The 144,179-nt window shown below is 40.3% G+C and overlaps 3 protein-coding genes across 8 annotated transcripts; 1 reads left to right on the forward strand and 2 right to left on the reverse strand.

Annotated features, from left to right (window-relative positions):
* Nucleotides 1–2,611: 2,611 nt before the first annotated feature.
* Nucleotides 2,612–16,567, reverse strand: BPNT1 (3'(2'), 5'-bisphosphate nucleotidase 1). Of its 2 annotated transcripts, XM_086629542.1 has the most exons (9): nt 16,523–16,567; nt 12,126–12,250; nt 8,756–8,860; nt 8,398–8,505; nt 7,831–7,879; nt 6,707–6,798; nt 5,508–5,705; nt 4,532–4,637; nt 2,612–2,772 (listed from the first exon to the last, which is right to left on the reverse strand). In XM_086629542.1, exons 2-9 carry the CDS (start codon nt 12,240–12,242, stop codon nt 2,624–2,626), a joined length of 924 nt encoding a protein of 307 aa, XP_086485668.1. In that variant the 5' UTR covers nt 12,243–12,250; nt 16,523–16,567; the 3' UTR covers nt 2,612–2,623. The 2 variants fall into 2 exon arrangements, with proteins under 2 accessions (XP_086485668.1, XP_009984821.2); XM_009986519.2 differs by lacking the exons at nt 8,398–8,505; nt 16,523–16,567 and having other exon boundaries at nt 12,126–12,223.
* Nucleotides 16,568–17,101: 534 nt separating this feature from the next.
* On the forward strand, nt 17,102–50,164 carry IARS2 (isoleucyl-tRNA synthetase 2, mitochondrial). Of its 2 annotated transcripts, none has more exons than XM_086629559.1 (23): nt 17,102–17,344; nt 17,891–18,013; nt 19,083–19,239; nt 20,380–20,528; nt 20,617–20,666; nt 20,765–20,874; nt 20,960–21,050; nt 21,420–21,535; nt 24,776–24,945; nt 25,760–25,850; nt 26,055–26,206; nt 27,623–27,783; nt 36,390–36,492; nt 37,115–37,208; nt 42,582–42,690; nt 43,492–43,594; nt 44,585–44,710; nt 45,718–45,849; nt 46,486–46,592; nt 47,494–47,639; nt 47,800–47,990; nt 49,522–49,666; nt 49,817–50,164. In XM_086629559.1, exons 1-23 carry the CDS (start codon nt 17,102–17,104, stop codon nt 49,966–49,968), a joined length of 3,021 nt encoding a protein of 1,006 aa, XP_086485685.1. In that variant the 3' UTR covers nt 49,969–50,164. The 2 variants fall into 2 exon arrangements, with proteins under 2 accessions (XP_086485685.1, XP_086485693.1); XM_086629567.1 differs by having other exon boundaries at nt 47,806–47,990.
* A 244-nt stretch (nt 50,165–50,408) lies between these two features.
* Nucleotides 50,409–103,918, reverse strand: RAB3GAP2 (RAB3 GTPase activating non-catalytic protein subunit 2). Of its 4 annotated transcripts, none has more exons than XM_086631730.1 (35): nt 103,810–103,918; nt 90,201–90,265; nt 86,421–86,544; nt 84,859–84,940; nt 82,815–82,862; nt 82,625–82,700; nt 82,376–82,477; nt 81,163–81,262; nt 78,488–78,586; nt 77,493–77,641; nt 76,443–76,522; nt 76,238–76,327; nt 75,280–75,419; nt 72,046–72,262; nt 71,579–71,722; nt 71,240–71,322; nt 70,704–70,768; nt 70,223–70,313; nt 67,983–68,110; nt 67,043–67,256; nt 65,454–65,551; nt 64,493–64,598; nt 63,314–63,474; nt 61,598–61,814; nt 61,090–61,263; nt 60,852–60,958; nt 59,788–59,854; nt 58,939–59,009; nt 56,794–56,829; nt 56,151–56,225; nt 55,690–55,908; nt 53,364–53,453; nt 53,061–53,279; nt 52,653–52,811; nt 50,409–52,363 (listed from the first exon to the last, which is right to left on the reverse strand). In XM_086631730.1, exons 1-35 carry the CDS (start codon nt 103,916–103,918, stop codon nt 52,217–52,219), a joined length of 4,152 nt encoding a protein of 1,383 aa, XP_086487856.1. In that variant the 3' UTR covers nt 50,409–52,216. The 4 variants fall into 4 exon arrangements, with proteins under 4 accessions (XP_086487856.1, XP_086487855.1, XP_086487857.1 ...); XM_086631729.1 differs by having other exon boundaries at nt 90,201–90,268; XM_086631731.1 differs by lacking the exons at nt 90,201–90,265; nt 103,810–103,918 and having other exon boundaries at nt 78,488–78,580; nt 86,421–86,499.
* Nucleotides 103,919–144,179: the final 40,261 nt, after the last annotated feature.

The raw sequence follows: 144,179 nt of genomic DNA on the forward strand, positions 1-144,179 counted from the left end.
GGTTGTTGGGTTTTTTTTCCACCGGAGGCACACTCAAGTTCACATTGTTGCAAGGACGATGCAGTGTCACTGCGCTCCCCCCGCCTCCCCCGCCTGTTCTACAGATGGTGCTGTGGCACCTGGCGTGCTAGCACTGAAATTGTCACCTGCTTGACTGCTGGACCGGTGCTGGTTTGTGCAGTGGGCACAGTGGCACAGCCAGTGCATGACTGTGCATTACGTGCTGACTTTTATCCTTGATTCCTGCAACTGGATTTTATCTCAACTTTCCTTAATGTTTTCCTGTGTTAGCAGTATTACAGTTTCTGTAAGCATGGAAAGTGTTTCCATGCATAAGCATCTTTACACATCAGGTAGAAGCTGGTGTATGCCATGTGTGTTCTACCACCATTGAGGTAACTGCAAGTGAGCCAGAGAGATAAATTACACCAGAATTAGAAAGGGGCTTATGCTGAGGAAATTTTCAAACATATAGCAAGTTTCAGATGAAAATACTGACATAGAGATGTGCGTGAAGACTACTAACAGTGGGTTCTGTACTTGATTTTGTATTTTAATGAATACATGGAAAGACTTACTAAGCTAGGCTTCGTGCTAAGTCATTCTATGTTTTATCTTAATATCTTCTGCAAATTCACATGCAGATTTTGATGTGAATACTAAAGCATGCATATCCAAGAATCCTGCAGAAGATAAAGGTGAGAATTATGGATAATTGAGGCAGTGAAATTAGATTAATATTGTGCTTGCTAAATGGTTCAAACTTCAGTCACAATCAATATGTGGACTGATTAAACTTATAATGGGTCAAAATATGAAGAAGGCTCTAATTAAAGCAGGTTGAATCTGTCTTGCGTGTTCTTACTAGTCACGGGCTTGAGGAAAGAGAAGGTAGGCTATAGATGAAAGGATTAGAAGCATGTGTTGTTCCTATATATGCAGCTTTAATCCAGTGTCATGATAGCATTATGGACTGGCTGATGATGATAGAATGATGTAAGTGATAATCTTGTTAATTTATCTATAAATGTTATGATAAGCTGACCTCACTAAAGAAGGAGCTTCCTTAGATCCTTTTCCACGTGTGCACATGGAGAGACTGAGAGCACTTTAGCAAGAGTTGCCTTGTTCATATCTTTTGGTGTCAAGATGTTCCTGCTTGCTGGAAATAGAGCCAGCTTTAAGACAATGAAGTTGTATCGGTGTTACTCTACTGTGTGGAAAGGATCTAATGTAAGGACTCTTAAGTAAATAAGGGTTGTTAAATACCTTGTATGGTCAAAGGAGAAAGAAGCAACTTGAACACACTGAATTTTGACATTTTCTTCTGTATGGAAAACATAGCTTTTTGTATCTTGAAGTTCAGTGCTAGCTTAAAGATGGTTTGAGTGGACCAAGAGTGTAGTTATTCAGAGGACTTAATCTTGTGGGCAGGGAGGGGTGCAGTACAACCTAAATTCAGCTTGAAGAGACTTCATCTCTTTTGGCTGGTTTTGCCAATTTTACCTAGTCATACGTCATTTACTATTTGTTCTCTTTTGCATTCAAGTGGACTGAACAGTTGAATCCTGCTTTCCTAACCCCCACACCTATGGGAAAGCTGACTGAAACAGGCTCTCCAATTTTTAAGTTCATTTTAGGTGATCTTGTCCACTGCTCTCTCCCCTCCTCTAAACATGCCTTTATTCCACAGGAGGTGGAAGTGGTAGTGTCAGGTTTCTCAACTCTTGGGGCTGTTGGAAAGACATCTGGACTTTGTTTCTTTCAAAATTTGGACATGAAAAATTACAAGTTCTGTTGTCCCCGTGTGTGACAAAGCGACCTAGGATGCCCAAAGCTCTCCAAGACTGAGGTGGTGTAGACCCTGACAGAGGCATTTCAGATCATCGGAGAGGTGCTGAGAACTCCTCCCCTGTTGCAGTTTCTTTGAGTTCTCAACTGAGGTGTCCTGAACCCTGCTATATTAATGCTTCACTGATCCTCAAATGGATCCAATGATCCAGGAACCTCTCTTTGAGACGTCAGAGGCCCAGCTGGACTGTGTCCTGGCTCCTGCAAAACTCAGACAACCCAACTTACCACAAATAGCAATCTCGCCCATCCCAAAACTTCAGATCAAAAAATTCAAAGATTTACTTCCAAGAATCAAAACTGTCAACTTTATAATAAATGGGCTAATCCATCCAGGCAAATTCTTAGTCCATTTGTATTTCACACAATAAACCCTCGTTGAGTACATACAGCAAAAACACATTGAGCAAGATCAAGTAAATGACTTAACATGATTTTGTGCCCTGAATAAGATGATTTTTGGACTTCAGTGTTATGATTAGAGGTATTTTAAGCACACTTATGAGGAATGAATACTCCCAAAGAATATGGAAAACCACTGCTGAAGAAATATGACTGTTTTGATGTTGTCTGCTAAACACAGCAAAACAATCTGATCCAGCATATACCTAGAGATTCTGTATGTAATTTTGAAATTATTGAACACCTTAATGTAAGAATTCAGTTCAGATTTTATAAAACAAAATTTCACACTCAGTTATCCTCTGTCTTTTTTTTTTTCTCCAAGCTCACTTTCTCAGCCTTCCAGGCCAAGTGAAGGTGCTTCACTGCTTTAAGGCACAAGCGATTGTTTGACGGTGTGAGGAATACGACTGGCATAATAGTCATAATTTCTCAAAGTGGCAAGGACCCCAGCTGAATTCATGTGTTTTACTTCCTTGTTATACTGAAATGAATTTCCATGGATATCAGTTATCTTGCCTGCAAAAAAAAAAAAAGAAAAAAATATTCCAGCAAACAGGAGTTGGAGAGAGATTATCTATTTTATTAGTACAAGTGATATAACTAAAAAAACAGTCAGTCTTTGGCATACACATGCCTGTCTTCAGATTTGAAATATCTTTACTTCCAGTTTAAGTGCAACATTTTTTTTATTGACTGAAATCAAATAACTAATGGTTTTATTTTCTTTCAGCAATACTTAAATTCCTCGTGTTTCAGGAAAAGGAAAACCTCTCTCTTAGGAATTAATTAAAATGCTTCCTGAGTAGTTTTGACATTGGCCGTTGACAAGAAGGAAAGAAAAATCCCCAGTTCAAGTAAAAGCCAGGATAAGTCTATACAGCAAACTCTAACACAATATAGAAACACCCCAGCTGGTTTTAAATGAGTTTCTGGAAATCACTTAGCAAGAGCAACACAGATCTTTATGCGAGCTAATTTAACCACGAGATTCCTGTGTAACAAGGAGGCTAAATACAGCACTGTGCTGCCCCAGATTGGTTGTTTTTTTGTGCCTGAGCTAACCTGCTTAAAGCTATCCCAGTTACCAACACTAGAGACTACAGGGGAGTTAAATAATGTCATTATGAAGCCTGTTATCCTTGCTTGACAGAATTTAGGAGATCAAAACCTACAGTTTTAGCATATTGTGATAAAAGGAGGGCCACCAAGATGATCCAAGGGATGCAGCACCTCTCCTATAAAGACAGGCTGAGAGAGGTGGGGCTGTTCAGCCTGGAGAAGGCTCTGGGGTGATCTTATAGCAGCCTTCCAGTACTTAAAGGGGGCCTACAGGAAAGCTGGAGAGGGACTTTTTACAAGGGTGTGTAGTGATAGGACAAGGGGCAATGGCTTTAAACTGAAAGACGGGAGATTTAGATTAGAGGTAAGGAAGAAATTTTTCACTCTGAGGGCGGTTAGGCACCTGAACAGGTTGCCCAGAGAAGTCGTGGATGCCCCATCCCTGGAAGTGCTCAAGGCCAGGTTGGATGAGGCTTTGAGCAACCTGATCTAGTGGAAAGTGTCCCTGCCCATGGCAGTGGGGTTGGAACTAGATGATCTTTGAGGTCCCTTCCAACCCAAACCATTCTATGATTCTAAGGTCTATCAATGTGAAGAGTAGAAAAAGTATAATAATAATACTTATATTCAATTTCTTGTTAGTGAGACTTTCGTAACTTCTCTAACCCCTTACGCCCTAGAAAGGTGAAGTGGCTTATTTTGGCTGGAAACCACTCATTTTACTGAATTACATGAGTGACTCCATTTTGGAGTTTGTACATCCAAGGAACAACTGCATGGTTAGGCCTATTTTTGTTGTTTTAAAGAATTCAATGTCCACATATTATGTAATATGTTACTACTAATAAAATACTATATCCAGTTAGTAGGAAAAGAAAAAAAGCCATTTGTTTTGAAAATACTATAATTACATACCCCAAATTTTGGAATTTGGCTTTTCTAATTATTTGACAGTTATTTACTATGTTAGTCCAGGGCAAAACAGATCATATCACGCTTCCAGAGCATAATTTCCTGTCCCTTTGGAGTTACTGTTGATTTCAAAGGGTTCAAAGCTTGTAGTGAATCGTGACCATTTAAAAATACATACATACTGTCATTTTTCTTTCCAAAAACATGTTTGGAAATTATTTTTTTTTTTATTTTTTTTTTTTTACGAAAAGTATAAATAACTTTAAATTGATGCAGTATCACTTATCTCGGAATATTAACTTACCTCCCACAGCATGCAGAATAGCTTCAGGTGCACATGTATCCCATTTCTTGCATCCAGGACTGGCAAATACATAAGCAGATGCCTTGCCTTCTATAAGTTGAATGATCTGTTATGAATAGAGAGTCATAGAATCATTGCAAAGGATCTAGGCGTTTAGAAATGGGTAAAAATAACACCAGGATACAGGGATTAGGTCAGTTTATTCTATGTACTTAACAGTCAGAAAAATAACACCAGCCATTCTCTTTCCAATATTACGAGAAATTATATTAAGATTTAGAAAGCTATACTGTATTACCATTCTGAATGATCTATTTTTGATTGTTATAAATACAGTCTATAGGATGAAAATCTGCTTTTAATTTCAGAAACAAGAATTCCCATCTTGTGCAAGTACTGAAAAAATAAAGTGGAATCTATCTCCATGTTGTCTTGGTGCCATTTTGGATCTTGCACACGTTGGAGAAAAGAGATTGGAGGGTCTGTTTTTGACAGCCATGACAAAACTAAGCTTTAAAAATTGTAGCAAATTAGTATTTACTGTATGCAGAGAAATTTTGCAAAGGAAATATCACTGTGTGTTCCTATATTTATCCTTTCGTATGCGCTGCTACATAGTTGGAACAAAAACTGTATTGACATGAACAGGAGGAAATGTCTAATAATTGTAATGAAATTGAATACCCATTTAGTCATTATAGTCTTATAATTTTTTATTTTCTCCCCTAGAAACAGAATACTGGGGAAGATGGACCTCAGCCATGACCAGCACGGCCACTGCTGTGCAAATATACCTGTACCAAATTCTCTCTACTCCACAGCAGACTGAATGCTAGGAAAAGAAGTTGTGCTGGGGAAGGAGAAGGAAGTCTCCTGTACATTCATGCAAGTAAGCAAAAGATTTATTCAAAAATTATTTTTCTTTTTCCAAAGGTACCATCTCGCAGTAAAAACAAAAGATTTGGAGTTTTCATACCTTGTTTCCTGCTCCTCCAACTCTGATGACACTGTCTGGGTTCAAGGCACTGATGCAGTCATTTACCAGGGTACTGCTGTGAGAACGGGTGGTAATGACAATGTGTTTCCCAGCAGGTGCTTCTGTGAGGTGAAATCCAAAGGCACCTATGCCCAGGACTCCCCAGATTGTCCTGCCCAACACAGCATCAGCTCCTGCCTATGAAAAAGGTACAGAGGTCCGGGTGATGGTTAATCGTAGTGATCAGCACTTAAAGCACAAACAGAAAGGAGTACCTAGAGACAACTTTGCCTCTCAGGGAGTATAATGTTAATACTGGGTTATACATTTGAACAATGGCACTTAAAAAGAACTACTCTAGAGCCCAGAGTGAGAAATTGGCTCTCTTTCCCTCTAAGGCAATGACATCATTTACCCTTTTCTTATCTGTGACATTGTGGTGGTGCATTACATCTGGCCTCTAAGGACTGACAGATTAATATTCGGGTATTTCTGTACTTCAGGCACAATCTATAACTGAAAATATCTTGTCATTTTAAATGCTTCATCATACATATCACATAGAACATATAGAATCAGCTGATGATATGCATTACATCAGCTCAGGAACTTTTTCTTTAAACTCCTAAGTTTAATTAATCAGGCTGCTTTTCTTACTCCTTGCAGATAATAATGAAATAACCCCCAAACATGTGTAAATGCCTGTAGGTTAACCATCCTGTATTTACACCTGAAACATGGCCTGATACACTCTAACCCAGCTGTCAGCAGCAGGTTACGCTTGGTTTATTTAGGGCTGCAGATTTATGGCAGTTACCACACATCACAAATGCACCTACTGCATGGATCTACTAAAGACTTTCTAGCAAAGACTGCAAAAATACCAATCTGTACCTGGTTTACAATATGTGCTTTTTAGGTGCTGTAGTAATATGTACAGTACGTATGTAATACATACTGTAATAGTGTATTATACAAGCCTCAGGATTCAGTGTGGCTGTTAGTAGGTCCCCGAGATTCAGTTCCTGGAAACCAACACTCAAAATTGTATATATTTAACAAAAACACCACCACCTTATATTACAACATTAACTCCACTACACACTGCTTTTCACTTGAAAGTCTGCTACCTAGAAACGGCTTAGAAGTGTCAGTCAGAAATCACCTAATGCTTTTAAACAAATCAATGTGTTTAATACCTGATAGTTGTAATATGGCTGGTTAATAACTCCTGCTATTGCTTTGCCTCCATAAGCAATTCCAATAAGAACCGTTACATGGTCAAGGAGACCTGTAGAGAAATAACACGAATATAGTTATGCTTCAAAAAGAGAAAGTGTGTGTGTTTATATATGTATATATATATAAAAAAATAAACCTTCAGTAAAAGTCCACAAATTGATATGCAGGGTGGTATCTTAAAAATGTAAATTCTAATCTGGATTTTCAGGTGTAATAGGTTGGTTGATATAATTTTTTTAGTCGTTTAGCCTTGAGGTCTGCAAAAAAAAACGCCCCAGATAGAATTCTCTTAATAGAACTACGTTATAATTAACACACAATGAGAAAGAACTTTAAAGATAGAACTAAATAGCAGCATATGATGACATTCTTCTATAACTGTGGTGTGAATTTTTTAACGGTATTCAAAACCAGCAATTTGTTGACAGTTGTACATCTCTTTCCCTGAAAAGGGGAAAAAAATCTGCCTAAAAGATTTTACATTAATCAACTAAAAGATGCAGTAGGAGGCTAAAGGTGAGGTTCTGGCATATTGGTTTTGGAGGTTTTTCTTTTTTTTTTTTTCTTTCCCCTTCATCTTAGGGTCTATTTCTGTGGACACAAATTAGGCTTTGCTGAAAACAATTTCTGCCCATAACTGAAGAATTATGATTTAGGGGAAGATGATGTTTTATTTTGAAAGGGCTACAAATACAGCTGTGGTATTTGGAGTGTTTGACAAGGAGGACGTAAATATAATTGAGCACATTCCTGTGTGAATGAGAGATTTAGTCCCTCAATTCAAAGTATATGTGAAATTTTAAGTTTCACTGAAAACTTAAGACAATCTGCCGGCAATCAAAGGCAGCCCTTGCTCCTAAAATAATAAAAACTGGTGAGCACTCAGTAGCCCATCAGGAATATTCAATCTGGTTAGAACTGAATGGAATGATTAAAAAATTCCATAGAACTAAAAAAGTATGGAAGCAACATCAGCCTTATGAAACCATATTGTATTTAACTTCTATCATAAAACTATCTACATGTACATGCTAATTTATTACATTGCTAGAATATTTTTTTTAAAAAAAGAGAAGCCAACCTTCAGTATACTCCTTGGTTCCATCCAAAGGATCAACCCATATCACAAGCTTTAAAAATTAAAAAATAAGGAAAATTAACAAATATAAATCATGTAAATTACCATGCAAAGTATGTAATTCACTTTAGTGCTTTTATTTCCTTACAGCAGACCCTAATCCTAACCCTTACAGCAGTAAGGAAATTTAAGAGGTTCAAATTTTTAACATTGTGATATGACTGAAGCATACAATAGTATTTTACACAAAAAAAGTGTAAGGCTTAAACTGAACATGGAAATGACATTACTTTCTTATCTCCAAAGTAGATTCCTTCCAAATAAATCTGAATCATAAGTTGTAAGAAGCAAATTTCCATTTCCCATTACTGCACACAGGGATATGCAGTGTTTCCAGGTCTGGACAATCCAGGTCATGATTCTCATGAATACATTTCAGTTTTCAAACCAAAAAGAAAAAATGGCAACATTGAAATAACCTTTTTTCTTAATACATTCTTAGCTAAAATGAATAAATAATATAGATAGAGTGTAAAATATGAAGACATATGTATAGCATTACCACATTACCTCTTCCTCTTTAATTCCTATGTACTGAGAAGGACAAGTACTCTTCAATATTTCTTCACAGTGACCATCTTCAATTAATTCCTCAGTTACCTCATCAGTGGACAGTTCCTAACAAAAGGATTTTCAAAATTAGTAGAAAAAGGTGCCGGGCTCACCTCGATTTCCCTTCAAACTGTGGATTTGCTTGCAGCTTACTTGCCAAAGCTAACACAATGGAAGGATGAAAAGGGATGGAAATACTTTTTAAAAAACAAACAAACAAACAAACAACAGATGATTTCCTAAAACCTGCCAAAGCAAACTCCACTGCAAGTTACAGCAAGTTAAATTGTTAGCATGAAATAGATTAGGTGCTTACTTCTTCTCCTATGATTGTCACCTTGGGAAACTTCCGTGCCAGGGAAGCACAAATGCTCATTTGTGCCAGTCGGTCAGCTTTGGTCTGCAAGTCATTGGCTCCAGTCTGTCAAAGGATGGGTAAGAATTTGTGTATTTCAAAACAAACAAACAAAAACACAGCACGATGGCCCATATGCCACCCTGAATATCTACCTTGTAACAAAAAAGAAGTCTAATTTGTCAAATTATCAACCTAAGAAGTGATGTTGGGACAGGGAGGCTAAAGACTGAAAGAAGCAGAGTGTCCTTGTACACCTCAGAGCTAAGGCAGACTGGTATGATATTAGAACAGTGCTTACATGCTCTGTGTGCTGTGTTCTTCTTATGCACTGATGCAATTGTACTGGATATATATTTGTGCAAATACTACGCTACAAACAGAGTAAATTAATTTGAGCTTGAACTCAGATATAGTACAAGAAGAGACAAAAACAAAAGATAAGATGTTAACAGGAAAAAAATTAAAATTTAAAGCTCGCTGGAGAGACATGGCATATTAGGAAAGAGGAGAAATATAGGGAAGGTGTTAGTAAAAGGTGATTTAAAGATCTAATTAATCTAGCTTGTTTTTAAAACAAACAAACAAAAAAGAAACTATGATGTGTAAACTTCTAAATAATGAAGGTTTCCTTATTCTAGCGGAGAAAGACCAAGGAGGCCCAGAAGCTAACCAGTGAAATTCAGTTGGACAGGAATGCCCATACATATTTTTCCAGCAGAAGTACCAGAGAGGAAACAGTGAATTTGGTGTCCCAAGAGGACATGAAACAATGCCTGAAAGCCTGCCTGAAAGCCTGCCTGAAAGATGCAGTGTAGCCAGGCATACGTTGCCAGATGGGTTACAGTAATTCTTCTTAAACATTAATAAGGTGCTATATACTGGAAATGGGTAATTTGTTAATACTTTCTAGCCTAAATCTTCATGAATCTATGAATGGAGGAGCCCTTTAGGTCTGGAGATAGAATCCCAGTAAGAAGCACTGCTGTTAGCGCAGCAATTAAGAAAGCCACTTCATCTAAGCATTTGCATCTTAGCTGAATCAAACAAAAATTTTACTTTATCTGCTTGTATTTTATTTGGTGACAGTATGAAAATTGTTTTATCTAGCTACAGAAATTAGCCATAGGAATGGAGGATTCCAGTTAAAATGATGTTACGGGTTAGTTTTTGCATGCTCAAAACCTAGTCTGTCTCTTATCCAATTGCCTATTTTTATGAAACTTGGTATTTTCTTTGAAATTTCTCTTTCATTCTCTAATAAATTTGGTTGATTTCAGCACCAAGTTTAGAGCTAGAAAGACCAAGTTATTGCAGAGAATGTATTTGTTTCCAGGACACCAACCTAATAAAACAGTATATAAAACAGTTACCAATAATGTAAGAATGGCTGGACAAAATGTCTACCTACCAATTGCGGGGGGTAAGTAAAAGTGCTACAAGGAGAAGCAATATAAATGGAGAGCTTAGAGTTAACTGAGGGAAAGATAACTCTGGACATCAGGAGAAGAAGGAGAGGAGCCAGCCAAAAATTCAACTGTCCTTGAACTACTTTTCCTCATCTAGATAAATGGATGAGAGGTCAATGTGTTGAGGGAAAAGATGGAACATTGTCTTCCCAGCTTTTCCAAAGCTTTCAGTAAGGCCAGTTGGAATTGGTCTTGATTGTCTGACTGCAGAAAGAGGATGAATGATGTGAAGCAGCACATCCTGTTCTTATGCATCTTTTCCCTCCAGACTGTAAATCAGAGGCACGTATAGGTTGTCTTGCATTCTTCCTCTTTCTTCACCAGCCACCTTTGACAAGAAGCTTGCAGCAATTCTGAGATTGCTAGTCCCTCCAACAGGAACCTCTCTGTCGGTCATTGTTTTCAATCTGATTTTGTGTGTTTGTAGTACTCATTTTTTTTAAAAAAATACGTATAACCAGTCTTATTGAGAACCAATATCGCCTGTTACATTGATCATTTTTGTTATACTGTATTTACAATTATTTACTTAATTGGTTGCAGAGCTTAAAATGTGTTCATTTGCTGGTTTATTATATTAGAAAATGATTGAGCAATGCATTTCTGATTTACTGGGACATAATATTAACACATGCATTTTTTTAAAGTGAAACCAAATTAAACGGATAAAAGCCAGCATTTAGTTTTAGTTAAAATTACCTTAACTTTGCTGGACTCTTAACTTCTTTATGCATTTAAAATTAACTGGTTAATCAAACAAAGTACAGACAGTGCCTCCTTTGTACCTCTGGATGCAAGTATTTTAAGGCTTTCTTGTCGTGAAGCTGCATGAGTTCTTCCAAGAACCTAAAAGCAGGTTATATTATATATTCTCCTTACATGTGTTTGAGAATCCTGCTATGCTTCTAAGTACTTTTGAAAACACAGATCATTACTTTCCATTTTTTTTAAGATTCTCTCCCCCATACATCTCTCCCTGATTTTAATTGCTTAGGAAAAAATGGAATAAAAAAAACTTGCAAATGTTTTCATAGTGGTGAATGTAACTGACCAAATGGGGAAAAAAGAAAACTTTCTTTTTGCATCTACTGTCGGAACTGACAATAAATGTCATAAAGGATCAGGCTTTTCTTCAAAACTGGCTGAAAGTGCTTACTCAGAAAAATGTAAATACTAGCAATTACTTCAATGTAAAGACCAAAAATAATATACATACTTAATGCAGTCCATAATATTGTGATATACCTGTAAAACTAGAATTAACTTCAAAAGTTAATTCCACCTATTCTAGTACTGTAGTCAAATGAAAGATCGTGGCTCGTCAGTGCAGCTTACTAACTTGTAGTAAATTGAAAACGTCATGCAGATGATTGCAATTTCATTTCTGTTTTCTATTTACAATTAACTTTGCAGCTCCGAATTTATTTTGAAAACTGTAATTTACAAAAAAAAACTAAGTTTCTTCTTTGTAAACAGAAACTAAGCTTTGATTTATCCTAATCCAAAATTCATCAAGGGCACGGTACTTAAAGCTGTACTACAGATATTGGAACATAGACATGGAAAATAATGAGAAAGATACATTATTATGAATTCTGACATGCTATCCAAAGCTGTGTTTTGAGAGGAGAATCAGGACAAAATAATGGTATGTTTCTGTCAAGTATCTGAACATTCTTTAGAAATACTGGTCAATAGACACTTCTCTAGTGCTCTTTTAATCCTTTAATAAGGAATATTTCTTGTATCAGAGAGGTGGAGACTGTATTTCCTTCTGCAGTTGCTGATCTTCAAAAATACCACTTTGACCTGTATCTATCTCAGTGTTAATCAATCAAATTGAAACAAAGTAAAAGTAATACCTTCTCCACTATCCCCAGATCTCCTGCAGCCATTACATTTCTGACAATTGTTGCAGCTTTTTCCGCAACACAATATGCAGAGGCGACCACACGCATGAGTAGAGCTGGAGAAGCCATGCTGAATGCTGAAAAGAAACAAAAAACAAGCTTGTACATTTCTCTCTTGAAGAGAAGACAAGAAGGAAAACATTTTACCAAACATTCCAAGCAGATAGAGTTTAAGCTGAGTAGGAAGGGGAAAGTGTGTTACTGCCAATGAGTAGCCATGAAGTGAGCTTTGACTTTTTAAAAAATATAATTAACAAACACAGGGATTTATAAAGCTATTTTAGACAAGATTTTTTCAAATGTCCATTCTCTCTCTGACACTGAACCTAGTTCCCCTCACTAAAATAAAATTTGGCATTAAACAAGAACAGCACAAGCAGAAACTGTCATAAAAATTAAAAAAAAAAAAAAGTGTAGTACTCATTTTTTGAACATAATCTTATTTTTTTCAGAACTGTATCTACAGATTTAGTTTGTGCCCAGACTCAAGTACAAGACTACCAGACAGGATGACACGAGCAACTTTACTTACTATTTTTATGTATTTAAATATAAAATAGGCTTTTGTAGATGGCCTAATTGTAGACACAAAATAGGCTAATGATATGCAGATACTGCAAACACTGCACTTGTATGTGAAAGTCTGTTCATCTAAATTTTATCATCCTTTCTGTATTTCTTCTCTTGATTTCTTCAAGGAAATCCGTTACATCTCCCTTCCCTTCTCAACATTGCATGTCCTGTCAATCTTCCCGTTGTATTGTCTTTGTCTGTTCCCCACTTCAGTGCAATTCACTGTGCCTCCAGTTCCCAAATAGAAGAATAACAATCACTCTTGCAAAAGGCTAGTAATCATCCATTCCTCCCAGCTTTTCTCTGCCTCAGGAAAAAGTAGTATTGATAACCACAGTGTATTCTTTAAAATGCAGAGCTAATTGTTTTTTATGTTTCCCTGACAGTTTCCTATCTGTGTAGATTACATAATTTTTGGGTTGGGCTCAGATGTAGGATGTACTTCCAATTAAACATTTGAGCACAGAGCTAGAAAAAATTAGAGGAACTCATTAATGACCACATCGACTCATAGAATGGCTTGGGTTGGAAGGGACCTTAAAGATCGTCTAGTTCCAACCCCACTGCTATGGGCAAGGACACCATCCACTGGATCAGGTTGCTCAAAGCCTCATCCAACTTGGCCTTGAACACTTCCAGGGATGGGGCAGCGACAACTTCTCTGGGCCAGTGTTTCACCAGCCTCTGAGTGAAGAATTTCTTCCTTATATCTAATCTAGATGTACCCTCTTTCAGTTTAAAGCCATTGCCCCTTGTCCTATCACTACGCGTCCTTGTAAAAAGTCCCTCTCCAGCTTTCTTGTAGGATCCCTTTAGGTACTGGAAGGCTGCTAGAAGGTCTCCCCAGAGCCTTCTCTTCTCCAGGCTGAACAACTCCAAATCTCTCAGCCTGTCTTTACAGGAGAGGTGCTCCAGCCCTCAGATCATCTTCGTGGCCCTCCTCTAGACTCATTCCAACAGCTCCATGTCCTCCTTATGTTAGGGGCTCCAGAGCTGAACGCGGTACCCCCACACAGGTGGGGTCTCACGAGAGCAGAGTAGAGGGGCAGAATCACCTCCCGTGACCTGCTGGCCACGCTTCTTTTGATGCAGCCCAGGATACAGTTGGCTTTCTGGGCTGCCAGCGCACATTGCCGGCTCATGTTGAGCTTCTCATGAACCAACACCCCCAAGTCCTTCTCCTCCAGGCTGCTCTCAATCCATTCTCTACCCAGCCTGTACTTGTGCTTGAGATCGCCCCGACCCACGTGCAGGACCTTGCACTTGGCCTCGTTGAACTTCATGAGGTTCTCACAGGCCCACCTCTTAAGCCTGTCAAGTTCCCTCTGGATGGCATCCCTTCCTTCCAGCGTGTCCACCATACCACAAAGCTTGGTGTCGTCAGCAAACAGGCTGAGGGTGCACTCAATCTCACTGACAAAGATGTTAAACAGCAGAAACGCCACTCATCACTGATCTCCACTTGGGATACCAAGCCATTGAAGACAAAGAAGACATAGACAAAGAAGACGAAGCCAAAGAAGATGATGTATTAGGCTTCCCTCACAATCAGTACTTGCAGCAATTGCAGCAAGTATTGCGTAAGTGGCAACGGGTCGTTATACAACACCTTTCCTTTCTTGCTTGAGAAATCTGCTTGGTAAAGTGTGATATAATGAGGTGATAAGGCTGGCTACTGTAGATGATATTGATGTGACCTCAAGTTCACATCTGTTTACAGCAAAGGCAAACAGCAATGTTAGAGGTATCAAAATCCCAAACTTAGCTGGTTTAAGAACTTTCGCATTTTAGAAACACTATATGGGTATCCCTAAAAGTTGGAAAATCTCTGAAGTTAAAAGAGTAGAGTGATTGTGTAAGTACATTCGAAAAGTGCAGTTGCTGCCGTTAATTATTATTTACTGCTTGTGGATGGGAGCAAAGTGCTCTGGAGTACTGTAAAACAGCCAGGGTCCATACCCAAAGCGCCCATGTGGTTTATCTTAAACTGGTAACAATGGTTACAGAGGAAGTTTTGGAAATGCTGCCTGTGGCAAACAGCAACTTTCAAAGAATTGGTAGTCATAGAGCAAATCTATGTCATAACACATGATAAGACAGATACTATTTTATATACACCCTCATGTGAAAGAAATTAGCAAGAAGGAAAACTGAATGCAGTTCATTCCATACTGAAAATATGTGGAATATGAGCACTTTTGGGAGAGAGAAGTAGCATGGGAAGCTTGAAGAATTGAGATCAGAGGAAGATAATTAAGGTTCTATCCTCAGCTCAGCTTCTTATTCTTCATTTGACCTTTTACTGCACATTTGTTCCTGCTTCATAAAATGAGGTTAAAGCTTACTTAGTTGTTTTAAAGGCTTAGTTTATTACATGTTTGCATAAAGTTTCAAAAGCCTCAGAAAACAATACAGAAATAATATCTTACATTCTTGAAGCTTGACTCAAGATGTTTCATGGGCACATTTTTCTTGGATGTTCTTAAGGCAAACAAGTAGACTTTCTTTCTGTAGCAAACCTACCAGAAATCTCTAAGCAAACCTTAAAACTAAAATATTCTTAGGAAAAAGATGGTTTATTAAGAGAAACTGAAATGGGAAGTCCAAGAGCCCCTCCCTCTGATATACAGTAACTGACTGACGGAGTGCAAAGTATGTTACTGTTGCAAAAGGTGCTTTATGTTTTTACAGGGCAGCATCTCCTGTGTGGCACATTTTCTGGTGTGTTGGACCTTTTTGGTCAGATAAGTGTGTGTGCTAGTTGGCCATAAGTTTCTCATCTCTGTAACTTTTTGATCTCAGATTAACTAGTTCGTTTATAAGTTTATGGCACCCCTCTTTCTGGTGAGGGCAATGTCTAATGTGTACTTCCACAATACATTCAGGAATATATTGCTTGCTTTGGGCTTACAAGTTTGACTCTTACAAAACTGTACAGTTTTCAAAGATTGCACAGCAACTGTCCTTCAAATTAAATTTGCATATTACTTTCAAAACATACCTTGTCCTCCAAAGACCATCCATCCTTTCTCCTAGCCTAGCAACCAAATTGTTGAATGGTCTCACTTGACAATCAGCCTGCTTTGATACCTACTAAATTAAATGAGTTATCCAGTTCTTGTTACGCATTTTAACTTGGAAATATGTAAATATTACAGGATAGCTACAATTAATTTATCAAAACAAGTATGAAGGATTTGTTCATGTTGCCATCTCAGTGTCTTTTCTGCAAACATCTCTTTTCCCAATATATAATTTCACACAATGAAAGGAGAAAACGCACATCACCCACAGCATGCCTTGAAATGCAAGTCCTAAACTATGACTTCTTCTGAACTCTTCAAAGCCCAAGTGACCAGAGCTCCCTATTTCTTTACAATAAACTTGGGCTCACATTTGGTAAAAGATGAAGTTTTCATTCTGCATACCATGTAGTGTAAGGAAACAGTATTAACCCAGCAGAAGTGGGCTGGGACTCGGAGTGGGAATACCTGGGTCCAGCTCTGCAGTTCACCTACAGATGGGATCAGTGGGAAAAGGGTTGTGCTGCCTCATTTCGCCCAAGTGCTTAGAGGCCTTTTGAGTCTGTGTTACAACAAACCAACCAAGCAAAACCCCCTGCTCCTGATTCTCTTGCAGTGAGGACGCACTGCGCGCCGTGCAGCCCAGACCAGCCAGCGGCACCGAGCAGCGCTCTCCCAGTGCGTTCAGTCGGGAACTGCACAATGTAAAACAGCCGATCGTCGATGCCAGGAACGGCGCGGCAGCGAACTCACCGGCTCCGGCCGTGCGCTTCCCTCGATCTCAGCACTCCTCGGGACACCCAGCTTCTCCCTCTCCGCCCGTCGCCCTTCACCGGCGGCGTGCGGGGCGCTCCGAGCCCGCCAGAATCCCTTCCGGTCGGTCCTCTAACCGAACCATGAAGGAACCGACACCGAAGCCCGAGCCCCGCCGCTCAGCTCGCGCAGCAGGCGCCGGGAGCTCCCTGCCCTGCCCTGCCCTGCCCTGCCCGACCCGCCCGGCGCCGCGCCGCTGCCCACCCGCCGGGCCGCCCCCGCAGGCGGTGCCGCCCGCCCTGCGGCCCCCGCACCGGCTTCTTCAGGCGGAACTCGCCCCGATGGCGTCAGGGGGGCGCCGTCGCCTTTACAAAATAAACGTGAAACGCCTCAAATCCTTCCGGCTCCGGGGAGGGCCGAAGCGCTGCGCCGGCCCTGCCCGCCGGGAGGCCTCCGCGGCGGGGAAGAAAACGCGTTGCTGTGTGATGTGTCATTCGCCGCGGCCCGTAGCCGCCGCGCCGCTCTCCGTAGCGCAGGCGGAAGTGTTTACCCAGCGCGCGTCGCACGGAGCCCGTGAGGATGTTCCGGGCCTGGCGGGCGCCGCCGCTGGCCCGGGCCGGGGCGCGGGCCGGGCTGCGGGCCCGGGCGGGGGTCGCCTGGGGCTGGGAGCGCTCAGCCGCCTCGGAGGCCAACAGCCGGCAGCCCGCGGCGGAGATCCAGCAGGATGCCCAGTACCGCGACACGGTGCTGCTGCCGCGCAGCCGCTTCCCCGCGCAGCTGCCGGGGCGGCTGCAGCCCGAGAGCGAGCTGGAGACGCAGCAGGTAGCGGCCGCGGCCGGGGCCGGGGCCGGCTCGTCCGCGGGCTGCGTGACCCGGGAGGGGCGTGGGGCTCCCGCCGCTCGCTGCGGCGCGTCCCGGGGGCGGCGAGGCTCGGCCCCGGGGAGGAGGGCGGCGGAGGCGGTGTCGGCTCGTTTACGGGCCCGCCTTTTGCTGCGGTTGGCTGTGGCGGGTGCCCGGCCCGGCCGGCTGAGGTCAGCCGTCGCGGGAGGGTGGCGAGCTCGGGATGGGTGGTGGTGTGTTTGTAGCCTGAGCGCTCCCGAGTCCGTTACGGCTTCGTGCGGAGGATGGCGGCCCTCCAGATAGCGGAGAGCCAGAGCGATAATGTTTGGCTCGGCGTCATGTCCGTCCCGCCCTGTTTAGTGGTTTTAGACTGCGAACGCCAGCTGTCGCAGAGTTAGAAAAGTTAACTCTCTGTGCGTGTGTGTTTGTTTTCAATATCTGTTTTACTATGAAGCCAAAATCCAGGCATCTTGGAAGTGCAAAGACCTGTGATGTGATGATTTAGGTGTTTTCTTGTTGTCTCTACAGAAATGTGGTTTTTCAGAACTGTATTCATGGCAGAGGCAAAGGAAGACGAAGCAGGAGTTTTGTCTTCATGATGGACCGCCTTATGCCAATGGAGACCCTCATGTTGGCCATGCACTAAATAAAGTAAATATTTACTTGTTCATACCGTACCGTTTCAAAGTGGTAAATACTTCCCGTAATGTGCTGGATGTTCTCCATTCCTGTTTCAGTCAATAACGCTTTAAAGCGTTTGGTGTTTTGGTAGACAGGGCTTTTGAAAAGCAAATGACACAGTTGCGTAGATATCATATGATGCCACGGTGACATAGATACCATACCACGACATAAATACTGTATACCAGTATATGGTACCTATATGCTGAATGATCGTTTATGAGGCTGATTCTTTCAGTAAAAAGAGAGCTTTTTCTCTGGAGAAAGTCCGGCCTTCGTTCCTAAGCAATACTAAATGCGCAGTTTGTTTGTGTATTGAATGTATCACACGTATACATGTGAGTGCATATTTCTATATGTATATATGTAATAATGTTATTGTAATGCATGGTTGAGCCGTGCCTTGCTATTCTCTTTCTCCTTCGGGTGTTTTGTAAGTTTGTTATGTTGCATTTATTTTATCTGAGTATCTTCAAGGGAACCACAATGACTAAAGGTCGATGTTTTTTAAAATTTAAGTAATACTCCTAGATATGTTTGGATGTGTTTAGATTCAGTCCTGAGAATGACAGCATTATACATGCTACAAAGTGGGAAAGACTAAAGTGTGACCCACAGTTTCTTACAGCGCTAGTGCTAAAGCTCGGGCTTCTGAAAATGACAAGTTTTGGTAGGTGATCACTTATATCAAAGAGCTATAATGTGCACTAGGCCAACACAGTAGTTCCAGACCAGTGTTTTAAAAATGAGAGCAAACAGGGTTTGTTTGCTTCAAGTCTTGAAAGTTTATAAATGGCATCTTTCAGTTATGCCGAATATGAATTCCTTTGATCAGAGGTCTTCTGAGGTTATGCCAAAAGACAAAGTGATGGGCAAGAAAAAATCATAAACGGACAGTTGTAAATAAACGGATGGTCTTAAATGTAAATGTATTATGCAGCCTTTTATATTTGTTCTCTTAATAGGAGGATCTTAATTAATAATGTAGCTCTTCCGCATGGGGGAGCTAAAGTGGTAACTGACCCTTGTGTCTTCTCAGATTTTGAAAGACATCACTAACCGGTTCTATGTGATGAGAGGTTATAAAGTGCATTATGTGCCTGGATGGGATTGCCATGGGTTGCCAATTGAGTTGAAGGCGTTGTCAGAAGTCAAAGGAGCTGAGAATCTTTCACCAATGGAAATTAGACAGAGGGGTAAACTACTGTTTGCAATATCTTTATAGAGAAGTTGGCTTATGTATTTGTACATCCTACTCAGCATGTTTCGAATTTTGTGCTTTATAAATAGCTTTTATACTTTACTGAGTTCTTTTCTATTAGCTATTGGTAACATTTTCTGGGATCACTGTGTGTATTTGCCAAGCAGACTGGGTACAGCATAGTCTTATGAAGTGGGATAGTGGAACACAGGCTCAATCTGTTGCTCTTACGAACACGCCTAGCATTGACCATGAGTTTGAAAAAACAAAAGGACAGAGGATTTGAATTTCCATTTTGCATAACTGTGTTGCAGCATGAAACTGGTATTTATCATATCAGTGTGCTTTTGGGTTTTGAAGAGTGGATTTGCTGAGGAGCTACACACAAGCTCCTCATAAACCGGGAGTCTTGGCTTGAGCAGAGGATTGGACCAGATGACCTCCAGAGGTCCCCTCTGACCTCAACTATTCTGTGATAAAAATTTGGCTTCATCAGGACAGCTTGGCTCAATATAGTAGTTAGGGATGTTTTTATCAATGCTACAAAACTATAGAGGTGACCTTTTCAGAGAAAGTTAGTCTACACTATATGGAACTGGTTTTTTAAAACAATTTCAAATACCATATGTATTCAGCTGCAAAACTATTTGTAATGAGCAATTTAAGCTGCTTTAGCTTGAAATTGCAGCAATGAAATGGACTAACTTATTTTCAGTTGCATGTTGTTGTGAAAGGTTTGGATCAGCGTCAACAGAGGTGGTTAATTTTCACGCTTACTTATTTGAGAATTCATTTTAAGAAATTATTCTTTGTAACTAAATGTACTTATTCTTTTCCCTCTTCCTTGAAAAGAAAGGGTATGTTCTGGAGGCACTTAAGCTTGATGTCCCCATATCAGTAAAAAAGTGCCACTCCTGGATCTTTTTACTCTTTGCAGTCATTTTATGTAATTACTTCTTTGAAGTATATATATTTTTGAGCCATAATAATTTATTTAATACGTGTCAGTAACTTTTGCACGATTTCAGTATGTTCAGCTCAGGCTTTTCTAAAAAATGTCAATAGCATGTTTTAAATGGTATTGTATTGATCTTAGTGGCCTGAACCATGTGCTTAAAGCAACTATTCCCTTCAGCCAGAGAATTTGCAGAGAGAGCAATTGAGAAGCAAAAATCCGCCTTCATTCGTTGGGGTGTAATGGCAGACTGGGCTAACTGCTACCGTACATTCGATCCAAAGTATGAAGCAAACCAGCTGAGAGTCTTCTACAAAATGTATGATAAGGTATGTTGAGTTCTTACTAAAGTGTGTTTTGCTTTGTCGTGAGTTTCAATTCTCCTAACTTTCTTTTTTCTCACTCTTTTCTCTTTAGGGTTTCATTCATCAGGACTATAAACCTGTGTTCTGGTCTCCTTCAGCCAAGTAAGAATCAACTTACTATTTTGTCTTCAAAACTTTAGCAAAGGTATCAGTAGCTTTTCGAGTTCAAATGTGTTAACTTATGTTTGATATCTACCCAGAACAGCCTTGGCTGAAGCAGAGCTTGAGTACAATGACCACCATGTCAGTCGTTCTGTATATATGAAATTTCCTCTGTTAAAGTCACCACCTAAGCTGACTTCTGTGATAGGTATGACTTCTGTATAGATTTTAAGACTAATAGCTTTTATTTTTGTTACAATTGTAAGTAAAGTACTTCTGATTTACATCTGTAGATGGATCATCCCCTGCTAGTGTGCTAGTCTGGACCACGCAACCTTGGACTGTGCCAGCCAATCAAGCAGTTTGCTACATGCCAGATTCAGCGTATGTGTCTTTAACTTGGTTCAGTGGTCTTCGTCAGTCCCTGTCAATATTTATCAACAAAGTTAAAACCTTCTGGGCTACCATTAAGTTTTATTTAAGGCACCTTTTTTGTGTGTTTGTTTTTTTTTTTAAGTGACACAATTGTGAGCTTTGTTCTGTCTCTCTTAATATATTAATTTCTGTTTTCTTTTTTTTTTAAAAAATTATTTCTTCTTCCTGATGAGGTGAATTCTTTTGAGATTTGAGCGAATTGGACATGTAGATCTTAAAAAGTATTTTGCTGTCTTTTAGACATGGAACATTTAAACAATTTGTAGCTTTGTGGTGTTTATAATTATTTAGTATCACAAATATGTATTTACATTGTAGATATTCGATTGTGAAATGTACGACTACTGGTGAACACTTCATTCTAGCTGCAGACAGAGTTGAATCTACAGCTGCTGTTTTGGACACGCAGTTTGAGGTTATGTCAACATATAAAGGTAGGTTTTAATATTGTTAATCTGAAGTTGCTTAGAAATCTGCTTGCAGGTATCTGAAAACTGTTTCAGTTTTGATGTATTAATTCTGTTTATGTTTTGAGAACATGCTTTACTACAATCATAGAATGATCAAATGGCTTGAGTTGGAAGAGACATTAAAGGTCATGTAGTTCCAACCCCCCTGCCATGGGCAGGAACACCTCCCACCAGACCAGATTGCTCAAAGTCCCGTCCAACATGGCCTTGAACACCTCCAGGTATGGGGCATCCACAGCTTCTCTGGGCAACCTTTTCCAGTGCTTTGTCACCCTCAGAGTGAAGAATTTCTTCCTTAAATCTATTTGAAACCTACCCTTCCAGTTTAAGTCCATTACCTCTTTTTCTATCACTACACACCCTTGTAAAAAGTCCCTCTCCAGCTTTGTTGTAGGCCCTCTTTAGGGACTGGAAGGCTGCTGTAAAAGATACAAAGAGAAGCAGTAGTCTGTCAGATTTAGTATTGGTGTATTGTAGCTCAAATTTTCATCGATAGGTTTCAAGTTACTTTTCCAGGTGTGAGTCCAGATTTTAAAAACTTCAACATGGAGTGCAAGTCTGTTCAGTATCAAAATCTTAATTACACTGAATGCAGTTTGTCTTGCTCATCCATTGCTGATGAGAACAAGGGGCTGTCATGGTTTAGGCCGATCCGGCAACTAAACTCCACACAGACGCTCTCTCACTCCTTCTCCAGTGAAATGAAGAGGAGAAAAATATAATAAAAGGACTGATGGTCAACACAAGAACAGAAAGGGAGCACCCACCAACTATGGTCCCGGGCAAAACAGACTCATCTTTCTTAAAGCAAAACAATTTATTAACAGTTACTTAAAAAGGACAAAGGGAAACAAAACCGGTTACTTGAGTGGATAAAGAGAAAACAAAGCCAGATCTTAAAAACTCCCCCGCCCCACCCCCGACCTCCTTTCCTTTTCTTCCCGGCTCTACCTCATTCCCCAGCAGTGCAGGGGGACAGGGAATGGGGGAGTGCAGGTCAGTTCATCCCATGTTGTTACTGCCTCTCCTTGCTTAAAGGAAGAGGAGTCTTTACACCCTTTTCCCTTGCTCCAGTGGATCCCCTACTCACAAGGAAAATCCACAAACTTCTCCAGTGTGAGTCCTACCCACAGGATGCAATCCTTCCCCATCGGATTGCTCCAGTGCGGGCTTTACCACAGTCATGGATTCTTAGGGAGCTGTTGCCACTCGCTCCGGCGTGGGTCGTCCCACGGACTCTAGATGCCTCTCTACCTTGTTGTGCCCATGCTTCACGACCGTCCTCAGGCTCAGGCATCTCTTCTCCAACGTGGCTTCTCCACGGGCTGTGAGTGGGTCTCTGCTCCACCGAGCCTGTCCTGGCTGCAGGGGGGGCCGCCTGCTGTCTCGCCACCGGTTGCAGGGGAAACTCAGCTCCAGCACACCTCGTCCCATTCCATCTTCACTGACCCGGTGTGAGTGTGGCCGTTTCTCTCAGATTTCAGTCCTCTCTGGGTGAACTTGGCCCAGCGGGCACCCTGGGAGGGAGGTGCTCCCCGAGTTCCCCCAGTGGCTCCGTCGCCGCCATCCTCGATGGTGCCGGCTTGGTGCGGGCAGCTGCCCGGCTGAGAGCTGGGGAGCGGAGGCAGTGCCCTCCTCCCCTCTCCTTGTTCCTGGGCAAAAGTACACCTTTCTGGTTCCTTTGTCCCAACTTAAATAGGGCAATTCGCAGAGGCGCCGATTGGCTCAAGCCCTGAGGGGGATGGGAGTCTGATCTGGTGGCCAGAACCAGGTCTGACCCGCTCCAAAACCAGGGAGGTCACAGGGAGCAAATCCCTTCTCCTGCCACCAGACTGCCTCCCCCCCCCCCCCCCCCCGCCCCATCAAACCATCACAGGGGCTAATTCAAGTATGCTTGCTGACTGCCTGATTGCTAAATTCTACAAAAACTATTGAAATTACCTAGTGTAGCAGAATCGGTTGCAGTGTCAGCCATTGTTATATTATGTTACTTTTCTAGTTTTTTTATTGTTAAGAGGTGTCTTAAGCCTTCACTGTAACTGTGAAGAGTGTTGATGTATTGTAGGTGACTGTTGTCTGTACTGACAAACTAACGTGGTGAAGTTTGCATCCTAACAAACTGCATAGTGATATTTCTCAATAGATAGACTTATGATTTGGTGTCATGAGTTGGGATTTAATGTGTTGTTTGTGAACTTTATTCATTTGCCTTTATCAGTGATTCAGTGCTGGAAATATGCACATCTAAAGGAGGTGAGAGCGGTGGTTTCTATGACTTTTTCTTTTCAGGTTGTTTTGGTGTCTTTCCATGCCTCCTTCTTCAGAGGAAAAAAAAAAATACCCATTTCTCTGCTTAATAATCTTGTTTTTGCCTAATGAAGAAATTACCTGGAGGTGGTGTTCTCGCAGAGTTCACCGTCTTGAATCACGCGATTTGCAGATAACATACAACAGTAGAGTTGGACCTTCTTGAAAATAAATTTAATATTAGAACCTGTTCTTTTTATCTTCCCATATATTCAGTAATTAGCTATATTTGTTACCTTTCCTGTATTTGTGTCCCTAACTGTCTGACAGCAGTTACTAAGCATGTTCCTTCTAAGAAGAAAGCATTCAATGAAGGCTGTTTTGTCATATGAAGCATTCCTTAAGCTCTGATGATTCTTGACTTTCAGCAAGGCTTTACTACTAAGATTTCTTCAGTGTTTTTTTAACCTTAAATTGTCACTAGCTTCATTCATGCTGTACTGTCTTTATTTGTATGTAATTTAAGAATTTAAATGAATTGTTCATGATAGTATCAGTACTTAGTGGCAGAACTAGGAATAGATCCAAAATTCAAGGTTTTAGCCTGCTAAGTCATTATTGAGATCTGTTTCCGGAACACTGAGACGGTGATCCCCCAGGAATGGGAATGTGTGGAGTGTCTGTCGGTAGAATGTCACTACTAACGGAATACCATTGTCTAAGGTAGAAAAAAAGCTTTTTTTTTCAAAGGAAAAAAACCTGCGTGCAAGATTAACAATGCAGGGAATTTGAAAGCGTTTGGACAAGGACCCACAAACAAGACGAAGAAGTAGCACATCTGAATAGCATCCTGTGCCTACGCTTGCTCATCAGTTGTTCCATTTCTGCTCTCTGGTAAGAGAAGCCGAATGCCTGCATTATTTCTCTATTTTATCTTCTGTGTTTTTTCACCCCTAGGTGTCGATTTGGCAGATGGTTCTTGTGCTCATCCCACAATTCCTGGCAGAATCTCTCCTCTGTTACCTGCAAATCATGTGACAATGGCAAAAGGAACAGGATTAGTTCATACAGCCCCAGCTCATGGTATGGAAGACTACAGTGTAGCTTCCCACCATCAGCTACCCACGGTACTTTATTTTTTCAGCTGTTGCTCTTGATTTCGTGCAACTGTTTGATCATGTGCCACTAAAGTGATTGTTATAATTTGTGCATAAAACTTGAAAATGTTTTGAAGCATTCAGATAAGTGTGAGTATCACTAATGGAATGCAGGACTAACCTTAAAAAAGTGTGTATCAAAGTAAAAGGATGAAGTTTTTCATCCATCTAATTAAAGCTTACAGGGAACTGGTAGAACAGAATCAGTTTTCTCTTCTCTCTCTGTGTTTTTGTTCTTGTGTTTTAAAGGGTAATACAAAGAATGATTCTCAGATTTTGACTCTCAGTACTCAGAGTTGGCTTTTAAAGCTGTATCTTGCAGACCAGTAAATCACCAGTTATGTAGGTTATTATTACTACTCGTTTTCAGCAAAGCTTGTTTTAAACACATACATGAATACAGTTCAGTTGTGCATGGTCAGTTTGTGTTTGGTGGAAATGAAGATGCAGGGTATTCTTTCTTGCTTTTGCCTTTTTAAAGAGATGATGCTTGAGATGTTCCAAAACCTGATTATACTCATATTTCTTGTTGGGTTTTTTTGAGGGTAGAGTTTTTCTTGGTTTTTTTTGTTTGTTTGTTTTTGGTTTTCACTGTTAATTCACTTGCCTGGTAGATTGCTAAATTGCAGTTCACTAAATCTAAAGTGTACTTATGTATAACATACTTTGCTATTCATCAGAAAAATAGTTACTCAGCAGAGTATTTAACTCACTTTTCAATACCAAAAAGGTAATTAATTGCCACATGGTATTTTATTGACCTGATTAACATATTTGTTTTAAGGATTGCCTTGTGGATGAAGGTGGGTTTTTCACCGAAGCTGCAGGTCCTGAACTTCGAAACAAGAATGTCCTTGAAGAGGGGAATGAAGCTGGTGAGTATTTGATGTTTAGCCATTGTTATTTTATCAGTACGTTCCTGCAGATACGTTTTGAGGGTTCATACAAACTGAACACGTTTTAACTATGGATGAGGTACAGGCACTTCTTATGTGTTGATCATGGAAAGGAATGAACTGAAGTTAAAAGTAGCAGTATGTTCAAATCAGATTTTAATCTTGCCTTGTTTTTTATCTCAGTCATTCAGATGCTTCAAGCAGCCGGGAGTTTGTTAAAAGAGGAGAAATACGTGCACAGTTACCCATATGACTGGAGGACTAAAAAACCAATGATTATTCGTGCCAGCAAACAGTGGTTTGTAAACACAACAAGCGTGAAGGCTGCAGCACAGGTATATAATTTTGCTTTCTTATGGGACATTTAAAGACAGCTGATGCTGTTTGGAATCAGCAATACAATCTTGTCATAGCTCACTGCAGCATATGTTCTGCTAGGGTTTACAAACAATAGTTGAAAAATGTTAGTTGCTTGTAGAAGTGATGAATGTTGTTGGGTTTTTGCCAATATTAGTATAATCCAGAATAAGTATATTGACTGACATATTTGTTCATTGTATTTACAAGAGATGCGTAAGTTCCTTAGCGCTACTGAATTTTTTTCCCCCAAACGTTTTTAAAAATGCAATGTTTCAAGGAATTAAATCACAAGAGACAATTTTATCACTATTAAAATTACCTTTGTTGTTATGGTAGCCTTACATGGCCAGGCGTCTTTGTTTGCTCCCCTATTAATTTTGCCATGTCCTATTTTAAATAACTTTAAAACATACTGCTTTTTAAATGCAGTGCTCTCTGAAATTATGTACATCCACACAGAAAACTCAGACCAGCACCTTAGGCTGTCTTGGGTAGCAATGCTTTCATTGTAATTAGGGCTGGAGGCTGTTTATTCCTTATTTATCTCTATCTAGAATGAAGGAAAATATGATGGTTGTTCAGTGGGGCTGGGAGCGAGTGGTAGCCCACACTCTAATACAGGCAGTATGTATCGAGATACAGTTTCAAAGTAGATAACAGCACAAGACACAATGAGCCATTAAAGTTCAGATAGAGGTACTGATGCCATTTCTATCTCGCTTTAGAGTGTGCCTACCAGAGAATCAGCTGACAAAAATGTGTTGGTTGCTCATGGGGACACGTACAGTATGTACAGCATTCTAAGCATGTTACTGAATCATAGAATCAGAATCATCTGGTTGGAAGAGACCTTCAAGATCATCGAGTCCAACCATTCACCCTGCACTGTCAGGGTCCCTAAACCATGTTGCTCAACACCAAATCTACACGTTTTTTAAACACCCCCAGGGATGGGGACTCCACCACCTCCCTGGACAACCTGTTCGAATACTTCACAACCCTCTCTGGAAAGAAATTCTTCCTGATATCTAACCTAAATTTCCCCTGGCGCAACTTGAGGCCATTCCCTCTTGTCCTGTCATTCATAACATGGGAGAAGAGACCGACTCCCATCTCCCTACAGCTTCCTTTCAGGTAATTGTAGAGAGCGATAAGGTCCTCCCTGAGCCTCCTCTTCTCCAGACTAAACAGTCCCAGCTCCCTCAGCCACTCCTCATAGGACAAGTAGGAAGAAGAGCAACATGCAGTGAAGCAAATGTGACAGTTGCCTGAGGAGGTGTTCTTCAGTACTGGGAGTGGGAGCACAGACCTGTACCTTTTTTTACTGGTAGCATAAGCAGTGTTTGTCTGAATGCTGGAGCATGTTCAACAATTCACTGTGTACTTTATAGGAAGTGCTGAAAAAGGTGAAAGTTATTCCTACATCTGCAGTGAACAGAATGCTTGATATGCTGGACAGAAGGACATTTTGGTGTATATCACGGCAAAGATGTTGGGGTGTTCCGATTCCTGTTTTTTATCAGAAGAACACAGGAGAATGCTTGATAAACAGGTATTTGTCTAGCTTTATATGCTGAAAAATGAAAGAACGAGCACTGTCTGTTGTGCTGCATTTACATGGTATTATAAAACTTCTAACTATTTAAGTATAAATGCATGCTTTTACTTGTAATTGTTTATACACAGAACTAATTCAGCTATAAATGAAAACAATCGAAACTTGTTGCCGAAGGTGACTTGTATGCGAGTAATAGGAATCAATTTATTTAGATATTTTAAGTTATCTGAAAGCAGCAATTACCATCAAGTTATCCCCTTGATGGTAATTGCTGCTTTCATCCCTCATCTTCGAGTTAAGTGAGCTGGCAGTAATCACTAGCCTTTACATTTAAGCGAAGAGTAATACGGAAGTTGTAGTTAGAATAGGTTGCAACTGCAATTGTGGGACTGCGAATTGAACAATACAGGTATTTTGTCAAAATAGGATTTTTGCAGTTGAATAAGTGACAATGAGATATCTGAAGTGGAATAACCAAATCAGTTGCAGAATAAATAACTGCACTTCGTTCCAAAATGAAATTAGAGCGTTAATAGTATCCAGGTATTACAAATGCTGCGTTTCAGGAATTTCAGACAATGTAACATGGAGGAAATCCAAGCTACTCTTTAAAACAAGAAACCTCAACCAAATATGATCCTTTTCTGTCTTTTAAGCAGTAATAGGTTTCTGCTTTTACCCCTTTGGGGAACAGAGGTTTTCAATTGTGAATATCCTCTGAGATGACTCATATTTTTATTTCATAAAAATAGTGTTGTGGAGTTCCACATGAACTGTTTATTTCCGTAATTGTTTTCTGTCTTGAGATATACTAGTGTAACTCCATTTTATGTATCTTGCAACCATTTGTGCAGATTCGTTATGGATAATAAGATTGCTCAGCTGGAGATGAACTAATAATGTAGCAGGATGAACTAGCAGATGAACTAAGTAATGTAGCAGGACTCTTTTTATTCTAGTGTGGAATAAATATACTGTAGAAGGTCCAGCATGTTTTCCAGAGGCTGGACCCAGCGCATAAGTATAATAGTAGGTGAGGCTTAGGGTGTGGGGAGCAGGGAATGGACTTTAAGCAGTTAGTCCTTAGCTTCACCTAGCGTGACTGGGTGTGTAGGTACACAGATACGTACTTTGACTCTCTCACAGTAGGCAATAACTGTGAGAAAAGACCACAATAACTGTAGTTGTTTATAGTACCTGAATAATGCTGACGCACATCAGGGAATAAATGGATGGAGGCCCTATGGGGTGTAAAATCATTTTACCTGCAAATATTGTTACCATATTAAAAAGTGTATGTTCATGTGAAAAAAAAAAAAAAAAATTACAGTTTCTGAGGAATACTTACTGTAGTTTACCTGCAGAGTAGGCTTGAGTGTGTTACTTGTGCTTGCTTAAGATTGTTAAATCTGTAGTTTAACAGCAAAATAAGAGTGAAATGAAAAACAGTTCAGCAGTTGGCAGTCAAACATGAAGGCCACCATGAAGCAATTGCTCCTTCAGAATGCAGAGGAGCTGACCCATTTGAAAGGAGGGATGCACAGGAATTCATTTGGGTTGTAGTAAAATTACCTCAAAAGCCAGTGACCTGTATTAAAAAGCACGTCTTTTCTAAGTGCTTGAGCCGTGTGAGATTGTTGCTGGAGTTGTATGATATGTGGCAATAGGGGCATTTTGATGTGATAAACTCTGCAATAGTTTGTCATCTGGGCTGTTTTGTGCAGTTATTGGCCTAGCAGTCACGCATGTAGGTGAATGAACAAAGGGACAGTATGGCATGTTTGGTTAGAATTGATCTGGGGAAAAAGAGACATTTAGAAAAAAAAAAAAAAAGTCATATCCAATATGCTTGAAAAGTAGATTTATTTCATTTAACTGGCAGCTTGTGCTGTTCGTTTATGGTAAATACCCTTTACATCTAACATATTTTACAGTAGAGATGACATTTTCGAAGAAAAGCATAAAACACTCATTAAATATTTAAAGTTAGCTGTAGCAGACTTCTGTAACCAGAGTAGGAAAAGTGCACAGAATATTGGCCTACAGAAATGACAGGCAAATTTAGAAAGCAGTCTGTCAATTCATAGGTCATTTTCCTGGGCACCAGTTCTTATTGAAATAAACAGCTAAGCTTAAAGGTTTTGTTGCATTTGCATAATAATTTTGAAAATAATATCACAGTAGGTTGCTGTCATATTTCTAACACTTAAATTTCATATTCAGATTGTGCGAGTAATTAATATCATTAAAACAACAGTAAATAAATTTTAAAACAACAGTAAATAACTTAAATTTCAAAACAAAAGCTGTTTTCTTATCTTGCGTGCTGGATAAACATGCTTCCAGTAGCAGCTGCTCTGGAGTTTTTTGAGTGACTATCAGAAGTAGCAGCATCTCCACTGGAAGTCAGTGTAGTCCACATGGAGTTGCTGTTACATATGAGAGCACCAATGGTTGATCTTAAGTGATCCTCTTTATGTATCACCTGTAAAAAGACTTTTAAACAAAAATTTTAAAAGTCCCTAAAATAAACTGCTGTGTTTCCCTCTGTGAGTTTCCCCTGAATTTGTCATGTGAAAAGCTGCAGAAAGCTTCTCTTTCAAGATGCAACTGCTCTTCTCTTAAGAGTATTTCCCCCCCGCAACAATCCTGTCTTTCTAACTTGAAAGCCAAGAGCTAGATTGAGCAACAAGTTTGATGCAAGATCTCCATGAGTCTTCCCGTTTGCTGCTGTGCCCCCCGTAGCCCTGGAAGACATTTGATTCTATGACACTGTTGTCTGTGGTTATAAATTTAATACGCCACTGATGATTAGACTCTTTATGTAGAGTATAACACATCATATTGCGATCAGGAATTAAAAAATTATTATAAAATATCAAAACCTTATATGAGAGAAAAAAAGAGAACATTTTTTTAATTATTTCTGTTTTCAGTAAGAATACAGAGGCAAGATTCTGTGCGATTTTTCTGCACGAGTGGAAGAAAAAGACTTTAAATAGAATACATGCACAAATAAACACTTATATTCTTTGTCAACTTTCGAAATTTAATAGATTTTGGCATAAAACATTCCGATTCTAGGAAATTCTGTAACTCGTGGAAGAGAAGAGAGAAAAAGCTCCAAAAGTAAAATGAGAGATTTTATTTCCAGTATTAGCTCAGACCAGGTAATAAATGTGAGATGCATACTTTAATCTAACCTCATGCAATAACTTTTTACAAAGTTGCTCTTCAGATATTGGTAATAATTAGTATTGTCGCAAAGATTATTCTAATACAAAGTAGTCCGTTTTTTTGTCCCCTTCTCTGTGACTTTTATTAACAAGTAACTTAAAGTTCTGACAGAGAAAACCCCAGCCTGTTTTTGAAGTAGATCTACCCTGTGCTCTAATTTGCTTTTTAAAATATGAAGACATTTCAGTGACTTGTAAGCAATAGCAACTTACCGTAACCTAAATACTTACTGCTGCAGTGTCAGCGTTCACTTAAAAAAGAAGATAACTCGCCCTCCTTACTGTTGTTCGAAAAGAGGTCGAGAGACACTGTATTCTTCTCCTCCCGACTATATCTTAATGCTGCCTAATTTCTGTTAACACATTAAATAAGTGTTCAGCATAATCAATATCAGACTTCAGAGTGATTGGCTGGTGTCGTGGTAGCGTGAATTGCCGTAGGGGTTTCAGTGTTAAAACGTAGCAAGTGACACGTAATGCAGGTTCTTCTAGATAGCGTATGAATACAGGGCAAAGTTTTACAATGGTGTTTATTGCGAACTCGGTGAATGATCATGCTCACGTTGAAGCCTGCAGATTATAAAGTGATGAGTAGTTATTTGAGAAAGGTGGTTTTCACTTGCACCTTACATAAAAGTACTTTGCAAAAATCTTCTTCCTTACAATGCAGGTACCTTAAGTACAGTCGTTTCTCTCTTGTGATAGTTAATCATGTATGTTTGTTTGTCTTGGGTTTTTCAAACTGTAGGAGGAAAAAGTATTTGGTGAAATGGTATCCTTAACTATCTCCTTTTCTTAAATACTTGACTGTTAATGTTTGCTTACATTGTGTAGAGAAACAGAATATAATGAAAAAACTTGCACTGCTAAAATAATATTTTTTTTACTTGATTTGAAACTGTGATAGGATTTTGAGAATATTGGTCAATAATATTTGTGCAATGGTCTAGACAAGTGGTCTGTGTGGTGGGTGGGGAGCTGGCTGACAGGCTGCACCTGGAGCATGGTGGTACATAGCTGCTTTTCAAACTGTCAGCCTGTCACAAGTGGGGTCCCCCAGGATAGATATTGGGCCCAATGCTGTTTAATATCTTCATAAGTGATCTGGATGATGGAGTCAAGTGTACTCTGATGGAGTTTGCTGGTGATACCAAACTGAGTGGGGAAGGGGACACTTCAGGAGGGAGAGCCACCCTGCAGGAAGAACTGGATAGGCTAGAAGAGTGGGCTAACAAGAACCTTACAAAGTTCAACAAGGACAAGTGTAAGGTCTTGCATCTGGGAAACATAATCCAGGAGTGCAGCACAGTCTTGAGATCTACCTGGCTGGGAAGCAGCTCTGCAGAAAGGGACCTGTGGGTCCTGGTGGACAACAAGCTCAGTATGAGTGAACAGTGTCCTTCTACAGCAAAGGAAGCCAACAGGATGCTGTGTTGCATCAACAAGAGCATTGCCAGCAGAGATAAAGAAATCGTTATTCCACTCTACTCAGTGCTTTTCAGGCCACACCTGGAATACTGTGTTCAGTTTTGGTCCCTGCTATACAAAAACGATGTGGACAGGCTGGAGAGAGTCCAGAGAAGGACTGCAAAGATGATCAAAGGACTGGGAGACCTGCCATATGAGGAAAGGCTAAGAGAACTGAGTTTGTTCATCCTGGAGAAAAGAAGGCGTGGAGGACACCTTATTGCCATGTTCCAGTATTGAAAGGGTGGCTTACAAAGAAGATGGAAACTCCCTTTTTACAAGGAGTCACATGGAAAAGAGGAGGGGTAATGGGTACAAGTTACTCCTGGGGAGATTCCAGATGGATACAAAAGGAAAATTTTTCACAGTGAGAACAATCAGCCATTGGAATAATCTCCCCAGGGGAGTCGTGGATTCCCCAACATTGAACATTTTTAAGATTCAGCTGGACAGACTGCTGGGTCGTCTTGTCTAGACCGTGCTTTTGCCAAAAAAGGTTGGACTGGATGATCTTTGAGGTCCCTTCCAACCTGGTATTCTATGATTCTGTGATTGTACGAATAAGTTGACTTCACAGTCATTGATTCTTTATTTCTTGTGATTCATAACACAAATCTGACCTTCTTTTACTTGTCTGAAAACTTTGATCTGTAGAATAATCATATCTGTTAGTTTATGTGTTACAAAAATATGTCTTTAAAATAATTCTGCCCTTCGTAAACTAAAAATATAAGCCTTCACATTGCATAGCAGTATACTTGGTAAGACATTAGTTAGTCCATAATATGTTTTGTAGTAATGGTGTATCTGCAATGGTAGACGACTGTTGTATGGCACTGGCAATACTGAATGTAACTGAAGGCAGTCGTTTTATGATGGTTTCCCAAGGGAGAGTGATAGCAAGGTTTTATTTCCTTCTTGTCCCTCCCCTGCCTCCGATGGAAAGGCGAACAGTTCATCCTCACTACAGGTAATACGGTTTGCACTAACACAGCGCTTCAGGTCCCCCCTCTTGTTAGTTTCTCCAGATATTTGTGTGATAGGTCTAACCTTAAGCCTTATCTCTTCCATTGAGGGGAGATGGCATTGCAATTAACAGTTGCAGTGTCAGAAAAACTGGTGGCACTTCAGGCTATATCTCTGTTACTTCAAGCTTAGAATATCTGACAAACTGAGATTTCTACTGTCATCAAATCGAATCCAGATGTTTGCTAGAAAACGTTGTTTGTTGAGAGTATATTCCTACATGTTATCCAATGTAGCCGTTAGTTTTGATCTGTAGCTGGATTTATTTCCTAAAAATCCCTACAAACAGCGATGTCATTAAATACCTGTTGGATGCTTTAAAAATGTATAGGTTGGAAATGAATTCATCACTAGAGTTTATGTCCTGCTGCTGAAGTGTATTTGAAATATGGAAAAATTATGTAGAAAACAAGCTTAGTTCCTGTTTAAATTTTCTTCGTGTTTTATAGGGCATGCTGTTAGCTTTTCCATACTTCCTCCATGAATCACTCAACATGCACTAATGTTTTATGTAGTGATAAGCATATTTTAGGGTAAATCATCCTCCTTTTAATTTAGCTACTGTATCTTGCACTGGTGACTTCCATGGGTAAGAGTTGGCCAGTAGTAGGAAGGCACTGAGACTGTTGAGAGATCTCTTGAAATAGTCACTTGCAGACAACTAAGTATCCATAATTGTCTTTAAAAATACACTGATAGTGTATTTGAGAAGAATCAAAGGTGGAGCCTTCTCTTGGCGAGGAGTGAAAAATAATGTTGTGTATTGCTTTTTCTAAAATGTTCCCAGGTGCTATGGTCCGTGTCATCATTGGAGGTCTGGGTGTAAAACCACCCTCTTCAGTGGAAAGTACTGACCCCACAAAAGAGACCCATATTCAGTGGAATAGTTTGGGCTGAGACAAACAAACTTCTCCTTGGCTTGTCTGATTTTTTTCCTGAGAGCTTTCTGAATTTGAAGATTTAGCCTGAAGGAGACAAGACATGAGGGACACTTAGCTATCTGCCAGGAATCTACCAGGACTGGAGTCATTTGCTTTTGTCTTGGAGAAGTAACACTTCACAACTGAAACTATAGGCAAATAGGCCTTTGTACAAATATTTCTGTAAGGAAAAGATATCGTTCAGAACTGGAGCTCTTAAATGTTGTTTTACCAAGATAAATGTTAGCAGATATATTACAAAGCCATAAATTTGTGTCCTATCATCATTAAACTGGAAGGTGAATGATACCCGTTCTCGTCTGAAAGGGTAAGACTGGCGGTGGTGTGCTAGCTGGCTGCCACTTTGTCAGTGTTACTGGTTAGTGGGTTTTCTCTTCAGAACACCTGCTGGGATGTTCTGCAGGAATTTACTTTGGAAAGTAAATTGATTAATTGACGGTTGATTGATTAATGCAAAAGTGTTGGTCTGTCAATGCAATTTTATTCCCACAATCAAGAGCAAAACTGCATTTTCTTCTTACTGTTGCACCTCATGTCATGTAATTAAGCAATAACTTGTTCTGTATTTTCTTGGGCAACATGGGTTTTCATGCTTAAACTCTTTGTGTAAGAGTCCACTAAATGTTGTAGTGATGTAGCTTCATTTTATCAGCAGTGCAGAAAAAATGTTGTGCTGAAGTCCAAATACAAAACCAATTCTTTGATGACACCAAAGAAGTTAGATCATCTGCCTTTTGTGTTTTCAAGATAATCATAACAGTTCATTATTTTACTTTTTCCCTTTTTGCAATACTGTGTCAAGAAGTTAGTTAATCAATTAAATCTTCATTTCTGGAGCTAAAAACAAATCCCTGGTGGCTTGGGTAACACAGTGGTTTTCATTTGAAGTTGGCAGGTCATGATGATCTGCTGTACTCCTTAAATACAACAGATGTCTTAAAAATCACCTCTTTAGTAAGTACTCTGTGAGTCAGCAAGACAAAGTGTGTGGGGTTTGTTTTGGTTTTTAGGCTATCTTAATTTATGTCTAGACTTGGCATTAAATTATATTAAAAAATCAATTCCCCATAGCCTTACCTACTGGGGGGACAGTGATTGAATGTGTCATAAATAGTGCATAGAACTGCATGCCTTGTGGTTGCGTTATCTGTTCATATCAGAAAAAATACTTGGTTAATTTTTTTATTTTTCTTATTTCCATAGTATCTGTTTATTTCAGGACCTTTGTCCTGGTCGATGCTATACCATATGAACTCATATATTGCCTTCAGAGTGTATGTTGAATGATTGTTTACATCACTCCTCTACTGGGTACAGAAGTTTCATTTTCCCACATTTTTGGGATTAACAAATTTATATAAAATGTTCCTTGCCATTTAAAAAATATATAGCTAAAAAGGGGGAATCCAGGCAACCTGAAGTCTAATGTATATGTACGTTTTTCAAAATGCTGCCATTTCCTAACTCTCCACTTCCACATGAGTTCTCAAGGTCTCTTTATCCAGTGGAGAAAATAAGCTTGTTGTCAAAAAGCGCAGATATTTTGGGGGGAAGTAGTTGTTTCGTTTCTGTGAATTCAAGGTCGAGAAATAGCAAGCAAAATGGATTTTAGAAGTTTTCAGGCTGCTGGCATCTTTTCCGAGTGCCCAGTTATTGAGTATTTGCAGAAAAAGATATTTGGAATACATGCAGGTTTCTGTGTGTCCAGGTTTCACACAACTCTACCCATCTTGACAGACAAAAGTAGGAAGTCTTTTTAATACAGGCAGAAAGCTCTATGGAGTCTTGTCTGGATTAGAAGCTGGAAAAACGCAGGTTTATATAGCTTGATCTCTTTATCAGTATATCTCACCACTTTGGATCTGGGATAGTTGTACCTTTCTACAAGTAACTCATCGACTCATAAACCCCTTTTTTCCTTCTAACCCAGTGAAACTATCACAGATGTCATCAAAATAGTGGAGCAGCAAGGAACAGATGCATGGTGGACCCTTCCTATTGAACAACTACTATCAAAAGAGGCTGTATCAAAGGTAATTTTTTGACTTCAAATACAGAAGGTGCTCGAGCCTCTTTGGTGGTGGGAAATAGTAGAAAACGTTCATGTAGTCCAGTGATCCTTTTCAGTCTTGTACCTTCATGAGAAAGTATTCTGTGAAAGGAATGTTCAGAAAGTGAGATCTGGGTATGGCAAAATACACACAATGAGATTTATGCCATTAATTCAAGGCAGAGATCTCCATCCTTCTCCTTTTAGTTCAGGAGGAAAGTTATATCCTAATTAACAAAATTATGATCCCAAATATATATTGTCTTTGTCATTAAAATAGATTAGAATTTTTATTTAATTCTTCCTAACTTTATATTTTCCTTTAACAATTGCGTTCTTAAGCTAGCACACAAACTGTAGTGTTACTCTGCCATCTCTTTTGGGTTTTTTTTAATTTTTCCTTGTTCTATTTTGGGTTTTCATCAGAAATTATCTGAAAACTATTGTGAAAAATTATCTAAATTATTTTGTGTTCGTTCATAAAGTTGGTAGCAGAGCCTGTACAAAACTGGTCCAGAAACCAAATCTACTTGCATTCTATCTTGAAAAGCATTCATGATACGGAGTATTCTATCTGCGTTATTTAGTAATTGTTTTTCCAATAGGCCGGTGGTCATGATGTTTTGGATTATGTCAAGGGACAGGATGTCCTAGACATCTGGTTTGACAGTGGAACTTCCTGGGCTCATGTTTTGGAAGGTACAGAATTAATATATTGATCTTTCTCTTAAAATACTTGGAGAACAAAATGTAACTGTTTTGCATGATGGTGTTGGTATCAGCAAAACTGAGTTAGATTATGCCAGCAGCAGACTGGTTGTGACTTCTTGTAAAGCTGCTTTTGCTTGTAAAGATAAGAGTTTAAGGCTGGCAAACTCATTTTCACCACAGTTGAAGCTGAGATTTTTCTCATACCCTGTTCTGACTGAGCCTGCTGTGTGGCATACCATATAACTCCTGATTAGGACATGCTTGTTTTGAGTACAGAATTTTCATGACGCAAACGGCCAAGGTAACTTCACTGCTAGTTGGTAACTCTTAAATTACTTGCATTTAACAAATTTCAGTTTGTCCTTGTGTGTGCTGTGTGAAACAGAACAATATTGAGATAAACTACTGAATCTAAGTAAGTTTTATCGTTTTACCAGTGTAGGTGTACTTTTTCACTTCTGATTACTTTCAGTAACTAAAGCAGTATATTTTGGCTTAAAATATTTATAGTTGCTATATACTATTTATAGTTCCTACTGCCAGTAGTTGCTACTCAGCAGGTAGCAGATATATATTTGTATAAAAATATATGAAATATGCACTGTTTGCCTGAAAGATAGTCCAAAGTCAGGAGTCCTTTCTAAAGGAGGAGTCTGGTCCCATACATGAAGTCTGGTGGACTTTAAACCCTCAGTACACAATTGCGTGATAACAATCTTGTGGAATTATAAAACACGTTAGTGCCGGAGGTTTTATTTCCTAGCAACGTGGTCAGGCAACAGTACCATCAGCAAACATTCGTTTTCTGGAAGACCTTTTTATGCTTTAAAAATTCATGCTGTCTAAAAAATGTTTCTGGTTTGGTTTTGAAAGGTGTAACAAAGTAGTGGTATTTTATGCACAGTTACATACTTGCGTTCTTTAAGGGCCAAAACACCTCAGTATGCAAAAACTAGCTCTAATCCTGTATAGAGGTAAGACATTGTGTTTATTAAGGAATAGCAGAATGGAGACCCTGGATTCACTGTCAGTTTGTGTAAGGCTGCCATATGGATTCTGTAACGTCTAATAAATGTTGAGTCTTTCACAGTACAGGCTGCTTCTTTCATGGAAACGTTAAAAGTTCCTCCTCTCTGTCTAGTCATCCGTTTTCGTGAAATGTGTTGGAACTTGGTGTCTGTAAGGCATCTTCTTTTGCTGTCTGACGTGACTGGAGTGGCCTCACTGGTTCAAAAGCTGGGGGAAGGACTAACAAGCAGTGTGATTTTGTAAGCTTCTTTGTCTTCAGAAATGACACAAAAGTTGCATTACCTTTTTTCCTATGTAGTTGAGGCTCCCAGCCACTGCCAGAAGTGGAAGTACAGTCTCAGTATTCATACGAAATTAGTTTTAATTTACCCTTTATGAAAAATGCACTTTGCAAGACAAGTTGTTGAATTAGTAGTTTTATTTCCCAATGTCCTTCAGCTTTTAAAGCTTTTTGCTTTGTCAATAAAAGTAATTGGCAAGGCTTACAAACAGGCTAACTGATGGGATTCTTTTCCAAAGCACTCCTGGGGAAAAATATTGCTTAGAGGATGTCACAACAGGAAGAATAATTTCCTGTGGCTTAAACTCAAGAAAGCACAGAGGCATATAGGAGCTGACGTGCTACCTGTAAAGTGCTACCTGTTAATTTTGCAGTGAGAGATCGGTGATAACAGCAGTTATTTTTTGCCTTCTGGTGACAGTGTCGTGCACGGCAGTGGTTCTTTCGCAGCACATGAGTTAATTTCAGGGCAGCTGGAGGATATAGTAGATAGCTAAAGCTGTGAGACTAATGTTTATAATTACTTCACTCTACCATGAGCTCAAGTTACTGCAAATTATAAATCAATGATCTGTCTGTTAGTGACCCGCAGGAACAAACTGCGTTTCAGATATCCCTGCCAGTTCCAGTCTTATAAAACGGAGTCGTTCTCTTCAGTGGCTCTGCGACTTGGGGAACTTAGGCCTGAGTTTTCTCTGGACTCGAACTAGCTGTGTCTGAGCTTATTAAATGCAGGAGTTCTAATATTCATCCCTTTGTCTGATGGCCACAGACATTGCTTTCAGAAAACATGGCAGGCTGGGAAGTGGAGAGGAGGAAGAGGAGAAATTCTGCAATACGAATCTTTTGAGCAGGTTTGCTCAGTGACAGCAATCTCGGTGGCCTAAATCATAGGTTGGATGGATACAGTCATACTTCTAATGCTTGCCCTGCCGCATTCCCTACAAGAGACAGGGCATAGTTCTGACAGAAATGACTAAAAGTTGCTCTTTTTTCATTAAATTATGGTTGGCTTCCTTTTTCCAGCCTAGGTATGTCAAAGGTACCACTTCTAGCTAAATGCCAAATGAACCAAACCATTCTGCATCAGCAGTGTGGCAGGCAGGAAGGTGCGACTTACGCACTAAGATCGAAGATTTAGCTACCATAGTCACAGAACAAAAAATGTACAGTTATAACTGGATTGTGTGTAAAATAAATACTATTCTGCTTGCACCAGATCCACAAGTGCAACGTGCTCTGAAAAACCCCACTGCTACTACGTATTTTTTGGTATACAGTTTGCTTCATTAATGGTCTGGTTGCCTAACAATTTTCACTGAATAGTTTATTGTTGTGCTAGTCCTGTTTCTTTCTTGCTACACATCCCTCAAATATTTTTTGAAAGAACTGTTTCCACATTCTTTTATTTAAGTCTGAATGTTTCATAGATGAAAAAATTCTTTTTCACAGTACTGCTGTGAGGTGGAAGAGTGTTAATACCCTGCCTCCAAAAAGAAGGTGTGGTAAAAGCAAAATCTGGTTAAAAAGCACTTGCTGATTTTGAATACTCAGTGCTGTGGTGCCTATGGCTTTCTTTTTTTCTTTGACATTCAGTTTGTGTTCAGCCTTTTGATAGTGTTTATTTCAGTAGTTGTCCTTGTAGTAGCCATTTTAGAGAATTCTTTTCTGTCTTAAAATTGTCTTAGAGGTCATGACATTTTTCACTTGGGCAGAGTGCCATCTGCACTACAAACTTAAGATTACTGGTTTTCAAAATATTTAATATAAAAATGCACACTGGACTGCGTTGCAATGTGATATGCCGTTGGTAAAAGTCACACATCTTTTTACCCATAGTTTTATATCATAATGATGGTAGTTTTTCAGCATCATAACTTCTTTTCCCTATCTTATTGGCTAATATTTAACTGAATGAATGTGATTATTTTACAACTTACCTATCTAAGTGGTTAAACTTTTTTGCTGACTGAGAGACTTGAATTTATCTTGGCTGATTTAATTCCTGGCATTAAAATACAATACATTTAATCTAAAAGTCAAGGTCTGTAAGATCAAAGATACGGAGTCTTGAAATCCAAACCACAAGGGTCATAAATTGTAATTCTCTTTAATGACCCATGTACTATACCTCAGTGTAAAATAAACACCTGAAAAGTCTCTTCTAGGTTATTAGACATACTCTTCCACTTACCAAGAAATGTGCACGCTGTTCTAATTTAATTTACATATAACCATCTCAACTTTAATGAAACTGAGGTGAGGGAGCTACCCATGCACCTAAAAGGCAGGCTTTGTATATGCAAAACCCGTGTTTGTATTTTACAGAGATAAAACGTTCAGGCCTCCATTGAATTTGTAAGCTACATTAGCCAGCCTGCCAGATGTACTGGTTCCTGTCAGAAAAGACCAATAACAGTTTGCTGTTTGTAACCAGGTGTTTGTTTAAATTCTTCTCTCTTCTAAGTTGTAACTACTGGTATTTCTATGAAAAGTTCACTTCTCTAAAACCAGTGGCTAGTAAACTAATTGTAAATAACAAAACCATCTCTGTTACAGATTTTTCCACTGTTATTTTCTTCCTTACCACAAATATTTCTTTTTTTATCTTGTCCTCACAAGTATTTTTGCCATCTGTTAGTACAAACCCTGATCCCTACTTATTCTACTTTTAAAACTCCAACTCTGTATAGTTTCTTGAAGGAGTAAACAAGTGTGTTAAAAACCATAACACCCACCCATGCATTTTTCCTATGCTAGCTGGAACTGCATGGCCTTGACCTTTGTAATGTTGAACTTCCTTTTATTGCAGGATGGATCTAAATATCGAAACTTCCATTAAGTTAAACAAATAAATCACGTGTGTCAGCAGCAGAAAGAAGCATTGTCTCAGGGGTCCTAGGAAGAGGATAAAAGGAGCTAGTAGATTAAAACTGAGCAGAGAAACTCTTGCCTGAATATCTGGAAAATGACACCACCGACTTTTAGAATCAAAACTAGATTCCTGCCAAATATGTACATAACGTTGCACATTTGTAGGCTTTGACTTGCGTGTTCTGCTGTGCTCCACGTTATTCTGTTCTCACTCTGATGATGACCTGTCTGGGGTTGTTTAGGACAAGGAGGGACTTTTTGAGTCAGCAAGTCTTGTACCTTTTTGTACAGTGACTGAATTCTGCCAGTAAAGCCATTAACACTTTGCTGCCCTCTTTCAGCCCTGTGGGAAAGCTGGGTTTGCACTTTCAGTGTGCAGTCAGCTAACACCCAGTCTGTGTGCCTTGTAGCCCGTTTTTTCTCTGATGCCAACAGTACTCATTAGCTCCAGTTGTTCTTTTCTAGCATCGTTCCTCTTTTTTTGTGTATTTATAGGGAATAATATTTCCACTCAGCCTTCACCCGGATGAACTAAACAAGCCAGGCTCCTCCACACCCCTCTCTCCCTCAATAGGCTTTCTGTTTCCCATGTTGTCTTAACCCTTTCCTAAATTTTTAATCTTCCTGGAACACCAGTGACCAGAAATGTAAATTCTGTCGCAGGTGAGCTGCGGTCACTGCCAAAGCTTCCTGGACTCCTCTGAAAATACCTGATGCCCTACACAGGCTAGTGAGGCACGTTACATCTGTGACTTGTATCCTGGGTAATTCCCAGCTGGTGAAGTTCCAGGTTGTAGCATAGATTTATATTCGTTCAGAAGTATGTGATGTTTTCTTGGGTCCTTCAGTTTGTTTAGGAGTACTTGGAAAGTATTTCGAGAACCTCTTATGGAGTGCTCTAAGCATGATAGCTTCTGTTTTCATTACTTATTATTTTGTTTGGGGGAAAACAAGCTTATTTGTTACGTTTTGGAGTTCAGTGTGTCTTGGATTTTTAAAAAAATTATGATACTAATGAATCACTAGTGTCACGTTCAAGTAACCATACACCACTTATAAAAGTAACTTATCCACTGGGTTTAAAGTGCAGAATAAGCTTTACTATTCCCCTTCAGAGATTTTCTTAGTTGTTTGAAGATATAGGCTGGTATTTTAAAGAAAATCTTCTGTTTTCAAAGGTGCAGAGCAAAGAGCAGACACATACCTTGAAGGAAAAGACCAACTAGGAGGTTGGTTTCAATCCTCTCTATTAACCAGTGTGGCAGCAAGGAAAAAAGCACCATATAAGTAAGTGTGTGGATAGCAAACACAGTGCTAGTTCACTTATTAAATATCAGACTTTTGATAATGTGGACAATAGTGTGCAAACAAGAGAAATCAAGCCATTACTAAATATCTGATTTATGTTCTTACATTTTCAGTTTAAAGTTTTTCTTGGATTGGATTGTAATGGATTTATTGTTTATTTTTTTCCCATCATAATTTTAATAGATGTTGTCTTTCTCAGTCATTTAGGTATATCCTATTATATTATCAGATACAAGTCTGTTTTTTCACATCTCTCCCACTCCAATAATCAAAGGGATTATTATGGGAGGAGGTGCAGCATGAAAACCTCCTCAGATCATTGACTTGCGAATTGAATGTTAGGCTGTAAGAAATTCAGAATCACCGTGTGCATGTCTTATATTGGAGCTGTGACATACTGTTTGTCCCTTGGAAGGTGCAGAGCATAGGGAAGGGTAATGTGGGTCTGTTGCAAGGAGGCCATGCAGTTTTGGGAAATGTATTGGCTTAAAGAGTAACTAATGCTTTAGTCTTTAATTCATCTGAAATACATGTGCCATGGATATCTGCAAACAATCTGTTGCTCATATGGCAAAATTAAATGAGGAAAATAAAGTTGTATGCACTACTTGGATGGTAGTACAGTGTATTCGTGGTTGGTTGAACTTGACAGGTGAAGCCTCAGGCTTACCAAAACAGAGGATTTCTGTATGTTTTGACTTAAGAATATCCTCATCAGAAAGCTATTCTTAACATAGATTTTTCGCTGGGCTTTTGTTTTCACTAAAATCTTTTCTTCAGGACTCTGGTAGTTCATGGATTTACTCTTGGTGAGAAAGGGGAGAAGATGTCTAAATCTATTGGCAACGTGGTTGACCCTGATGTAGTAATCAATGGAGGCGAAGTAAGTCAAACTCTTGAGTTTCTTAGAATCGCTAGTTACAGTTTTTTATTACCAGATTCTGCAACTGTCTTGTGGCATGTTGTTCTCTAAACAGCTGTCTTGTAGCAGAACTCTGTAAGGCTCTTCTAAAGATGTTGCCTACACTGAAATTCTATTTGGCTGGAGTAAAAACCTTGAGTTGTTTTGCTTCAGCTGTAGTGCTAAAAAACCCCACACCTTTGTTCTGTGCTGAGAGAAAAGAAAATGCATTGTGTACAAGATGTAGAATGGTTCCTTTTTACTTGGGAACGCTGTTGATGGAGTGATGGGGAGGATTTAAAAAATTGAAAATAATTAACCTTTGCTTTCAGACTCACTGAAACCTACTAGCTGGGCCCAGCAGTAGAGCGATCTGAGTAGTGGCTGCACCCCAGCAATCTATGTGCTCTTTATTGACTGCAGAAACTTACTTCATTCCATGGTCAGGGAGGTTGCACTGCAGGTGATGCTCTGAATTTTTTTCCCTCCCCAGTCCTGCTGTTACTCTTTCTGAGGCTGCTAAGCAGATCTTGCAACTCTCTAGACAAAAGAATCAATCCTTACAAAGACTTGCTTATCTGATTCAGTAAAACACACAATAGCTTCTGTTCTTTCAAAAAGGAGAGAAGCCATTTTCAGAGTTGATAACAGGGTAGAAAACAGTCTGAAGGAGGGAAAAAAAAGTATGTCGTTTTAGATGTTAACATGGTATTTTAATGTTAAGCATTCAAAGGATTCAGGCTGTAAGATGAGTTTATCTCAACTTACCTGAGTTGTAGCATTGCCTGTACACAGACTGCTGCGAGTAGATGTTGTAGCCCTGGCTTAACAGTAAATCTTGCTAAAAGAGGGTGAAGGCCTCCAAAAACAGTGGCCTTCTGGACACACTTATGGATATGTTCACAGCACTGATAACACCGTGCTGCAGGACGCCCTCCAGTTTTACTCGTGTGCCTTTCTGCTTCTACTTAGGATCACAGCAAGGATCCTCCATATGGCGCCGATGTTCTCCGCTGGTGGGTGGCAGAATCGAATGTTTTCACTGAGGTGCTGATTGGGCCTGTTGTACTTAATGCTGCAAGAGATGATATCAACAAGGTACGAGCCAAATATGCTAACGCTCTTCATTCTAATGACAGGTCCTCTTTATATTTAGTTTTGTGTTGGCTGGGTAGAATTCATAGAATCGTCATAGAATCACAGAATGGTTTGGGCTGAAAGGGACCTTAAAGATCATCTAGTTCCAACCCCCTGCCATGGGCAGGGACACATTCCAATAAACCAGGTTGCTCAAAACCCCATCCAGCCTGGACTTGAACACTTCCAGGGATGGGGCATCCACAACTTCTTTTGGCAGCCAGTTCCAGGGCCTCAGCACCCTCAGAATGAAGAATGTCTTCCTTGGATCTAACCTAAATCCACCCTCTTTCGGTTTAAAGCTATTGCCCCTTCTCCTATCACTACCTGCCCTTGCAAAAAGTCCCTCTCCAGCTTTCTTGTAGGCCCTCTTTAGGTACTAGAAGGGCTGCTAGAAGGTCTCCCTGGAGCCTTCTTTTCTGCAGGCTGAACAACTCCAACTCTCTCAGCCTAACTTCATAGGAGAGGTGCTCCAGCCCTTGGATCATCTTCATGGCCCTCCTCCGGACCCACTCCAACAGGTCCATGTCCTTCTTATGTTGGAGACCCCAGAGCTGAACGCAGTATTCCAAGTGGGAATACTTGGAATATTCCCACAAATACAAGAGCAGAGGAGAGGGGGAGAATCACAGTTCTGCAATTCGTTGCAAAGCTTTTCAATCTTAAGAATAAAGAAAGCTTTTCTGAACTCATTTAGGTAGGTACTACTGCTTTTTACATCTGTGGGTCAAACAGCAAAGTGTACTAAGGAAAAGAGTAGTTTTTGCAGCACGCTTAGGCAACAGCCAGTCTTGTCTTTAGTTTTCTATGGGTCTTTTTGGCATTTGTTCTTCGTTATGCTTTTGTAACTATTCAAACAATCATTTTGAAAACCAGCCAACTTTAGTTAATTCATTATAGAATATTATCATTTTCTGTTTCATCTAAATGCAGACCATTAATGTTTAATTTTTCTGGTTTGTTCCTAGCTTCGGAATACACTACGCTTCATGCTGGGAAACATGGCTGACTTCAATCCAGAAACCGATTCCATCCCCGCTTCAGAGATGTACATAGTAGATCAATACATGCTGCATTTATTGCAAGATTATGGCAGCAAGGTAGGGATAATTGTATTTAGATGAATATATGTGTAATGTCTTTCATTGGTTATATCTTCTAGGGAAAATTCTTTAAGTGTGTCAAGTAGACAAATTATGACCACAAAGGCCTCCTTCATGCAATGTGCACTTGCTTAAATATGTTTCAAATTTTCAGAGGAAGGCTTTGTTTTTAACATTCTTAAATTCGTTTTGACATTGAACAGTTTTTCCCACTCCCCCTCTGCCCAAGGCCTCAAAGTAGAAGTCTTTAGAAATAGTTAGAATAGAATATAAGAGAAAAAAGCATAACAAAAAACTTCTAGAGCTTTGGAAATCTGCTGTAGTCCAAAATTTGGTTATTTGTGTCACTCAGAACTGTTCTGCTGAATGAGAAATGGGCATAATTTCTGGGGTTCCTCTGTCTTCTCCCCTCAAATTTGATTTGAAATTATTTCTTTGTCTTAATTTTTAACTGAATTAAGGTTTTTATTTCCTCCCCCCCCCCCCCCAACAACCTTTTAAAGAAAACATTCTCGCAGACTTTGCGTCACTCATTACAGTTTCTGTGAGTTCAGGTTCTTCAGTGGTTGTCATTGTACGCCATGTGATGCAAATTGATAGACTGTTCTTATCTCTCTCTGCTCCCTCTCCCAGGTTACAGAAGCGTACAAAGAATATGATTATAGCAAAGTTGTTCGACTACTGCAAGCATTCTGTTCCAGAAACTTGTCTAACTTTTATTTCAGCATAATCAAAGACAGGTAAGTGCACTACTGCTGCCTTTAAAAGGGAAAAAACAAGTTAATCAGTTTGCGATGGAGGTGATAACATTCCAGGTGAATGTTGAGTGAATACAGACACCTCGGAGGACATTTCACAGTTGTGTATTGTGCTTTAGTGTATTTAGGCTTAGCTTAGCTGCTTTCAGCTGAGTGTTATTTTTGTCATCAGTGTGCTTCTATATTCTGTCCAGTAGGGGAACTGAATCATTTTGAAAGGTAGTCAAGCATACGCTTGACTAAATAGACTAAATAAAGTTTTAAATATAGGTTCTTGGATCTGTATCTCTGCCTCCAAGTGTGGGCATCTGGATTTGGGAAGGTATGGAGGAGAGCTTTTAGCACTTATCTGGGCAACTTTATGTCTTCTACTGATCTGACAAAACAGGTGAAGAATCTTAAGGATGTGACTGATGTCTTTGTAAATTTGAAAGGGCTGTTTCATGGGGGAAGGAGGTAGGGGATTATACTGGTGGGGGTTATACTGATCTTTACTTTCCAGAATGCAAGTTGGGGGGAGGGGGTGGGGGGGAGAAAAAAGCCCTAATGCTCAATTTTATAGATGAACCAGTACAAAGGGCTAACAGAGCTGCAGGCTCACCTCCCTAAAGACAGATTCTCTTCTGTACAAATGAAACAAATTAACATGCCATCTACAAAATCTTCTTTCCTATGACAAAATGTGGCTGCACGTGCAAATGGTGCTGTACCCTTACCACTGCACTTGCCTAGGAGGGAAGGGCTATTAGGAAAAGCTTTCCTTAGGAAGGCAAGCTGGGTCAGACTTCTGTGTGTTCAAGGCCAGTCCTGAAAGTGTGGCTCTTGAGCAAGACCAGTGACATGAACATACGAACACTTTCCAGCTTTCATCTCTGTCTTGCAGGCTCTATTGCGAAGAAGAAAAAGATCCTAAGCGTCGTTCATGTCAAACTGTGCTAGCAGAGGCGTTAGACGTAGTAGTCCGATCCTTTGCACCGATTCTTCCTCACTTGGCAGAGGAGGTTTTCCAGCACCTCCCTTATAAGAAGGGTAAAGGATGTGTAATTTCTAAGGACTTCTTTTAGTGCGCTGTTTAATTGCGTAGTTAAAAGGAATGCAAATACAGAGCTACGCCATTCTTTTTTATTAATTTAATAAACACTTGAATAGAAAGACATTGAATTAAAAATACCTTTGCTTTGCTTTCAAGACACAGAGGGTGTGTTTCGTACTGGCTGGATTAAGGCAAGCTCAGCGTGGAAAAAGCCTGGCATTGAGGAAGCGATAGAAGGCGCATGTGCGATGAGAGACTCTTTCCTTGGGTCCATCTCTGGCAAGAATGCTTTGGAATATGAAGTCGTCATTGTAATTGAGCCTGGATTGCTGTTTGAATTAATGGAGGTAAAAGATGCAACTAAGAATAGTGCTGTCTGTGCAAAAAAGTACTGATTTCCGTAAACTTTCTTCCGCTTTCTGCTCGCTAGAAAATCACAGAACAGTTGAGGTTGGAAGGGACTGCTGGAGACTGTATAGCCCAAGCCCCTTGCTCAGGCTGGCTCAGCTAGTCAGTTGCCCAGGATTGTGACCAGTTGAGTTTTGAATACTCTGAGGATAGAGACTCCACAACCTCTCTGAGCAACCTTTGCCAGTGTTTGACCACCCTCACTGTAAAAAAAATGGGTTTGGGTTTTCTTGGAATTTCCTTTCTCAATTTCTCTTGCCTCTTGTCCTGTCACTGGGCACCACTGAAAATGCTTGGCTCCATCTTCTTTCACCCTTCCATCAGGTACATTAATAAGCTCCCCCTGAGCCTTCTCTTCTCTGGGCTGAACAGTCCCAACTCCCAGCCTCTCTTCAAACAGGAGATGCTCCAGTCCCTTTGTCATCTTTATGGTGCCTTGCTGGATTCGCACTGTAAGTTCACACCTCTTTTTTACTGGGGCCTCAGACTGGACCCAGCACTGCAGCTGCATCTCCTCAGGGTTGAGGAGCGAGGAAGGATCACCACCCTCAACCTGCCGGCAGCGCTTCTCCTCCCACAGCATCCTAACGCAGGATGCTGCTGGCCTTCTCTGTTGCGAGGGCATATTGCTGGCTCGTGGTCAGCTGCTTGTCCACCACGACCCCTCCCCTGCTAAGCTGCTTTCCAGCCAGTTGGCTCTCAGTGTGTACCGGTGCCTGGGGTTATTCCTCCCTGGGGCAAAGATGGGGCATGTCCCTTTATTGAACTTTTTGAGATTACTGCTAGCTCATTGCTCCATCCCATTAAGTCCTTCTGAATGACAGTACAGCCATCTGGTGTATCAGCCACTCCTCTGCGCACTGTATCATCAGGAAACTTGCTAAGAGTACACTCTACCCCATCATCCAGGTTAATTAACATGAGCATGTTAAATAGTACTGGACCACATATTGACCCCTGAGCTACACCACTAGTGCCTGGCCTCCAGCTCTGGATTCCTTGAGAACACCTGTTCTAGTGCCACTGGCAGTGTTCTTCCTACATAATCTGCTTTCTTGATGCGAGGATCAAAGACACTTGAAACTTTCTGCAGAGGGAACCTTCAACACTGCAGTTCAAGTCTTGTAAGGGGTTGGGGGTGTTCCTGGGAGGAGTCAGTACGTCAGACTCTTGGTTCAAACCATCCACTCTGATTAGGTACCACTGTCTTAGCATTTGTTTTAAAGAACGGAGCATCTTACAGCTTGCAGTGATAGACCTCAGTTTTGATGCTGCATTTAAACACTTTTATATATGCATAGGGACACACAGGCACATGGGTGTGTAAACAAGCTTGTGCTCTCTTTGTGACAAGGCTATGGCAGCTGTTGAAATCACATACACAGTAACTCTACTTTTGCTTTAGCTTTTTCTAAGAGGAGGACACTGAGGAACAAAAAACCAAGTCTGAAAATTAACCCTCTTCCCTAGGCACTGCAGGCTGAAGAAACTTCTAGCATTTCACAGCTGAATGAAATAATGATGGCTTCTCAGACAACCCTGCTGAGTGAGCTACCCAAAGAAACACCTGCAGATGCCAACATCATCAAAGGGACCTTTCTGATTAACTTGGAAGGTAGGAGAACTATTCCAGACAGGCTCCTGTGGCAAGATCCAGTTCTTTTCTGTGCTACAACAGACGGTGTTGTTCACATCACAGGTGGAGTTGAGTATGCTAACTACACCTACACTTAGATGATCTCAGTAGTAATGCTTTCTTTAACAGGTGGTGATATCCGTGAAGAATCTTCATATAAAGTTATAGCCCTACCCATTGCCAAAGCAAAATGCCCTCGCTGCAGGAGATACACTTCCGATTCCTCAAGCACTCCCTGCCCACGGTGCCTGAAAGTAATTGCTGGAAGAGGGAGCACATGAAGATGAAGTGCCTGTGCACGAGCTGCTTCAAAGTCATGAGGACTGAGCTATACAGAAGTGGTGGATAACCAGAAGGTCTGTACCGAAGCCTGTAGAACACGATGCTTAAGCCCCAGCCTGAGCAGAATTTATGTATTTTGGGGGAAAGTTATGTATGTATATATACATAATTGTGTATATCACTTTTCAGCTTAATAAAAAGGGTGGTTGAAAGTAACTGAATGATTTACTGGTTTTTAGCAGCATGTGTTCTTTTGAAGTTCACTTACTTTCATTTAAATGAAACGCCACAGTAAACCAGCTATTGTTTAATTTTTATCCTGTCAGCAGAACCTCAGAGAACCAGGCCTCTACACTGGAGTGTCTACTCCTCTTGTAAACAGAACAGAAGAAGAAAAAGAGGGTGACCACCATTCCCTAACAAGAAGGAAAAGACACAGTGAAACCTCAGATTTTATTTAATCAATTTACACAAATCCACAGCAAATTAGACACAAAATAGCACTATATACAGAGTATTACTTACAATACATTACAGATTTGATTGGTGTAGTGTGTCAGCTCTGACATGATGCTCGGTTACAGTAAAATCCTTTACACAGCTGTACCAGGATACAGGAATGTAATGCAACTAAGAAACATTTTTGGTTTCCCTCAGGTTCCATGATGACCAAATCTCTAGCACACTCATTTCTGGAGAAGTCTGAAGTGCTGTCAGGCAAGGTGGTAAAGTCACCTGTACAATTGTGCCTCCTTCCATTTTACCCCTACAGCTGTTTTAACCTTGGTTATGGAAGTCAGTACAGAAGTACCTAAAACACAGACCTGGGCTGGCCACTTATCCTTACTAGAATTCTCACTATTCTTTACTCTCTCTGATCTCACACCAGTGTAGGAAGTCAAACATTTAGTATCAAAACTTTTCAAGAAACCTTCATCAGCTACATGAAAGTGCAGTGATTAGGAACTGGGGATGCTGAACAGGTGAAGGAGGCTGTGTAGAACAAGCCACCTCCATAACCTTATTTTTAGGAGGAGTCTAACCCTTAGACGACAGCAACACGTACTTCAGAAAGATAAGACCAAGTTCTGTCTCCAGCAAGGCAGAATACTATGAATGTTTCTTACATACAATGCAAGAGGAGCAGGTTACAAGATGGAGCTAGTCATTTCAGCTGACTTCTTCAAGACAAAAAGAGTTCACACCAATTCCATTTTTCTCTCCTGGCTTCCTTTAGGTAGAAAGTAAACAGTACTAACTGATGCAAGATAATCATGTTTAATACCACTCCTATAGTGAAGATACTCACTATACCCTGTAGCTACCGTAAATACAAGTGGTTTCTTTAAGGCTAAAGTACTCAGTACTATAGATCTTCAGTGAAGTTGGGTCAACTATTTAAGCAGTTTTTGACTACAAGTTAACAATGTGCAGAAATTTATAGCATACTACATTTTCTACAGCAATAAGATGGGGGAACGATCTTAGGGTAAGACATTCCTTGACCTACTTAAACTCAGCAGAGCTCAATGATAAAGGAGAGGGATGTAAATCCAGTTTTAGCTGAAGCCCAGCACCCTAGAAACAACACTGGGAGATCTGGACTACAAAATGAGTCCATTATTTGTGCCTGGAGAATCAGATTCTCCTTCCCAAGCCGTTTCTAACGTGGGCTGTTCTCCCTTTGCATAAGGCCCCAGCACGTTTCATCCTACGTCTACTGTTACGTATAATGCAGTTACAAGGCGTGAGCCCAACACCAGCTCGAGCTTCTGGAAAAGCAGCATTGGCTTTACATGGTAACTTCGGAGACGGAAGTTTTTCCAGGCTGTAATTCTACATCTCGTTTTGAAAAACAAATCATACATGGAGCATTGAAACCGCAGCAGTTACTGCCAGCAGGAAATACAGAATTTCACAAGATGTGGTTTTTGTAAATAGACTAAGACTGCTGTCAAATAGATCCAATTTATAGACTACCGCAAAAAGCGCTCAAGTCAGAAATAAATAACAAAGCATTTCAGATACTGACAAGTGTACTAGAAACTAAACATCTTTGTACTAGTGCAGAATTTAAAATATACTCCCAATTTAAAATTACTGTCTGAAGTTATGGGATGGGGAGCATTTGTTCTTTCCATCGTTTAACAAGAGCCCCATGAAAGTTTCTTTCGGTGAAGTTCAGCCTCATGGTGTAAAACTCATGCATCATACCACTACAGAGCAGAACTGTGCTGACCAAGAACATCATGACGAGATGGCTTCCACAGCCTCTATGAGGTTCAAGGCAAGGCTATACTGCCCGTGATTCTCCGGCAAGTGCTCTATGACTTTGTTAACTAGTTTAGCCGTTGTTGCAATTGGCACTTCTACATTTTGAAGTTCTTGGGGGTCCTATATAAAGGAATAAACACAGCATTAGAGTAATGTTACAGATGATCTTCTGCATATAAGTCCTCCTGAACTTGTATAAAACAGATCGCTAAGGTTTATTAACTCAGTTAAGCTGATGCTTTGACTCATGAAACCGCTTTACCCTTCATGAAACAGAACTAGCACCAGGAAAAATGAGAAGTAATTCTTGTTTCCACTAGTACAAAAGGGATATGCAGATGTAATTTCTGTCTTGGTGAACAGAAGCTTCTGAAAATCAACCTGTTTTCCTAAATCGAGCTTAACTTACCATAGCTTTGAGCCAAGTACATAGTGTTGGAGGAAGCCTAGCGAGGAGTTCCATACCCTCCTTTGTCTGCGTATGAAGTAAAGCAAAGGCCAGTCTCTGTCCAGCCAGTATCAGCAGCTGCGATGCAAGCACTTCTCTGTCAGTCACCTGCAGAAAGGCCTGGGAAAAAAAAAAGGGAACTAGAAACCATTTGAGCATAACACAGCTCACTCACCTGGAGGCCTGAAAAGCTGCATCATAAGAATGCATAAAAAAGCCCTTCTTGATACTAAAAGGATAAACGGCATTGAAACTGTTTCTTTTTTGAGCCTGAGAGTACTTGCCTAACCCTTCCAAGCATCTTAAGTGAAAAATTTTAGCAGAATATCTGACATGTATTGATTTAAAATTGTTAAAAGCTGCCATTACCTCTTCACCAAGATGATCCAGTCCATAACTGTACAGTTCACAGACATAATGCCTTTTGACCACATCCTCAGAGATTTGAAGATACTGAGCCACATCCACAGCCAAAGTTGGCCAATTCTTCCCCTTTTCAAAAGGAAACAATTCCTCTTCTGAGACTTCTTTGGCCTTTTCTGACGAACACAGTGTTTGAACCGCTGCACTCACAACTTTCAGCAAGAACTTGGACGCAAAAATTGCAAGTTACTTCAGTATTGTTTGAAATTTTAGAAGTTTAAGAATTTTCAGTACAGAACTTAGACCTACCTGTTGTCGTATGGATAACACATTTGGATCCATATCCCCACTAGGTAGCAGCTGAATTGAAGTAAGGTCTTTGAAAAATGCATTTTTGCCCTAAAATTGAGAACCAAAGACAGGCGTCAGAAATACAGAGGAATAAAAGTAATCCATTTTGATCCAATACGAAGAAGCCTACTTATTTCTTACATTTAATTTGTACGGCATCTTCTGTTTCTCTTTGGGGATGAAAATTGGTATTGTAAGTTAAAGCTACAGAACAAAACAAACTTTTGTTCATGCAATCCTAACATGTTAAGGATTTGCTTTCAAACTTAAAAATACCTGCCTACTAAATTAGCTATCTGATGTACTACCAGCTGGAGCTGAAAGTTTGGATATATTTCCTGATCCCAGGCTCTAGACCAACATACCAAGCATAATATGCAGGGAAAATAAGCAATGACAGAAATACGTTTTATTTATTACCTATTGATAGAGTAGACGCTGCTTAATTTTAAGGTCTCTTGAACTACAGATTAATCAAATTTCAAGTAAACCCCTGAACAATGGCACATGGTATCTCGTTTCAGCCTTCCATGCTCCAAGCGGTGACATGCTCAACGCCAAGCATCTCTGGCAGTCCTGCTCCATACTAACGCAGGGAAGTAGGGAAATTTCCCCCTATACTCAGCACTGGCGAGGCCACACCTTGAGTACTGTGTCCAGTTTTGGGCCCCTCACTTCAAGAAGGACGTTGAGGTGCTGAAGCGGGTTCAGAGAAGGGCAACAAAACTTGTCCTATGAGGAGCGGCTGAGGGAGCTGGGACTGTTTAGTCTGGAGGAGGCTCAGGGGGGACCTTATCGCTTTCTACAACTACCTGAAAGGAAGTTGTAGGGAGATGGGGGTCAGTCTCTTCTCCCACGTTATGAGTGACAGGATGAGAGGGAATGGCCTCACATTACGCCAGGGGAAATTTAGGTTAGATATCAGGAAGAATTTCTTTACAGAGAGGGTTGTGAAGTATTGGAACAGGCTGCCCAGGGAGGCGGTGGAGTCCCCATCCCTGGAGGTGTTTAAAAACCGTGTGGATTTGGTGCTGAGCAACATGGTTTAGGGACCCTGACAGTGCAGGGTGAATGGCTGGACTCGATGATCTTGAAGGTCTTTTCCAACCAGACGATTCTATGATTAGTACAAAAAAAATGCCTACAGACAGTGATGAACGTGTAGGTTTAGATAGTGACTCGTCTTGTCAGAAATAAGGTAATAAATGGTCTTTGAAACTTTTAACCACTTTTTCAGTCATCAGCCAAGATTCTCTAAAGACCTGTTAGAAATTCTCTCATAAAGCTCATAGAACAAATGGGAAACTTAAGTGAAGGCAAGAGGCAGCAGCTGAGAATAACAGTTGTACGTAAAAGAAAGGAGGCACAAGAACAGGATTTAATTTTACTCTTAAGACATAATATGCATTCTTAAATGACAAAAGGTAGCATAATGCTTTCTGCTAACAGATAAGCAAAAATGAAAAGGTATAAAAAAAATGTTATTTGATCTATGGTAAAATGCTAAAACCAGACTCAACTGCTTCATCAGAGCTTGCACACAGACAAGAATCTATGGCAAAAGGAGAGTAATATTCTGCATTTATTATAAGATTCCAGTAATTTACTAAGAAGAAGTCTTCTGCACAGTATTACAGGACTAAATAATTTTTTCCGCAGCAGGAATTAAATGACAGTCTATGCCAGCACTTTGTCTTAAAATTTTTTTAGAATTGTAGGGTGGAAGAGCTAGGAAGAGGAAAGCTCCATTTGTGGTACCTGCTTTGTATCAGGGTCAAGCTCTGATTGGTGATATAGTGCATTTTAAATGCAGTGACTTTTTTTTTTTTAAGTGGTTTATATGCATTAAATGACAAACTGTTTATTCTCTTCGAGATACTCGTAATTCTGGAATCCTCATCAGCAATAATGAATACAACAGTGACTCTAACATAACATTTCTGACCTTAAATATTTATGTTTTCTCTAATCTGGCACTTCTCAAAACAACTAGAAAAACCTGTCATTCAGTGTTCTTACCATGCAGTATTTTCAGGCAAGCTAATCATTAAAAAACTGATTTTCATGCATCTGAGGTCACTACAAATCTTTTATACATAAGAAAAAGCACCAAGTTTAGGTGACATTCTGGTGACAGCTTCGTTAACGCCCCACAGTGAACTAAATGTCTGTCTTAAAACTAGGCATGAACTGTTTCAAGAGTGAAAGCTAGTGTCGGTTGTAGATACCAAAAGGAAGGATAGCAATATTAAGGTTTAGGCACATAAGGTTTTAGAAGACATACCTTGCTATCAAACAGTGAAAGAGGCTTCACGCCCTTCAGAGAAAACCTCATGATGGCGTACAAGATAGTGCACAGCACAAACTGGTGTTCCACAAGCGGGTAGTGAATGCGTTTCTGCTCAAGGGCTAGTTCCACTATCGATACTGGTCCCTCTACCGACACCCAGGCGTCTTCCGTGTCTAAGACAGGAGCCTGCATTTCGTCGCTACTCACATCAGCCTGCCGGAGCAACGCAGAGAAGGAGTCACTCACAAAATGTCATCTATATTGGCCTTTTATGCAAAAGAGACAGCTTTAATCACAAGTGCTCTGCAGTGAAATTAAGAAGAAAATTTCATGTTTTCTAGGAGTTCATTAGTATTTGTCTGAACTGACGGTACAGAAATTAGTATAACCGTATTCTTTAAAATTAAATTTGAATCAATTAGTTCCTTACTTTCTATGGGAAAATAAAAATTTACCTCTAGCAATGTTTGCAGAAGATCTGAACAGCAGCCAAGAAAAGCTGTCATCGCTGTGTCACCCATACCTACGTCCTGTTAACAAACAGTATGATTTAAACTGTTTCAGTTGGAGCTGAAACAGACTTTTATTAGCTCTGTATATTTAAGAAGACAGTTGTTGACATAAAACACATTGTTAAGCTCAGTTTATTAACCTATTAAAGGTAAACAAATATTCACTTAAGTACAACAAAGAATTAGAAATAACAGGGGAAAAAAACACTAATAAAGCTAAATGTAGCCATTTACAATACTGTATTTCTAAAGAAGACTGAATTCCTCAAGTAATCGCATCTAGTAAATTTCATTTTCTGAGCGTATCAATTGTCTTTCAAAAAAGTTATAACTTACAAAATTATGCATGAAAAACAATAGTAATTTGTCATGTTATAGCCTCAAGTCTAGCTTCTATATTTGAAGTCATACTACTGTTTTAATTTGCTTTATCAGATAAAGATTAAATTACATATCTTAAAATTAGTAACATTCTCTAGGGCTGCATTTTGAATTTTTCTGAAACTTTCAAAAATAAATCAAAAACTAGTATTAAAATCAAGGCATTTTTATGTCTTCCCATTTAGACAAAATTAGTATTACTTGCCCTTCTGCATAATCTGTCCTTTGGAGCTTTTCCAACCTATTTAAAAAAAAAAAATCATCACAATTAAACAATTTTCATCATAAGGTATCTGTTACCCCACATTTTAACCTTATATTACTATTTTCCTAATACAAAATGAGAAAATAGTTCATTACAGCTACAGAATGCAAAACATCGCATAGCTTGCTTTCAACAAAAGATTTGATACAGATCATACAACTTCAGAAATGAACATCACTGATGTCAATAATTAGTTCATCCTTCTTAAAATCCGGGATTAGAAACAAGGCCCCGAGGTCCTCATTCAAATCTCAAAGGCAGCTAAAAACTTCTCAGTGATTTCTACAATACAGAACTAGAGCTATAATACCAATCGTGATATTAGAAAGAAAATGTGAGAGAACAAGGGAAGAGGAAAGGAAGAGTGACTCCACCAGCATAGCACATTCACTGAGATGGAGAAGGTCTAACAAGAAAGTTATTACATGGTTTCCATGCTTTGCGTATCTGAATGGAGAGAACAGACACCTCAATCGTATTCTGATTAGGAATGTTACTATGAGGTCCCATTTCCACAAGTAGAATCACATGCTGCACATGATGAAGCACATACACATCAGTGAAGTTTTCTCTTCCATAGCACAAAGAAATAAAAGAGTAATGATTACATCATCATGGCAGAGTCTAAACAACAGCTGAAGTGAGATTCCAGGGTCCTGAATTACAGGATTATTTAAATTCGAATTCAAGCGATCCATCGTGCTGTTTCAAAGTCTGAAATCAAGACAACTTTCGGCTGTCACTTTTGGGACTGATTGTCAACAGATTTGGAAACTGTATTTTTCTGGAAGTTGGTGAGAGATTGGTTGTGCTACTGTTTCTATAACACAAACCCTGAGGACTAATTCCCAGCTTTCAAACATACATAACTAACTACTAAAAGTCAGCAACATTTGTTATTACATGGTATTTGTTTGAGGTAACAGATGTGTGCAAAAACAGTTAATAAAAACCTTTATCTCTTCTCCTGAGGGTGTTAATCTAGGCAGAAGGAATGGTGAAGGATTTACATAAAGGCATGCAGAAAAAACAGAAGACAGTTTTTGTAGAAGGAACACCTACTAAAACTGTATACAACTGAGCCTATTTGCTGAAAGGAATGAAGAAGATGATATTCTCCAATTCTTACAGAGCTAAATAAAAAGCAAAAGCAGAAAATGAGAGGAGCAAAGGAGAAGGAAAAAGAGACAAGACAGCATATTTTTGAGGGTTGTTTCGTTTTGGTTTTTAAGTCACCGTCAGCTGTTCTGTCTTCTGCATCTGGACTTTTACACTGTAATACACTCAGCTGCTGTTCTACATCCGGCAAACCAACAGGCAGATTCCCCTTACACAATTTAAACAGATCTATCACTTACTGGCAGTACTTTTCCTAAACTGTCTGCCAGTCCTAAACAGATTCGTCTTCCAGTAAACAGATCCACTGCATATTTATAATCAGGAAAAACTGAAGTTTAGCAGGGACAAAAGAGTGCTAAACTCACAGCAAACAAGCTGCATAGGAGAACAGAAGCTGATTTGCAATGGCAGCAATAGCTGAAAATGCACAACAACATCCACGAAACGTTCTGTGTTTGGCCGAGTAAGGGCTCATACACACAAAACTTGATCTCAACATTTAGAAAAGCTGCTGCTTGTGGGAACCTCAGAGTTTCATGGCAATAACTTACCAGGAAACAGGCACAGAGAAAACGCTTTATTTATTGTTTTCTGACTTAAAATTTTATATATAACACATATAATTTCAAACTATTTTATAAATACTTTTTACTTAGCAATTACAAGCTAACACTGTGCCTAAGCCTTCAGTATGCATGACCCAGTGCTGATCAGCTATAAGAGCTGCCTACAGTTGATCATTTCATGGATACGATATTTTAAAAATACGCATTTCTTCATCAATTCCAAAAGTTAGCTACATAATAAACCAAATAAGCAGAAGTTTTTTGATGCTTAGATCAAAGATATTCCAACCTTACTTAAAAAAAAAAAAACAAACTAACAATGGTTTAAAAATACTAGCTTTACTTTTCAGTTAATAATAAAAATTCAGCCTCAAAAACACTGTCACAATACTGCACTCACCTTGTCCATTAGATATGTAGCAGAAGAAAGCCTTTTTACTATGAAGGTATTCCACATCATCAGAGCGATACCTAGGAACAATCACAAACTTGTAAACTCCAGGTGAGTTAGAGAAAAAGAGATCTTACAGGTATGGAGTGAAAAGCATGGGCCAAAGTTCCTTTAATGGGGGCCAGGATTAAGGAAAGATGGTGAATGAAACAAGGAGGAACTGTCAGTTATCCTCACTGCTTTATAGTTGGACTTTAGATTTCAGATTTCTCAGGAAGAGACTGCCTTGGTGACGAAACACAGTCAGAAGTGCAATGAATCATTCGTTAAAATTATTATATTATGCAGACTGCCTTAAACATTGTAGGAACACAAATTTCAGTGGTGAGCATGAAGGTTTAAGACTAGAGCTTTAGGCATAGAGTACACCTTATTTGCATACATAGTCTACAAAAAAAGACAATTGTCACCACATTCACTAAAACAGAGTATCAAGAAATGCAAGAAAGGCATGGAAAAGTAATTGACTGCAAGAAGCATGTGCCACTATTTAAATACAAATTAAAAAATAGTTTCAAAGCAATTTTACTTCAAAATGTTTTTAGTTAAACACATTAACTTTATCCAACCAACTAATTTTCATGGTTCTGGTGGAAACTCAGTCTCAACATGAAAAACAAAAGCTTAAATTTCAGCAGAAAGTTTTGGCTTTTTGGTTTGTGTTTTTTTGTTGTTGTTTGTTTTTTAGGCAAAACAGCCATCACTACTATGAACTGCATACATTTACACTAGTTGACAGCATTTGTTCTGTTTTACAATTTCAACAAAGAGAATTTTTAATAATAGCTTCATACTCACCATGCTGGACGTGAGCATTAGCGATGTATCTCAGATGATCTATAGACCTAATGAGAAAACATGCTTCCTTATGTAGAACAAAAAAGTAAAAGAACAAGTTACTACATTATTCAAAACTTGGTTTAGATGTAAACTATTGATTCTTAAAGGGCCCAGGTAGATTATTTTAAAGCTAATATTTTTTGACAGTTATAAAACTTCTGACAAACAAACATGCACATGGCAAAGTATGTTTCAGTAATCATGAAACACATTGTGATTTCAGCACTATATTCAGGGCTTTGTTTTAACAGATGTACTGCTAACATACTCTTTGCTGAAAGGTACCTGACTACAATCATTTTTCAACTACAAAATCCATTTGTGCTAGAATGATTAATTTTTACTCTGCTTTCATTATGATGAAATAAGTTTTTAGCAATCTCAAAGGAACCTTCTATTCTATAGCAAGGTGTTATGTCTCACAGATCTAAGGAGTGCTAATTTAAATTTTAACATCATCTGAACTTAGGACATTTTCCAATATTACAGAAAAAAAGCAGCAGAAAAAAAGGAATTTTTTTCTTTTCTTTTCTTTCTCCTATGACAATTCCCAGCATTGGCCAGGGAATCTAAGAATATTCAAGAAATCTCTCTTTCCTCTTCAAGTGGAATGGATTCTAGTCTAGCAAATTTAGTATTCTGTGATCTGTCTTAGCATATCTAGAACAGAGGAAAGGTTCATCACTGTTTTGCAGTACTTAACCTGTTTTGTACTTGCACAAAACACAGTCAAAATCCTCCTTCATGCTTATTTGAAACCAGTTCCCACACTTTCAGTTTTGAGAATCTGGCAACTTAGAAACAAACAGTCCCGTCTTTGTGAGGTGCCATTCAGCCTCAGGACCTGCATTTGTTCTCTCAATTCAATTTCTGCTTGCCACTTATCACAGAAAAATTGTAGCGAGTATGCTTTCAAAGTCAGTCTTCTTAATGAAAGTTTTTAATGAACTAGTAGAAACTTGTGAAACTGCTTCTACTGAGTTGATCTTAACCATTACTCCCCGCAAATAAAATTAATTTACCTCTGGGTCTTTATTCCACTGCACTACATATTCCCAACAGCAATGTGCATGGAGTACATCCACTTCAAGACTACATGGAAACTGCTGATATGCTAGTTGCAGCAGCTCTAGAAGAAAAGAGAATTTGAAGTTACGAAACAGACCTCTTCCCACTATAATTTCTGCTACTTCACAACAGCAGCAGTGAAAACATCTCTGCGGACATTTAGAATTTGAAAAATTCATGTTATGTTCTTACCTAGGATTGTTTCCAAGCCTGCATCTGCTTCTGGTTCCTCAAGAAAGATATCACTATGCATTTCTACAGATTCTTCAGTACTATCTGTATTAGTTTTATGTTGGGCCAAATTCAGTACAAAAGGACTGAAGCCTTGCTTAAAAACCCATTTTGCTACAGTGTCAGCAATACCTCCTAGGACATTTAACAGACAAAAAAAAAAAAAGTATGAGGTATACATATCCCGTAAGATTCACAGTTCAGAATCAAAGGACAAGAGAAGAGAGATGAATTCTCTCCAGGAAAGATTAGGAAAGCTTCCTAATCTACTGGCTAGAGGTTTACAATGCAGTCTTTACAGTAAAACCTTTTTACAATTTTAAAGCGGTATTCTACGTGGTTTGCATTGGGTTTTAAACTAAAAATAACCAGCAGAATCCCATGCAGTGTCTATCATTAAGTAGGTACGAGTGGCTCAGAAGTCTATTATAAAGACAATCAACCATCTTTCCAAGAGAAAAAAATGTACCTTTTCCAGCTTCAAGCAATTTCTTTACAGAAAGCCTGCCCAAAGGCTCGGTCTGGAGGGATGAAATTTTTTTTGTCCTTTTGCTCACTTTGCTACGCAGTAGTGTTTGAAGTATCAGACAATCCTCTAACTGCTTCAGTAAAAGTTTCCAATATTCAGTATCAAGGGAAAGTGCTTCCCAGGATTCTGTGTCCGAACCTACAATTATTTGGGAAAACTAAGAGAACATATGAACTGGTTTAAGTCTATTCACTTAAAACAGCAGTTTTGTTTAAAAAAATGCATAGTATTAAAATTGAAATGCATATCCCAAGAGCTACTGCACTGTAAAGAATAATTTAGTTAAAAGTATGTACATTAACTACTATGCAAAGATCAATCAATATCCCACACTGCTCACAAGACATACAGATTCTTAAATAAAAGCCTAAGGAAATAAATAGACCTGAAAGGTCATCTTATAGCCCCATTTTTAAGTTCATATTCAGTTGAAAAGTGAGTTCAAATCCCTTCAAAAATATTTTATTTTAAATCTCCACTACATACACACATTCCCTACATAGATGATTAATCCATCTACATTTCAATTTCCCACCATATTAAAAATATATATATTATGCACTCAGAAATACTGGATCATACCACATCACAGTTCTGTGCATTATTTTGATAATTCTCGTGTTTATCAACAAATTTTCTGCCAGGAAGCCCAAGAATCTTCCCAGTAGGGTGCAGATCTGATTTTTAGCTTTGTGGCACCAAGAGAGTGAAATCCATAGAGTTTTCAGAAGCCTGGCCATTAACACTTCTAGGCTTTAAGCCAAAGGATGGTAGGAAAAAAAAGGGGAAAAGATAAACGGCCTTATGGAAGGGGAGTTCTGAGGGAAATAAAGTTGTTGCTTTATTCTTTTAAGAGCAGAAGAGAAGAAAAGGTGACAAAGGAGAGAGCATATGGGTAAAGCATAATATGTGCAACATACCAACATTCCTATTTGGGCAATGCTGACAATTTTAATATACATAATTGCAATAGTTAATATGAATGTGCAAAAATACTAAAACACTTCCCGGTAATCTAGTTATAATTTATAGGGCAGTCAATTTACAAGACTGAACATCACCTAAACCCCATCTAATCTGTTAAGACAAGTAGTAAAACACACATATGCCTCGTGCTATTTAGGAATGGAATAGCTTTTTCCATCTTGAATTGCAATGTTGTGTGCAGTTTCACAGTCTTAATCACAACTTTGTGAAAAGATACTTATTGTCAAGAAAACCAAACACCTATCATCTTAAGAAGGCATAGTAACATAAGTCCTAAGAAAATTCACTAGTACATGAAAAAAAAAAATCACAACTATGTTAAAACAGGTTTACCATCTAAAGTTCAGTGGATTTCTCGAATTTATGTGGAAACTGCATAGGCTTTAAGTTTGTCAACATCATCCGTTACCAAGATAAAAACTCACTGTACAGTTCCCATCACATATTTAAATATGTTTAGTAAACAATTATGATATATAATTTGTTCCCCTCCGCATAACATTCTTCAACTTCAAATACGAATTTTCAGGCTTGCAGGATGGCATGCTCGTGCCCATGTTAGAATGATGACAAATGAATGCTGAGGATGCTCTTCTATTACAAAAACAGCAATTTGCATGGAACTGATACAGTAAATAAAATAGAAGGGGGAGGCCCAAGATGACTTACCTTTTTCTCCATCACACTGTCGATCATCTGTGCAGTCACAGAATGTCCAACGTGAGCAGATAACAAGGCAGCTGCGTTATTTTCAGACTGAATACAAGCCGTCCGCATTTGCTGCCACCAGGGGGAAACCGACTGGGTGTCCCACGACTCATCTACAGCCACTGTGGAGAAAGGGAGAGCAAGGAATGCAACTGAAGCCACTGGGTGTTAACGATAGTAAAGAGGCAACCAACCCTGAAACCAGCACTTGCATTAACACAGCTTATATTAGGAGTAATTTCCAATTACTTTACATTATCCTTTTCTAGCTATGTAGCACACAATTTCTATTTTAAATCTGAGTTATAATCTAAAGAGCAGAATGTGAATTACTCATTCTCCAAGTTTCATTTGTAGGAAGCAGGCAATAGATCTAAATCACTAAGGAGTAAAACCTGCTGTGCACTTACTAGATCTAAGGAATATTACAAAATGACACTTCACAATGCAGGCAGCTTCTTTTGTGATTTCAAGATGTCACACATATTCAACGCGCTCGGGTGGCTCTCTCCAGGCTATCTCGTGTTCAGCAGAATTAATTTATTCAGCCAGCAGCAGTAGCTTATTCATGCTTTCAATTTCAAGCTGATAACAGTGCCCTATGGTGAACTAGACATAAGGGAACCTGGCACAGACATATCCATAGCAGCTCCGTGTGAGGCAGGAGAATCGGTGTTTATTCATTACACAGCTTACCCCAAATAATGGCAAGTTGACTTTATAGAGCACCCCTCAAGTTAGAGATGATCAGTATATAAATGCTGCTAGAATAATGGTGTTTCAATGAGTTAAAGCAACTCAAAAGACTTCCGAGAGCCAGTCAGCATGAAGGAGAGGGACAGGACTATATACCCAAAAAAGGGAGGAAGGGGAGATGGACAGCCACCTTCTGAGGTCAAATAAGAGTTGCACCAGCTTAGTGGAGAGTGAAACTATAGAGCATGAAGCAGGCCTTTAATCATGACACTCTTCAGATTTTGATTGTATTTTCATTTAGTTCATCAACATGCGGCATTTAGCTCTGTCACATAATCTGTGAGGGGAAAAAACCCTCCATGATAATACGGGCTAGTCAGAGTAGCAAATTTCTAATAATAATTAGTATCAGTTGTGTTTAAGTGTTCCAAATGCACATTTCACCTTTCATTTTGCTCAGAAGCAACAGCATCGTGTGAAGGCAACTGACAGAATCTGGTTTGTCTAGAATATCTTTTTCCTTTGAAAGCCATAAATTGAGAAGGAGTGACTGTAAAGAAAAGAGAATATGGAATTAAAGCAATATAATGAAACTCTAATATTGCAATGTACCTAATGCAAACACTTTCTCAAACAAATTTTGTGTCATGGAGCAGAAGTGTTATATCTACGAACCCTTATCATACTAACATAGAAAGTCAAAAATATATTGAATAAGGCACCCTATGACAGACTTCAAAATGAAACAATGCAATCTGTATCTTTCATTTAGAGAGACATCTTAGAAAACACTCTCTTTTGAAGGCACAGCCATCTAATACCAGTATGTTAACAATCTCAACTTGGTAAACAATAGTAGTTATTAATATTATAGATGAAAATCTTAACACAGGCAAGTAATACTGAAATACTTATTTCCATCGTTATGTAGCGGATGGAAGAAAAGTAGAAAAGACTAAAATTACATGCAGATGAAAGATAAAGATGATTCTCTGAAAACTACCAGCAACTCTGAAAAATTTACTTTTAATCCTTCTTAAATTTCCTTGCTTGCAAAAAGAAACTATAACAAATGTATCAGTGTCTGAAATAAACTACTCTCAATTTTTGCTTCTTTGTAGAAATCTTCAGCAAAATTTTGTAACACTGTAGTCCTAAATGCATGCTCTAGACATTCCCGCAGGAATACCCATTTTCTGCTAGATTATTTTCTTTTTTTTTTTTTTTTCCCTTTGACATCTCTTAAGTGGGAAATATAAATACGACCACCTAAAGAATCAAACAGAGGGGTATTTGAACACAGCATTAATGTCAACATTAAGGTCAACATTCAAAATTTTTCCTTTCAATGTTTTGTTTTCAAAATACTAAAACAAAGTTTTAAAGTACATAATAAATGTCTTACCAACAAGATTTGAGGACTAAAACCTGCTGATTCCAATGCACGACACATTTCTTCTGCGGAACTTTCCCCACACAAACACTTCCAGAAGAAAAAGCTGCCTGAAGCAAAAATTAGTTGACATTATGAACAACATCTAAAGTCATAGCATCTCCCCTTACACTTATACGAAAGATTATGTGTTCATCAGGTCCCACTGAGGGCAGTACAAAGGACTACGTGACATTCAGGAAGCCTGATGGTTTACCCTTAGTGGAGAAGAAAGTTCATTACAAAGGACGTAAGTGTTCCCACCACTACAGGAGTCATACAGAAAGTAGACTTAAAACAAAACAAAGGTTATTGTACTGCTTGGGTGACACATTTTGTTTGATTCAAAGAATGGCTTGAAGTGTCGGACAAATTTAGCTCTGGAGTAACTGTGTGGCAGCATGTTGTATCTTATATAGCAAACTAGTGGTACTTCGACCGATTAAAAAAAAACAAACAATTAGATAATTCATACCACTTTAGCAGCACTACAAAAAGCGTGAGTGTCCCTTTGAGGCAGAGGAAAATTGGAAAAACAAGATCTTCAAGAAACCATCTAAACTGCTCGGCATGACATTCATGTTTCAATTATATTTGTTTACAGCTGAACACCCGAATAAGTTACTGGGGATCCCTGTCCAAGGGTGTGGGGAAAAGAGTACTTCTACTCCAGTTCTTAAAAACAAGTACAGTGTTACGGTAGAGAAAATGCAAATTCTAAGATGACTTAGAAACAGCCTTTGATTTTCATATAGATGAAAGCCAAGCTCTTCTGCCTAACACTTCAATCTCAATTCCTCTCAAGGTCTGACAATGAAAGGCAAAAGAAGCAGGAGGCTACAAAGTGAACATCACGCAAAAACTGTGCACAGAATTCTGTGTTTGCACCAAAATCTCCCCAGAAGAAAATCCTCTGGAAAGACACTGCCTTTGAGACAGATTTAACTCAAGCTGCTTTGACTAGTTATTTCCCAAGAGCCTCTCAAGGACAGTCTGGAACAGATTTGCAAACTAAAGCTTTAGACTACAGACAGTAACCCTATCCCACAACCCAACAGACACCTCAGATACTCTCATCTGTAATATTTCAGATCAACATCGTCCAAAATCTCCTCAACTCCACAAATGAGGAGTCTTTATTCCCTTACCTAATGGTCCTGTGCTGCCTCTGGTCAGCTCCCCCATCTCTGAGGCTAAAGTCAGTCCTGTCATTAACTGAACTCTTGAGGTGCTATGATCATTAAAGAAACAGCAGGATACAGCTGCTCTACAAAGTACCTAGTTACCACTGTCCAACTTAGTGGCATTAATAAATGAATGAACAGTGGTAACATGGCTTTAGGGTAATTATACTCACAGATGTAGTTAACTTGTATTAATATCCATCTAGGTAGAAAGACGTGTCCTATGGCTAAAGGTAAGAATCTGGAACTAGCACTGTCACATACTACTTCAAGGCAAGCCAGCTTGTTAAAGCCTCTAAATTAAGGCTAAAATATTTATACTATCTTAAATTATAATCAGTCTTTAAGTAATTTGACAAACCGTTCAGTAGCTCTTACCTAAAGCCACATATTCTCCGTCTTCCATATTTTTCACATTAATCACGTCCTTTTCATATTCCAAATATTCTAAAAACGTTTTCACAGACAAAAAGTCTTCCTTCTCATCAGCAAACTGAACAGTAGTTTGGGTGTTTTCTTTCTTGTAGTTCTCCAGTAAAGTTTGAAGTCTATGAAAATCTTTTTCTTCCAGCCGAAGCAGTTTAGCCAAGTCCTTAAAAGCAAAAGCCAAAGAAATCTCACATCGCAAATTGTTTTTCAAAACACAGTCAAAACTTAAACAGAAGTCAGAAGAGTCAAAATATTTTGGTTTTAACATTAAAAAAGTCTTTAGAAAAGGCCAAAATGATTGAATAATCTCAAAGTCAGTTATTCATATAGCTCAAATGAAGACCTCGTTTAGCTTAAGGACATCAGATACATTTCCCATATTTAGATCCTGCTTATAGTATAACAACCACTCATCGAGCAAATAAGCATATGTAACACCACTCCATACGGGTTTTATAAATGCATAAGCAGTTTTACAAATGATATCAAAATCAAGCCAAATTATGACGCTGCACAAGCAAATACCAGAATTTGTAGTTTCTACTGGTCTCAAAATACCCCTCCAAAACTAAACAAAGTTAAGAATATGCTATGTACTTTGGATAAAGGACTGAAATCAGGAGGTCCTGGTTCTTCACTTCTGTCTCAACTTTACGAGCCTGCTAAAGAATATTAAGTAGATGAATTACTAGGCATTCATACAGGGGGAAATAAAAAAAAAAAAAAAAAAAAAAGAGGCATTATTAAACAATTACTTCATTAAAAGTTCCAGGTCACAAAAACGAGTAACTTGCTTACCTACTTATTTTATCTGAGGCCTTGAAAATGTATTTTTATGCTTAAATCATCACTCGATTCTGTAAGACAACTGAATTTTGAATTTACTTACGTTATCTGAGGGTGCAGTGCCTTTCTGTATGCTTTGGGAATTTCGTTTGCTAACTAGTTCATAAAGATGTAACAGCTTTAACTTGTTTGCGCAGAACTGCAGTAGTCCTTCATCCACACACTCAAGCTCTGAGGAGAAATAAAACTGCATTTGAACTGGAATACATAACCTGGAAGAGTGAAACATACTTTGCAGCTGCATTAAACTCCTCCTTTATTAGAACTGGACGACTTACGTCTCTCCAGGTATTTTTTGATGCACTGCTGCTTGCAATGAATATATTTAATTCACAGCAGTATAAATCAAGCATTATTTTTACGAGAAGTATTAGAGAATGATATTGGGCTCATTTTTAAACTACAAGAGGTTTACAACGTGGAACTGAACAAAGACAAATCTATTGTCTTTTCCTGGTTTAAGGCCAAACCAGAGATCGCCAAAAACTGAAATACACCAAGCCTCAAGCACATTTTATCAAAAATACCAAACTATAATCTTTTATTAATTCTGCCAATATTTTTAGAATATACCTTGCATCAGAAGAGCTTGACATCTACTGATTATTAATTCAATTTCATCTCTGCAAGACACTGCCTTTTGTATTTACACAATCTTAGTCTCAGAAATTTCATGTATCTATTGAAATTCAAATTTCAGTAACAATTAAAGCTATGAGAATATAGGAAACTCACTCCAACACAAGGTGGAAAAAAACTCTATTCCAATTTATTTAAGAGATCATTTTATAGAGATCCTAAAAGGACCTTTCTATGCAAAAGTTCTCTGAATATATCTTCACCTGAAACAGCTTCTAAACATGATTTTCTCCCTCTGAACCCTTAAACACTTTTGACACATTGCTATTAAAAATCCTACAAACAAAAAAGAAACACACAGAGCTTGCCACACAGTCACTTGACCTTTTCTTCACAACCCCAGCATTCAGAGCCAAGCATCTGCTTTACATTATCTTTTACCTTACTAAGCACAAATGGAAGGATATGCCACTACTCTTTTGAAATTAGGAAGCTGGAACATTAGCCAAATTTGTTCTTTATTGTGACTGTGAGAAAGTAATGTTATGTATGACAATAAAAGCTTAATGATGAAAAACACAAACGCAAACAGACTTCAGTAAGTATACAGTCCTGAATCTCTCTTCAGTGTAAAAGGGTATGTTTCCATTTTACTTTGTTTTTTTAGGAGTTCTAACAGAGAAGCTCTCAATTTCCTCTATCTACTTCAAGACAATGTTTAAAAAAAACCCACATCAAACCCTGATACAAGTGAAAGATTTCCTTCTCAAGGCTTCAAAACTATGAAAACAGGTTGTCACGTTCTCACTGAGGCAGGACAAGGGACACAGCCTTTCTAATTGACAAATGGTTTATTCAGGACTTCCACACAACAGTGGTAGGGATTTGTTGACTCCTGTTGCTAAAGCCTCATCTTCTAACAAGCTGAAATGAAGCCAGTGATTACAAAAAAAAAAACCACACACAACAGATTTCTATTGCTGAGAAGTCCCAACACATGCAAAGGAAGTGGAAGGCATGTGCTTCTCCACTATTCCTCAACACCCAGCTGGGTCTCCAAAACAGGGTCACCTGAATCACAAAGAAGGTTCTCCAATTTAGAAAGATCCAGGTGTATCATTGCAAAGAAACAATTTTGCAGACTTTCAGCAATAAGATTATGAATGGGTCACAACATTTCCTGACATGGGCTTCGAAATCACTGGCAAAACATACAACTTCAGCGAAGTTTATCAAGAAAAGATACTAGGCATCTGGCCAGAGCTCAAATCCTCAGCAATAAGGATTTTGTGCTTCCAGTACACTAAAATTCACAGATCTAACGTACCATATCCTTACTGCCTGCCTTGGAGAGAGATGACAAACTAAAACTTCTACAGTCAAAAGTCTGTGAAAGCTTCTCTCTTTTACTGGATGCAAGTGCCCAGCCTAGTTGTTGGTTTGTTGTTTTATTTTTCTTTTTTAATACAATCATAATTTACTAGGCACATAGCAAGCACAGCAAAGCATACTTACTAGCAGGCTATTTGCAGTCTGCATTAAAAAAAAAAGTAGAAACAACATCCTGTGATATCTAGCAGCAAAACTAAGCAGACCAAGACTGGTATCCTTGTAGAACAGGAAAGTTCTACAATAGCCTTATAGCACTGCAGACAAAGTGCAAATGCGGAGCTCTCCATATTTGCAAAATAAACATCCACCTACCCTGTTTTTTTAAATTATCCATTAATGTCTGAGTGATGTTTGTGAGAGATGAAAGTGGCACACGTTCACTTGTCAATATACTTTCCAGAGCCTGTTAAGCAGACGTTCAACAGAATTAAACATTTACTTAATTTTACTATAAAAACATATAAGATAAGCCAACAATAGCACAATGTTGACAATGATTTTTCATCTGTATTTTGTCTTCACATACACTTGCGGCATAATTTGATCCTACAGAAAGGTCTGCTCTCTATTATTTCAACTTTTATCATGGAAGATGCCTTGGAGAAGTTACAAGTCAAAATTAATTCCAGACACTATATCATTAAAAAAAGAGGCAAAATAGCTCAATTATTTGCTTCAAGTAACTCTAGGAAAAAATAACATATTTTGAAAGAATTAAAAAGATTCAGCATGCTAATTTGATAATATAGTATTTTTTTCTTATATTAAACAATACTGGCTTCTAAACATTCACCTGTTTCTTTGTAGCAGGGTATTTGATATCAAGTATTAATTCCTTTGCTTCAGCTTCAATCAAATCTGCAAACAAAGACAATCGAATGCATTCGGAAAAGCAAGTCAACCCACACCACAGCTAAGATGCATATGGGTTCATGCTATAGAGGTGAAGACACTATTACCAAAGTTACCAGAAAAAGCTTGGGGAAAATGAAACAAAACAACAGCTCAGTGGCATCTCTTACTCCAAACCTGTCTTTGGTAAGAAATATATACTATTTACAGGAAGAAAGATAACTAGAGTCAAATGCTGAGCTCCATTACATAGCATAATGTGTTGCAAATAGACCATGTTTTACACAAGCACTCAAAGTAGAGTTTACTTAAGATTTACATGGCAGACAAGGCTTATCCTTGATCCTTGTAAAAAATAAATTTAATTGCAGCCTGGCAGCACCGCAATCATACCCATGTTTGTACACTTCCAGGGTAGATATCCCAAGAACCATTTCATAACATACAATCTTTAAGAAATTATACAACAGACCCTACCTGCATCTGAGGTTTTAGCTTTGAGTAAACCATTTAACTTCTTCACTAGATGCATATCCTTTGCTCGCTCACTCTTTTTATCACTGAAGGGAAGTAATTTTAAGTGTGTGAATAAAGAGAACTAAAGTGAATTATTCAGAAAAAAAAGAAATTATTTATGCTACTTTAAGGTAACATCATATTAATAAAAATCAAGTTTATGCATACAAACTAATGAGACTATTATCAGAGTACTATTCAGCTTGAGAAGGAACACTGGGATTGCTCTCTCTAAATAAAACAGTTTCCAAAAACAATAATGAAATTCATCTGGTTACAAAGAGCACAGGAAGTCCTTACCTCAGTGCTAAATGGAAAGGTATATGGACAGTTTTTACACTTCCAGAGACTGGATCAACAAGGCATATCTGGTAAGTCTGGGGCTGCCATCCCTGACTGGTCACATTGTTTAAACCCATTATTTTATAACCAGGATACAACAACCTGAAACCAAGAAAAAACACGGCTGTTGCAGTGAAGGATGAAGAGAGCAACCTTCCCTTTCCACACACTGAATAAAAAGAAGAAAAAAATTTATAAAGCTAAGGTTTAACAACTGCTAAACATGTTTATCAGGAAAGACTGTAGAGTGATAAACACGACAAAATTCCCTCCTATGAAACAACAAGCAGCTGCATTCAGTAGAAACACTGTGGGCAATGCAAAAAGCACCTGCCAGCACTTTCCACTTTTACCACTGGCATTATCCACATATCACTTTATTGCAGCAGCACAGCCAATATGCCTACCTGCTAACTGTTCCTTACCTACAATATTTCCCCACGTTGAAGGCTCCAACCCGAGGGCCTTGCTGTGTGCTCCACACTTCCAGAATGCCTCTCCTTGGAGCATAGATCACAAGGAACTGAGCCACTCTGCTTGGACCTTGTGCATTTCCAAAAGGAGAAAAATCCATCTTCTCAGTTTCCCTCTCATGAAGGTCCTCTACAGTCTGTATCCAACCAACTTCTGCATCACGATATCCTTTGTAAGAGACAACAGAAGTTCATTAGTGTACAGAAATTAATACATGATTAGTACACATCACTACCCACTTAAGTACTATTGTGGCAGCAAGCTGCCTTAAGCTTTGTTCCAAATTGTTCAATTCTGGCCAGTTTCTGTCAAGAACTGTGGTCCATCACCTCAAAGCAGGGCCCACTAGAGGACTCTTTGTAGACAAATGCAGCCTCCTGAAAGCTCCCCGAAGAACCCGGGAGAAGCCACAAAAACCCCAAAACTCATCAGGTCTGTTCTCTGGACATGACATCAATGCAAAAGCTTATTGGAGAAGAATCCCCCTGGATCCCAGTAGATACTCCTGGAAACTTTGCTAAGGCACATGGAAAACAAGGACATGATTGGTGACAGCCAGCGTGGCTTCACCAAGGGCAAATCATGCCTGACAAATTTGGTGGCCTTCTATGACAGCGTTACATCATAGGTGGATAAGAGAAGAGCAACTGACATCATCTGCCTGGACTTGCACAAACCGTTTGATACTGTCCCATACGACATCCTTGTCTCTAAATTGGAGAAATATGGATTTGACGGATGGACCACTCAGCAGATAACGAACTGGCTGGATGGTCGCACTCAAAGAGTTGTGGTCAATGGCTCAATGTCCAGATAGAGACCAGTGACGAGTGGCATTCCTCAGGGGTCAGTATTGGGGCTGGTGCTGTTGAACACCTTTGTTGGCAACATGGACAGTGGGATCGAATGCACCCTCAGCAAGTTTGCTGACAACTCCAAGCTGTGTGGTGTGGTCAACATGCTGGAAGGGACACCATTCAGAGGGACCTTGATAGGCTTGAGAGGTGGGCCTGTATGAACCTCGTGAAGTTCAACAATGCTCATGAAGTTCAACAATATCAAGTGCAATCCCAAGCACAAACACAGACTGAGTGGAGAATGGATTGAGAGCAGCCCTGAAGAGAAGGACTTGGGGATGTTGGTTGACGAGAAGCTCAATGTGAGCTCGCAATGTGCGCTGGCAGCCCCGAAAGTCAACCGTATCCTGGGCTGCAAAAAAAGGAGCGGGGCCAGCAGGTCAAGGGAGGTGATTCTGCCCCTCTACTCTGCACTTATGAGACTCCACCTGCAGTACTGAGTTCAGCTCTGAGGCCCCCAACATAAGGAGGACATGGAGCTACTGGAGCGAGTCCAGAGGAGGGCCACGAAGATGATCTGAGGGCTGGAGCACCTCTCCTATGAAGACAGGCTGAGACGGTTGGGCTTGTTTAGCCTGGAGAAGAGAAGGCTCCGGGGAGACCTTCTAGCAGCCTTCCAGTACCTAAAGGGGGCCTACAGGAAAGCTGGAGAGGGACTTTTTACAAGGGCATGTAGTGATAGGACAAGGGGCAATGGATTTAAACTGAAAGACGGGAGATTTAGATTAGATATAAGGAAGAAATTTTTCACTCTGAGGGTGGTGAGGCAGTGGAACAGGTTGCCCAGAGAAGTCGTAGATGCCCCATCCCTGGAAGTGTTCCAGGCCAGGTTGGATGAGGCTTTGGGCAACGTGGTGTAGTGGAGGGTTTCCCTGCCCATGGCAGTGGGGTTGGAACTAGATGATCTTTAAGGCCGCTTCCAACCCAAGCCATTCTATGAAGAAGGATCTGTAGTAAGTGTCCACATTTCTCATGTTTCAAAATAACAAAAAAAAAAAGATTTAAGGAATGAAATTTGCATAACCTATTAAATAGGATATATAAATTTTATTCATATGTTTTCATTTATGTGTTTTCATCATTACAATGTAATTTTTAGTAACCCAGTAAAAATACTCATCTCTCTCTCTCTGGGTAATGCAAATACTTTCTGCCATAAAATCTTCCTAAACAAAAAAGGCAGAGGTACTCTAATGACATCATTAGACTATTTAATGGTTTAACAAGTACAAATGAAAGCTCTAAACAAGTTAAATATTCATGTATAAAACAAGTTTATAGCAAGATATACTATATTGAGAAGGTTGAAAAGTATTCACAACTCAGTTAATCAGAAAAGGTACAATACAAAACATTTAATTCAGTAGATAATTTTGTTTAAAAAAAAAAAAAGTTATTTCACATCCCAACAGCCTCTCTAGGGAAAGGCTGGCAAATTGTAAATATGTGTCTGATATCAAATAAAGTTTGGGACTCTAACAGTACTTCCTAGATAATATGAAGCTCTCAGTAATGAAGGAAAAAAAAGTCCAAGAACATCAGAAAGCACATATTATAGCTAATAAGTTTCAACATATGAGAAAAGGAGAATGCACAGGGGAAAAATGATTACCCTAGCTATTACATTGTTAGCATATTGCTGAAGTAGCTACTAGATTCATGACCACTAATCTTCTAGACTGGTAATGTGGGAGAGAGAAAAGCTAGAGATTTTCTACCTGTTCTTAAAACTTATCTTCCATCTCAAAAAACTGCAAAATTTTAATTCTATGGAGAAAATAAGTGTTGTAACATTAGGTATAGTTACAATTAGAGAGTTTAAAATCTGCATTATTTTACAAAAAGCCCTCATTTAGAAGAGACTGAGCACTCCCTTCTTGTGCAATCACCATGATGAAATGAGAATCTAAGTAGTATATCTTCTTACTGATTTTGCAAACTTCTGTTTATTTTCTCAGCAGAATTAAAGAAGATACTAGAGCTTATAAAGAGAAAATGTCTTTGAGAATAGAGGTAAACCTCTTCCAAAAAAATCATTAGGTCAAAAACATTCTGTTGGGATACAATCCGTTAAAAAAAATAACAAAAAACTCATACAATACCAACCAAAACAGGTCAAATCTTCACTGTATGCCATATCAGTATTTCGGGGATTAGTATAACAATACCCTTAAGGACTTTATATTACATTTGCCTTTGGTTTGTAGTAACACAAAGTACTACAGTCTTTCTTAATAATGGAAAAACACTTGGAATTCTAAGTCTGAATATAAGAAGCCATAGTGTTTTGAAGAATATTATTTGCTATACTATTATACACTATCATACCTTTCCACATGCGAACTGCAAGTCCTCTTGTAACATCCAGTAATATAACCCTTCCAAAATCATCTGTTACTGCTGCCAAAGTGTTACATGGAGAAAGACATATTCTTTCACCATGGCGACGGGAATCTGGAAGTCCAAATCTAAAAAGAAATCAAGTAAAAACACTAGATACGTACTTTTCTTCTTAAATAGTAAACAGAGTATCTTAGAAGGACTAAGATTCCTTTTTTTAAGGTAACATAAAATATTGGTAAAATTAAGGGCAAATTATGAAAAAAGTTCTTCTGCTGCCTACTGGGTTATCTCATAGACCTGTTAAAGTCCCACTGAAAACCGAAGTTCAGAAACTAGGATAAGTGATTGCCTTGTCATGCATTGTCAGGCAAGATCTCAGAGCTGTGGGATACTTTATAAATCCTCTCTTATTGCCGAATAGTCATGAGAATATTTTATTAAAAAAAAAAGGGGGGGGGGGGGGGAAACAATCAGGAATTAATTCAGTCTTTTATCAGCTTTCTTGGTTACATTAGGCTACAACCTGTTGTTCCCATTCTCCTCTCTCCACAATCAACAGGGAAACAGGATATGTCCTCTAATTTTTGTGAGGGACTTCACACTATCATAAGCAGTAAGCACCTCATGTGGCTTCTTTGAAGCGCTTTAGTGATAAACTTCAGGACTTATATTCGTGTACTTATACTGTCACCAAACTGCATGCACACTGTTCTTTTACAGTAACAACGAGCCCACACACTGGAAGCGAAAGAGATGAGCAATTATTTGTCCAGAATGATAAACTGAAATGAAACAAAGCCTAAAACAAATGACCTGCAAACTATCATCACTGCTTAAACTCAAGAAAAATAAACACGTTCATCAATTATGCACCTTCCAAAATAATTCAAATAATTAAACGCACAAGAGATCTAAAGCAATTGAGACAGTATGTAAAACTTACCTCACTGCCAATGGGGTTGCAGGTTCAACTTTTGGTTTCTGTTTTTGGGTAGGTTCTTCTTCATGTTTATTCTTCCAACCAAGCCAGCCACTTGTAATAGAAAAGAAACACATTAGGAGAATGATACTAATGGTCCTAAAAATCCTCAAACTATTATGTGGCTACTACAACAAAAATAATTTAATGTCATTTTTTATTTTATTACCTGGCAGCATTAAATAATGCTGAAGTCAGTTTACTTGCAACTGCTAAGGCAACATGAGACAACAGCGGCTGTGAGCTACCCTGAAAGAAAGGAATAAAGTGTTTAGCAAGTCAAAAAACAGTCCTCTGTGAGCCACCCTGAAATGAAGGAACAAAGTGTTTAGAAAGCCAAGAAATAGTTCTTACACTGAACTCAACTGCAGAATAGTTTTTCAGGCCTCCTACGGACTTTCAGTTCAGAAAGCATAGCTTTAAGACTCTGCAAAATTTTAATTCATTGCCCCCAGAAAAGCCATTCTGACATCTCTTTACCATTTCAAAATCCTCCAGCAAGTCACTGGTAGCTCAGTATGTTTGTCTGCAACAGAAGTTAAAAAAACCCTGTGTATGATTTATCATGGAGAGTTAGCTGGTGTATGGCTTTGGCATCCTTGCAAATATCAACGTAAGCAGTTTTTTCAATAACAAATTGGGAACGGAAGTACAAAATCAAAATTCTGATTCTAGCATTTTTAATCAGCTTTCGATCCTAATAAGGACAGCACACACGTAGGGTCTGAATGTACAAGACACACAGTTACATTATCATCCTTCTCCTTCAATACCACAGAAGACAGCGTAAGTGTGCTACAGGTATTATTAAGCATAAGTGGCAGTTTTCTTCTACAAGTAGTAGTTCCACTACATGAAATCACTATAGTATACTCAAGCTATGTGTGTACATAAGCCCAAGGCTTCCAAAAATACAGAAGATACATGTTTACACCATCTCAACATAATTTAAAAAAAAAAAACACACTTAGGTTACTCAATTGGCAATAAATTAACAACTGAAAAAAAAATTACTTGACTATCACATTCATTTTAAGATAGAAAATAAAATTTCTCATTATCAGGAATCTGTGGTAGACATTACTATCATACCCACTCCAAGTCATTCCAGAAGGGAAAATGTCAGCATAAAACGAATGTAAGAATATCTCAGAAATACCCATAGAGAAAAGAGGATTAATTATTCAAAGTTTCAGCAAGTCAGCTTTGTAGTACATACCTCCAGGGCAAAAAAGAAACCAGTGAAAGGATTGGATCCAACAGTAACATACTGAGACATAGCAGGTGGGCTGTTTTTTATAGCTGCATTATATCCACCTATATTGGAGGCAGTCTTCATTTGATCAAAAGGAGACAGTGTCATGATGCCTAACAAAAACATTAAAGTGAGTGTCTTATACTTCCAGAACAAAGGCATGCAGTTGCTCTACAAGCCTAAATATATTCCTGCCTTCTTGACTGACCAGCCAACATTCAGGGGGAATGGAGGAGGAGCAGCTTTAACCACAGAAGTTCCAAAGAACACAGCAGAAATAACCTAATGTACTTAGGTTAATTATAAAGCATAGTTGGTTTGTTTAGAAGAAAAAAAATTCAGCAGAGTTCAGCAGCAAAAACACATCTGCCAAACGCACTTCGCCTGCCTCTTTAGCCCTCTTCTGACCTCTTACCTGCTTTTGTGAAAAGAGAGGAAGAGAAATGAAGCTTACTGTCCCTCAGATCTGCCTGTCTGACCAGAACCCGGGCTTCTGCAAACTCCTAAGGAGTAGAAGTCTTTGAGAGCCTAGAAGTCAGCTTGTCTTTTTCGGAAAGGAGCAATCTCAAATTTTAGTTTCTTTATGCGCCAGGCTCACGAAAGACCCACACCAGTCTTAACGTGCCTGCCAGACAGCTCTATAACCTGGCAGAAACAGGAATAACTGCATCTGATCTAGTCTCTCTCAGCTGTTTCTTACCAAACAAGAGAGGACAAGACAGCTACAGCTGTATCATCCTTTCTCTCCTCAAGTGGAGGGAGGAGGCTCAATCAGACCAGAAGAGAAAGTAAAATACATTTTTGATGATGGTTAACGAGATCATTTGCTGCAACAGCCTTCTCCTGCTATTTATGTCTATCCAACCAGTACCACTAAGTGCTTGCACCTCAAATTTAACAGCACGAAAATATTCTGTTTCATTTAAGGCAACTATTTGAAATTAAACAGAAACGCTTACCAATACTAGCATGGTCAACAATCGTATCCACATCTTGCAAACCCCATTTCTTATAAGCTAATGGTGGAGGCTGAACATTCTCATTGCCAGATGCTGCAGCTGACAAAAGTTGATAAAACACAAAAAAAATCCTACTGAGTCCAAGACAAATATAGCATAACAGAGGGGGAAAAAAAACCCTGATGCAATCTGAAGCCACGAAATATCCTACTTTTAAACTAACATACATTTAAGCACCTGCTAAGCTAAAATGGCCTTTTGAAATACTTACCTTACTGAAATTAAAACATTTTTTTAAATTAACTGAACAAAATTACACATGATATTCCATCACAACTACATTTTATACTTGCAGAGAGCTTTGTTTTGTTAGTCATTTATGGTTTAACATTCTGTACAATTTTAAAATGCTACTATAAGTTATTTCTGTGGCCTGGGTGTGTTTAAGTAGAAACTCCCCTGCCAAAGTACTTGCAAAGTCAGCACTTTCACTAAATACATAACAGTATGAGGTAAGAACAGCAGTAAAACTAAAGTGATTGAAACTCTTCAAAATATCTGTCACAATAAACATAAATGATCAAGAATGAAAGAAGATGTAGCACTCTGGCGGCAGGTACTACAACTTGCTTTGCGTGCTTCCCTGCAAACGGTGATCTTCTCTCATTGAACGAGTAGAACATGTTCTGATTGTGAAAGCAGATGGAAATTTCTCATTGTAGCACCTGTTTCCTTTCATGTTTGTTGCATGACTCACAAAATATCAGTTTTTAAAGTTCTGATTTACAAGAGTTTTACTCTCTCTTATATGCCACGGAAATGCTACCTTTTCATTAAGAGGATAAGAATAGATATTATTACAGAGATCCAGGGAACCATTTAGCGTGGCTGATCAGGATTTGAGCATAGCTAAAACCAGATGTCTAGGGAAAAATATTAGAACAAGGACACATATCTGACGCTTCCTGTAAATCAGCTTCTGAAGAGATCTTCTCAGCCAGATGTAAGCTCTAAGCTATCAGAAAACCTCCGCAGCTTTCTTCTCCACTAATCTGTTACTTTCCCTCTGAGCCCAAGCAAGTCTTTGGCATCCACATCAACCTCAGGCAAAGAACTCCACAATTTAACCTCACACTACATAAACACACATCTACTTTTGATTTTGAATTTACTATCACCTAGCTTCATTTCATACTCCTTCATCCTGAACTGGGAGGAGGAGTGAGCCATCCATTCCTACTGGCCATCTATGACTCAGAGAAAAGCTGTCTCACCACAGTAGCATTTCTCAGTTCCTTACCACTCATCCCTTCTATGTAAGATTCAAGCCTTAGTTTAAGGGTGCTGCTGTCCCAACAGTTCCTAATGCTGTCATGCTGGCATACCCATTGTGCTTCCCACCTACACCCAGACTCATGATTGTCTGCTGATGGGGCTTGCAATAGGGGAAACAAGAATCTGACAAATCCGAAGTTCAATTAGAACAACCATCAGGAAATGTGGGAGAACAATTCAGCAACTGCACCTGTTTAACATTTTATCTTGCATAATTGTAACAGTGCCATACTCGAACAATCCACCACATGGTACTGTTACGTGATTCTCTTCTCACCCCAGGAAACTGACCCTGTTTCAAAATCAAAGTATAAACAGGCACTATAATAAAGGAACAGGATCAAAGGCTGCACAGTCAAACCAGGTATCAAAAGCTCTTAGACATTAACACAAAGAGCAGTGATCATTACAGATGTCATCACCACAGCATTATCACTTCCAATGAAGTTCTTACTCGGAAGAAAAGTGTTTCACTGACAGTGAAATCAGCATCCTGACATGCTAAGAAGCACCTTAGCAGTGGACAGCTGAGCATCATACAGCAGCTCACTCACTCTTTCCCTCCTACCGAGATAGGGAAGAGAATCGGAACAGTAAAAAGTGAGAACACTTGTGGGTTGAGATAAAGACAGTTTAACAGGTAAAGCAAAAGCCATGCACGCAAGCAAAGCAAAATAATGAATTCATTTACTACTTCCCATCGGCAGGCAGGTGTTCAGCTGCTTCCAGGAAAGCAGGGCTTCACCACACATAAAGGTTACGTGGGAAGTTAATTGCCATAGCTCTGAATGTTCTCTCCTTCCTCCTCCTCTCCTCCCAGATTTTATCACCAGGCCCGACATCATATAGTACGGGATAGTCCTTTGGTCAGTTGGGGTCAGGTGTCCTGCCTGTGTCCCTCCCAGTTTCTGGTGAACCTCCAGCCTGCTCACCGGCAGGGCAGTGTGAGAAACAGAAAAAGCCCTGATGCTGTGTGAGCACTGTTCAGCAACAGCTAAAACATCAGTGTGTTATCAACACTGTTTTCATCACAAATCCAGAACATAGCACCATACCAGCCACTCTGAAGAAAATTAACTCTATCCCAGCTAAAATCATTATACAGTATTATGGCGAGAATGTACAAGACAATCAACGCTACTCAGACAAGTTGTGCTCTGAGAACATTCTCTGTAGAGGAAGAAATCTCCTTGTATGTAGTAGATGCCTATATATTGATGGACAAGCACGGAAGATGCAAATTCCACCTTGATTTGATATTTAACAAACCTAAGTAAATTTCATGTAATGTCAAGTACTATCAACAGAATCAGAAATAAAACATTTCCTCTTCAACATACCTCTCGCTACCTGATTGCGACATGCACGAAGAGACTGAAAGAGGCTAAAACCATCAATTGTTACAATTGCTGCTGGGTACAAGATACTTAGTTCTTCATTCTGTGGAAGAAAATGAGAGAAGGGAGACAAAAAAAAAATTAAAAAAAAAAAATCACTGTTACTGTTGTAGCAGCTTCTTTTCTAGCTTTTTATACTACTAACGACATGAAGATGACAATTACGTCCAAAAAGTTAATATCTAACAAGCCCCAGGCAACAGAATAAGGCAAGACTACGGAAATTCAGTATTAAATCATCCAATATATGAATAACAAAGTTATTTAAGCACATAATTTTATAATTTTATCTTCTTTCTATGACTTCAATGTTTGCTTTATATATTTTACGGCTTAAGGAGAGAACACAAAAGTTACAGCAGCTTGTGAAGGCCACAGAAAAAAAGGTTTATCTAGAATGCAAGTATCAAGGTTTTATGAGCCAAGTTCTGAAACTGGATTAGCGCCTGAGTTACCACTTGGGCACATAAATGCTAATTTGGTGATTTAAATTCAAGTCTCAAATTTTTTAATGCTTCTGTATTTCAGAACTGATCCCAAAATGTCATGCTAAAATCACATGAGCATTTGTATAAAGCAAACTTGGAAATTTCTGTAACTTCATTAGTTTTCTGCATAAAGCATGCCAACTCATCCAAGAGCAAAGAAAGCTGTTTTTTCTACTAAATAGCTTATGCTCTGCAAGAGCCTTCTCTGAAGGAAATACTCATAATGACATGCAGGTTCCTAGCACTATCTCCTATAAAGACTGTTTTAATTTTCAGCTACCTTCTCTGTGAAATAATTAAAATAAGTTCTTATGAATGAGCACGTATAGCCTCTTGGCACCTGTCAAACTGTTTTCTCCTTTCATCCATACATGATCATATTTTGTGCACATAAATGAATAAATAGGAAATGAATGAAGCCTTCCTTTGCAAGGTTATCACTGAGAAAAATCAAATCTATAGAGCTAACTAAATATTGGAAAAAATAAAGGCTGATTCCTCAAATTACACAGGCATGAATACTTCTAAAACAAGAAATCCAGAGTCTCTTGTTCTAAGGAATTGTCCACCCATCAAAAACTGGTAAAGGACATAGGGGATTCACAGAGAAGACTCCCCTCCATACCCCATAACACTGCCACTTCGCTTTTGAAATAATCTGACAAAACCTGTTCTGTGACACCAGGATGCCTGGGAATTTCATAGGTTCTGCACTTAAGCTGTAGGACAGGATCTTCATTTAAAAGCTGTGCAAGAAGCAGTACTCCACTCTAGAAGAGAAAGAATAAGAAGCATGAACATTTCTGTCCGTTTTCTTAAGGAAGGCAAAAAGCACTATCTGCAGAAACAGAAGTTTTATAGAAATAGATGTTTATTGTAATCGCTTGCTTGTGGGCCTGCCATGCTGAGAAACATACCTCAGTGTAAAAACGAACATAGCCAGAGGTGAAGCCAACCACAATGCAGGTCCAGTCAGGACGGCCTGTGGAACTCCTGTTGCACAAAGATATACTAAAAGTTAAAAAAAGCCCTGCTCTAAGCTGTAGACATATAAAAATCTAATCTATGGAGACTGATGATGCATATAGGTAAGAATATTAATCCTACCTCTTCTGACTTGCCAAAGGGATACACAATACGCTGCTCACACATTCACTAGAAACAAAAAGATAAAACTAATAAGCATATTTCTTCTCCAGTTGTGAAATTTTGCTCTACACAAGAGATCTTGCTGAGTCAGCACTTTAAATATTTTAACAATATATTAATGCAGCACACAATTTATCAAATACATACTAAAAAGATGAAAAAAACTCATTTTAAAGACGTTTTCAATTACAAGTTCAAGAGCACCCAAATAGATTGCATGAGTGCTTATTACACCTTGTTACTGCTGTCTTTTGTCATTCACAGACTAATTATTCTGCCAGTACTCTTCAGTAAAGATTCAAGTTAAATCTCATGTACCTAAAGGTAAATAATTTTTTCCTGTTCTATAATGATATACCAAGAGTAACCACTTTTTTAAAAAAAAAAACGACTGAACCATATTTATCAAAATAAATTTTTTGAAATATATTACACAATTAGGTAGATTTTAGATCCATTGCATTTCACCACTTTATAATTTGAGAGCATCTGAAGAGCTAACACGGTCTTCCCAGTTAATGCAACAACTGAGCATCATAGTAGGCAAAGCATGCAGAAGGCAAGCATATGAGCAGGTCTCAATATCTCAAATCAAAAGTTATTTAACTGTTACCATGATATAAAGTTTTACACTGTCTGGGGAAAAAAGCAGTACAAAGGTTTTATGACATAGCATATAAATTCAAGACAGCATCCCAAACAGCACTTAAAGCATAAATGCCTGCAGCACTGTTGATTATTTGCATTTCAGGTCACCTTCATTCCCCAAGGAGTGATTAAACAATCAGGCTAGACAATTACAGAAAAAAGCTTCCTAAATGCAAGTTTGACATGAGTTGCAATTCAATTACAACTTCAAAGCAACGTTAAATACCTCAGTGAAATCTCATCTTCCAATAGCAAAGCTTAGCCACTACAGAACAGGTGATTGCCATATTCACAATTCCACAGAAATGGAACCTTCACCTACAGGAAACACTCGCAAACCTTAAATCAAGACGTAGTGAATATAACTGTGCCTGTCTGATGAAAGCTATCTGTTCCGTATGATAGTGTCTCTTGGAGCTGTAGCAAGACAGTAGCAAGAAACAAACCCTCAAACTGAATTTCTTTCCTTTTTTTAATAAAAGATGGCAGCATAATTTCAGTGGTGGTATGAGAGGAAAAAAATAAAAGATATGCATATAAAACAGTCCAAATGTGTGGCAGCAGCACCAGGTTTATAATAAAGGATTACGTTTTTTACAGATTGGAGAGAGGCTGATTATGTCAACACCTCCTGCAGCATAACAGAAGGTTGAAGCCAATAGGGAGCATGTTCAAAGGCAGATAGCAACTCAAGGCTGCAAACTTAATAATGAAATGCAAAATCCTCTTCCATATGGGAGATTCAAGAAAGCATCTGTCTGGCTATTTGAAGACAGATCAGGCAGAAATATTGTATAAATACCAAATGTATGACCAAAGCGAATTTTCCAAGTCTATTAAATGACTTAGAGCCCAAAATCATCCTTGATCAGAGAGATGACTTTATATTTGCTTGAGGTTTTGAAAATGAAAATAAGTATTTCTAAAAGAACTTCATACATTCCTAGTTGCAACATGACCTAACAAAATTTCATCTCTACTATAAAAGTAGATTTTTCAAAAAGGGTCCTTTTTTTTTTTTTTCCCTTCTATAACAGGAACTTGTGAAAAGCATGATAAGCCAGAACTATTAAAACATCTAAATTGCATGCAAGTACACTGATTTGCACAGACAGTACCTCTGTTAATTTGCATAAACTTGTCCTAAGATATCACACTATGCATGAAGAGTGACCTTTGCAGACAATGTTTCTGATCACCCAGCTTACTCCATTTCTGTTTTCAACATTAAAATGCATAAGATCATGAATGCACTTGGATGAAAACAAAAAAAAAAGTACAAGGAAAAATAATATATTACTAATCATTAAACATGAAAATGACATTTTAATCGCAGTTGCATTTCAACACGTACCCTTCTTCAACATTCAGAGAGCCAGTCCAGTCAATGGCATATTGCATTTCCTCTTTTCCCTTGTCACTGTGCTTCCATTTAGCTGCCATTAAGAATAAAGACACCTTCTAAAAAACTGTAAACTTTGAAAACCATAAAAATAACACTGCACTTTCAGTGATTTTCTGAAGAACTCTTATGTTTTCTTGGAAATTTACACGGAACATACTACTAAAATTCTGAAATGCTTAGTTTTATTTAAAAAGACTAAATAATAGTCTATTATTTAGTAATACCTACTTCATCAGTAATACCTACTTCATCAAATTTTAAAGGGTTCAATTAATGAAACAAGCATCTTTAGAAGAAAAGTACTAAGCAAGGGCAAACAACTTCTGGGAAGATTACTGAAGATAGCTTAAACAAATAGCAAATTTTAATCACCAAGACAGACATGGGAATCCTACATTAAATCTGAAAATTTTTAATGATTGCATCATAATCAAGGTGAGAAAACACTACACTGTTATTCACAGGGTGCTATTACAGCTGACATTTGATTGTTGAATCATCTCTCAGATGTCAATGGACAACTACAAAAAAAGTGCTGTGTGCCGTTTGTCTGAGAGCTAAAACCTGAGACACAGGGACACTTCTGCCACACTGTGGTACAGTTGCCACGCTGTGGTTCAGCAGAAGCAGGTCTCCAGCAGCTGAGCTAAATCACCTCCTTATTCTTGATCCAGTAAGAAGAATTTTCTGAGGAGTACTGCCATCTTTTCATTTCTGTTGAAAAAAATCAGCTACTAATCTACATCAGTTTTGGAACACACTGCTTTGCAGGGAATGACAAATGCAGCATGACAACTCAATGCAATCTGCCTAATTATGCAACTCTGAGCTTGAACAGCTTGTTTTTGTTTTAAAATGGTGCAATACTCCCCATATCAGGACATTTCCCTTCATCATGCTTACGTGTCACCAACTGCAGTTGTTAATAGCACCAGCACCCCAGTCAACAGCACATATGTAAACAGCAGCTGGCTGATCAGTGTTCACACATTGCTAAGGGTACCTTTTAAAGTTATGAGTGCCCTACTTTAGAGTAAAACATAAAGCCATCCATTCTTCAAGCTGGAAAAGAATTTTCTACCAAAGGTGGAAATCTCAGCAACAATCCACCTCAATACTCCCTCCTGCCAGTGACACTGGCTCAGTCAGCTCATTTTTTTCAAAGGAAAAAACCAATAAGGTCAAGTATTTCTTGATGGTTAAAATTAATACAAAAGTTTTGGTTTTCTTATTGAGCACAATTAATGTCAGTATCTCTGAGCATTTCAACCTAGCTAGTTATAGTATGTATTAATTATACATGATAAAATAGTTTTCTCAGATCAAAGTATAGCTGAGAAGTAAAGACAGAACAACTTACTTGGCAAGCAGTACCTAGAAAATGCATATGACGTGTACTATAAAACACTCCAAAATTCTTGAAGGTATGACTTGGGGGTGTGGGGAAACAAATCTTGTCCTGATTGCTATTAAGTGTACTAGCATATATACTTAGGAGAACATATACTTACGCACTAAAAAGACTGCTTTCTGTTCATTAGCTATTACCATCAGGTCATTTGTTGGTGACAAGGACAACACACAGTCCTGAAGCCAGTAATTTCTCTGGTTCTTGGAATTAGATTCCTCTTCTTCCTACAGGTAAAGCTTTAGTCAACACATGCAACGATTTTTAAACACAGTAGAACTTGCAAGATTCCTGACAAAAATTTGGCTTGCCCTGAATACCAGCACTGAATGGACTATCACTTATCAAATCACTAGAGCTCCAACTTGCATGAAAAGCCATGAGAAACGCATCAACCTTGTGCTAATTCTGTGTGTTCACAAAACAGGAAAAGAAGTACTCATCACTAACTCTACTCCTCAAAAATCTTCTCCTTTCATCAAAGAGACACTAGAAAAATGAGATTTAAAGTTTTATTATCATTGATTAGAGACCAGAAAGAATCTCTTCAGGTAGTCTCATCATAATTAATACTCAAATGCTGACCAAAAACTGACCAGCATTAAGTAAATATATACGCATATGAAGAAAGTATCTAAGCTGGCATTCACACTAAAGCCTCATGGTAACACGCAACAGGTATCACATGCCTCTCCACAACAAAGAACTTTACAAAGAAACAAATTCAAACTAAGTGACAAGTTTTAAGGGTTTAACAAATGGTAAGTACTTAGATACCAGCGTTATGTAGAAAAGCAAAAAGATTGCACCTTTTTTCCTCAGAGCAGCAAGCCAAATATTTGACTGGAACAAACAAGGTAGCTCCTGCTAACCATAGTTCAAAGGCAGAAGGTTGGTGCTGTTCAGCCTGGAGAAGAGAAGGCTCCGGGGTGATCTTATAGCAGCCTTCCAGTGCTTAAAGGGGACCTACAGGAAAGCTGAAGAGGGACGTTTTACAAGGGCATGTGGTGATAGGACAAGGGGCAATGGCTTTAAACTGAAAGAGGGGAGATTTAGATTAGATACAAGGAAGAAATTTTTCACTCAGAGGGTGGTGAGGCACTGGAACAGGTTGCCCAGAGAAGTTGTAGATGCCCCATCCCTGGAAGTGTCCAAGGCCAGGTTGGATGGGGCTTTGGGCAACCTGGTGTAGTGGAGGGTGTCCCTGCCCATGGCAAGGGGGGTTGGAACTAAATGATCTTTGAGGTCCCTTCCAACCCTAACCATTCTATGATTCTAAGGTAGGTAATAGGCTTTGCGCAGACTGCTACAAGGTGGCTCAGAGACGATACTCCTGCTTTCTTAGCTCCATCCTCTTACCCTGATCACAGCAATACAAACACCTTCCCTTGTCCACAGTCTCCATTTCCATAGTCACATATCCAATCCTATCTCCTCCTAGCTTTCCAAAATATTACTTCATCCTCTAGTATCTCAAAGCAGCTATGCACAAACAAAAAACCTAGCAACTTCAGTGTGATTATTTTCTGATCCATGGAATTTATTCTGTTGTAATAAAAGTTGCATCTACTTGAAAACATACAGATTTACTCCCAGCAGAAAAAAAAAACAAACAAACAAACTGTAGGGAAAATTTGTATATCATACTCTTAATCAGTTAGTCATTAATAAGGTTGTACCATAAAAAGTCACGTTGAGCACATAAGAATATCCTGTATATTCATCATAAAGTCTACATTAGCACACTACAAACATTCTGATAACTACCTTTGTCCACACTCTCTTGATTTGTTCAAAGAGATAACCTAATTTCATGACATTTTTGTCTGTTGATGGATATCAAATTCTGTAGTAACAATTTTTCCCTAATTACTGGCATTTTTCAAGACTTTACAAAAAGGTGATGAAGTTGTCTGGGATACTCATGACAACTTTAACTCTGTGACAGAAACACATAATCAAAACCCAAAGAAACGCCTTGTACTAATTTTGAATATAATGATTTTCAAACTGAGGAAAAATAAACAGAAATGAAAGGCTTGTTTAAAGATGAAAATTAAAATTGTATCTCAGATATAGAGTTTAAATCAAGTTATCTATATGCATAAACAAAGAACTTGAAATCCAAAGACATAAAACAGACATCTTATATTAGTGATAAAAACAAGCTAAGGGTTAAAACAGGAAAAGCACTGAACTTGTCAAAAGAAACTACTTTAAAAGGTGAAAGACAGAATGATTAAAATCAGCATTTAAGGCAAGACTCCAACATCATCATCATCCCTACAAAACAGCTAATCAGTTCCATAAAATGACACCTTACGGAAGAAAACTTTTTTAATTATTTTTTTTTTCCAATGCCTTCTCAAAAGTTGCCACGTTCCATGAAATAAATACTTGTCCATGTGACTTGAGTAATTCCAAAAAAAGATGTGCTTTACACCAACTACGATGCAAATCAACAGTTCAAAGTTTTAAAAAAGGAATTCTTTGTTGTATTATACTAATAATTCTGAACTCTGCACTAGACTGATGCACTCATTTTGGTGTGCGTTCAGACATACAGACTCACATATTTATATGCTCCTAAGCAGAACAACCTGTTTGCTGTGGATGACAGTTTGTTCTTTCTGAAGAGTTTGACCTGGAACCACTAGCAACTTGGGAGGAAAACATGTAAACAGAGAAGGAGGTCTCGAGCAAGAAAGATGTGGACTACCTGGCAGAAGAGTTTGACATTTTAAAGAAAAAAAGAGATAAAAATAAGACAATTTCAATTTAGCAACACCTGCTGGTTTTATCAATTTACAACATAAGTCAAAAACAAAGCACTTGTTCTCCTCATTAAGGAAGTTATAAACATAGCACATCTAACAAAGACGTGGCGTGAGAAACACACTCATTTCGTGGCAATTATAGTGGAGCTGAATAACCATCCTACTTAAAAGAATTTTTACTCTTTTCATTCCCTGACATCAGTGTCAGTGATTCATCCCTGCAAGACGTCATGCTCCTTTCAACTTGTTTGTTACCTCAGCTGAAAAATCTGTTTCCCTGCTGAAGTAAATAGTAAAAAAGATACTGCCCAACTCCTTGGACATACTTCCTGCATACTGAGATAAAGACAGCAGATGAGAGAGTTTTGTTAGCAAGGTGAGATCTGGATTCCTCAGTCTACCACATTAGCACTCTCTAACATGGAATTAATCAAGCAATTCTGCTCAGATGACTCATTCAGGTGCAGAGGATTTCTACACAGCTTCCCTAACATCTTATGCAAGTCAGCTGGTAGCTAGAAGTCTCAGCTTTACCAACAATTATAGACTAGTCACGTTATTCTTAGTTGAACTAGTTGGACAGAGGGACGTTTTTCTTCCCTTTAAAAAGCAACTGCGCCGCCCTATCCTGCATATGTCATTTGATCCCTCCTGTAACACCATCCAAACATCACAACATAAAGGAGAACTACATGATCATCTGAAAGATTCTTGTGTCAGAGATTCATGATTTAAGAGGTTTTGATTTACATTAATTCATGGTAGATTATTGTAACTCTGCTGCCCTGCCCTACTCTGGCTAGCTACAGGACAAAAAAAGATGCCCACAGCTGCACCAGCACAGAAAGATGTGAGTATACTCTAGTGAGAAAAAAACCTACAGAATACGAGTAATTATCACAATAGGTAACATCCAAGATATATTTAGAAATAATTACAGGAGCAAGGGACAAACAAGCAGTCACATTTGCAACACTGCTCAAGATCCTTCTGGCCCAGGAGGTAACTATACAGGAGAAAAAAATTAACACACAAATGAGTGGAAAAGTCTTTTAGAATAGGCAAGTTAGCAACGAAAACTCATTTATATAGAGATATGAACTTACAGGTTCTTGTAATTCTGCTTCATCCCAGGCTCCCCAGCCACTATCTTCCCAGCTTGTTGATTTGCCTGCTTTAAGAGAAAAAAGATTTGTCACATGAGTACAGCACAGGCAAGGAAAAACACAATCAAAAAGGATGGCTGGTGGTCATTTTCCTTTCCCCACCAATGCATTATAACTTTGCTTATGTCAGATACTAAATGAGTTCTACAGAAAGAACCATGAAGTGGTAGAAATAGCTGTCTTCGTTCTCTGTATTCACTTCCATTTTCGACACTATGGAGAAGTAGTAACAGAAGATGTAACCTAGGTTACAAATTGGAAACAGGTGTAACAACATCTGTGTCAAATTAATTCTGACAGACTGCATCAAGAACTCAGGGCAAGTAACATGTTACAGTGCCTGCTACAACACACCACTGGTCCTTCAACAGGGCCTCTCTGCACTTTACCAGAACAAACTGTTTAGTTAAATGTGTATTTCATCAGTTTCTCACAGAGATTTCAAGAGACCTAAGACATACTTTTAGTTTTATACAACAAGCTGAAAATGAGCACAAGGATCTTGGCTATTCAAATCTTTGCAAGACAACACAGAGGAAAATTAACGAGACACTGATTAGTTTCAATTATGTCATTCAGAAACCTCAGAGAAACCACAAGTTTACAAAATACCCTCAAACATCTGAGAAAGCAAAGACTCATAGGAACAGGCCTACTTCTCAGCTGTCTTATTAGAGTGAATATATTAGTCTTACATAAAAACCATGTGAAATTCTTTCACCTAAAAATACAGAATTTGATGTGAATTTAGAAGTCTATGCAAAGGCTAATTACACACAGGCATTTAGTAGTAGAAGAGATACAATTCTCAAACATCATCATCACTGGGACCCTCAATAAGTAAATAAGCATCACCACGTTCAGCAGAAAAGCAAAGCACTGACTTCCATCTGGAAGCACTAGCACGAAACCTGAAGCGGCAACATCAATAAGTCTTCAAGACTTTTCCAATTATTTCTATCAAGTTCTTCATTAACTGATGTCATGGCTACTTTGACCTTAAGACGAAGTTTAAACGCCATGCCTCGAATTAGTTTAAATTTAGTTTTAAGCAAGCAAGATTTTTGCCGTTTTGGATGGTCAAACAGTACAAGACAAGAAGGTTTTTATCAAGAACACTTCAATTTAATTTGGTCTAAAAACTCTGGTTCCTTTACCATCAGACAAAGAAAGACAGAATCCAATAGAACAAAACTGAACTCTGTATTCTGCCTGTTTAGGCAGATTTTTAAACTTCTGTATGGCTAATGAAGACAAAAAAATTGGGAAAAAAAATATTTTAGCTTAAGACATAAACTTTCCACCAATGCTGTTGAGAAGGTAGTTCACAAGACTGCAGAAGACAAAACACCCACTCCATTAATAACCTTTGTTAAATTTGAAAGGTCTGTACCATCTAGAAAATGGGTAAATCATCCAGTTTTACCACATCATCAACACAGATCTGACTGCAGTTATTTCAGGCATAACTATATAGGCAACAAGCTTCCAAGGGTCACGGTTTCATCTTGTATCTCAGGTTAAGAGTTTTCCAGTGTACAAATATGTAAAAGAGAATTATGGCAAATACTCTTGAATAACAACCACAGAAGAAAACAGTAATTAACTTCAATGCTTAGTTTAAGATAGCTAACAAAATTCTACTCTGTTTGCATTTTATTATCTTAAAGGCAAGAAAATTTCCTGCCTATAAAATTCATGGAGGAAAGAAATCTGTCAGTGTGCCACCGTCCAGAGAGAAACATAACCATACTCAAGAAACACAGTCAGAGCCAATTCCTTCTCTACAGCACGGAGTAGACCAACCTTTCCAAGAAACCTCAGCCACCGCAGTTCTGAGACTGAACATCCGACATAAAACTTCCACTGTGAGCATTCTTGCTGCCTCTGCAAATAGCTACGTTTTCACGGTTGTTGTTATCTTCCTCGGATGAAGCTAGATCAATCAAAAAAGGATGGAAAAATGAGGTAATGGTGAGGCACCATTCCACTGATGAAGCTGCACAGATCTTCAGAACTGTGACCCGCTCTGTAAAGTCAGCATTTCCTCCAGTTTACAAGGATTAACAAGCTTGCTCCTTCATATCCATCCTCCACATTGTACAGACTGCACCTGCATGCGCTAATCATATGTATTTCTCAAGCCTCTGGTTGCATTCTTTCTTTTCTTCCATACATTCTTTTTTTAAAAAGAAATTAAATTAAAAAATATAAAATTGTTTCCTTATCCATATTACTCAGACACTTCATCTATGCAATGGCTAGCAAAGCAAGATATTAAACAATAGACAACTAATCTCTGAAACTATGGGCAGAGAAGCAACAGAGGAATACACCTGTCATACTTCAAATCAAAGCACATCCTTATTCACCTGTGCCAATGAATTACAAAACAGCCTGTGGAAGCTGTCAGCTTGCAGAGACTTTCCTAGGCACCAGCACCTGATAAGGTAGGTCAAGTGAGAGCTGACATAGAATCCAAGGTCTGTTTACAATGAAGATTTTGAAGAAACACCTCACCGTTTCCTACGGTAACATTACAGATGAGAAGCAGCAACTGTGGAATGAAAGACATAATCTAGTAACCAATATCTAAACAGTTCTTGACTTGCAACATATTTTTTTTCCCCAGTCCCCTGCTGGGAAAAATCAAGCTTTCCTGAGCAAATCTACCTTTCTTTTCATCTCCATCACTGACTAGTAGTAGACGCCTGGTAAACAGTTTTCCTTATCTTGATAAAGCAGCAGCTGTATGCCAGATTTCGCTTTACTGTGGACATTGCAAAAATAAAAACTACCGGGTCTACAAGTACCATTTCATTCTTTAATTTGAAATAATATAGCATTAAAACTCCATCATCAGCACATCTGAAACTTTAGAGCTGCTTTAAACGCTGCACATTTGCAGCATTGGTATTAACATATAAAAGAATTCAGTTCAAGTGTATTTATCATAAACTTGATACCCAAAAGAATAATTCCTACTGATAAGCATGCTTTGTTTAAAAGACAAGAACAGAAGAGAGAGAAACCTTAGCAACAGATCTATACCAATGAGGTCTAACCGGCATTTAACAGCTCAAATTCAATACGAAAGATGTTTTTATTCAGTTCAAGACTTCCTCCCCAAACTGCAGAATATCTCTCTGAGTACAGAAAACTGTGAGCACCCTCCTTCCCACAGCACAGTGATGACCTAGGGCAGGCAGCCTTTTTCTCCTACCCTCACCTCTGTGTTCCAGCTCTGTTACCAGAGGACATGCTTGGCATGGGCCTGCCCAGAAAACTCTGCATTTGCCCAAGTGGTAAACCATGTGTTGAAAACTGGATGCTCAAAGCCACAAAAGTCAAACTACCCTTACCTGCGTTGTTACATTGCTTTAAAATAAGCAAGTTGATGTTCACAGGGTTTTTTTTTAATACGTAAGAAAAATTTCAACTCATGCATGAACCAATAATCTGTCCTCAACAGGTTTTCAATTATGGGCCATAAAGTATCAAGCTGCATCAGTCAAAAAACTAATATAGGCATTCTTTGTAGATATAAAAATGATAAATTAGTTTCATATCTTAATGGATTGGTTTTGGCTGGGATAGAGTTAATTTTCTTCATAGGAGGTGGTATGGGGCTGTGTTTTGGATTTGTGATGACACAAACACATCAATGTTTTCATTACTGCTAAGCAGTGCTCACACAGAGTCAAAGCCTTTTCTGCTTCTCACCTCATCCCACCAAGTAGGACAGGGGTGCACATGAATGAAAGATGACTAAATTAAAAATAATCCAGGTACTACATAGATTCTTTAAAGAAATGCTGCAAATTTCCATGGCTTACAGTTGTAACAACTCCAAAAATAAGTTTGAGGTACCATGGTGGGTGGGAAAGCTTTGTATGCCATATAGCACAGGAAACAAATGACACAGATGACATACGAACCACGGTATTTCAGCCTTCTTTCAGGTGCAAGTAACAGCTTAACTTACAGCAAGAAAGAAGGAAGTTTATCCAGTACAGCAGATGCTAAAGCAGAAAAAAACCTGAGCGCAAAAAAAATTTGGACAAAGTACTTTGACACATAGAATCATAGAATGGTTAGGGCTGGAAGGGACCTTCAAAGGTCATCTAGTCCAACCCCCCTGCAAGGAACAGGGATATCTCCAACTAGATCAGGTTGCTCAGGGCCTCATCCAACCGGGCCTTGAACGTCTCCAGGGATGGAGCATCCACCACCTCTCTGGGCAACCTGTTCCAGTGTTCTACAACTCTCATGGTAAAAAATTTTTTCCTAATATCCAACCTGAATCTACCTCCCTCTATTTTAAAACCATTACCCCTTGTCCTGTCACAACTGGGCCTCCTGAACAGCCTCTCCCCATCTTTCTTGTAGGCCCCCTTGAGGTACTGGAAGACCGCTATAAGGTCACCCCGGAGCCTCCTCTTCTCCAGGCTGAACAGCCCCAACTCTTTCAGCCTGTCCTCATAGGAAAGGTGCTCCAGCCCTCTTATCTTCGTGGCCCTCCTCTGGACCCTCTCCAACTGGTCCATGTCCTTCTTATGTTGGGGACTCCAGAACTGGACGCAATACTCCAGGTGAGGTCTCACGAGGGCAGAGTAGAGGGGAAGAATCACCTCCCTCGACCTGCTAGCCACGCTCCTCTTGATGCAGCCCAGGACGCGGTTGGCCTTCTGGGCCGCAAGAGCACATTGCCGGCTCATATTGAGCTTCTCGTCCACCAGTACTCCCAAGTCCTTCTCCTCAGGGCTGCTCTCAATCCATTCTCCGCCCAGTCTGTATTTGTGCCTGGGATTGCCACGACCCAGATGTAGGACCTTGCACTTGGCCTGGTTAAACTTCATGAAGTTGGTACGGGCCCACCTCTCCAGCCTGTCGAGGTCCCTCTGGATGGCATCCCTCCCTTCCAGCGTGTCGACGGCACCACACAGCTTGGTGTCATTGGCAAACTTGCTGAGGGTGCACTCCATGCCACTGTCCACGTCACCGACAAAGATGTTGAAGAGGGCCGGGCCCAACACGGACCCCTGAGGGACGCCACTCGTGACCGGTCTCCACTTGGACATCGAGCCGTTGACCACTACTCTCTGAGTGCGGCCATTGAGCCAATTCCTTATCCACCGAGTGGTCCATCCATCAAACCCATGCCTCTCTAGTTTAGAGAAAAGAATGTCGTGCAGGACAGTGTCAAAAGCTTTGCACAAGTCCAGGTAGATGACATCCGTTGGTCGACCCTTGTCCACCGATGCTGTCACCCCATCATAAAAGGCCACCAAGTTGGTCAGGCACGATCTGCCTTTGGTGAAGCCATGTTGGCTGTCATCCACCACCTCCTTGCTCTCCATGTGCCTTAGCATGGTTCCCAGGAGAATCTGCTCCATGACCTTGCCAGGCACAGAGGTGAGGCTGACCGGCCTGTAGTTGCCCGGGTCCTCCTTGTTCCCCTTTTTAAAAATGGGGGTTATGTTCCCTCTCTTCCAGTCATCGGGGACCTCGCCAGACCGCCACGACTTCTCAAATACAATGGCCAGTGGCTTGGCAACTTCATCTGCCAGTTCCTTCAGGACCCGCGGATGGATCTCATCAGGTCCCATGGACTTGTGCACCTTCAAGTTCCTCAGATGTTCCCGAACACCATTCTGTCATGTGTGTTGAGAGCACGTCATTTAGTCTTCCCCATATCTCAGAACGGATTAACAATTACAGATGTAACAAAATTGAGGCAGAGTTCATATTTTTACGATATTTTACATGAAAACTGAAACAAAGGAATCTTAAATGTATATAATGCAGTCTGGAGACGGAAGATCTGATTAAAGAGGGAATACAAAAGAGCTTGTCAGAAGACTCTTCAATATACCAAATTCAATAAGAGGGATACAGAAACAGTTGAGAACAACCTACTGCTAAGTGCCTGTGGCAGTGGAGTTGGACCTAGCTGATCTTTAAGGTCCCTTTCAACCTAATCATTCTATAATTCTATGATAAATGCAATCTAGAATTCGATTTTGTAATGTATTTTTTTTTGTAACCTTGTTTGCAACTCTGAAATAAAAAGCCTGGCCTTCTGTATTTCTGAATTAAATTAGTTGATTCAGATAAAGCAAAGTGTGTAAGCACAAGTCCAAAGATGCTGTTTAGAGGAACTGGGTGCTGAAGAGCACTTTTCAGCATGCTGTCAATGTAACAGGGCTGGATTTTGGAGAAGAGTTTCTGTGCCAGGCTAAAGCCATCATTCCTACTGTAAAAGGAAACACTAAAGCGATACCTCAGCTTGGAGCAACCCCCTAAATCATGGGGTTGATTTTTTTCTGCCCCCTAAATAAGCAGCAGCATCTCAAAGTTGTGTGCTGTGCCACTTATCATTCTGAAGCGACCAGCTCACAATCACAGATGCAGGTAGGTATCATCGCTTGGGAACTCCCAAAGCAAGTTTTGGTTTGTTTTGTTATTAATTTCATTTCAGTAATGAGAGGGAAGTACATTTGGGAACTAAAAATATCCGCACGCCAGGAAAGTAGTGATTTTTTTATTTCATATTAACGCCCCCAACGTTTACCTCGCAGCAGTCTTACCTGGCCGTGACACTGAACTGCTGTCATCAAGCCTATCAAATGTTTTAAAACACACAGTTCGAGCTCAGAGTCTACTGGAAGAACAGAGATATATCACTTCAAACAAATTGTAGCTAAATTCCTCAAATTATAAAATTTATAGAAAAATGTTATGTCTTTATTGCTCAATTTTCTGCTCTTTTCAGTTAAACATCCATTAATTTCTTAATGCTAAAATTCTGTTATGCCTGTGAAGCTTTATCACATTTTGCAAATAAGATGGATTTTTTCATTCATGTGTACGCCTTATTATAGACAGTTGTATAATGGAGTTAACTGTAACAGTTATTTTCTGATCTAGCCAACATGCTTGCCAAAACATCATCAATGCAGCAAGCTGTCAAATTAAATGTAATGCAAATACTTCTATTCCCAGAATTTGCACATTTGAAACAGTAGTTTTCAAAGCCACTTAGATACCACTAGGCTCAGGCTCCACAGAGGATCTGTGCCTCATTATTGCCATTAACTTTCCCCAAGAATCTTTAATTCTCATGCTTTATTAATCCTGTTCATTAAAATACAGAGAAGTATTCAGTCCCTTTTTTCCTAGAGAATAAAGGAGTGGGAATTCCATATGAAGCATCTTTAACCAGTTCACTCCACAATACTGTTTTTATTTTTAAGCCACGTGAGGCAAGATCCACCCCAACACCTTTTATTCTAACATGTACAATTAAAAAGTAGCTACATATTTGCATCACTACAGATCAATGGTCACCTCAGCAGCCTAGGAACTTTTCCCAAGTTGTTTCACCACTGCATTATTAGCAATCTTAAGGTACGACTGCGGAATGCAAGCAAGGAGAAAGACACGAACCCTTCCATCAGGGTTTCCTGGCCTGGGAGGAAACAGGCACCTACAGAACTGACTTCACATGAGGTTCAAATGAGGAGGACACCTGGTTTTTCCTCCTCAGTTTACCAGCCAAGTACATCCTTTGCACAAACTAGACAAACTGTTGGGCTACAGAAAGAGATTAAGTGAAGCTGTAGTTGATAGGATGCTTTCCATCCTCTTTTTATACTGCTGAATGTGTTTAAATGTTTACCTGTAGAAAGGAAGGAAAAAAAATAATGAAGTTTCCCTAGAATAAAAATGCAGATTTTTTTTTTCTCAAGTCAATTACTTACATCTATATTTTTAATACATGTAGCACTTTGATAAGCCTTTTCAAACTAAATTTGAAATTGATAACCTAGATTAACTTATTATAATTAAACGAAATATGCTGCTACGTCAAACACAACCAGTTGAGAAGGTACAGCTTTTTTATTCATACTAAGGGTATCTAACTTCTAACTTCAGTAAAAGTCACAGTATCACATAGTGATTTAGAAATGTATACAGTTTGCATTTTTGGAAGTAAGCAAATTCTTTTCCTTTAAAATGTATTTACAAAAATGCTTTTACATTAACCATCCTAGATTGTAGTGAGGCCAACAGACTCAAAGAAAATATTTTGGTTAGAATGAAAAAATGACCAAAGTTAAATCAGCAGGAAAAATTTCTCTGATCTGTAACTAAGAAATCAAAAAAGAGAAGACCTATAGTTTCTAACAAAAACCCCCAAATCCACACATTGAACATCCTAGAGGCATCTTTTTGAAAACATTTGTTACCCAAAGTCTGACAGGAGCTTTTGAATATTCTACTAAGCACCTAAAACATTAAGTTATGACAAATACTACTAACTTATGACATAACTATTCAGCTATGACTAATTTAAAGTAATCAATTTGTTAACTGAAGTACTATTTAGGAAAAATATTTAATATGAACGTTTACTTTCCAAAAGTAGCCAACATTTTTCATTTAACAATAAAATTTAAACACTAGTGAATGTTTCCATATAAATGCAGTGTAACTTTTAAAAAACCAAACACACAAGAAAAAACAGTAAATAAAAGGTGTGGTTCTCAAATTTAAAATGAAAAATACTTATAACCTTGACATGTGTTTATTAAGCTATGTTTGTTCACATATAAGCAATTACATAAATATGAAGTTTAGTACAAAAGCTGTATTTGATAGCTAATGAATATAATTTCAGTGTTGAACTTTTCACTAAAAAAAACCTACTCATTAGTTTTCTTTTCCCCTAAAGAGTAAAACTATAAAAGCAGATTAAAATTTAAGTTTTTAAATGTACAATTTTATTAAACTACTGCTTTAAAACAGTACATTCTGCCGATGGAACAGTTTTTACTAAAGCATTCCTTGATAAGAAGACATTTATTTCTATCTTGCTTAGTTAAAAATATTTGCCCTGGCTCTCTTGAGCCACAAAATGCAATACGCGGCTTAACTATTCAGTTGGCTACGCCACAAAGCGGCAGCAAAACAGATCTGGAGAAACAAGTGTAATTCCTGCTCCACACAGCCAAATCCATTTTTTTTTCTAAGGATACCTCCGCAATTTACTTATATATAACTTAAAATACCTCTCCAAGTTGTAACGGTGTTTCTCCCTATCAAAGATTCATAGATTCATAGATTTCTAGGTTGGAAAAGACCTTAGAGATCATCGAGTCCAACCATCCCTAATCCCCATTAAACCATATCCTCAAGTAGATCATCCACCCTATTCTTAAACACATCCAGGGATGGGGACTCAACCACCTCCCTGGGCAGCCTATTCCAGTGGCTGACAACCCTTTCAGAGAAGAAATACTTCCTAACATCCAACCTGAACCTCCCCTGACTAAGCTTATGCCCATTTCCTCTTGTTCTATCACCCATCACTAATGTAAAGAGCCCTTCCCCTACCTCCCCACCATCTTTTCTCAAGTATTTATAGGCCGTAATCAGGTCTCCCCTCAGCCTCCTCTTTTCCAGGCTAAACAGCCCCAACTCCCTCAGCCGCTCCTCATAAGTTTTATTTTCCAGCCCCTTGACCAGTTTAGTCGCCCTTCTTTGGACTCGCTCCAGGAGCTCAATATCTCTCTTAAAGCGAGGGGCCCAAAACTGGACACAATATTCCAGGTGCGGCCTCACCAGTGCCGAGTACAGGGGCAGGATCACTTCCCTGCTCCTGCTGGTCACACTATTCTTGATACACGCCAGTATCCCATTGGCCTTCTTGGCCACCTGGGCACACTGCTGGCTCATATCAAGCCGATAGTCAACCAACACCCCCAGGTCCTTCTCCGCCAGGCAGCTCTCCAGCCACTCCTCCCCGAGCCTATAGCAATGCTTGGGGTTTTTATACCTCAAGTGAAGGACTCTGCACTTGGCCTTATTAAAGCTCCTGCCATTGGCTTCAGCCCAACGATCCAGTCTGTTCAAATCCCTCTGAAGGGCCTCCCTACCCTCGAGCAGATCGACACAGCCTCCCAGCTTGGTGTCATCCGCAAATTTACTGAGGGTACATTCAATCCCCTCATCCAGGTCATTGATAAAGATGTTAAACAGAACTGGACCCAGCACTGAGCCCTGGGGAACCCCACTGGTGACCGGCCTCCAGCTGGATTTAGCCCCATTTACCGCCACTCTTTGGGCCCGGCCATCCAGCCAGTTTTTAACCCAAAGGAGGGTGTGCCTATCCAGGCCAGCAGTTACCAGTTTCTCAACCAGAACACTATGAGAAACTGTATCAAAGGCTTTACTGAGGTCAAGGAAAACTACATCCACAGCCCTTCCCTCGTCAACCAGGCGGGTCACCCTGTCATAGAAGGTGATCAGGTTTGATTGGCAAGACCTGCCTTTCATAAACCCATGTTGACTGGGCCTGATCACCCGGTTAACCTGTATGTGCTCATTAATAGCACTCAAGATAACCTGTTCCATGACTTTGCCCGTCACCGAGGTCAGACTGACAGGCCTGTAGTTCCCCGGATCCTCTTCTGCCCTTTTTTGTAAATGGGGGTAACATCCGCCAGCCTCCAGTCCAGCAGAACTTCCCCAGTGAGCCAAGACTGCCCAAAGATAATGGACAGGGGTTTGGCAATGACATCCGCCAGCTCTCTCAGGACTCTCGGGTGGATACCATCAGGCCCCATAGACTTGTGGGCATCCAGCCGAAGGAGCAGATCCTTGACCCGTTCCTCTTGGATCACAGGAGCTTCGATTTGCTCTCCCTCCCTGCACTCAGACACCAAAGGCCAGCTCACCTGGGAACTGCTGACCTTATTATTAAAGACTAAGGCAAAGAAGGCATTAGGACCTCAGCCTTGTCCTCATCCCTAGTGACTAACGTACCCCCTGAGTCCAGTAGGGGCTGGAGGTGATCTTTAGCCCTCCTTTTGTTATTAATATATTTATAGAAAGACTTTTTGTTGTCCCTTACGGAGCTGGCTAGTCTAAGTTCCAATTGGGCTTTTGCCTCCCTGATTATCTCCCTACATGTCCTAACTTCCTCCCTGTATTGATTCCTGGATGCCTGCCCATTCTTCCAAGACTTGTAGACATGCCTTTTTCTTTTGAGATATTCCCAATCTCCTTTGTCATCCAAGCTGGTTTTCTACCCCGGCGGCTCGATTTCCGGCACACAGGGACAGCTTGCTCCTGTGCCTCCAGAATTTCCTTTTTGAGTAGTAACCATCCCTCCTGCGCCCCCTTACCCTTGAGAGCTGTCTCCCATTGGACTTTGTTAACCAGACTTCTAAACAGCCCAAAGTCAGCTCTCCCAAAGTCCAGCTTGGCCGTTTTAGTGTTCCCCCTCCTAACTTCCCCTAGAATTGAGAATTCTATTATCTCGTGGTCACTATGCCCCAGGCGTCCTCCAACCTTCACATCTCCCACAAGACCTTCTCTGTTCACAAACAGCAGGTCTAGATTAATGCACTAAGGATTTCGGCTTCAAATGACTAATGTATAATCCTATATAAAAGTCACTTTGGGAACTCCTACTTGCTTACATTCATTTTCATTTATCCTGAACCATGAAAACAGCTGTGGTATCGAAAATTTACAGGCACAAATCCAAAGGATTTCAAAAAGTCTAAATGAGCAGGATTTTGGAAAATGCTCACTTCTGATGCTCTGCCTTGATAACTGAATGAGCAAATATAAAAATAGCCCAGAATACAGCCAACTCATTAAAATGGAAGAACAGCACATTTTAGAACATTTATCTTCTCTGCTTCTACCATTTTGGTGGGTTTTACAACACACTAAACGTTTTTACAGTTGCCATTTGAGAAATCCACTCCAACAAAAGTATCAAAGTTATTTCACACAAACTTCTCTCACATGTACCATCAAATACAAGAGAAATATTTTAATTTCTTTCAGTACATACTTCTAGAAACGCAAACACATTACAATCTTTCGCTTTTATCTTCAGTATTCAAGAGGCACTAACAGGGCTCTATCAGTTCCAGAACCTCACCTTTAGATACAGGTGACACCAAAAGAAAAGCCGTAAGGCATCTGTATGCATTTTTCAGAGCATTTTGGGAGTCAAACAACAAGCAGAAGTAGCAGCACAATATTGTTTTCTACCAAAAGTTTTGGACAATGAAAACTGCCTGTACGTTCAGCTAGTTAACTTTACCACTAAAGCTTCTGTACGTACATTGTGTATTTTACTATTGCTTTCTTTCTGTGTTCAAGATTGAACTCAATTTACTTACAGTTGAAACGCACCTTTTTCACAATCGTTATGTCATCTTTTTACCATGACCTGTAGTGACAGGACAAGGGCCAATAGTTTTAAACTGAAAGATGGTAGATTTAGGTTGAATATAAAAAAGAAATTTTTTACTATGAAGGTGGTGAGACACTGGAACAAGTTGCTTAGAGAAATTAGGGATGTCCCATCACTGCAAGTACTCAAGGTCACACTGGACAGGGCAGGAACAACCTGATCTAGCGAAAGATGTCCCTGCCCATGGCAGGGGGGTTGGACTGATGGTCCCTTCCAACACAAACTATCCTATGGTCTCCTCCTCTTTCAGTTCTACCCCAGACCTTTCAAGCTTTTTAAATAAGCACCTTGCTGCTTTCTCTCATAGTTCTGTTTACAGTTGAGGGGACTTCACAAGCATCCTCCTTAACCATTTCAAACCCTTTCTTTCCATGCTGTTGCCAGAAAGCCAAAACACCAGTCAAATACATGTTGTTAACACAATATGGTACTAACAACATACAGCTCGGTGTCTCGATTCCCTGTACTGTCTGTCCTGGGCATGGATCTGTTGGTCCTTCTTCTGTTGAGAACACAACTTCTCTTCCAGACAGCTCAGCTTGCTCTGTGCATTGCCTCACACAACAGAAATCTGGTCCACAACTTCAGACTACAGCTGCTGTAAGATTCACTGTCTTTTAATTTAAGCTGCCAAACTAAATCTTTACTATACTTTAAGCACGTTTTGCATCAGACAACCCTGTACGTGCAACGTTCATTAACTTCACTAGAACACCTTCAGACAACTGCACTCTCTTAGCAAGAAAATTACAAACTTCCATCTCGAAGTCTGGGACACTCAGGGTCTGTGGCCGAAGAGTTTCACCTACATGCTACAGGACAAGGACCGGCATTTGAGAACTGCCGAACACTTGAAACGTCCCAACAGCAGGAAAATCTGAATTTGTAGGTGAAGGGACATCCACCCTTCACAGCCCTTCACGGCAGTAACGATGCCGGGCACCCCGCTATCCGCGGTTACCCCCTACACGCCCCTGGCACACCCTTGAGCGGACAGGGATGGTTCGGAAAGCGGGGAGGAGCGAGCCCAGAGCCCGGCCAGCACCCCCGGCCTCGCCTCCAGGCAACCCCGGCTGCGGCCACCGGGCAGGGGCGCACGTCGGCGCACGTCGCCGGGCAGCTCTCCTCCGCGGGAGGCCCGAGACTCCCGTCGCACAGAGCCTCGCGGAGACCGCGGGGCACGGCACAGCCCCGCCGCCGCCGCCGCCACACCCGCCCCGCCGGGCTGGGCCGGGCCCCCAGCCCCCCCGCGCTGCGGGGCGGACTCACCGCTCTCCCTGCCAGCCGGGGCGCTGCCGTGGCGGCGGTGCGGGAACAGGAATTCACGAGCCGCCTCGAGGTCCTGGAAGTGGCCGAAGGGAACCAGAGCGCACGACATGGTGCCGGTGCCGCCGCCCAACCCGGAAGCAGTCGCCGACTTCCCTCCCGCCGAGGGCACATGCGCGGCGCGGGGCTCCCCGCTTCCGCGTGCCGCGGGCGCTGTCACGTGACCCCGGGCGGCGGCGAGACGCGGCGGCTGCGGGGCTTCGTCCGCCTCCGGCCGGGGAGGTGGCGGCGATGGGGCGGAGCCGACGGCCGCCGCGGGGCGGCAGGGCCGGGATTGCGCTCCTCCTCCTCCGCCGGGCGGCGACGTGGCTGCTTGCGGGGGGGGGTCCCGGCGGGGTCGGTGGTGGCCGGCGCTGCCTCCCCGCGGCGGGTTCCTGAGGGGAACAGTGGCGTACGTGCCCGTTTTTTCGCTAGCCCGTGAGCCTGCAGCTGGACGGGGCCGCTGGCAGGGCCTCGTCCCGGAGCGGCGCGGCCGGAGTGCGAGGTGCCGTGTGCCTGCGGCCCTCGGGGCGGGCTCCGCTCGTGGCCCCGGCACCGCGGAGCGCCTGCGAACGCCCGGCCGTGGCAAACCCTGGGGCAGGAACAGCCGCCAAGTCCCGCGTTGTCTTTTTAAGGCCAACTTGTTACGCAGTCGGTGGTAGTAATCGACGTTTGCGAGTCGCTTTGGTGACAGTGACAGTGTACTCGGCAGGGAAGACACGACGGCTTCCCGGCTGGCCTGGGTCTGGAGGAGGGTGGTCTGAGATGCCGGTACAATTTCATCATCCAGGCCTAATGATGAGCCGTCATGGCCCTGAGCACCTGTGTTACTCCGATGAATAGGGAGTGCCTTCTCTGGGTGCTGAAGACAGGGTTTCTTTCAGTCTTAATTGTTTTTGCACATAGAAAGCTTTGGTTTGGGTTTAACATTGACCGATTTCTGTTCCTTCTCTGGACGCTGAGCTGACTGAGTGGCAGCAGTGATTACGATGAGTGAGATTTGCTGTGGAGTGACATCTATATGGTACTGACAACTGATCCACAGGCTCAAAAATCTCCCTCTAGGGCAAGGAGGAAGAACACATGTGTGAGAAGAGCACCAGAGATGTTTTCTGGGCCCCAAAGAAAGAGAGTTTGCCCTGTCCATAGACCTTTACAATTTTTTTTTGTGATGGATCCTACTTTACCAGGCTTTTTTTTTAGATGTATAAAATCTTGTTGCTTATTTTCACGCAAATGTCTTTCGTTTGGTAGAATACAATGTGCGTGTGTCTTTAGTAGTTAAACGCAGAAATGATTGAGCAAGTAGCCCAACTCATTCCGACAGTTTGGTCTTGGTTATTTGGGTAGTCTTTAAACACCTTCTAAGGCTGAACACATTTTTACTGAGAAGTTTCATTCAAAACTCGATTTGGTTTGGGCTGTCCTGAAGGCACAGACTATAACAGGCTATCAAGTCTAGAAAATCTGTCGGATTTTCAAAGAAAGTGGCTTTAACTTACTCTGACAATTTTTTAACGTCTTCAGCTGTTGGATTTTGTTGCGGTAATTGGGACCCAATACCAGTTTTGCTCTTAGCAACAACAAGGACATTTTGGTTTTACATTTAAAGTCTGTGGCTACTCGGGCAATATGCAAGTTAGACTTGAATTTAAGCAGATGAATAACCCCATGTCTATTCAATACAGAATTGTTGAATCCAGTTTTTCTGAACGGGCATAAAACTACATGCTGTGTACCAATGGGAAGGAGGTTCTTCAAAAATAAGGGCACAGTGTGGGAAATGTTGAAAGCGACTGGTAGGGAGGAATGGCTAGTGACTTTGAAGATGCTCTAATTAAACATGTAAAGCCTGTGGGGAAAAAATATTTAATGACATTTTAGATGTGTAACATGCAAAGTCATTAGTAATGTCAAGTGAATATAAATAAAGAGTATGCAAGAAATTAAATTAACAGCTTGGTTTGTCATTCGTTAGTGATGCTTTCATCACATTATGAAAATGTCCTTATTTAGAGACTAGTGAACAGTGTAAGACACTGTCATATCCCTGCCTCGTTTGCTGTACACAAAGAAATCAAGTTACAAAACTGCCAAGATACTAATTAATGCATAAAATAAGGCAATGAATAATTCAGCAAATGAATATTTCAAGACAGAGTTGAGCCCGGATGAACTGACGTTATCACTTTGGCTACTGAACTACCTTTTGTGTGTTTGTTATACCTTCAATAGTTACTAATTTTTAAATATTCATTATAGTTATATGGGAGGTGATGTAAAAAACCACTTCGGAAAGCCTCTGTCATTAAGTGAAGTTCTTGAAGCCATTCAGATAAATGCTTAATATCCAAAATTAACAATACATTTACAGTAACAACAATACTTTGCCTTGACATAGGTCCTGTTGTTTGGAGACCTCAGTGCAGTTTACGGAAATGCGTAATCACGAATGTTAGTGATTTGCACTTGTGGAAGTGAAGGTGTCATGGTTTGATGTGGAGGGGGGGGTGGTTCTGGTGGCAGGAGAGGGGTTTTGCTCCCTGCGACCTCCCTGGTTTTGGAACCGGGTTAGGCTTAGTCCTGGCCACCAGATCAGACTGCCATCCCCCTCAGGGTTGAGCCAATAGGGCGCCTCTGCGAATTGCCCTATTTAAGTCAGGACAAAGGAACCGGAAAAGGTGCTTCGCCCAGGATCGAGCAGAGAAGGGAGGAGGGCACTGCCCCCGCTCCCTGGCTCCCGGCCGGGCGGCTGCCTGCGTCGGGCCGGCGCCGCCCACGGAGAATGGCGGCGGCGGAGCCAGCTGGGGAACTCGGGGGCACCCCACTCGCGGGGTGCCCACTGGGCTGAGTTCACCTGGAGAGGACTGAGATCTGAGAGAAACAGCCGCATCGACAGCAGGTCAGTGAGGATGGAGCGGGAGGAGGTGTGCCGGAGCCGAGTTTCCCCTGCGGCTGATGGTGAGATAGCAGGCGGCCCCCCTGCAACCAGGACGGCCTCGGTGGAGCAGAGACCCACTCGCAGCCCGTGGGGAGAAGATGCCTGAGCCTGAGGATGGTCGTGTTGGGGTGCACGACAAGGCAGAGAGGCATCTGGAGTCTGCGTGACGACCCACGCCGGAGCGAGTGGCTACAGCTCCCTAAGTACCCGAGACTGTGGTAAAGCCCACACGGGAGCAATCTGTGGGGAAGGATTGTTTCCAGTGGGCTGGACTCACGCTGGAGAAGTTTGTGAATTTTTCCTCGTGGGTAGGGGATCCATTGGAGCAGGGGAAAAGGGTGTAAGGACTCCTTCTCCTTTAAGAAAGAAGCAGCAGTAACAGCACGGAATGAACTGACCTGCACTCCCCCAGTCCCTGCCCCCTGTGCTGCTGGGGGGAGGAGGTAGAGCCGGGAGGAAAAGGAAAGCGGGGGGGGGGGGGGAAGGTGTCAGTTTTAAGATCTGGTTTTGTTTCTTTCTGTCCTCTCGAGTAATCGGGTTTTTTTTGTTTCCCTTTGTCCTTCTAAGTAATCATTAATAAACTGTTTTGCTTTGAGAAAGCCCTGTCTGTTTTGCCCAGGACCATGGTTGGTGGGTGCTCCCTCTGTTCTTGTCTCAACCCTCAGTCCCTTTGGTTTTGTTTTTTTTTCTCTCCTCTCTACTTTACTGGAGAAGGAGAGACTGTGTGAGTTTTAGTTGCTGGATCAGCCTAAAACCACCACAGAAGGTCATGAAAGATCAGGTGATTTCCTCAGGGCCAATCCGTACATCTGTGGAGTACTTCGAGTAAAACTCTGCTTTCTTCATCATCAGTGATCATCTCCACCTGTCATTGATTCATGCTAGTTAGCATAAATGAAGGGGATTATACCATCATATGCAGAGGCTTGAATTTGGTCTTTGGTAACAAGTGAAAATGAAACTAGCAATTTAGTAATAGTTACAGCAGACACATCTATACTGTAATTCCAACTTGATAAAAACAATCTCTTTATCAGATACATGCTTATGTGGCTTCCAAGTAATGCAGTTAGCACTCATGACAAGGGAGCAAGAACTACTTGGTGTTCAATAAATTGCGGAGAACAGCAGAGAGGACATGGAGAATCTCAAACATTCGTGCTTGTACCAAGCCTTTCACAGCTGTCTAATCACAGCTAAGCATAGAACTGCATCTTTAGGTGCCTGAGGATGTGGTGTCTGTCCCACATACACCAAATATCCACGATTCGCAAAGCTTTAATATAACTTACAGTGGTTTGTTACCTCTGAACATCAATTTGCATATTTATGTCTTTATATAATTTATAAATTCACATTCATTTAAAGATATATAAATATATAAAAATATAAGAAGAGCTGTATGTCACAAAATGATCTGTCTTGGGATATCTGTAACAGACCTCTCTGTCTACCCAGTGGACGAAGCATTGATTTCTTTGTTTCGAGCTCCCACACGGGCATGAGGCAGAACTGGGGCAGAGCTAGAAGCATGAAGATTCATTACTGCTGTTAACAGACAGCTTATTAAATTTATTAAAGGTTGTATTTGAAGAACAGAGGAGGGGAAGATGCACTTGATATTTCTCTTTTCCTACAAATCACGTTTCTTGCATGTAGAAAAATATATGCTAAGACGGAGTTTGTGGAGGGAAAACAACATGCTGAAGAAATTAACTTCCATTTGGTCCCTAGATTAGATGTTCTGACTCACAGTAGAGGCAGGATAGGAGTGAAGATAGGGAGGGCAAGACGGAACATCTCTTCTGATCTTTCTGAGTTGGGTTCAGTCTGGATTTAAGCAACCTTTTTTCCTCTCTGGATATTTAGGCAGGCCACTGCAGGCAGCTGCAGCTGAAATTTATCTACAACAGCCTGTAAGGCTTAAGAAAATTCTGACTGTGCCTTGGTCCAAATTCATCCTTTGCAACTGGAGGTAATGTGGAAGGCATGAAGATTAGTGTCTCAAATTGGCTACTTTTGAGATTTTATTCACAAATCTTTCTGGAGAGATGTGTTTACTATCCTGGCCTTCAATAAAAAGAATATTTTCACCCAAACTCTAGATAATCAGAATCCTAAATTCATATTCCAGATTTTTATTTTTGAAGTAATAAGATTTTTTAAATGATCTGGATCTTTTTTCATCATTGAATGTTTCCGAGTGATGCTGCCCACTCAGAGTCTTACCTTTTGCATTTCTTGATTTTCACCTAAAGATGTGGCTTAAACACTGTTTTGATAGAGAGCCACAGTATATTCCCACATATAAATACCTATAGAGGATGGTGAGAACCCCCAGAGTTTTCTTCCCACAGTTGTCTCTGCGTGTTTGGAAGGCAGTCTTAGGACAGAAGGCATCTGTACCATAAAAATCCTACATATCCATCTTGGAAATGCCAGGCCTCCTGGTTGGAGATTGCAACACTTAGTCCCCTGATTTCTGCACAATAGTTACCCACATTCCTTCTTGGTACGCTTCGGGCTTCTGTGAGTTTGTAAGTATTGGGATTTGATTAATTGCAATCCATACCTAATGCTTAATAATAGAGTATTTTAGATCTGTATATATGCATCCGAAACATACAAACATATTCTTGATTCTTGTCCTGTGCTGAGCCAGTATTTTTTATTCCAAAAGCCCATTCTGGGAATGAAAGTGAATGCTATCCCTCCGACATATCTGCCAGCGTGTAGAAGTACGGTGGGCAGCGTCAAAGCCTAGAGGGAGACAATCTGTCTTGCTCCCTTTTTTCTCACCTTCCTGGGCCAGACTGACACACTGGCATCCCTGCCTGCCTGTTGTCTCTGCATGCGGAGGGTAGCTGTTGCTAAGCAACTGTGGACCAGGCACCGCATCCCAGTTTTAAAATGGAGAATTAACTAAATTAGTTTTGATGAAGACAAGATACCTCTGAAGAGCAGAGGCAGGAGGGAGAAAAAAAAAAAAATAAAAAAGAGCAGCTGTGATTTGCACTGGGAACAAAAGGTGTCCAAGCAGAAAGGGGAGTTTTGAAAGCAAAGAGGGAATGATGTATGTGGCCTAAGCGGAAGAAATAAATAGAGAATTAGGTGTTCTTCAGGGCAAGCGCTGTCTCTACAGCCATACATCACCTAGCACAGTAAAGCTCCAAATTTAGAGGTCTTCAAGGACACTCGTAATATAAACAAGTGAACAAAAAGTGCTGCCACAGAACCTTCCACCTCCACCTCTCAAAGCTCCCAATTTAAACACAGCCTCACAGCCACCTCTAATAGGAGATAAAGAATATGGAAAGAAAAGTGAGGGAATTTAATAGTTCGGTTTTCTGTCCTAGGGAATTGTTACCTCCGTTGACTCCTTGAGACACCCTGGCTCACAGACATCAAGCCTGCAGCGGCCTTGGGTGACTGCGCAGTGACTACGGACTCGCTGTATTTTTTTTCATAACCCTACAAATGTCACCGCTGCATTCATGCATAGCCCAAAAGAATTTTTCTTCCAATAAGGACATTCTGTGCTAACTAAGCATGGCCAAATCTCATTATTTTGTATTGCCCGAGTTTCCCGACCTCAGAAACCAGATTGTAGTGTTCCATGAAAAAGCACATCAGCTCTTGGGCTCGTTATCTTACATTATTCTTCTAGAGATATAAAGGCCAAGCAAAAAATATGCAAGTTTTTCTGAGCATATTCATGTTTTGTCATAAATTCACTGCAATAGTACTTATTTCCATCTATGTTCATTAATATTTCAGCAAATAATTTCACAGGCTGAAATAGTCTTAGAAAAAAAGTATGCAAATATTGAAGAACTCTGCCAAAAAAAACCCTGTACTACAACTCTTATTCTACCAGTTACACTCCCCCAGCCATGGAGCATATGGGTACCCCACTGAATCTTTTTGTCTAGTCATGACAAATCAGTATGAATGAGAATTCAAATATTGGATATTTAGACCGGAAAGTTTACAGGCCAGGAATTATTTGTTACAGTGAACTCTTGAGTGAGTCTGAACAAACTTAACACCATTTTCTGGTGTTCAGAATGTTGGAAACAAAAGCAGAGATAAGTAAGGTGATTGCTTTTCAGTAATGCAGGTTAGCTTGTAGTGGGTATCAGTCAATCATTCATTCCATTTCTCTCCTGCTCTTAAACATCAGCAATAGATTTGGAGAGATCTTAGTTCACAAATATATCTTCAGATAACTTTCAGATACTACTTTGAGTTTTACATAAAGCAAGATAGTTAAATCTCATAGGCTTGTTCAGTGACCAAGTCAAATAAGATGGATTTCTTACGTAATTCATATCTCCAAGGCACATTTTTAAAATAATTGGTTGTCTCAGTAGAATATTATACATCTGGGGTTTTAACACATAAACTAGAACTCTCTAGAGAGGTGCTTAAATGTCAGGGAACTCTCTTTTGCTTTCAATATTGTTAAGAATGCAGCTGACATATCCATAGATGCTGTAACATTCCTGCTTTGCTAACATGCTGTCAATCAAGCAAAAAATTACTCGATATCTGTATTTGAAGTTCATCCTTTCAATGTCTTTATTCATTACAGTGCAACTTTGATGTCACAGATCTGAGAGAAATATCAGAGAAAGGATCAGGAGAGATGCAAACATGGAGAAGAAAGGATGCCTAGTCTTCAAGATCCTTAATGAGAGAAAACCTGAATGTCAGCAAAGCAAAATTTACCATCTCAGAGGATGAGTTCAGACTGCCATCTGGGGGACTCAGGGCTGATAAATCTGGCTGAAGGGCTGTGAAATTTAGTCTGCATAGTGGATCCAACTGGATACCTTCTGGTAGTCAAAGCATTCATTGCATATATCTTACCCAGTGAACTTTTAACTGAGTTGTTCAGTTTGCAAACCCTTTGCAAACCTGGCCTGATTTATGATTACTTGCAGAATTGTTTGGATTAATAATTTCTGATCTACAGCCTGTTCTCAAACCTCCCTTCAATATATTCCTGATCTGTGAGTGGTTACTTAACTTACATAGGATTTTTGTTCAATTTTGTTTGTTTTTTTTTTTCTTTTGTTTTAAAGAAGAAAGTAAAATACACTGAACAGCAGAGAGTTGTTAATAAACAAAAAAAATCGTGCTATCCTAGGTCACCTGTCAGTCTGTCATCATCACCAAAAGACAAAAGGACCAACAGTCTCTACTGAGGCATGCATAAGAAGCTGGGGAGATGCTTCCCTAATATTTGTGTGTGCAGCATTGGGTTTGTGTAGAAGTTTATGAATAGTGTGAACACAAATGCTGTCTGACATAACAGCCAGCTAGAATTCTAATTGCCACCCACAAACATGTGTAATGAAATCATCACTGGAGTGTGAGCAGAAGGCAGCCTGAGCTGTCAAACAGCAGTGGTGTGGTAGGGGTCCAGGGTGCAAGACAGCTTGGCATGGGTCAGCAGAGGTTCTTGTTACAGAATAGATCAAGCCACGTTCACCCACTAGTGAATTCATCATACTAGTTCCAGTTATCACCAGAACTCCCTGTAGCAAGAGAAAATTTTCTCTTCCAACTAGTGGGTTCTTTTAGTGTTGTTTGGGTATTTTAGCTGATTGCCACATATTTCTCTAAAGAAGCCCTCTAGGGCAAGGTAAGTCATTCCTGGGTCATTTCCTAGGGATGCTGGGATACGGCAAAAGCAGGGCAGTGACATCTGTATTGTCTATACATGTTTCCAATGTCCCTAATTTCACATACTTAACTTTACTCTTACTATGTGTGTCCATACAAGACTTTTGAGAGACGAGGCAGGCTTTGTTTCTAATGGCAATTGATTTATCACAGCTTAGGCAAGACACTTTGCTTCTTTGCATCTGCTTTCGTTTTTCCTGAAGGGCAATAACAGTAATAGGAAATTATCCTGGGTCTCTGCATGCAAATAATTCTTCTTTTATCACACCGGAGGCAGTTTTCTATGGTCTTGATAAAAATGGGGTTCCCTGTCTATCAACTGTCAGCTTAAAAGGTGATTCTTGTTAAAAATCTGTAAGAGCTGAATCTAGTTATTTTCTGCAGTAGCTTAGATAACATGAACAGCACAGTAAATGAAAATATAGGTGATCACAGATTCGCCTCTACATAGATGCAAGCAGGCTGAGACTGAGTAGAATGCAGACTCCAAACAAATACATTTAGTATAGTATATATACAGTGATAGTATATAGTATATAGTATATAGTATATAGTATATAGTATATAGTATATAGTATATAGTATATAGTACAGTTTATATACTGTATATGTAATATATGTATATATATGTACTATATACTATAGTATATAGTACAGTTTTGAGATCATTCTGAAATAAATGTATCTGGTCAACATTCTTTAGACATATTTTCCTATACATATAGAGAAATCCCAACCTCATCTGTGCCAGAGTAAGCTTTAAGGCCAAGCATTACATTTGGTTTTCTTCCACAGCTTAAGAACAGAAGAGCTCAGCACTGCATCTCAGCAGTGCTCTTTAGTGGTTTTTTTTTGAGAACCATGAAATTTGCTGTTTGTAAGCCACACAGCTCTTTCCAGCTGAGACCAGGATAGCGGTATTATCTGAAAAGTTTCTGCAAAACTGGAGTCTGTGAACTACCATTCTTTCCTTAGCACATTCATTTTATTATTTTACACATTCAGAAGCATCAAAGAAAAAGAGAGGAGGTTATTACTAAACTAAACTAAACTAAGGGAAGTATATCTTAGGGGTGCACACAGATACACAGTTATCTGTAATTTCTCTTTTGTGTTTCTGCATTGATCTCTAAATTATTTCTTTTTTTTCCTGTGGAAGAAGCACCCCACCAGCAGGAAACAAATAACTGAACTTCTCTTAACACCCTCAGAATAATCTCTCTTCCTAATAATTCTTCATCTAGCAAGAGGCTTATCCACACACACACAGAATGTTACAAATCTACAGCTGGCACCCAAAGAGACTCTCATTGATATTTTAGAAAGGGAAAAATTTTGCCAGTCCTCTTGACTCTTTAATCTATGGCAATGGTTATTCCTGACCAGAGCAGAAGCAGGATTTGCACTACCTATTATTTTAAATAGTTTAGATGTGGTTGGTGTGATTGGACCTGCAAACTGGATTAAGGCTGTAAACATAACATTTTTACTGAAGTGCTTTCTCTACCATCTTCTCATTTAACCAAGGTAATGAATCACATCAATATCAGAATGCCGTTTAGTAAGGTGTACTTAAAGATCTGTGAATGTGTTTTCTCAAATGCTAAGCGAATAGTAATTTGTCTTTTAAATCCCCAATGAAGACCATCAGTAGATAACCAATCTGTTTATATAATCATGGAGAATTAATGTCTGTTAAGATATGACCAATTTACATCCTGTTGTCATCCGTTCCATTCAGCAGGATTTCACTAACTTTTCTCATTTCTATATGTAACTCCAGAGAAGTAGAGAGACCAAAGTCAGTCTCTTGTTGGTAGAAGACATAAGGAAAGGGAACATCCATAAATGCCTCTCAGATGATGTACTGCATGCACAAAGCAAGCATTGTATAGTGCTGAGCTGGATGACACGATTAGGAGTCCAGGTCTCTGGTATAACTACGAAAATTGCATGATTTGTGCCTCCTGAGAGAAATAAACCATCTTTAGATAGAGAAGGGAGACAGAGCAGCTGCTAGCTTTAAGCTCTATGTAATTTATTTAACTTCATAGTGCCATGGGCTCGTTAGGTTGGCCAGTATTACGAGCACTGAGCGTGCCAGTGGGCTAACAGTTAATCCCATTAGCATTAGCTGCTTAGTTTCTAAAACTGGAACCGAAATACTGGATGACAGCCTTATTCAGCTTCATTATTTTAGCTAGAGCCCCCCTTCAGATTTGAAGACCTACACAGCATGAAAAATAAATTCTCAAAAGAAATTAGGTTGGCAGGGAAAGAGTTTCTCTTCCCCCTTTGAAACTGTCTGCACAGAACAGCGTGTGTTTATCACGCAGAAGGAGAGTGCGATACAGTACTTACATAAATGGCTTTCTAAATTGGCATTTTAAACAAACGTTTTGAGATGATCCTGTCTGTTTGAACCTATTGTACCAATTTCAAATCATAAAAAAATCCTAACCTTTTTATCCAACTGTACTTGTATAGGTTGCAGGAAGAAAATTTGATTTCCTGCATTTTTATTTATGCTGTTATCCTTTCAAGAGTCTATCAGAGTATCACATTCATGAAGTGGAAGCAAACTGAGTAGCTAACACAGCCACCTCTTCGCAAAATCATCTCAGAAATGGCAGTAATTATTTTTATACGTCACCCATGGGGTTCTAGGGGTAAGATATCCTGAGTTCTGTAGCACGGACATCAATACCTTAGCCCTTACACTTTTTCCACAGGTTCAGGAAGATAACATGCCTTTGAAATTTAGTTTGGGAGGGCTTTTCTTGGTAAATGCAGTTGCATTTTCTTGGTAAATGCAACTGCAGCTGTGATTCACTCGGTAGCGATTAGACTTTGCATGTGTGCAGAGGCAGACTCCTGAGACTTTGCATGAGGCAGAGCTCCTGAGGGAGGGAATTAAAAAAAAGCAACCCTAAAGACCCTTTCTTTTCAAGAAGGGTTGTTTCAGTTTTGTTTTAAAGTGTGATGGTGTTGGAGGGAAGGCTCCAAGCTATGCATATACTGATAGTCCCTTTACATTTCTGATGGCTGATTAAAATCAGAGGAGTGACGGCTGACAGACAAAAGCAGCATGCGGTTTGTCGTCTAAAGCTATAGCGAAACAGAAGTAGCACACGCTTCTGGAGTTACAGGAGAGTGTGCAACTCCAACCAGGATCTGATCCTATGTTTAGTTTACTGGGAAAAAGCAATATGTGATTCCTATGTATTGCTGTTAGAGGGCAGCAGATATCCTAAATAAGGTCTCCGGACACTATGACCTAGTTCTGCCAGGGCTTTGTGGTATCTGCAATGTTAGAGAACTGTTGCCTGGCACTCATTGCAACTTCTGGGTCTAGGCAGCTATTTCTAAGTTTTAATTTTTCAGGTTAATATTTTCCATGCTTTATCTTTCTTAGCTCAGGCTTTCTTGAGAATTTGAACGGTTTTACAACCATCTTTGGGATGGCAATTAGCATTCTGCTAATGCCAAAAATAGTCCTACCAATTATTTCTTCAAATCACTTAATGTTTCCAACATTCAGGACTGGAATTTTTAGAAAAGTGTAATGCTGGACTCTCAAGCTTTTTTAATTTTTATAAACATACCAAATTCTATTACAAAATTCTGAAACAACCACTCAAACCTGTTGAAGATCTGCTTTTTAAGCTTGCATATATTTCATCAATACTGTGCTTTTCTTCTGTTTATCAGGATACCTGCATGTCCTTTTCCTCCTTCAGCTCTCATCACACACCTGTGGTCTCAGGGGTGGAGGAAAAGCGAACAAACAAACAAAAACCTAGGACTCTGGAAGTTTTTTGAGTTTCAACTCTTTCAATGATGGTAATTTAACAATTGCTTATAAGTGTTAAGCAAACCTGTATATTCTGACCTCGGAGAGCATCCTGTGGTAGCTAAGTCCTGCAGATTCAACGGCCCGATATGACAACTGTATCTTTAATTTAATTTTTGTCCATTTAACTACACCACTTTCCAAAGGAAATTGTCTGTACGCCTAGCTCTGATACCTGTAAGTAAACTCTAAAAAAGGCATTTAATTGACTCCTCTGAATTTTTTGTTTAAACAGCAGAAAGTTCAGACCTGAGCCTTTGAAATATTTTCTTTCTGGAAAATTGTAGCATCTCCCTCTGAAGGTGGCATGTAAAAAAAAAGGTATCAGCTTATTATTTTACTGACTCCTTGAACTCAACAGTGCAAGAAATCTAATAAATGAGTCCGGAGTCACTGTTGTCATTCCACATCAGTGTCATAGAGTTAAATGTGTGAAAGCTCTGTTTTCTTTGAAAAACTGTGCAGGCAACAGCATCAAGATCAAGCTGCTTTTGCTTGTTGTTACTTTACATAAATAATCAAACAGCAGATATCTGTAAATGCCACAATTAAGATGATAGCCAAGACTCAGAAGCACACTTCTCCCCATACCTCATGAGTCATCCTCTCCCAACCAACTTTCATGTGTGAGGTAAGAAGGATCCTACAGAAACCAACTCATCCCAAACACATTCCTGCCATATAATCTGTCTGTCCTGTACATCCGGGAGAACAAGTGTCTCCTGGAGAAAGCAGAACATTGTTATATAGGCTGTATTGCAATGCACACACAGTAAAGGAGAAGAATTGAAGCTGCGCACACAACCTTAATTCTGACGTTTCTGACTCCACATGCTTGACTTTAAAATTGCTTGACTTACGTCTTCTATTAAAAAAAGGACATTGCTTTACCTTGTTGACCTGGGATTGACCCAAGAACTCACAGGTCCCAATTCCATTTAAATAAACATCAGAAATTCTCACTGATTTGAAAAGAAGCAGGATCAAGCCCATATTAAAATAACAGCGTGCCAGAGCTGCTTTGGAAACTGCTTCTCAAAGCTGGTGGGAGAAGTCGCAGCCCCCATGAATTCTCCTCTGGCCACAGCAGCGCTTCAATGGCAAAGGCAGCAGCATCTTCCTCATGTCTCACAAAGTAGAAGGTGTTATTAAGACCATAGCCAAAACAATGTGTATAAAAACCATAGGTGTTTTATTCCTTTCCTTTCCTTTCTGGCTTCTTGTACCCTAGAAAGTATCGCTAAACAGCTTACAGTTAGAATTTTAATAACTCTGAGTTGTATTAAAAATTCAAGGGATTTGTTGTTGCACAGTATCTTCCTAGTGGTAAACACTCAATGTAAAACAGCAGAAAAGCTAAACTATAACTTGCTATTTTAGTAAATTAATACAGTTTTTCTTCCAGACAATGAAAATAAAAGCCCTTTTAACAGTGCAGAGATTTAAAAGTTTAGGTCCCATTAAAATTTCTAAAGGCATATGCATAAATAAATCTAATCAAGTTCACTGCTGAAATAAAATCACTTGCTTCAATGCAGTTTCTTCAGAAAGTCCAGTTTCAGCTAGAGAAGAACATTTCCCATTGGAAGCACTTTATTTACCACTCATTACTTATTGCTGGATTTATTTAAACAGATAAATTAATACCTCTTGTGTAATATGGGACATCTCATTTATGAAGAAGTTATATAAAAGGAATACTGTCGGACTACTTTTCATTGTTTATCTTGAGAAGAAAGAAAATTCAGCAACAAGCTGATAGTAAACTTTGCTTCATGCAGACCACATTTTAATTTGGAGAAAGCAGATGCAAATCCTTTGAAAATCTGTGCCTGAATTTTGTTAAGCAAAATAGATGAGCATGGCAAAGGAGTGAGCCATTTTAGCACACGGTGGGTATTTGATAGATCTCAGATGGGCACATAGAGGAAGATAGTAGGAAGAGCGAGAGAAGGGTGGTGGGGAAGAACGACAGGAGTAGAAAGAAGCTGCTTTGACCATAAGAAGTTGTATGTTTGATACATCAGTGTCAGAGGTCTGATGAGAGTAAGCTGTTATCTCCAAGCCTGTAACAGAGGCACTTGACAGAAGTGCTGGGAAATAGAGGATTTGTGTATTCTGTGCACAAAATTGTCACATGTGATGCTCTGTTCTGGAAAATTCAGCATGACCTACGTCAGGATTACTGTGATTGCTATCTTTAGTCTCACAGGAACTCCCAGCTATATGAGCATAACTAGAAGGACTTTGTTTTCTAGCATTGTAACTCCTGTCCATGGGGACCCAATGCTAGCATCTCAGCCCATCTTGCTGTGCCCCACTGGTTCTTCCTACTCAGGAAGCTATTGAGACAGTGTTTCTGCTGATCTGTGAGACCAAACCAGTATAAAAGAATTAAAATAAGGAAATAAACATCTACTTTATTCCACATTTAGCCCTATGAGTTCAGAATCTCACCTCATCAGGTTTTGGGGGTATTTTTGTTTGTTTTGTTAATGCAATCTTAGGATGCAAACTCTGCCTAGAAGTTCTACATCATCATTAAATCCTAAATAGAAATGTGCATGTTCATGAGCCATTTCTTCTTTCTCCTCTTTTCTGGTGAGTCTATTTTGAATATAGGTATTGTTTCTTCCTGTGATTTTACATTTCAGGGATTGTTATTGATGTGGAAGCATTATTCAGGAGGTTTATGGTACACAAATAGCTACTGTACTGCACAAAAAAGAGACCTTCAACAGTTACTTAGTTTCAGACTGCTTCTCTTGGAAATCCTGACTAAACGTATCAGCCTGATTAAAGAAACTGAATATAAATGTTTCCTCATAAAAAAAGAAAATTAAGAAAGTCCAAGATGACCACTCACACCTCCAATATGTCAATAAATAAGAAAATAAATTCATGTCACAAGGGATGTTAGCAAAGAAAAGCATAGGCTGCAGACAGGACTGTGCCATGAGAAATTTTTCATCTGGACAATAACTGGGGGGGCTTTTTTACAGGCTCAGCCTGCATAAAACTTAGGTTTAAGGTTGAGAGAAAGAGAGAGCCTGGAGAGCTGCAGCTGCAGTGGGGCTAGAAGGGGGCACCTGAAGGGAGGTGTGGGCTGTGGAGAGACCGTGGAGAGACCTAGGTGGTAAGAACCCTTTTTCTGAGTAATGGCTGGTTGCCTGTCTTGAAGGATAATCCTCAGATTATGGTTATTTTTAGGGTTAGGATTCAGATTTGGATTGAGTGAAAGCCTAGAGCTGCAGTTGGAGCGGGACTGCAAAGGGGCTGCCAAAGAAAAGCGTGGGCTGCCAAGAGCACAGGCTGCAAGAAGTTTTTCTTGTGGTAAAGATGATACAGGGTAGACATTGGCCAGTCCAGAGAAAATTGTCTGCTCACCTGTTGAATGAATAAGCTGAGCTCAGGCTCAGCAAAATATAATCTCGTGTTGTCTTCCTTCCCTTTCTGACATTCATGTCTACAGATGGTTAATAAGAACAGCCTATCTAAACAGAACATCTTATCATTAAATATGCCAACATCCAGAAGATCCAGGCTCCTGTACCACTTCCATCCTAACCAGTTAAAGGAATTATTCATTACTTCATTAAATATCTTATTTCTCTTAAGCATTTCTGCCTGACCTGTGGTAATTTCAGAACTGATTCCTTTTTCCCGTTCTCGTATTTTTCAAGTCCTCTTCTTTCCTAATCCTGTTTTTTTGTTGTTGAGTTTTTTTTTTTGGCTAGTGCACAGGAATTACAGCAAGGCCAGTGACAGCAACAACTGAACTGTACTTTTGATGTGCATTTAGTTTTAGCAAAGAAATTAGTTCATGGCTGCAGAAACAGCTATTAGTAGCAGGAGTACTTTGTTTTAGCTGAAAGCAGAAGAGAAAATGTCAATGTACTAACTACTGGGTTTTTTTTTGTATTTTTGGGGGTTTTTCTTTGTTGTTGGGTTTTTTTTTTTGTTGACCAAAAGAACAGGAAAGGTTTCTTTGTACCAATTTCTCAGTGTAGAGTCTGAGCCTGTCCAGGAATAATTCTCTATCATCTGCTTCACTGAGACCAGCCTGCAGGTGGGGAATTACCAATGATGCATTCTCAAATAAAAGCTTCAACCTGCAATCTGGATACAAATACTCTTGGATTTTCATAGTGTATAGAGCTGCACCAAGATGGGAATGTCACTGCTGGTACTTACTCCTGTAGAGATAAAGAAAAGCCTTAAACCTGAATACGGTAGACAGCAACAACTTTAATGCTTTTGAGCCAGCAGACATCTCAACAGAGAACTTTGGAGATGTGTGCAGGTGCCTGTGGGCATTTGCAGAATGCAACAGATCTTAAGGAAACAACATCATGCAAAACAAGAACAGCATAGGCTATTCATATTCAGAATGATATGAACAGAATGAGACTATTAAATGAAGAAAAATAAATATTAAATAAATAAATTAGAAAGAAACACCCATTACCTTGTGACAGATCCAGGAGCTTTCTCTGGTGGACCCCTTTCTGCATGCAAGCTAAGCTGCCACACGCCTGCTGCTGCAAGCTTTGGGGGGCTGCAGCAGACACACGGGGGATTATTCCCCTGGTGAGGCTTTCTGTGAGGTGTTTTTGTCTTAGTTGTGCATCAGAGAAAACAGAGAATGAAAGCCTGGAACATCCAACTGCTCTTGGGTTATGTGGGAGCACATTGGTTCATGAGCAGGAGAGGGTCCTGGCCTGAGGGCAAGGCTGCTCTCTTCTGAAGTCTCCACCTACACCTCTAGCTACAAAATTTGCTCGAGTAATTTCTGAAAAATGACTGCAATGAGGATAAAAGAGCAGTCCTTCATGACTTTTAGAAGATACTGTTATTGTTTGGGTACTCTGACCTAGCTGAATGTAGAAATATAATTTGAGCGGACAGCCAAAATACCCGCTAATTAACTTTAACTTCCTCCAGTGTCACTCTAGGAGCAGGCTGTAGCTGGAAATAATTACTTACAGGAGACCTCTGAGACTTTACTGTTTCATTTTTTATCTGCTTTGTCCTAGTCGAACACGTTTCACAGCTAAGGGAATGAACCTGTTTGCACTTTGTTGCTGACACTGGCCTGTCACAGAGAGCTTCCTATGGCTGCATTTTTGCAGATGGGAGGAATGTGACTTAAATGTCGAGTCATTATATCAGATTAAAATGAGAGATGCTGAGTTTTGGAGACCACCAGCAGAATAAAAGCCTACAGCGTACAAACATAAACAAGTAGATGAAGCACATTCCCTCAACCCAGGGAGCATAGGCTGAACTTCTGCAAGCCAAGGCTGAAAAACACTTTTCATCTGGAATTAGAAAAGGAACAGAGCCAGCAATGCTTTTTGGCCTCTGTACAAGGTTGTGTCAGGTATTACCCCACAATCCCTCAGAAATCAAGGACAATTTTACTTACAGGTGGCTGGCTGGGCTTTTATTTTTCCTCGGGAAGGATAAAAAGATTCAAGACAGGTGTACTAAGATCACACAGATGGACTTACTCCCCTTCCCATGGAGACAGGAGCTTTTTCGTGGCCGCCACTCCCCCAGCTCCTACAGAGGAGACTTCCTTTCGGTACATCTTTTGATGACACTGACAAGCACCTGCTGAACAAAAAGGAGGAAAAAAAGAAACCCAGTGAAAATAAACTAACTGTGGGAAACCAGAGATACCCTGGCCAAGCAGGGAAGCAAACCTGCACTAGTACTCCAACCGAGTTCAGTGTCTTCCTTTGGGGTCCAGTATATCTGTCTTTTGAATGGACTGCAATGGTCTTATGATTCCGATGTTTTAGTTGATTGAAGCAGTGTAGCAACAACCTGCATGTTCTTCGCACACTCATGTAGCCAATATCCCAACTATCTGCAAAGACTGCAAAACTGTCAGTTTTCTGAGCCTCCAATGCCTCCCATGCCTTTTAACAGCCACCCTATGGCTCACGGGCACTCCAACCCCGAGGGAACCTGGGATACAGCTATGCAACCCCCTTAGCTTTGGAGGTCTGGTTTACTGTTTCTCTTTCTGCCACACAGAAGAAAATCCCTGCTCAAACAGCTCCCAAATGCACTAGCATGACTTTTTTTAAGAAAAGTTCATAGGTACATTTCTCATCATGATGCAGACTTCCCAGGACAGTTACATTAACTCTTTTACACTGTCGTGGTTCCACATCAGGTCACTGACCAGAGCAAGCCTGGGCAGCTGGCTCAGCATAGCTCTGGGCTGGGAAACATGTCTCTACTTTCTTCTAAAAATTAATTTTAAGTCCACCTGCACTTGTTCTGAACCACAAAACCCACCTCTCCCAAAAAGGATACAGCCCTTCTCCTCCTTCCTTCTTACCACGTCTACGACTGCACTGCCCTCCACTCCCAAATAGGAGGCAAGCCTCGAGTGTTGCTTTTTTATTACCAAACCACATCCTCATCACTCCCAAAAGCACAGCCCACCTCTTCCAAGGAAGACACCCTTCTTGACTGTAACATTCTCCACTCCCAGTTTCAAGCCCCCACCTTTCTCTTAGGTGGGTGTAATTTAGGTTTAATACCCAAACCCACCAGCCTTATTTGATTTGTTTTTGGTTTAGGGGAGATTTTCTTTGAACTTTGAGTCTCTATTATACAAAGTAAATTAGTAGGCAAGGCATTACAATAAAATACTCTCCTACATCATGAAAGGCAGGTTTTGTCTCATTTTCACTACAAAGCTGACAGTTGCCTTTCCTCTTCTTTAATTAAGTCCAGGGTCTTTCTGAACTTTGCTTAATTATATTATAATAGCACTATAAGAAGTGATCTTATTTGATAATTTACAGTGGCCTCTCTTGAAATAAACTTCTATATCTTCCAAAATTCTCTCTTGAAATGAAGTTAAACGGTGCCACTTCTGTCTAAATCTACTCGGTGCAGAGAAAAGTTTATTGCCTGTTTCATATATGTTATAGCTTAGAAACAGATGTTTCTGCAAACCTTATGCATATTTCTGGAAGTTCAGACTTACAGTGGTGCAGTAAGTTGCTGGGGAAATGCTTCAGCACCACCTGGCCTTCCTCAGCCCAGGCAGAAGGGGCTGAAGTAGCCAGCTAAGCCTCGACTCTCTTAATCTTTGGAAAAGCACCTGCGTTAGCTCTCCCCTCCAGTCCCATTGCTCTGCACAGGCAACCTCAGCTCTGCCCTCTATACTGCAACTATCACTTCCTCACAAGAGTCTTGTTCCCATGATCTTGCACCAAACCACTGTCATCCTCTCCGACACAGCACCTCAAAATAAATCCAGCAGTTCTACTGTAATGCTCCACCATCTACAAGTTCCTGCATGAAAACTCCCACAAAAACATTCCACCATCAACAAACTCCTACAAGAAAAATGCCACAACAGCATTACCCCATCAACAAATTTCCACTTGAAAATTTCCATAGGAATACACCACTATCAGCAAGGTCCTACAGGAAAATGTCAACATTAGCACTAATATTCCACTAGATGTCATAGAATCATAGAATGGTTTGGGTTGGAAAGGACCGTAAAGATCATCTAGTTCCATGTCATGGGCAGGGATCATGACATGTCATGACATGGGATCAACTAGTTCCATGTCATGTGTTCCATGCCATGGGCAGGGACACATTCCTCTACACCAGGTCACTCGCAGCCACATCCAACCTGAGCTTGAACACTTCCAGAGATGGGGCATCCACAACTCCTCTGGGCAACCTGTTCCAGTGCCTCACCACCCTCATTGTAAAAAATTTCTTCCTTATATCTAATCTTAATCTCCCCTCTTTCAGTTTAAAGCCATTGCCCCTTGTCCTATTACTAAGGGGCAATGTAAAAAGTCCCTTGTAAAAAGTCCCTCTCCAGCTTTCTTGTAGGCCCCCTTTAGGTACTGGAAGACTGGTCTAAGATCACCCTGGACCCTTGTCTTCTCCAGGCTGAACAGCCCCAACTCTCTCAGCCTGTCTTCATAGATGATGAAGCCTGTCTGGCTTCATAGATGCTCCAGCCCTTGGTTCATTTTTGTGGCCATCCTCTGGACCCGCTCCAACAGCTCCATGTCCTTCTTGTGTTGGGGACAAGATATTACCAAGAAACTATTATGCACCTTGCCCTAATAGTGGGGAGGTGGTCATACTGGAAGGAAGATAGTGGGAACCACTGGAATGCCTCCAGCTGCCCCTTTGCACAGGACTGGAATGGTCATTCCCAGCGGAAACATGTGCACCAAGCTCATGGGGAGCTGTTCACGAAGACAGAAGCCTGCAGAGTGTCTGGCGATGTGCACCCTGGCCACAGGGTTGTCACCTTCTGTCGGGGAAGTTTCCTGGCTGCTATATGGGAAGCACCTGTGCCTTGTTGAGACAGGTGCTGTGAGTCACGGTGGTCAGCTGGAGACCACGTGACCTATGGGAGGTTTAAAGGTGGGGCACTCCCAAGAGGGAGTGGGGCATTTCCCTCCTAGAGTGTGGAGTGGTAGCAGCCCCTGGAGAGTGGTGTTTTGTAGCTCTCTGTTAGAAGTCTTTGATTGTGGTATAGACCTTTGGAGTGAAACAAACCTTCTGATATACGAGGGGAATCACAATGGCCTTCTGGGTTGTGATTCCCGAAGATGAGATACCAGTGGTCCACGACATCTGGTGACCCCGACGTGATTCGTTGAAACATGAACTGCCTGGACTGCAGGGTGAAGTGCGGTAAACACAAGATACAGAGCCCAGCGAAGCTTGAGAAGTGGCAGAAGCTGCAGACTGACCTAGACACCTGGAACAAGGTGAGCCGTTGGGAGTTAAAATGGGCCAGAATTTTGTCAAGGAGAATCAGACCTTCACTTTCCTTAAATCTGCGGGAATGGCTGCGGGGGCCAATATAAGTAATGAAGACTTATATTATTTACTTAACTGGGCAGTGGGACATGAAGACCTAGTTGGCCTCACCTTCACCTTTAACCTAGAACTTTGGAAAAGGCTGGGGGATAAGCTACTTTGTGAAGTAGTCCTTGGGAAAAAGGATTTAACCGATATCGACCTGCTGCGTACGTGGGAAGCCCTGGATAATATAATTCAAAAGGGGGTGGCAGAAGAGGAGGAAGAGGAATTAACAGATTATGTATCAGCGAGCGAAGGATATGAAGGGGGCAACGAACTGTCTGAGGGAGACGGTGTGGACAGCGAATTAGACGTATCCTCGCTGTTCGTGGAAATCAACAAAGTTGCCGGGACTATGCAGGAAATCTGCCCCACCCTCCAGGAGATACTGGAGTGTCCCCCACCCTTTGCCCCAGCAGCCCCCCCTTCCTCCTCAGGAGGTATCGAGCCTATGGCTCTGCCGCTTGATTTAATGACCCCACCCCTGGCAATTTCCTATCCGGCAACATATATGGCGCAGGTACGAGCAATGCAGCCGTTATTAGTACGCCAGGCCATGACGATGCTGCAAGGTATATCCCAACAGTTAGCAGCTGTAGTAGAGATGCTACAACAGGCCATGACCCCCCCTACAGTAAAAGAAATTATAAAAGAAACCTCTGAGGCGAGTAACAGCTCAGCTGGGGAGCTATCGCCTGTTTCTCGACCAAGGAAAAAGTCACCGAAACCCGCCTGTTTAGTTGAACCAGACCCCCTGGGAGCCCCCAAAGCAGCAGTTCAGCCTCGTGACCCAGTCCGTTACTGGGACGAGGTTCGGATAAAAGCAGTAAAGGGTGGAGACTGGGACTTGGTCCAAGCCCTGGGGGTACCAGTTGATAATAAAGATTCGACTGCAACAGAAATGGGAGGAGGGCCGGGTGTATTCCCCGTAGAACTAGCCCTCCCGGGCTCCAACCAGCCCAATCAACACTTGGGCTGGTCCTGGAAGGTAATTCAAGATATGCAGAAAGCGGTAGCACGGTACGGAGCGAATTCTCCAGCAGTAACACAGTTATTACGGTTACTGAACTTAGAAATATTAGTGCCATATGACTTCCAACATCTGGCTCAGGTGATATTCCAGCCGATACAGCGCTCCGTTTTCATGAATGTCTGGAGACAGCTGGCCGGCCATCAGGCATTAGAGAACATCCAATTGCCCCAGGGTGACCCCTGCTACGCTGTAGGCACAGACGTATTAATGGGGACAGGTCACGTCTTTAGTAATCCAACAATCCAGGCGCAGTGGCATCCCCAGATTCTTGAACAAGTCAAACAAATAGGGATGCAAGCCCTTATGCGCACAACAGAAATGGCGGAGCCCAGGGCGAGGTACTCCACGATCAAACAAGGAGCCCTTTCTACAATTTGTAGAAAGATTACAAGGGGCAATAGAAAAACAAATATATGACAGTAAACTACGGGCACTATTGACAAAACAGCTGGCAAAAGATAATGCCAACCCCGATTGTCGGAGAGTTATTGAAGTATTGCCGGGGGACCCCTCTCTAGAAGAAATGGTGATTGCATGTGCTAAAGTCGGGCCCGTAGAAAGCGAGATGACCACATTGGCCACTGCTCTAACTAAACAAAGATGTTATATTTGTGGGAGAATAGGTCATCTCGCCAAAAACTGCAAGTCAAACGGCCGGCCGGGAAACAGCAGAAAGAGAAAGCGTGCACAGATGTCTTATGGTCCAGGCAAGCCCTTTGCGGGAACGCTGCAACAGCCGCAGACCAGTCCAGAAAAGACCGCAGAGGGAATGTTAAAGCAGCCAGAGCAGCCAGGGTGGATGTATCCATCGTCGTCAGAACAATGGATATATCCACCGCCAATGTGGTATGATAAAAAAATATGAGAACGACTTCCCCATGACCTGGTCCCAAGGTGTTTGACAAACGGCGATGGAAAATGGAATCGAAATGTTGGAAACCCCTAAAGGCTGCAAGGCATTTTTTTTTTTTTTTAAAAAAGGGGGAATTGTCGGGGAAGTTTCCTGGCTGCTATATGGGAAGCACCTGTGCCTTGTTGAGACAGGTGCTGTGAGTCATGGTGGTCAGCTGGAGACCACGTGACCTATGGGAGGTTTAAAGGTGGGGCACTCCCAAGAGGGAGTGGGGCATTTCCCTCTTAGAGTGTGGAGTGGTAGCAGCCCCTGGAGAGTGGTGTTTTGTAGCTCTCTGTTAGAAGTCTTTGATTGTGGTATAGACCTTTGGAGTGAAACAAACCTTCTGATATACGAGGGGAATCACAACGGCCTTCTGGGTTGTGATTCCCGAAGACGAGATACCAGCGGTCCACAACAACCTTCACTTGGCTCCCAGCCTGAGCCCCCACTCAGCCTGGGGCAGGAGTCGGTGCCAATCTGGTGGTGCAGAGACCTGCCGAGCCTGGGTGGCCATCTGGCTCACCCATGAGCCAGGGGATCGTGTGCCCGGGATGCATGGAGGCTCAGAGCACTTAATGAGCCAAGGGGCTTCAGAGGTTACCGAGAGGCCAATGCTGTAGCACCACAGGGTGCCACGCTGCTCAGACTGCTAGGTGGTGGTGAAGGGTCCCCTTCTGCTCACAGCAGGGCAGGAGGTCTGGAGGGCTCAAGCCCCCTCCTTGGGTAAAGAGAAAGCAACTCTCACCTTCACAGCAGTAGTACTTCATCCCAGGCAGCTCAAAGAGCCACCTGGCAGATCAGGGGCATGGAAATTGGAAGAAAAGCATTTTAAAAGAGATTTTTTTTCCAGGCGAGGGAAATGAAACTGGCAGCAGCCTCCTATGGCCAGCCCTCTCACCCACGCCGAGGCTGCGCAAGGAGAAGGCAGGAGGTGCTCCGTCCCTCGAGGGGACAACCTGCAGAAGCACGGGCATGCCACACATCACGGTTACTGATGCTGGAAATTATTTAAGGTACAGAGGGCAGTGACAGTGTAATGTCTCCAGTGCACTGCCGGTGCTCATACTGATGTAATACTTGCCCAGTGGATTCATAGTGGGGTTTGGATTCAATCTCAGCTGTCAATCCTTTCAATGTCACAGGAATCAAGCATATCCATTTTCTCTAGGTTGGTTGTAAGGTTATGTGGGCCTGCTCCTTGTTAAATTATACATAATTCTCTCTTTCTAAAGTATCCTGGGACAAGCATTTCCCCCGGGAAGAGCCAAGAGACATCACTGCCCCACAGAAATGGTCTATTTCTAGTCTGAAAGAAAACATCCTCTTCCCATAGTGCACAATTGTGGGCTTCAGCAGACAAAGGATATGAAGCTGCGTTAGAGAAATTTGTTGTCAAAACAAATGCCATGTCTTTATTTTCATTTAAAAAGACAAACATAGCTGCTGAATAACAACTTATACAAAAATTGTTTTCAGTAACCCTCCGTTAAAAACTATCAGTTTTCATGCATCAAGTTTTCAGATAGGCAACAGTGAGAGAAAATCTCCTTTTAACAACGTATTCAAAGCATTCAGAGGCATTTCTTATCATGATTGACTGCTGAATAATGTATCCTTTTCTAAAATTTGGCAAACAAAACAATTTTTTCTTCACTTATCTATTATTATTATATATTAATTTACAGCTCGAGCATCGTTTTCTGAATGAGTTCATTTAGTTGTCCCGTATAAGTTAGTAAGACCACACTCTGCACTCCTAGCCCAAAGCAGATAATTTGTTTTGTCTATGCTAAATTTTGATAATTCTTCTTTATTTTTTCATGCACATCAAGGTACACTGTTGCTACTTGATTTCTGACAGATTGATATTACATTTGTCAAAAAGCAAAACTAAACAACCCACCCAACAACTTACGCATTAAGTCAATTTATTGATGTGCATCAAGTTTGACATATTACCAATGATTCACTGAGCTGCAGTTAGAAGGACAAATCTGCTATTTATTCTGTAATCCCTTCAGCTAGAGATCAGATATCCATTTGTAAAGCAATTTTTTATAGAACCATGGGGAAGTCTTCCTGGCATCCATCTGGTTAATATATATTCCCAACTATATTTCAAGTTTCTGGTAAAGTAATCTTATCCACTTGCTTTGTGACTTAAAATACCTTGCAGTGGCCACTGACTACAAATCACGTGTCTGCATGTGTCTTATTTCAGAGCTCTGTTTCGCCTGATTTATTGTGAAATACAAAGAAGGAGTTACAGTAGCTACAGAGTAGCTCAAGTTTTACAACAAAGCGCAGCCTTGTCTCAGTGAGTAAACTGATAGTTAAACTAAATATCAAGTACATGTGAAATTCAACACCTATTAACTTTGCTTTGTCCAAAAAATATCTGTATACATTTACCTTTGGTCAACAATTTGGTTTATCCCAAAATAATTTTTTTAATAAAAAGACTTCAGGTGCTGACACTGCTGGGCTGCACCTGGAGAACCTGCGTTTGCTCCCTGCTTGAAAGGGCCGTCACAAAACAAAACATTGCCCTAGATCTAAACTATCAATCCTTCAGGGGTCTTTTCAGGCATCTACCCAGTATCTACCAGTGCTGTGACTGGAGCACAAGCAAGTCACCGTGAGTTTGTAAGCAGGTTCCTTGACTTCTGTGTGTCCGGGCTCAGGTACAGCATCCTCTGTGGCTCTGAATGCAGTCTCAGGAGGGAGAAAGATACTATCTGAAGTGCTGACTATAAGGCCTCATCTTAACTTCCTTGGAAATCCTGACTTCTGGGGCAGGGCACACCAGAGCATGCAACAACAGGATGCAAGACTCCAGCCAGCTACAAGGACACTCTGTGCTGTAAAGAGGCTAATATGAGCAGGTATTTGTTATAAGGAGGACATCATCTCCATCATTTTAATTCAGGGATTGATCATGACTTTCTGATTAACTAATAATACAGAATTGAAGAATGCACCACAGCCTTTTGCCTTTTTGGTTTTTTTTTTTTTTTTATTTTTTGCCACTTAAGGGCTCATGAAAGTGATTTGGATGAGCTTCAAAATTTAACGCGAAGGCTTTAAAAAATACCTGGATACTTATACACATGTGCATTACACATTAGCAACATCTGCAGCATAGCCACAAACACTACAAAGAAATGTAGCCATATCCTCAGGAGATATTATGTCTGTGGAGCTATACCAGTTTACATTAGCTGTGGGTGGAGGCCAAAGAATCCAGCGACCTCTGAAATGAATCTGGTAATGATAATACAACTTCTGCTGCAACAAACAGTATTGAAAATAAACAAACAACTCCCCTGCCAGGTGCTGTTTAAAGTTGGAATGTTTTATCAGTCTCAGCAGAGGCCAAAGACTGAGTGAACTAAAATCTTGCTCATAAGCACAGGCTTTTGAAGTCCAGGCTGAGAAGCACTGGGATAGCAGAGACACAGAAACTTCAGCTTTCAGGCAATGATAGGGTGAGCTTCCAGAATTTCCTTTGAATTGGATAAAATCTTCACATGTCTGAACCAAGCACCTCACAGTGGAATTTAATTCACACACGGATGTCGAGAAAACAAGGCAATTCATCTGGGTAGTTTTGTAGTTTCAACAAAGTAAGACAAAGAAGTATTAGTCCAGAATACTGAAAATTTCCCGTAAATTTATCTTTCTATTCTTTGGCCCAGTTTAACTCTGGACTGAATCTGTGAAGCTGTACGGGAGTATTTTATAAACTTAGCTGAGAGCATTATGTGGTTTTATATACACATTCATACAGAACATCTTGCATAGTGCTCTACAAACAATGACTTAGATACTGGTAACGCATCAGCTATGTAAGCAAATGTGGCAGCAGCTCTATTTCAGTAATAGCTGGCACAAAGTCGATCCCATCTTACAGAGGAAGGAATGTTGGCCAGGGCATCAGAAGAAGAATTATTCCCCAGCCTGTTTCTAAAGGAGGGATGGATCCTCAGCCTCCTCCTGGAAACTGGCAGGACCTGGATCACAGCCTCGTCAGGAAGCCTGCAAAATTTCACGCGGGGCATAGGCCACCTCGCCTTTGCCTCATCATGCTTTGGGTATACACAACGTCACCTCACCTAGTTCCTGCCTAACAGCGTTTTATAAACACTCCTTAATTTTAGATTTTAAGTACTTTTCAAGGAATAATGGCAAGTGTTGAAATGTTTGTGTTCCCATCTGAACTTGAGGAGCACATCTTATCTTTAACGATACTGCTAGTCCTAAGCTTGCTCTTTTTGTCAGCAGATTTGTAGCCATACTCTTGCTTTATAACAAGAAATCTCTGGTCAGCTCTTTTAGGGGAGAAAAACACAAGAGTTATGAAGTTGCCACAGGAGAAAGACCAACTGGTTGAATTAATGAGAATGCCACAAGATGGTGCTGGACATTTCATTGACACAAGTCCTTGGAAGTTTTCAGTTTTCAGCTTAGAAATTGTTAGCTTTGTATTTTCTCTGACTAAACCTCTCCCCAGCTGAAGTTTACAATGAATCTGTGCTGGCTCACTGCAAACCAGCTGGCATTTCACTCAGACTGGATAACAGGTTTTCTCACTTATAATGTTCTTAAAACATCCTTGGTGCTGCTTTACAGTTTGCATCCCAAGATGATTTCAAGGCAGGTCAGCAAAGCTTTGATCCTACTATGGAAAAGCCACCCAGATTAATACTGCTTTCCAAGACCCCCTGTTGATCACAGCAATCTGGGATGGTGACCTGACAGCGCAATCCAATTTTCATGGCAGTTATGATGCATTTTTGTTCTGAAAGATAAAAATTCATACAAGCTGGGGCTATATAATTTAATTTAATTCAATTCAATAAAAACTCTAGAAAAAAGACATCTCAGAAAAGAGATTACTTGCTTGTTATGGGTTATAATACACTCTTGAACACAGAGATCTGATAATTACGTTTTTTTGACTCATGTCTCTCTAAAAATGAAATTTTCAATATTGTGAGGTTTAATGAACCATTTCTGACATTTCCAGCCCATGACTGATAATGCTGCTAACATTTCCTAAACGAATGTTTAGGAAAAAAATAGAGACCGCGTTAAAAGTTCTAGGTCAGCTTCTCAGTGAGCTCAATGGACCTACAAAGATTTATAGGCACTGCAGATTAGGCTTTTAAGTAGAAAAAGTATTTGATTCATGTCTTTATGAACTTGATGGAGTTTGGATTTGGATCCTGAAAAAAATGCCCTGTATGTTATAATGGGAAGCATCCAAATCTGGAATCCGAATATCCCGAAGTCTAGAAGTGTTTATGTTCCCATCTGAGCTTGAGGAGCACATCCTATCTTTAATTTTTGGTGCCTCTGTGCTCCACAGGATTTGCGGTCTCCTCTCCCACAGACAATACCTCCTACAGTCTCTTTTTCCAGCTGCTCCGCTGATTTTATCACGAGTCAACCCAGAACAACAGACTTCTAATACACGGCATCAGCTGCATCTCTCCACTTGTTTATTTTCCTTGTGGATTGAGATGACTGGTTTCAGTGGCAACAAGAGTCATGTGTCCAGCTCCTCTTTGACTTCCAGTTTGGAATATGGTAGTCACCTCTTGTCCTACTTCGTTTTTACACCCCTTCACTGTAATAGAGTCTTTTCCCCAAAGTGCATGCCACCCGCTCAGGCGCATGATGGAAGCAGACAGGGTGTGGCTTTTGTTTACAGCCGGCAGGGTTCCCAGGCCTGTGCTAGCCATAGTGTTAAAGAGGAAAGGTTAAAATCCACTTGTCAGTATTCACTGAAAATGTTGACCATGTTTTCTACACGTAAAATTAGAATGGTTTGTATTTATGAATGAAATTGCATATGGTGATTTCACAATGTCTCATTAAGATGAGTACATTGCTTTTGCAGAATGAAAGAGAAATTAGGACACAGAAAGTTTAAGGGAATTATAGAAAAATTAACTAGGTCCAATGCTGTATCTAAATTCCTGGATTTCTAATCATCTGACCATTCCTTTCACAATTTGCACACACTACATTAGATCAAACGAAAATTACTAGCGTTTAACACTCCATCTTAAACAACACAATCAACTGAAAAATCATCAGGTCATAAAGTAGTAATTCCGGGTCTATTTTTAACTGCAACCATCCAAATATTTTGCCATAGGTTCTCATTATTGATTTAGTACTACTCGGTCATTTTGCAGTAATTAATGTGACATTTTTGTTTTTAAAAAATCTATTAGCTAAATGCATTATCAGTTAGACTTATTGCAACAACAGGTACAGGTAAGAATACAATTGTTCTTAAAATGGCATTATGGAAAAGAGCATATTTTCCTAGGCATTCTTCTATGCATATGTGCCAGGGTGTGAGGTTGGCTTTCTTCCCTTTACTCTTCAGTGTGGCTGGCAGAACGCGTTATTTGGTTTCCTATTGTTATTCTAAATGATGATGGAAACGTGGTAGATTGCTACTTAAGCAAAACTAAAATTTTTAATCTGAAGAATTCTGTGCTTTCCTAAGCACATTCAAGTTTGGAACATTACTTGGATTGCAGCAGATTCTTAATGGGAGCAAGAAGCTTGGTGTTTACATAATGTCTTCTGTACCAACTGTCTGGTTTCTGGAAAATGTGGTGGAATATCCATACTCCACACCCTACATGAGTGATATAGTTATTGTAGCCTTCTGACAAGTGTAAATTACAGAATGACATCTGCATTCAAAGTAATTCATAGCCCTCTCACACTGTCTGTCTCTGCCAGTATACCTGCTTGGTTTAGGATTCCCTTGCTCTACAGGAATCTAACAAGACCTTAATGAAACTCATGGCCTAACTCTTTGATCATCTTACTAGTCTCTCCATTATGTCACCCTTTCAACTACCTAGCCAAAGTCAATGGGAGGGAAAAAAAATACAGGATTTTGCATTGCAAATTGCTACCCAGTTTATCTTGACGCTTGTTACAATGTTATTATTACGATACTTCCTAAATAGACCTGGCTATAAGTAAGGAAATAACGAAGAAACTTCCTGCCTGGTCTTCAGGATGTTTAGAAACACAGAGAAGCCATGTTGCCTTGTGATTTCCATGGGGATGACCAAGGCAGCCACCATTCCACCTGCCCTGGCCCATGGCATCAGGCAAGGGAGGGCGAATAGATGCAGAAGAGACTCTGCGTTTAGGACTTGATTTTCTGTTGCCCTCAAACACGTGGGTTGCTTACACCTAAGCACAAAAGGTAAAAACTCTGCATATTTTGTGCTTCCCAGACATGTATAGGTGGGATATAGTCACTTTCTGCCACTGTACTTGGTGCCTAGCTTGATCCTGACTTGGCTGGTTGTCCTAGTGCAAATGTTTATGTACCTCTCTTGGGCAAAACAATCTAAGTGTTTGCTTATTACGTACCATTATGTACCATTCTGAGGAAGCATACTCTACGAAAAAGCATATTGAGCACAAGGTTTGGGCCTATAAGGCAACTTTCACAGAACTTGGGGGAATTTTGGTTAGAAACTGTCACTAATTATCTGGAACCACCATTGAAGTTGTATAAATTCTGACGTGTGCATTAAAGGAATAAGGGTAATACTTTGTCCTTGATAATATTATCATTATTCCACATAATGTGCTCCATCACAATACTGACTTAAAACTTGGCTTAGCACAGTGCAATACATGACTTGGAGCAGTCATTGAAAACTCCTTGTGAATACTGTGGCAAAGGCTAATGTAAATAAAGGAAGATCAAAGTAAACTTTGAAGTAGAAATGGAGCCTGACGTAGCCTAGCAAGACATACTGTACTTAGGCATAACTCAACAAACTGGAAATATTTCATTTTCAATTTCCTGTCCAAGATACCAGCCTTAAGACTTACTTTTTTATTATTATTGTTATACATTTTGGTTCTCACTGCCATTAAGTACAAGCTGTCCTAGCAACTTATTTTACAATCTTTCCATAAAGATATGGACTACATGACTTCTTTGCCTCAGTCTTCACTGGCAAGAGCTCCAGCAGCACAGCCCAAGTCGCAGAAGGCAAAGGCAGGGACTGGGAGAATGAAGAACCGCCCACTGTAGGAGAAGATCAGGTCCGAGACCATCTTAAGAACCTGAAGGTGAACAAGTCCATGGGACCAGACGAGGTACATTCGCGGGTCCTGAGGGAACTGGCAGATGAAGTTGCTAAGCCACTATCCATCATATTTCAGAGGTCGTGGCAATCTGGTGAAGTTCCCAATGACTGGAAAAGGGGAAACATAGCCCCCATCTTTAAAAAGGGGAAAAAAGAAGACCCAGGGAATTACAGGCCAGTCAGTCTCACCTCTGTTCCCGGCAAGATCATGGAGCAGATCCTCCTGGCGACTATGCTAAGGCACATAGAAAATAAGGAGGTGATTGGTGACAGCCAACATGGCTTCACTAAGGGCAAATCCTGCCTGACTAATTTGGTGGCCTTCTATGATGAGGTTACAGCATTGATGGATAGGGGAAGAGCAACTGACATCGTCTACCTGGACTTATCCAAAGCATTTGAAACTGTCCCACACGACATCCTTGTCTCTAAACTGGAAAGACATGGTTTTGATGGATGGACCACTCGGTGGATAAGGAATTGGCTGGATGGTCGCACTCAAAGAGTTGTGGTCAACGGTTCAATGTCCACGTGGAGGTCTGTGACGAGTGGTGTTCCTCAGGGGTCAGTACTGGGACCAGTGCTATTTAACATCTTTGTTGGTGACATGAACAGTGGGATCGAGTGCACCCTCAGCAAGTTTGCAGATGACACCAAGTTGTGTGGTGTTGTGGACACGCTGGAGGGAAGGGATGCCATCCAGAGGGACCTTGACAGGCTGGAGAGGTGGGCCTGTGAGAACCTCATGAAGTTCAACAAGGCCAAGTGCAAGGTCCTGCACGTGGGTCAGGGCAATCCCAAGAACAAATACAGGCTGGGTGGAGAATGGATCGAGAGCAGCCCTGAGGAAAAGGACTTTGGAGTGCTCGTGGATGAGAAGCTCAGCATGAGCCGGCAATGTGCACTGGCAGCCCAGAAAGCAAATCGTATCCTGGGCTGTATCAAAAGAAGTGTGGCCAGCAGGTCAAGGGAAGTGATTCTGCCCCTCTACTCAGCTCTCGTGAGATCCCACCTAGAATACTGTGTTCAGCTCTGGAGTCCCCAACATAAGAAGGACATGGAGCTACTGGAATGAGTCCAGAGGAGGGCCACGAAGATGATCCGAGGGCTGGAGCACCTCTGCTATGAAGACAGGCTGAGAGAGTTGGGGCTGTTCAGCCTGGAGAAGAAGGCTCCAGGGTGATCTTATAGCAGCTTTCCAGTACCTAAAGGGGGCCTACAGGAAAGCTGGAGAGGGACTTTTTACAAGTGCATGTGATAGGACAAGGGGCAATGGATTTAAACTGAAGGACGGGAGATTTAGATTAGATATAAGGAAGAAATTTTTTACATTGAGGGTGGTGAGGTACTGGAACAGGTTGCCCAGAGAAGTCGTAGATGCCCCATCCCTGGAAGTGTTCAAGGCCAGATTGGATGAGGCTTTGGGCAACGTGGTGTAGTGGAGGATTTCCCTGCCCATGGCAGGGTGGTTGGAACTAGATGATCTTTAAGGTTCCTTCCAACCCTAACCATTCTATGATTCTATGATTCTATGATTTTCTTTTTGTAAACGCTGTTGATAACATTTTAGCATACAGCAGACCAGTGCAGGTTACCAACTCCACTAGCGCAAAACGAACACTGCCAGTGCCCCCACAAAACCACCAGGCAGCAACCAGAGAGCTCAATAAAGGCCCAAGAGACAGCATTGGAGGTAAGTCTATCAGTACACTTAGCAGTCTCCTTTCATCGACCTCCATTTTCATCTTTGCATAGAACCTCTCATGAAAGCTACAGCACTGGAAGCAGCTGTGCCGACTCTCATTTCCAGACCTGTCAAATATACTTAGAAAAGGTTTATCTCCTGGTTCCAGCCGTATATGTCTATGCAGGCTCTTGAGGGAACACCCTTCACTCATAACCACACAGGTCTTCACAATTCTCAGTCTCCAATCTTGGAGGCTGCATGGGGCAATCCTTCTGCTGCTATGGCTCCCCATTGCCTATGGATGAGGCCTTTTTCCTGCCTTTTATTCCACAGAAGATGGTGAATAAGCATCAGCTGCAGAAAAATCTGCGTCTACTCTAAGTGCATACCACTCCTTACACAGTCTCTCACCTGAAGGCGTACTCTAGGCAAAGTGTCTTCTCACTAACATGTGCAATGCAGCTAGTCGACCACTGGGCTATAGCAATGAGCTAGAGAGAAGGTAGAATCATTCTTAGTGAGTTATGTCTACTGGAAACAAACCTGAACAAGAAACTCCAAATCCTAATCTAGATGTCTCCAGACCCCTCTTGTAGTTGCACCCTACAGGGCAATGGGCACGTTTCATTGCTGCATGATAGGCAAAATTTAAGTGACTTTGATTTATTATTTGGTAAGCCATTAATAACGACTTCTGGTAATTTTCTCCTCTCCACAAAGAGCACTGGCTCCACTCTCCTCCTCCTTTGGTGGTGTGAAAGTGGCAGAGATGTCCTGTTCTCTTTGTTCCTAGAATCCCTGAAGGACATAGCACTGGTGGAGTGGTGCAGCTGCTTTGGACCGTGCAAGATGACAACTAGCAATCTGGCAGCTGCTTGCCTCCAGCCCTCCTGGCTGCCCTCCCAGCTGAGAGCAGAAACCACAAGGTAGCAGAAAACTCCTCTACATTCCCACCACATCACTCAGCTGCAGCCAACAAAACACCTGGAAATCAGACCCCATTTTGAATAGTTCCTGAGTGTAACATGAGGACAATCACCATGGGAAAACCTCTGGGTCTAAGTGATCCCCCATAGATCAGCTATAGCATAAACACTGACATTTCCAAACAGACCTAGCCCCTCATGGAGATTAAAGTAAATCCCACAGTATTTTATTCTAGCTATAATCCTAAATAACAACAAATCTGGATCTGCTGTATGATATTAAATAACTCCTCCCTTACTTTTCGTCCTCCCTGTGTCAAAGAATATCATAAGCTTTGACAGTCAAGTACTCAGAAATAAGAAAATACTCAAATATCAGCTGTTTTGTTCATACAGAGGAGTGGCCGGCCCCTAACACGCCGTGTACCACTAGCTGGATTAATTGCATTACGTGCGCTCTTCTAGAGAGAGAAACTATACCCAACTGAGCAATCTCAGGGCCTGCACTCAAAACGCTGATTGCTAGGTCAGTGCTTTCATTATTACGGGTTCTTGGTGGAAACATAAACCACTAGAGCAGAGAGCTCTCGTGGTTTGTACAGCTCAGCAGAATGTACAGACTATTCAGTTTGGATGTATTTTATTAACATCGAGCATTCACTTCATGCACAGATAGCTTTTGACATTGTTGGCACTTAAGTAACAATTAGAGCCCTTGTTATCCACTGTATTTTTTTTTTAAAAAAGTATTTTTCTTTTTCAAAGGCATCTGCCTTTGCAACGTGAGGTTTTTCTGTATCGTCTCTCTGCCTTAAGGGATGTGGCATGATCGGTGTATCACTGCTTGCAGGAAACCAGGCTCTGGGGATGCAGCTGTGTTGCCAGAAAGTCTGCACACTATAGACTTATCTTTTGTGCATTGCCAGTAAGTTCTGGCTGTGACTATATCCCGAAGGGTTCCTGAAAAGTTTTGGACTGTAGGTGTATCTCTGTGCTGCCAGAAAGCCTGTGATTGTAGAAGTCTTTGTCTATGGGGCTAAAAACTTGTGGGCTGCTGATACATCAGTATGTGCTATAATAAGTTTGTGCACAGTAGGTGTATCCTTCTCTTCTGCTAGAGGCCTTTGGGCAATTCCAGAGCTATTTGTCTCTGTAACATTTGGGACATACACTGCTCTATTTGCCCTAGCATATCTGCATGGTAATAAAGTTGTAGGTGTGATAACACATTTGTGCCAAATTACTCACTCTATTAGCATATGTGCCACCCCTCTGAGGATCTCGAGACAATTTAAAATTGCCAGTTAATATTTCTACACTGGAAACAAGTACGTATTATTATGCCCATTTTACAGATGCAGGTTGCCATGTTCTCTGGAAGGCCCATGTGCTGCCTGCTGGTGGTGTTTGTAAAAGCCCCTGCACCCACTCTGGGTCCCTAGTTAGCTCTTAACCAGATATAACACTGATCTGGAGAGCTGCTGAAACTAGCACTCTGCAGCAAGTAATAAATCTTGAAGCAGAGGGCAAAGGGAGCTTAGCTGGCATGTATACAGCATACATAGACAATACCACACGCATTCATTTTCCCACTTCCAGGAACTGTAACTTTTGATTCAAGGATAAGCCCCAACCGCATGCTCTCGCTGCAGATCCTGGACAGTCTCAACAGACCTAAATACCAACTTCAGTATGACTTTGTAGCACAATACAGTGGTCTATACCATGTATGTTCCCAAAGGAATGAATTATCCTGCAGAACACAGTGTGCAAATATGTAACAAGGTTCTCATCTGAAGCTTTGTATTTGTGCCAACTGTGTATTTCCCCCTGAACAGTTAATCGTCTCTAAGGATGCAGTGTAGGCAACATTTTCTCTTTCCTTTCTCAAGCTAAAAACAAGGAAGTGTGAAAAGATGCTGAACCCAGACAGATGTATAACAGACTAAAAATTTCAGAAGATTATGAGGATTCCATTTTTTATGTTCATTTATTACAGTTGCACCTTATTTAGTCCTCTGCACAGAAAGAAATACTGTTTGTCTCATTGAATAGTAACATAAAGCTGACTATATTTTGCTCTGAATACTCAAAATATACAGACACTGATATGTGTTTAGCCAGCAAATGCATCTGATCATGTGCCCAGATGAAAAATCAGGCTCCAAATACCCATCTGGGTTCAGAAATAAACTCAGCACCTCAGGCTCATCACTAATGGAAAGAATGACACGCACAAGCATGACTTCATGGTCATGAGGGCTTGAAAATGTACATCCAAAATGTTTGTAACAATATACATTTTATCAGTTTTGGAAGCTGCTAAAAATAAAGAGCCAAATGATGAAGCAATGTAGAGAATCTGCAAGGAAAAGGCACTTTGTGCCAGCAAGTCGGGGATATTACCTTTGGCTCACAAGTCTGCATTATTTTTTGGCCATACACTTGAACTTGAATCATGCAGATCCTGCAAAAACGTTAAGAGAAGCAGAAGATGTCACTTGCTTCCTTAGGCTCAAACCCCACATTTAAAAAACTACATTGAACATTACATACAACATGTTTTTCTACCTGTTTTTCTTTCCTTGTAATAAATATAGAAAAGCAGCCCTAGAATTGGGTGAATATTGCAAGAAGTTTTTGCATAAATATTTCCCGGTTTGAATGTTTAAATGAACGTGCTTCAGGCATAGCTGTTAAGTAAGCAACTGCATGAAACTTGACAAGCTGGAGAAGCCCAGGAGGTGCGTTGCAAAGAAAAAGTGAGCAATGTTTTTAGTACTACTCATGGCCAAGTGTGGGCTCTGCTTCATTTCCACCACCGAAGGTCCAGATGAACTCTGCTGTCCCACTGGTTTGCTTTGAATGGATTTCTATCCATTTTGTATTTCCATCCATTTTGTATTTCCTCTTTGTAAGGATTCCAGCAAACGTATTTCCTGGCAGTGGTACATGATAACGACAGCATTGTAAGGACATAGTACAAAAGGATTTGTCAAAGGTTTGGTTTTCAAACCTGCTGCCCTGAGCGTTTACGTTGCAAAGGTATTTCCAAGAGCTACCATCCTCCCATCAGAGAGCAGAGCGATACCTCGTGAGCTGTGCATCGAGGCAGCTCAAGATGGGAGGTGCAAATGTCCCCGTGAGCCATGGATACTCCTTATCTTGCACAGACACTCGTTCAGCCCAGTGGAGGGGACCCTCAGCTCCACCTTCAGTTACTTCAACAAACAAGGCTATTTCTACTTCCCTGACACTGACCGAGGTAAGCTGGCACCAGTCCCAAACCTACTCCAGCTCTCTCCCGAGGCTGCTATGGATGACCTGCCAGTTGGGCTGACAGCCAAGATAAGTGGAAAGTGCCAGATTGCAACGCTCTTCCCTCAGGCAACAACCAGTCAATTTGGAGCAAAACGAGTGAGAAGCTTGGGGCTGGACTGGAGGTGGTTTGGAGTTTTTTTGACCCATAGAATAGGTAAGGTTCTCTAAAAAGGGATAAGGATGTAGCATCAAACAGGAGAGCCTGCAGCCTGTCCGGTATACCAGGAGCAGCCTATTCCAGGTCACCCACAGGACGTGGTAAGGAACAATGTGGGGAGAGGATGGGGGAGGAAATAGCTCGGAGGATCCTGGGTGACTTTCAGGCAGGGAACACCACCAGGGGATGGCTGGAGAAGCTCAGACTCGCTCTTCCTGCCCAGACCCGCTACTCCATCTGCTCCGGCAGTTTCCAAGCGCTATCAGTGCCGTAGTTCTGTTCTCTGATAGCTCTCTGCCGTAGTGCTATCAGTTCTCGCAGCTGCATTGGTGGTGCGTGAATCCCTCTCTTAAGAATCTGTGTAACCAGCTACAATTTTGATGTGCTGCCAATTTTTTTTTTTTTTTTTTTTTTTTTTAGCAATTCCTCCAGAAGCAAGGAAATAGTAAATTTTCAATCATTTCTATTGTGGCAATACCTGACGAGAAATTCACAGAAGAAAAATGAGGTACTTTTCTGTGCTATTTGCCTTCTTCCTGCCAGATTTCAAAGCATGAGGCAAATAGTAAAGGCGTTGGAGCTTCTCAGAAGAGGTGGCAGGAACCTTTCACCGCGTGACGTGTTAGCCCAGCGACAGGGCTGATGGTGCCTTGCCTACTTCTACAAAGCTGACAGCTGAATTTCACCTGTGTGGATTAAACGGACTAATAGCATGTGATAAAGGAAATTCAACCCTAGGTAAACAAAGGAAAGAAGCAAAGCCCTCAAAGTCAAAACCCCTTTTGTGAGAAAAGTCATCTCTCACAACGGTGAACTTAGTCTTCCCCTCCTCCTGTCCCAGGAAGGTGTCTGTGGCCAGACCTTGGAAGCTGCTCTGCTTCCGTGGCACTCTCCTGACTGCAGACAAAGTTCACAGGAGCTGACAGAGCATCAGAATTTTATTAGCAATTTTCTATTGCATCATATCAGACAACCACCAAAACAGAAAACGAATGTTAGTTGAGCTGATGTGACATAGGTTATGTTTTAACTCAAAAGTATGTCTAAACATATTCCATCAACACTTTTTGTCGTCTGTGAGACACCTAATGATTAATGTAGAGAGACTTCATCAAGAAGGGCCATTCCACACCCTCATCCACCTATTATCAATTCCCACCTATAGAAAATGTGCCCGGGCAAGACTCAACTATATTTGCTCAGTGAGATGTTTTCTCAGGAAAATAATGAGATTATTCATCCAGAGATTACAGAGCTTGATTTAACCTCTCCTTTGAAGGACAGACTCTTTAGTGACGCAGCACTCTCCTGGTGATACCACACAGCTGTATTTTCCACGTTGGACTCGGACGTGAACCTCCTGACTCAGGTGAATGTGTTGTACTAACTGTTTTCCACTAAGAAAGCAGAGCTGAAGGATGCATAATAACTTCTAAGGACTGTGTAGGTTGGAGCATTGGGCTTTTTAAAAATAAATTTAATTTATTATTATGGGTTTTTTTCTTAAACTGAATAATTAGGCATAATCACTGCTGCAGATGCATGAAAATACTTCTTACTAGGGAATAAGCTATATGTTGTGGAAACGCTTAAGTATTACAGTTGAGTTTTGTTAGTTTATTCGTTGTACTCTTTCAATTATACTAATGTAGTTAAAGCATTTTCATATGGACAAAGGTTTTTGGTTTTGATGGCTAGTTCACTGAAGCTGCTATTGCATGTTTGTAAATTCTGGTTTAATGTTTATAAATGTTTGTTTCCTGGATGCCATTGGTTAACACAGCCCGAACTCTGTCATGGAGATATTTTTGCAGTGAGAAGATAGCTATTTTCACTTTATATGATGTTTATTTTGACGATTCTCCCTGTGCCCTTTCCCAGCTCCTCACTCGAGGGCACCTTCACAAATGTTTGCTGTGCAGGTGGTTGAAGTCCAAACACAAAAAGCAGGGCAGTAAGCTTTCATTTCAAACCCATCTCAGGACAGCTGGAATTCTATAGAAGCAAGAACATATTTGTTAACTTTTTTCCCCCTTTAATTGTCTATAATTTGTCATTTTGTTTGTTTGTTTCTTGAGGATTGTTACTAGAGAAGGGCAAACGAATAAAATGCAGTGTGGTTTGAAGCAGATTGACTGCCAACTAGATAAAAAAAAAAAAGGCTGTAATAAATCAGTGAGTCATCTGACATTCACAGGGAAAATGTGGGATGTACAGTAGGAAGGGAAAGTATAGAATGGAAAGGGTTGCTGTGGCATGCCCTTCTCTCCTGCCGTGCCTGTGTTACTGACAGCTGGAGACTGGATCTGAAACAGCACGGCCCTTCCCGTGTAAGGAAAAAACTGCTTCACGAGTATTTCACAGTTGGAAAGGGAAGAGGAGAGTTCATAGCTTGCATCGAGGATATTGCCAGAAAAAAAGGTCAAGAAAGAAAAAGTAATATAAATTACCTCTAGGTATTTTTACACGTGGCATAGGTTGACGGAGAGCAGAAAGCCTTTCAGAAAGCCAAGCGAAAGTCATTTAGTGACTGTGACAACGGGGAGAGAGTAGAGCAGGAAGAAAAACGTATTCTGTCTTAATTACACTGTAGACTTTTTCCCTTGGGTTCTCGCTTGGTTGGAGTATTAATGGTTCATAGTTAATTAGCTCTTTCCTCCTTCAAAGCCATTTTATGACATTAATTAATATAGCATTTTTAACCTATTAATCCTGCCGATTGGCTTGAGGTATTGCACAAATGGTTAAAAACAAACAGCAACTGAAACAGAACCATTATTTATCTCAGTTTTTTTTAATTTGAAATAGG

Source organism: Tauraco erythrolophus, chromosome 2 (genome assembly GCF_009769465.1).
Source record: "Tauraco erythrolophus isolate bTauEry1 chromosome 2, bTauEry1.pri, whole genome shotgun sequence".
NCBI classification, from domain to species: Eukaryota; Metazoa; Chordata; class Aves; order Musophagiformes; family Musophagidae; genus Tauraco; species Tauraco erythrolophus.

Bases quoted from the DNA above. Each gene is read 5' to 3' on its own strand.
- BPNT1 (XM_086629542.1), bottom strand. From the start codon at position 12,242: ATGGCTTCTCCAGCTCTACTCATGCGTGTGGTCGCCTCTGCATATTGT. The intron at 7,880-8,397 runs GTAATGTGGTAA...TAATTTTTAAAG, and splicing joins TAGGAATTAAAGAGGAAGAG to CTTGTGATATGGGTTGATCC. The intron at 4,638-5,507 runs GTATGAAAACTC...TATTCATAACAG, and splicing joins TTGGAGGAGCAGGAAACAAG to ATCATTCAACTTATAGAAGG.
- IARS2 (XM_086629559.1), top strand. From the start codon at position 17,102: ATGTTCCGGGCCTGGCGGGCGCCGCCGCTGGCCCGGGCCGGGGCGCGG. The intron at 18,014-19,082 runs GTAAATATTTAC...GTGTCTTCTCAG, and splicing joins TTGGCCATGCACTAAATAAA to ATTTTGAAAGACATCACTAA. The intron at 20,667-20,764 runs GTAAGAATCAAC...ATATCTACCCAG, and splicing joins TTCTGGTCTCCTTCAGCCAA to AACAGCCTTGGCTGAAGCAG.
- RAB3GAP2 (XM_086631729.1), bottom strand. From the start codon at position 103,918: ATGTCGTGCGCTCTGGTTCCCTTCGGCCACTTCCAGGACCTCGAGGCG. The intron at 61,264-61,597 runs GTACATTTTTTT...TAAATGTCCTAG, and splicing joins ATTGCTTGAAGCTGGAAAAG to GAGGTATTGCTGACACTGTA. The intron at 52,364-52,652 runs GTAAGTTAAGCT...TCCTTTATATAG, and splicing joins GTACTTGGCTCAAAGCTATG to GACCCCCAAGAACTTCAAAA.